General features: G+C 40.9%; 7 protein-coding genes across 17 annotated transcripts; 5 read left to right on the top strand and 2 right to left on the bottom strand.

Moving 5' to 3' along the window:
- Positions 1-4,158: 4,158 nt before the first annotated feature.
- Positions 4,159-25,651, top strand: ppl (periplakin). Its single transcript, XM_071501476.1, has 22 exons — positions 4,159-4,391; positions 9,090-9,189; positions 10,459-10,613; positions 11,302-11,422; positions 12,810-12,935; positions 13,227-13,268; positions 14,385-14,546; positions 14,656-14,763; positions 15,697-15,792; positions 15,897-16,019; positions 16,152-16,298; positions 17,236-17,387; positions 17,500-17,609; positions 18,767-18,924; positions 19,061-19,239; positions 19,439-19,577; positions 20,366-20,559; positions 20,713-20,863; positions 20,980-21,063; positions 21,166-21,282; positions 22,347-22,439; positions 22,524-25,651. The coding sequence occupies exons 1-22, from the start codon at positions 4,342-4,344 to the stop codon at positions 25,194-25,196; spliced, it is 5,280 nt and encodes a 1,759-aa protein (XP_071357577.1). The 5' UTR covers positions 4,159-4,341; the 3' UTR covers positions 25,197-25,651.
- Positions 25,652-28,561: 2,910 nt separating this feature from the next.
- On the top strand, positions 28,562-47,294 carry glyr1 (glyoxylate reductase 1 homolog (Arabidopsis)). Of its 4 annotated transcripts, XM_071501477.1 has the most exons (16): positions 28,564-28,728; positions 30,111-30,147; positions 30,224-30,303; positions 30,398-30,536; positions 31,861-31,971; positions 33,791-33,874; positions 35,530-35,583; positions 36,315-36,365; positions 37,254-37,327; positions 38,005-38,104; positions 39,237-39,347; positions 39,448-39,549; positions 39,675-39,837; positions 41,054-41,233; positions 42,097-42,221; positions 43,668-47,294. In XM_071501477.1, exons 1-16 carry the CDS (start codon positions 28,691-28,693, stop codon positions 43,740-43,742), a joined length of 1,524 nt encoding a protein of 507 aa, XP_071357578.1. In that variant the 5' UTR covers positions 28,564-28,690; the 3' UTR covers positions 43,743-47,294. The 4 variants fall into 4 exon arrangements, with proteins under 4 accessions (XP_071357580.1, XP_071357579.1, XP_071357581.1 ...); XM_071501479.1 differs by lacking the exon at positions 33,791-33,874 and having other exon boundaries at positions 28,562-28,728; XM_071501478.1 differs by lacking the exon at positions 35,530-35,583 and having other exon boundaries at positions 28,562-28,728.
- Positions 47,295-51,383: 4,089 nt separating this feature from the next.
- rogdi (rogdi atypical leucine zipper) lies at positions 51,384-64,632 on the top strand. Its single transcript, XM_071501442.1, has 11 exons — positions 51,384-51,630; positions 53,231-53,302; positions 55,878-55,960; positions 56,240-56,294; positions 56,401-56,481; positions 60,080-60,175; positions 60,281-60,379; positions 60,996-61,109; positions 61,205-61,254; positions 61,494-61,620; positions 63,366-64,632. Exons 1-11 carry the CDS (start codon positions 51,556-51,558, stop codon positions 63,405-63,407), a joined length of 894 nt encoding a protein of 297 aa, XP_071357543.1. The 5' UTR covers positions 51,384-51,555; the 3' UTR covers positions 63,408-64,632.
- A 2,406-nt stretch (positions 64,633-67,038) lies between these two features.
- Positions 67,039-71,254, bottom strand: smim22 (small integral membrane protein 22). Of its 2 annotated transcripts, none has more exons than XM_071501483.1 (4): positions 70,964-71,254; positions 68,786-68,923; positions 68,364-68,431; positions 67,039-67,414 (listed from the first exon to the last, which is right to left on the bottom strand). In XM_071501483.1, the coding sequence occupies exons 2-4, from the start codon at positions 68,913-68,915 to the stop codon at positions 67,367-67,369; spliced, it is 246 nt and encodes an 81-aa protein (XP_071357584.1). In that variant the 5' UTR covers positions 68,916-68,923; positions 70,964-71,254; the 3' UTR covers positions 67,039-67,366. The 2 variants fall into 2 exon arrangements, with proteins under 2 accessions (XP_071357584.1, XP_071357583.1); XM_071501482.1 differs by having other exon boundaries at positions 68,786-68,930; positions 70,964-71,247.
- An 884-nt stretch (positions 71,255-72,138) lies between these two features.
- Positions 72,139-86,782, top strand: cog1 (component of oligomeric golgi complex 1). Of its 7 annotated transcripts, none has more exons than XM_071501395.1 (17): positions 72,139-72,508; positions 73,109-73,356; positions 73,886-74,067; positions 74,243-74,419; positions 74,907-75,063; positions 76,724-76,934; positions 77,123-77,486; positions 78,468-78,922; positions 79,129-79,275; positions 79,361-79,522; positions 79,893-80,017; positions 80,324-80,369; positions 81,146-81,286; positions 81,429-81,538; positions 82,176-82,257; positions 82,410-82,433; positions 86,556-86,782. In XM_071501395.1, exons 1-16 carry the CDS (start codon positions 72,203-72,205, stop codon positions 82,416-82,418), a joined length of 2,922 nt encoding a protein of 973 aa, XP_071357496.1. In that variant the 5' UTR covers positions 72,139-72,202; the 3' UTR covers positions 82,419-82,433; positions 86,556-86,782. The 7 variants fall into 7 exon arrangements, with proteins under 7 accessions (XP_071357496.1, XP_071357498.1, XP_071357499.1 ...); XM_071501397.1 differs by lacking the exon at positions 86,556-86,782 and adding an exon at positions 82,604-82,729; XM_071501398.1 differs by lacking the exon at positions 86,556-86,782 and adding an exon at positions 82,601-82,701.
- A 1,882-nt stretch (positions 86,783-88,664) lies between these two features.
- On the bottom strand, positions 88,665-109,280 carry rgs9a (regulator of G protein signaling 9a). Its single transcript, XM_071501380.1, has 17 exons — positions 109,088-109,280; positions 106,314-106,410; positions 103,889-103,939; positions 103,671-103,777; positions 102,705-102,756; positions 101,495-101,553; positions 100,075-100,151; positions 97,079-97,160; positions 96,806-96,868; positions 95,426-95,455; positions 95,255-95,316; positions 94,881-94,994; positions 93,858-93,973; positions 92,854-92,941; positions 92,260-92,398; positions 91,881-91,963; positions 88,665-89,457 (listed from the first exon to the last, which is right to left on the bottom strand). The coding sequence occupies exons 1-17, from the start codon at positions 109,154-109,156 to the stop codon at positions 89,301-89,303; spliced, it is 1,446 nt and encodes a 481-aa protein (XP_071357481.1). The 5' UTR covers positions 109,157-109,280; the 3' UTR covers positions 88,665-89,300.
- A 1,605-nt stretch (positions 109,281-110,885) lies between these two features.
- gna13b (guanine nucleotide binding protein (G protein), alpha 13b) lies at positions 110,886-133,872 on the top strand. The gene is made up of 5 exons (XM_071501386.1): positions 110,886-111,224; positions 121,797-122,026; positions 127,046-127,096; positions 128,795-128,995; positions 132,883-133,872. The coding sequence occupies exons 1-5, from the start codon at positions 110,942-110,944 to the stop codon at positions 133,252-133,254; spliced, it is 1,137 nt and encodes a 378-aa protein (XP_071357487.1). The 5' UTR covers positions 110,886-110,941; the 3' UTR covers positions 133,255-133,872.
- Positions 133,873-143,309: the final 9,437 nt, after the last annotated feature.

Genomic DNA, 143,309 nt, shown 5'->3' with positions numbered 1-143,309 from the left:
TTTTCTTTCAAAGGTCCAGTGTTTCCAAGGAAATAAGATTGGAAGCATTAGAGCACCTTTCCTTATCAATTTGAGAATTCGCACAGCTCTTATCATGGCTACTTCCAGGTCATTTCATTCAGTTAGAAACCTTTGTAAGAAAGAAAGACTTTTCGGCCGCTGCCAGGTGTGTGGATGGGCAGGGCAGTCAGGTGAATGAGTACAGAGAGGAAAGTCTGAGGACATCTGACGTCAGTTACTAGAAGGCAGGTCTGGGGAGCAGTGAAAGAGGCTGGAGACAGTAGCTGAGGGGAACAGAAGGACACATGACAGTTTGGTTATTTTCAAAGGGTTTCGAGACAAACAGGATGTTGTGAATGTGTTGTGTTACACTGGCAAGCCATAGGTCTGGTGCTGGGTAAGGTCTCGGTCTGAAATTTGGTGGTACCCATTGGGTTCAATCATGCAGAGTCTAGGGGTGACCCGATAGCCGTGTAGTTAGGACGCATACCATACTGAGCAGGTGAGTGCTGGTTCAACTCCCCAGTGGCCCAACTCCTTCCTACATGTCTTTGCCCCTTTCCTGTCACTCTCTACTGTCCTGTCAAATAAAGGCAAAATTCCCTAGAAAATATCTTTTTAAAAAAAATCATGTGGAGTCTTTTTGAAACCAAAAAGTTCATGATTATGCTGGAAGAGGTCGGCAACAATTTTTCATGCTCACCTCAGGGTCCCTCGCTTGCACATTGTAGCAACCCCACAAGAGTATTGCAGCTCACTTCCTCTGACTTGAATTTGTTCACGAATCTGTCAGCTCCATCTGCCTAATATGCATATGGAAAGCTTGCCACAATGCAGAGAGAGATGACATAATGCAGCAGTGTTCAAAACTTGAACTCCCTGGGGTCAAAGGTCAGCATGTAATGAACTCTGGGGTCACTGAATTACTATTATGGAAACAAACCACAGCAAGAGTGGCAAGGGCTGTTGCATCCATGCAATAAACACACTGACCTACAGACACATAAACTCATTCACACTCTGAAAAGGATTTCAAAGTTTCCGGCTGCTTCTTTCAGCTGATAAGAGTTTTTCCTTCCCTGGTTTAAAGACCATGGTCATCAGACCAGATGGTGAATGACACTGCTTCACTTCACCAGAGGGATGGAAACAATTACCCTGCTGAGAAACACTCCACTCTATACATAATACTCACACAGCCCAGGTTCAAGTGGTTTTAATTGTTAAAAAAAAAACAAAAAACACACGGCTCTGTTCGCCTGTAAATAACCCTCCAGCTAAACGAGACAAGTAGCTGCAGAGGTGCAGTTGTGTTGCTACAGGTACTGGTGAGAAGATTAAACACAGACCTAGAAGCTTAAAGGATTATCAGACAGAAGACTCTGCACAGGGGTCTATACTGTTTTTTTGAAAATATTCGTTTGCTTGTGGGGGACATGACTTTGTTATATGTATGTATATATATTATATATATATAAGTGCACTGACAAAGCTCACAGCCCAGTTACAAACCCCATGTGTTTACCCTGCTTCAATGGGATAAAAGAGACTAGAACCCCAAAAAGATGATAAAGTACATGAGATCCACTGGAGATGTTAACTCTTTCATGTACTATGGAGTAAGGCTTTGTGAAAGAGACGCAGTGTAGGATTGGTAGAAGGGGCCAAAGTTTCAAACTTATTCAAATTAAGGCAAATTTAAACCAGAGGTGCTTCATTAGTTGTAAGTAAGAACAAAGAAATAGTGATGCAGTAGTAGATCAGAAGCTTTGCCATCATTTCCTGCTGTGGAGAAGTTGGTCACTATTTGCAGTTTTTGAGAAACTTCTTTAATAAAAAAATAAGTGTTGCCTGGTACAAGTCATGAAAAGGCGTGTTTCCACCGAGCGGTACAGTTCAGTTCGGTACAGTACGGTACTCACTTATTTGTGTTTCCATTTGTGAATGGTACCAAAACAACCGACCCGTCGTGTACCATTTTTTGGCACCCTTCGATTGGGGTACCAAGCATAATGGTATGGTACCTAAAGGGTGGAGCTAGACTAGGCTAGACCCACTGCAGTCCGTGGATTGGGCAACAGAGAATCAGTACTTCCATGCGACAATGCGCCATATCCCATGGAACAACACGCCGACCAAGCAATTTTTAAATACCCAGAAGAAGGAGGAATGATGCCAGCGAACAGCACCCTACCATGGACAACCCAGACGGTGCATTGTCGTTTGTTGTGTTGCATTCATTGTCATCGCATCTTTATGATGTCACACTACTCGTCTTGCTGACGTGGCTATTGCCATCTGGCATACAAAAACTTACAAGTATGCCAGATGACATACTTAGCCTACCAAGTAAGGGTACTGTGCAAGCCAGGTCAGGGCGAACTGTCCTGTGCTGAACCAGTACAGCTGATCAGCTAATCAACTCTACCAGGCTCTGCATTATAAAACCCCATCTTATCCATCATTCAGTCACCTATGTGGTAGAGATGCTATGGCTCAGTTCCTTGCTACTAGCTTGTGCTCTCTGCCTGTGCCTCAGGTTCACCACACCAGCTCCCTGCACACCTGCCACATCCAGCCCTGTCCTTGTCTGATGTTTGCTGGTTTGGATTGTGGACCCTCAGTCTGCTCCACCCAGCCTAAAGCCCCTCTGTCTGCCTTTGTCCTTCGCCCAGCACCGCTGCCTGCTACACTCCCTGTTGTCAATTCTAAGCAAGCCCTCAGCCGAGCTAACAGAGCCGTCTATTTTTCAAGATTACAACAAACAGCCTTTAACCTTTTCAGTGTCTCCTGATCAGTTATATTGAATTGAATAGGTCATTGTTTAAGAAGAGAACAAGCGCCTGTGTTGGTGTGCTCTGGTGAGACGACATTTTATCTGATCTCAACATTCACAGTGGAAACGGTGGAAACATCGCTTTCACAGTACAAAGACATCTACCACGAGTGTGTGTTTATACGTATTTGATTGGCCAATGCCAATGATGACTGTCTGAAAGGGGTCTTCCCTGATGATGTCATCAGGGTTGTCTTGGCCTTGGCTGAGGGTCTGAAGACAAAAACTCTGTGAAGTTGCAGGAAATGTAGATTGTAAATTTCTGGAGCTTGACCCATACAAGGGACTAACAGCAGAAGTATCTCAGCCCCTGCTGCTTCAGTTTTGATTTGATCCCCAACACCAAAGTACTGACAAGCCCCTCTCAGAGAGCCTCAGACCTCCCTACACAGCATCTCTTTCCTCTAGTGGCCACACAATCTAATGACTGACAGGAAAATCAGTTTCAACTTTACCCAGTATCTTAGATGAAATCATAATAAACTGAAGTGAATCAGGATGTCATTTATATACTGAGACTGTGTGAAAATGGTGGTAAGTGTAAAGTGAAGGTCACAGTGCACATGAGCTGAGGTGCCAAGACTCGGTTGGTGTGTACCGGTAATCATTACTTTCTAGTTCAGCTGGAATTCCTGTGAAGAGTCGTAGTATCACTGGCACACACCTTACACTGGCTCACACACACACCCACACAAACACACACACACACACACACACACACACACAAACAAACAAACAAACAACATTCACACAGGAGGACACTATCCAGTCTGACAGGCCCAGCCAGTGTAGTCCTGGGCGCCACACCCTCCTCAGCTACGAATCAGTTCACCTACCCACACTACACACCAATACACACACAACACACAGGGTGTGTCCATGGGGTAATATGGATTTCATAGTTGATCTGTATTAAAGAACATATGTCATACATTTATCCATATGCAGCTCTGCAACACTACAGCACAGCAACTCCACAGAAACACAACATACAAATATTTTGTTGCACTCTGTGTTTTGCATTTGTTTGCCTTTTGTGTGTCTGACATTGTGCGATATACATTAGTGTTTTCAGATACTGTTTATATGTCTTTTTCAGGACATTATACTTTGTAACTAGTTCATATTTTTCAGCTTCAGTGGTTACTTTAATGCTGTCCTTACATTAGCTGATGTACTGTGTGTGTGTGTGTGTTTAGCTAGTACCTGGGGGCCAGCTGGAGGGCGGGACCTCCCTCTGTAGCCCCGCCCTGTCCTCACTGACTAACAGGTTCACAGGTTTAGAGAGAAAACTAAAAGTGAATGTTTCGGGTGATGAGTCCAGTGCAGAGTGAGTGGGAGGGGAAGCTCTGACATTGTGAAGGGTGTGTGGACATATCTGACACAGGACTCACTCAGATCAGTGTGAGCAGTGGAGCGAGCAGAGGACACACACACAGCTGAGGTACACCTGTCTTGCTGGGACTGTTTTCTCGTCGGAAGCCGCTGACAGGTGGACCGTCACCATGTTCAAGAAAAAGAGCAAGTCCACCATTATAACACAAACGAAGTCAACGTGAGTAATAGACTTTCTTTTACGGCGTATTTGTGTTGTAGCTGCAGTGTGTTCCTTCAATGCCAAACTTCATTTCAAAAAGCACCCATTTAAAGTGACATCGCTTCCTAGCGAAGTCACGTAAGTACCTGCGCCACCTGTACGAACTTCACCTGACTCTTCACGCTCTCTTAACTTCGATCGTAACTTTATCCGACACTTTTCTCTTTTATCATTGGTTCTGTACAAAATTCTTCCTCCAAATTCTCCGTATTTTTTTTTAAAACAATAGTGTGAAAAGTATTGAAGTATCTGTTAATAAAGAAGATGTAGGCATAATACATCGAAGATAGGTGGAATAAACACCTGTCGAATTAAACATCATATTATATTTATTCACAAAACACCTCCAAATCATGGTTTGTTAGCGCACACAAGTCATTTTTATTCAGTCGAATTTTGAACGGAGTTTGGTGTCTGAGCTGAACATTCAACAAGAGAACAAGGTGTACCCTATGGTGGACTCACATGCTTTATACTAACTACTGTTAGTATACACTACTGTGTGGATGTAATGTGAATAAAAGGAGACGGTGTGTGCATGATCTGTGTTTAAGACTGAATTCACAGAAAACTGCACGTCAGATTGCACAATGTGCTTTAACTCAGCTGAGGGTGTGGCTGATAGGCTGTGTAGTAAAGTTGTAGTAACTGGTTTGATAAGTATGAGGCTGTCCTCCTCACAAGGCAGTGTATGAGGAACAGCTGTGCCAAGCCCAGTCCCTATCACTTCTAGTCTTTTCAGTGGGTTTGTCCAGCCCACGTGAAATCACTGAGATTTCTGATAAAGTAGATGAATGTACTGAGGCTGACGTTGCTTTTTGAAGTCATTATCTGAAGAGCCTGCTCTTTTTCATTTCAAGTGTCTTGCCTTCACTGATCCCTCAGGATGGAGGTTTTCAGAGGCAGTAGGGAGGTAATGCTCTCTGTCAGTCAGCAGGTATTAGGAGGGTTAGCCTGTTTTTCAGATAATAATCCTCAAGTGTAAAGTGTGTTCCTCCCACTGTCACACCTGCTGTCAGAGTAAAGGAATGCTCTATCTTCCCCCAGAGGACTGTGCAGTGGCCTCACGTAGCTAAAAAAGTTCATATCAATCCACTAATCGATTTGAGTTGGAATTTATGTAACTGTTTCTACGCACAAGGCGGGAGCAAGTATGCCAAAGTGAAGATGAGTCATTATTGTAATCACTGTTAAACAACTCCCTGATGAGCCAGGTAACATGCAGTAATGGATTCCTAATAATGCAGCTGCAGTGTCTCCATTTCTTCATGCTGGTCCTCTTCTTCAGGTTGTAGCTGGTAGGGGTTAGAAGAAAAGCTGTTGAGCTGTTAGAGTGAGCCAGACTGATGACAGCGTCAAGTCAATGCACAAGATCACCAGGGCCTCGGACATGGGGATTAGTGCCCAGCTTCACATCCAAAAAATAAGTTACAGAATTACAGTTACAGAGAGTTAACCTTCAGGTGTCTTCATAGAGATCCACCTCTTATCCATCTCTCTTTACAGGGAGGTGGATTAGAGACAGGCAGCAAGGAGTCACTGTATGTTTTGGAATGTACTTCCTCTCCTTATCTAGACAAGGATGGATCACTGAACAGGCCACAGGGCACAGGGCAGGTGAGATAGATAGAAAGAAAGATTTGTAAAACAAGCACAAAGCACATAAAATGAGCACAAAGAAGCAAAAATGGCCACAAAATGTAACATGACCATGAAGAGATGCATAACAGTTACAAACAATGCAATGCTGTTATAAAGAAATCCATACATATGGATGGAGAGCAGGCTGCTGAGACAAAGGCTGAGGCTCTGGGCTTGCTGTGACGTTCACAGCCATCCACACCCTCTATGACTTAGTGCTGCAACCTTCTGGTTCTAATTTGACCCTCTCCCCCTGGAAACATCTGAGCTGTGTTTCTCAAGTCAATACTCCAGTGCCAGTTCCTTCCCAGAACCAACACAACCTCTGTCAAAACACTGAAATAGAGCCAGTGAGCTTCCCAGGAAACATGTTTGGGCACAGAATACATAGTATAGCAGGTAGAATTATTGTAGCTTAATTTCAGCCACTTGAATTATGAATAAAAAGCTGTATTCTGTATTCTGGGGTCAAGACAGGTTGCTGTGTCTAGTTATACAACATGTTCATTGAGTGTGTTGACTGCTGAAATGACCAGGACAGTGTCTGTGATCATCTTCTCTGAATTTGAAACCATGAATTTTATCTGCACATGATCTGTACAAACCAGGGCTGTTATTTAAAGTAGACATTTAAAGTCATGCAGGGGAACTGTATGGGCAACTGTGTTTATGTCTTTAATTTAACAACCCATTGATGTTCCTTTTGTCCTTATGCATTGAGTCTTGTAATCCAAATACATGCGATGTGGGAGACATGGTCTGTAAAGGAGTGTTGTGCTTACACAAGGACCTGTTAGTTTGAAGGTCTCAGTGAGAAAAGAGAAGTCTGTGTGTTTGTTACCCTGAGCTTGTGCTCTAATGTGACAGAAACCCCCTTCAGGGCGTTTTTCCTCTGGATAAACGAAACCTGCTGCTTCTGCAGAACTCTGTAGGATTCACCAGTTCAAACTTGTTTCATATCAAAACCAGCAGAGGCTGTGACATTAAAGTCAGTGTCCAGAGTGCATTCAGCAGGCATTATGTAACTTGTGTACAAATGGTGAATGGGTGTGGATCGTGTGTGTGTGTGTGTGCGTGCGTGTGCGTGTGCGTGTGCGTGTGCGTGTGTGTGTGTGTGTGCGTGTGTGTGCGCGCGTGCGTGCAAGAGAGGGAGAGAGAGGGAGAGAGAGACAGAGGTGATGTGTGGTGGATTTGAATAGACAGACATGGACAGTCTTTGCTCTGCGTCTGTCACTGGCTCACAGTAGTTGCTTGTGTTTTTGTTCTTTTGTAACATTATTGTCCAAACATGTACTGGTGACATTATCTGAGGGACACCGTAAAAAATATTTAAATGAACCAAAACAGTGTCCATGTGACAATGGTTCTCCTGAATCTGTGTGAAGGTTATAATGAGTCATTACTGATTGACTGTTGGTGCTGTGAGTGGGAAAGCCAATGAGAAACAACCTACTCTCTTTATCAGCTGGAGCCAAATAAAGTCAACTTTTGAGGCTGATGCAAAAATCAATTAAGAGAGTTCAATAAATGAAAAAAACAGTATCTCAGCCAATATTTTTATTTGACATAAATACACACTGACTCATATTATCAGCCCATATTAGCTTATCACAGATTTATAGTCACTTCAAAACAGTGATGCCACATGCGGTTTGTCTGTTCCCTGTCACACACATTTGTTTTTGTGCCATTATCAGTTCACTGTTCCATTATCTACCTCAGAGGTCCAGTGTTGTCTGGATTTACACATGATGACAAATGATCCTTTAAACTGTTAAATGAACAGTAGTGTCCACTGTGCAGGACATTGTTACAGTGTCAAATCTGTCAGTGCTCTCTGCTGGACAAACTGTGTAAAGGAGACGTTGTAAAACATATCATCAGAGTTTATGACTCGCAAGTTTGTTGTTATTTATCGTACACACAGACACCATATATCTTTGATAAGCTGAAATCAGCTATGATAAAATATCAATTAGGCTCTGGGGTGACATGAAGTCATGACAGTGACTGACTGGTTCCAGTGCTCCATGTTAACACTGTACACTTCATATTATGTGAGTGATACCAGTTTTCACAGCAACACCTGAACACACCTGACAGTCAGTGACAGTTGTCACAGTGATTGGACTAGGTGTGTCTGCTGCATGATATCTGGCAAAAACCTGCTGAGCCAGTTTCTTTTACTTTAAGGAGAGATGTCAGTTGTGTCCTGTAAAGCTGCAAAGAGAGCAAACTTAGAGAGCAAAACATTAACAGTGACAGTCGTGCAAATTTGTGACTGCTGGTTGTGGCAGCTGATGTGTATGATGATTCTCAGGGAAAAACTGTGAGTCAACTGCTTGGTATCAAGATGCTGGAATTTGATTAGCAGTCCAATTCTGGCTCATCATGTTATTTTAACCAGTCTTTTTCTGCATCTAAAAAAACAAGTTTGTGTTTTTAGACTTTAGATGTGGCATTGCAGAGACAGCAAAAGGTCTTTCTCACAGTGTTGATGTGTATGTGTGTACAGCTCAGTTTGCCTTGAGTCATTTGGACCAAAACCAGTGCATGAGTGTGGAGTTTCTTTCCTGAAGCAGGACTAAAATACTGTCGATTGAAATTATCATATTGATTAATAAAAGCACCAGAAAATGTCTAAGAGCTGCATCTTGGCCATATTGCCATGGATGTAGCTGTGGATACTTACAGTATGACCACATGACCTCTAGCCTGCTACTAGCAAGGCAAAAATATCAAAATGTACTCAGTGGGTTAACACAGAGTTTATTGAAAATATTCCTACTCTCCAGAGGATTAAGACCCACTGTTCTGGCTCATGTTGTTTTCAATAGTTCAATCATTTTGTCTATGAAATGCTAGAAAATTGTAAGAATGCTAATTACAAATCCTCAGATCCTATAGATGTTTTGTTCAACCTAAAGACTCTCTGATCATTAAACGCAGTGATTGTTGCCGTGATACACAGCAGACCTTCACATTAAAAGTGAGAAAACTGTGTTTTTCTTGCAGAGCTCCATCCACAGAGCTGAGCGCTCTGATTGAGAAGCTACAAAAGAATGCAGATAAAGTGGAGAAGAACATCTACGACGTGGAGCAGAACCTCAACAAGGTGCAGTCTGATGACAGTGTCTCCAAACAGCCTTGGAGATCTGTTCATACTGACAGCTTCATATAAGTCATCATTTCACAAAATAAAACCGAAAAATAAAACTAAAATGAGAAAGATCAAGAGGAGCAGTAGCAGTAGTATTCTGGTTCATAGGAAGGTAAAAGAGTTCACAGCTAAAACTATGTTATATAATATGAATCCATATCTTAAATAATAATGTTCAAAGCACAAATAGTAGCAGACACTTGAATTTAGCAACATTTTCCCTCAACCTAATTGTTTAATTATGGAGATGACAGTGTGACTTCCTCACTGTGAAGTCATAATGATGATTGTAAATCACCTTAACTGCATCTATAAAAACAAGTTGTGTTTGTAGACTTTAGATGTGATAGTGTTCCTGGAAGTGTTTGACCACAACTTGCTGTAGTTTTTTTAGTTATGAGTGACTCTTACATTTTCTTTGTGAGGGTGGATTGTAGTCAGTGCACTTTATTTAGTCACTGTTTGAGTCTGAACATGCAGAGCATATTGAGTGCACTGGGCCGCTGCTGGTGACTGATGGAGTTTTTTTAACCATATGCAGCCTGAGAGCTGATTTGAAGCCATTAGACACAAAGGAAAAGACAAATGAAAAAAGCATTCAATTCAATTCAATTCATTTTTATTTGTATAGCGCCAAATCATAATATACATTATCTCAAGGCACTTTACAGGGTAAGGTCAAGACCTTACTTTGTTACAGAGAAAAACCCAACAGTTCCCACAAAGAGCAAGCGTTTGGCAACGGGGGGAGGGGGGGCTCCCTTTTAACAGGAAGAAACCTCCAACAGAACCGGGCTCAGGCTGGGCGGCCGTCTGCCTCGACCGGTTGGGTTTAGGAGGAGAAAAAAAAGGGGGTGTGGGGGGAGGAGAGAGGAGAAAAGAGAGAGAGGGAGAGACCAGGAACAGCTGTATAGGTAATGGTGTTCATCAATAATAATGACATATAACAGTGGTTAATAGTAAGGATGAGTAGTTTAATCCATAATTTCTTTTACAGGTGAAATATTCTCTGTCACAAATTTAAAAAAATGAAAGCAAGTGTAAAAAACTGCAAAAAGTAAAAACCGAAAAAGCTGTGAAGAAAGGAAGAAAGCAATTTAAGTTCAGCTTGTGTGTATTTTCTGCTGATGTTTGTGTTTACTCTGACATTAAATTGTAGCCAGCAGTGTTTGTCTGACTGAACCTGATTAACTGTGAATCACATCCACTGTGCCTTTGCTGCAGGATGTGAGTAAGATCAATGAGGGGAAGCAGCCGCTGTATCAGGATGACACCAACAAGAGAATCCTCAACTCTCTGGAGCTGCTCACCGGCCTGGACGAGGACGCTGTCAACGCCAAGCGTCTCCAGCATCCACAGGCTGAGATGATAGAGCAGGAGTGAGTAGAACTCAGCTCCCAAGCTCCTTCTAATACTTTAAGTCTGTATGGTGCTATGTAACGTCCAAGCTACAGTATCTATTACCCATGTCTGCTGGTGTCAGCGAGCAGCACACAGCATGTGGTAAATTCTCGAATATTTACCTCCCACCCGCTCACCATAAACTCAGCCATGTTTCGCTTAAGATACAGTACCTTTTAGTTTTTTTCCTTAATTTGGTTGCTAATGTCTTTCGTGCAACTGCTTAACTGACTTTAAGTATAAGACCAAGATAAGGAGAAACCCTTAAATGCTTAGGTGAACATGTTAAGGCCCTGGGACTTTATTTGGAGAAGGATTATACTTTATAAGAGGCAAACCTTTATTCCTCATTTCCCTCTTTCCCAGTTATAGCTTCCTCTATGTTCATCTGTTGTCTTGATAAATTCATTATATTGGACATTCCCACAACACTCAGTCCACCACTGCAACAAAAGGTTCATGTCACAATCTTCACTGCTCTCGGTTTTTTTTTCCAAACAGAAATGTCTTTATATTCTTTACGTTTTGTAAATATTTGTAACCACTTCTATTTAGAGTGATTAAAAATAGATTTATAGATCAGTATAATTTGTATACACACAAGCTGTGTTATCTTGTCAGGCTGAAACGTTACTTATTAACTGTCATCACCATGTGTGTGTTCAGCATGAGACAGCTGCGTGAGAGAGTGATGAAGCTGAGAGAAGACCATGACCGCATCTACCACCTGAGCCGCACTGAGGGGATGCCCAGCATCAACTGGGGCAACATGATAGATGAGAAACTGGTAGGAAGCTCTGTCACTCACATAGGGTCCCACTGTTGACCTGACACAGCCCCTGTGATCCTCCACAGACCTGTTGGACCACCCTACACTCACGCACGCACGCACGCACGCATGCACACACACACGCACACACACACACACACACACACACACACACACACACACATACATACATACATACATACATACATATATATAGCCATAGTAGGAAAATAATTCATTAATTATACAATAGGTTTAATGCACAGTACTGTATATGTAATTGGCTTTTAGGATTCATTGCAGGTTTTAAAAACTATAGAACAAAACCAAGAGGTGCAAGACGATACTGAATAATTTATTGTCTCTGTATTTAAAAGAAACAATGGTTTTGAGTTGTATTTAAGATAATACTTTGCTTGTGTGTTAGTTTTCTTTGATTGTGTAATTATCTTTGTTACCTTTGGAGACCAAATTCAGTACTAAAATGCAAGATTGGAGGAATATATTATATTGGAGGAGTTATACTAGATGATATTGTTTGATTTCATTTTAATGATATTGTTTTATTGCAGTAATCAATCATTTTTATATTAACAATAGTGTCATGACTGCTGTTAATGACAAAATAAAAGAGAATCATCACCACCTCTGCAGTTCCCTTCAGCTTTACAGAGCTTTTTAGATTTTTTGTTCAAATTATTTTTGGGCATTTTATTAGTATTTTATTATATATTTAAATTATTGAAAAATGAGAGAGAAGTGATACAAAAAATGTCTCCAGACAGACACAGTCAGAGCAGGTGGTGAACACAGTGGAGCATTTAGCAGCTGAAGAGACAGATGTTTCCCTTGGGAGCTGGTGGAGACCAAACACAGAGCTAAAAGAGGGAACACCGGACACAGATACAACTTCTTATGTTTTCTTATGGGACTCTGTGTCTGCTGAATGTGTAAACAGTGTTTTCTAACATAAAGGTGAAGAGAGGCCAGAGAAATCATTTGATACAGCTTTAATGAATGCAGAGCTAAGCTACAGAAAGTCAACAACAGGTTCAACTTTAAGAAGCAGAAAACAGAATTAGGAAGTATGGGCTGATTGGAAAACTTGTCAGTCGGTCCAAAGGTGCCAGAGTCAAGAAAATACAAAAATAGTGTTCATGTCTATCAACATGGAAAAACCCTAACACCCCCCCTAACAACTCACTGCACAAGGATCTGACCTTTGTGACTGTTACTTCAGGTGTTCTCTGGAGGTCCTTAGCTCTTTAACCATGAGCAACACTGCTAGGTCATTTCAGCAGTGTTATAGACAAAATCATTTTTAGCAGTCGACCAGGTTAAGTCCAAATAGTCACGCTCGACTGAGTGGAGTGGACTGAAGTGTCTCATTTGTCTCCCTGCCCAGGACAACCTGAACAACAAGGGCTTTGGACAGGACCTGCCGTCTGTGGAGAACGAGGTGGAGGAGCACAACATCCTCCACAGTGAGGTGGAGGCGCTGGCTCCTCATATCTCCACCAGTGGCGACAAGGTACAAACACAAAACCAGAAGAGCTGAATGATGTCAGGACTTATCAGTGTTTTTTTATTCATAGTGACCAGATATGTTTTAAGTTTTTATGATCATAGAAGTTCTGATGTTATTTTATGTTTTGATCATTTATTAGAGTCAGAGTTAGAAATACATGAGTAAAACAACCACTGAACAGTCACTGAAGCATTTAAAGTAGTTGCTGTGAAAGTTTCCACATATGTTTTATATTGCGCAGTTCCTTATGATGATTATTAGTTTGCTTAACATATGTTTTCTTTGTTTCTTCAGGAGTATGTCAGTAGCCTCCAGATGAAGTACAACAAACTGCTGGTAATAAACCCCCCAACCCCCCTTAAACACACACACATGCACACACATACACACACACACACTCTAAGCCCAGAGGTGTGTACTTTGTTTGTTTATATACAGCATCTGTTCTTGTGCATCTGTGTGTGTCAGTGTAATCTGCATAGAGAACAGAGACCTGCTCCATCTCTCACCACCAGCTTGTTTTTAGCCCTTTGGCTAGTTTCTGTGGCTGTTGTCTTGTTTGCAGACAAACATTTCATTTCTTATTTTATTGACAAGAAATATGCAACACATTTGTTCCAAACTTTAAAGTTGAACTCTTTAGTGATTTTTTATATATTTCATATTGTCAACAAACGCCATGTGCAGAGCCAAACCCATAATAAATGTATCCTACTGACCAGATATATCTGAACTATTAAAGACACATCATGATCACACACTGTAGTCTGTTTTGACTCAGTCCCACACACACTGTACTGCTGCAACAAATACTCACTGGAGCACCAAATGTGGATTTATTCGCCACTGAAAATAGTCCCCAACAAAAGAACATTGTGTTTGTATTTTGGGATTATTTTTTAAAACAGAAACTATCATTAGTGTTTTTAAAGATATGCATGTTCAAAAAACAATGGGCTGAGCATTACAGACACATGTGTTGTTGGTTTTGGTCTTTTCATCGTATTTGTTGACAGTAATGAAAATAACGAATAATGCCAGCCTCAATCTGAAAATTACACATGAGATTAAAATGCTGAAATGTGTGCATTTAAAAGAGCAGCAGTTTCAATGGAATCAACCTCTCACCTCAGTGCTGCTGGATTTTGATTGTTGTTCATCTTATTTGTCTTTGTAGCTTCCAGCCAACAGCCCTGCAAGTTAACAGAACAAACTTTTCACTATTATTTGACATTTTAAAACCTTTTGAGCACATAATGTTATTCACATGTGTTTTAAACTGTACTGAACATCACTTCAGCATTCAGATTCAGATTAACACTGCTGCTCACGCTGTCAAATATTTACATAAAAATAAAGTTATACACTGAAATGAATTTTGTCAGCTCAGTGCACCAACTTCCTGTCATCAAGTCATCATGTTTACATCACGTTTCTCGTTCCCTTGTCTAGGCCAGTTCCAGTGCTCGTCAACGCAACCTGCTCAGCCTGCGGGACTACATGCAGCGCTGCACCAATGAGCTCTACTGGATGGATCAACAGGCCCAGGAGAGGGTCAACTACGACTGGAGCGACACCAACCTGGACTACCCCGCTCGCCAGAGGCAGTATGAGGTAGCTGTGGAACGGACACACACCACTTATAAAAGCAAGCTGCATAAAGACAACAAGGAAAAAAAACACAATCCCCTGTTTACTCAGCACTTCTGTCTCACCCCTGCAGAACTTCATCAGTAAATGTCTGGAGTCCAAGGAGGCCACCATCACCAAGCTGAATGAGGACGGAGAGAAGCTGATCACCTCTGGGCATCCAGGAAAGAATGTTATTGAGGTACAGACTCATCCATTAACTCCGTTCAGATGAATGCTTAGGGTTTGACGTTTTTTCTTGCTGCATATATTTCTGGGCTTCCAGAACCATATTGGCTCCCATGGGGTTTCCCAAGGATCCACCATAGTAAGATCCAGTTTCCTCCAGCTGCAGGAAACTTTCAAAATGAAATCCTTTCCCTGGCACCACAGTCTGGAGACAGGTCCTCCACACCTTTCATGTCACATAATCTACAACTCCTTATATGTTGGTATTAATCAGTTTTCCTAGAATTGATTTTAAAACCTTTCTATTTTGAAGGCACTCAGTGGGCGTCTCGGGGTCCCTGAGGTCATCTGACCTAAAGCTCATCGCTTCTCCTTGGTCTTTGTAATCTGTGAAAAGGAAAATTGTGTCTCTATATCCATGGGTGTATCGTTAACTGCTAATAGCTAATCCTTCATCCTTTTCATTGCACCACCACAAATACATGCAAAAAACAAACGTAGCACACAGTTAACTAACTAACTAACTGAATTCATTGCAACATTATACTTATACTTTGTCTTGTTGCAGTATTAATATATTCATTTAATTTATTTATTTAGGGACAATACACATGAAATCAACATTACTGTAAACATGCCAGTGTTAGCCAACTGGCTAATTTTCTACTGCAGTCATTAGACCAGATGTTTGAAGAACCATCAACTAATTCTTTTAATATGACTAAAGCTGAGAAAGTCTCATGCACATGGCTCTTTAACACTGAAGCTCTCCTCTACTTCTACCAGAACCAGTCTGTGTGTGTATCTGTGTTGCTTGTTTGGTTTTTAATCTTGCCTTGAAAAGTCTACAGCACTTTGTCAACACTTTCATTACCTTATATACAAAAACTGCTTCACTTGATCACATACTCACACATCTTGTTGTTGTTGTTTTTGTTGTTGTTAGGCTCACATGGAGGCAGTCCACGCTGACTGGAAGGAGTACCTGAACCTGCTCATCTGTGAGGAAAACCACCTCAAACACATGGATGAGTACCATAAGGTTAGACACAGAGGACAGATGTGCAGACACCCACACACACACACACACACACATTTAACAGATAAAGCTCATCAGTGTCTGTGTGTGTATCGGTGTGTGTCCAGTACCAGAAGGAGGCACGTGACACTCAGGACCTGCTGAAGCGGCTGGATACAGAGGTCAATCAGAAGTACAACCCGGAGTTCAAAGATGTGTATCAGATGGAGGGTCTCATCAGGGAGCTGGATGTGAGTATTTCATCTGAACATGCAAACATGGATGACAGCTGATAGTACCAGTGACTCCTTCTGCAGCAGTGGAAAATATGTTTACACAGTTTGTGTGTGTCTGCGTGTCTGTGTGTGTCTGTGTGTGTTTAGGACCAATCCAAGGCCATGGACCACTTTGATGAACGGGTCAAGGCTCTTCAGAAGCGTAGCCTGCAGGTTTTGCCTCTGAAGTACCGCAGAGAAACCCCCCAGAAGCTGCTGCCCATTGAAGCTCTGTGTGAGTTTGACACAGATGAGGTACGTTCTGGACTGAAGCTGCCATCACGGTATCTGTTGCTGTTTTTTATGCCTCCGCACCGGCAACAGCCAGAGCCAGAGGCATATTGTTTTCAAGTATTCCGTCCGTCCATCACATTCTCATGGACATGATATGTCAGTAACACCTTTGATGGAACTTCTGCAAGTTGGCACAAATGGCACAAACATTCATTAGGACTCAAGGACAAGCTGATTAGATTTTGGTGGCTAAAGGTCAAAGGTCAAGGTCATTGTGACCTCACAAAACACTCACAACACTGTTTAGCCATTACTCAAGACTTCACACTGCAATTATGACAAAATTTCACACAAATGACTCTGGATAAACAAGGATGTGATCTGAAAGTAGTCAGAGTGGCAGAGGCAGACAACTGTGAAATGGTAATTGTAGTTTTTTTTTTTTAAATGTATATATGATGAAAGGAAAAGGAACATTACATCTCTCAGCAGTGAAATGTAAGATAACACATAACATTGATAATAACAGGGAAGTCATTGTATGCAACGTGTTAAACAATGCTGATATCCACATACATTTCTACATGATCCATGTTCTGTACATTGTAGATTCTGTGCAGTATTTAGATTTATATACAGTTCCATTTCAATTTACTCCTGTGTCGTCTGTCTTCATCTCACAAATCATTTGTCACCACAAAAACCAAGTCCTGCACAGAGCAGCACAAGCTCTGATCACATAATGCATGACCAATCAGAGCAGCCGAAAAAAAATTGAAAACATCTTCAAATGAATTGTGTTTTCCATATTAAAGTACTGAACTTTAATATGGAAAACACAATTCATTTGCATTGTGTGTTTGTTTTTTGTGTGTTGTCTTGAATGTGACTGTTACAGATTAAACTGTATTTGTGGTCCAGCAGCTGATGACAGATTGTGGTTGTTGGTCATGTTCAGGGGCAGATCTTGCGTGGTGAGAGGTACACTCTGCTCCGGAACAATGGCACCAAATGGGATGTGAAGGATGCAGCTGGACATAAAGTCACTGCCCCAGCCGTCTGCTTCATGATACCCCCCACAGACCCCGAGGCTGTGGCCATCTCTGACAAGTGAGTCTGTACAAATATATAAAGTACATGTGGTTTCCTAAAATCATTTACTGTATCAACTTCGACATTTTACTCCAGTGCAGTAACAGTATGTTCTGTTGTGTGCTTGCAGCCTGGCCAGCCAGCAAAAGGCTGTCAAACAGAAGATGGCAGGAAGCAAGTCAACTCTGCTGAAACGCTTTGATGAGCTGAAGAAGGAGAGTGGGACAGGCACAGCTACAGGTGCAGAACACATCCAGCTCTGCTTTCTTGCAACATGTTGCTAACTGATAACCAGGCTGTATTTTAGAAAAGAACAGGGGAAGCAGCTAGTGCGATTTCTGATCATGCCTTTGCTGGATTAGCAACCAGACCCCAATCTCCAGGCCCCAGAAGGCCCTGCGAAAGCCCTGGTGTCACCATCTGCTAGTTGATTTATGGCTCTTTCATTAGCTGCAAATTTTCTGAAGAAATGATGAGTGGGTCATACTACACAATCTCAAGGACCTGTCTCTGGGCCTGTTATTGTTTTAGCTGATAATGTTCATATGCCTCAATAAATGTATGCTTAATCACATAATCAATAATTAATAACACAGTGAGGCTTACAAGAGGCTGAGTAGCCCAACTACTTCCAGTGAAGCGAAGCTTGTGGCATTATTAGTTACCATTTCAAATTATCTTGTCTAGCACCGACTGGACCTGAGGAAATGCACAATGTATAACTGCATCACTCAAAGGGTGAATAAATCTACAATGTTTGTTAATGGTAGTTAAATTAGTAGAGCCTAACGAGGGTGATGAGTATCTGCAGCAGTTAGCTAATGTTGTCTTATAACTCAACAGGGTTAAACTAAGTGTCTGTAGTTTTGTGAAGGTAAATATCCAGAATAAATGTCCATTAGACAAACAATCATGGCCACGGTCATGCCATGGAAGTTTCCATGGCAACACTGCTAAAAAGAAGTCCAGTGGAGCAAGAACCACAAACAGTCAGATGGTCAGACAGGATGTAAAGATGTAACAAAAAAAACATCTTGGCCAAAATTACTTGGAAGAGAAAACAAAGATGAACTGTCTGTTGTAAATATCCATCACAGTTCTCCTGGAACAGGTCTCCTGTTCTTACCATGGCTGTGCACAGTGCAGTGCAGCTTTACTCTGTAGTAAGAGATTATTTCAACATTTTAAGTGCTTTCAGTCTGACCTCTAAATAAAGTGGTTTAGAGAATTCAGCTTAACTATCAACCTCCAACCAGCTCTCAGCAGTCACTTTACAATGTCACAAGTGTGTTGACCAATGGTATCACAAATAAAATTACAAAAATAATAGCGACATGTAATAAACTGGGACCAGATGAAAAGTTCATCATGCTGTGTGTGATTGTGTGTGACCTCAGACAAGCAGGAGCAGCAGTGCCGTCAGCTGATGGCCAGTCTGGATAAGGTCGTCAGTGACCTCGACAAACAGGAGAAGGCCATTCATGCACGAGTGCGCCCGCCACTGGAGCAGAACAGGCCACTACAGGACAGTGCAGACCGCCTGCAGGATATGAGGGTATGGTCTCCACTTAATCCTGCTGTTTGATAAAAATGCTGTTTCTCATGCCCCCACATCCCTAAATTTATCTTAAAAAGCTGAGAGAGAATATTTATGTATTTTACAACTCACCAATCTGGACATTTCCCTTCAGGACATTGCCGCAGCTGTCAGCAAGATTGAACCAGAGAAATCCTCTAAAGTGCAGGAAGCAAAGAACTTCTTGGTCTCAAATCCGAACTGCGTCAGTGCTCCTCAGCTTCACAGCAAAGTGGATGAGGCCAACAAGAAGTATACCAAGATTGAGCAGCTTCTTCAGTGCTCTCAGGAGAAGTATGGGACTTGATATAAATCTCAGTATTTCATTGTCTGTGGGAGTAGTGATCTTTGTGGGAGCAGTATTCCCCAGGTTTTTCTGTGTCTGAATTGTTTTCACATCTGGTTTAAATGGGTTCAAATCAAACATGTAATTCAAATTTATTGAATGACATAAATTTCTCTTCATCTAATGCTGCACTTTCCTTTGTCTTAGACTGAAGAATTCCAACCAGCTGGAGACGTCCCTTCAGAATGGAAAGACTTTTCTGTCCGGCTACGAGAACAAGCTGGCCAGGGAGGAGGTTGCTCCAGCTGACATCTCCTCACTGGAGAAAACACAGCGGGAGCTCGCAGTAAGCACAGATAAGATTGATATCCTACACTGACTGAACCCAGGCCATCATGAACTGAACAATGATAAATCACTCTTGAGTTATTGATCACTACAAGTTATATGGAACAGCATTTTGATTAGCGGGTCCATATTTTGTAGGCAGGCCAAGACACATTCCTGATGGTGGTTTTGTGTTGTTACACCGATCAACATTTGGTGGCGGTAGTGCTCCAAGAAACATAACGCGTCAACAAAGGCCTGAAAAAAAGAAAACTGCCAGCTTGTAAAATAGTACAAAACACAAGCTTTATAAGTTTTAATGTGGAAGAAAATGTATTTACTATGTTTATTTTGTGGTAGGAATATACATGATGCGTTGTGATGAGAACACACTGAATATAAACTCTGTTTTTTCTTTCTTTGCAATTTGACTTGATAGGGTACCATTAACTTCTAAAACCTTCTAAAATGTAACACAGCATTTTTCAGTAAACTTTTAAAATACTGATATTAAATTAATGAGGTGGTAAAAGTAATATCCAAGTATAGAGGATGTGGAGGCCCCCAAAACCAGCAAAAGGCTAATTTAAGTTAATTCAACTGTGTCCCTTATGTTCAACAAAAAGATGGTGCCTTCATTAGCAGATATGTAGTGAAATTATTGCACACAGATGCTGGATGTGTGGTATAAACTGCAAAAGGAAGAGAGCCTCCACAAGCTCATTCCATCATTGACTTGTCTTTATTATTCTTGTCTGAAGAACATATTATTATGTTCATTAATTTAATCTAATTTGCTATACTCAGGATATTGCATCAGACCTGAGGTCAAAGAGGTCAGTGATCTCTGAGACAGAGCAGAACCTGCGGTTGGCCAAAGGCAGCTGTGACAACATGGCTATCAAATTCCAAGAGCACTGCCCCGACATTGAAAGGCAGGAAGCTGATGTCCAGAAGCTCAACAAGCGCTTCAACAATCTCAACCGGCAGATTGACACCAGGTAAGAGGGTCATGTCAAGGAGGGAAAGTTATCTGAGAATTGTGAATCAATTATTATTAGAGGAAACAGGCTAACTGATTATTACACCACAAAAACACCACAAAGACTTAAACATAAGATCTGCATACTGACCTGTTTTGCTGTGTGTTGCAGGTCTCAAAGCTTGCAGAGAGCCAAGATGGCATACAACAATTACCGAAATGATTATGACAATCTGAACAGCTGGCTGTCTCGAGTCCCAAACTACGAGCCCCGTGAAACTGATGACACGAGACAAGTGGAGACCAAGCTGAAGAATCAGAGGGTGAGAGTGATAAGCAACAGGGCAATTCATACTCTGCAAATTTTCCTGGTGTAGCGGAATATTCTGCCAGTGTTGCTATAGATAAAGACCCATAACAACCTCTCTGCTTTCTACAGAACTTGCTATCTGATATTGCAAGAAAGGAGTCTGACTTGAACAATGTCTCCAAAAATGCGCAGCTGTACCAACAAGCTGTCAAAGTAAGATTTACTAAATTGATTTACCACCACATCACTTCCTTTAATTTGCAGATTCACAATTAAATAAGGTTTGATTAATGCTTTACTGATTCTACTTTGTAGGACTATGAGACTGAAACTGAGAAGTTCAGATCAATCCTTGACCTTGAGGATGGACTTGTACCTCAGACATACAAGAGGAGCAGACTGGAATCACCTGCTCTTACAGTCAAGGCAGAGGTGAGGCGCAACTATCAAGCTCTCATAATATGTCATTGTCATGTATTTGAAAGTAAAGAAGACACAAGACACATAGTGTGGCCCTGTCTTCTTCATTCGTGTTTTCCACAAGCCAAACCTCCCAATGGTCAAGCGCATGCACGTTTTTCACTTAAATGTAAAACATATCTCTGTTAGCTGTTTCTTAGCGTAGATTAACCATTGCAGCCACCAACACACATTTGAAAGGGTACAACAATTTAATTTCACGCTTCTATATAAAGTTGGGGGAATAACCAGATCAAAGCAGTAGAGGCTGAGAGTTCCTGACTTTCAGTCCCTATTCTGAATTGTTCCCCCAGAACCCCTGGATCCTACATTGTCCATAATGCATCTAAATAGTGACTTTTATTAGATGCTCCCTGGCTAATAAACACCTACATCTTTCAGCCACCATACCCCCAGTTTGTCTGTTAAAGATTTTAAAGTCTTTAGCCAAAACTGAGATAACGGAAATAACATCAGTATGACCTCATCGGGGTTATTTTCTCAGACTAAAAAGTGTTGCCACAGCTATAGAAAACAACTGTATTGACAAGTTGAGTAATACTCAGGTGGCTCTGTTATATAGCTGCCCTTAAAAAATGTTACACATAAATTACCTACCCAAACCTTTAGTAGCTGTCGGGGGTGTTTCTGGTCTGACACAAGTTTTGGCTCCAAAAATTCTCAGTCAAGGGAAAAATAAACGGGTCTTTATAATTTTTAACAAGTTTATTAGCTGGAGTGTTTGATATGTTTGGTGTCACATTTTCTGTGGACATATTTACTTATCTGGAGTTTCCACGTAGTAAGCACTACATTGAGTTGTACAGGCCTGGTACACCCACTTGCAAGTCAAACTGGCTATGGCTGGTGGCAGAAGTAGTACATTTTTTCATGTCCTGAGTGTCTTGAGCCAAGGGATGGCAAGTAGACATAACTTTGCTTTGAACAGTCCTGAGCCAAAAAGTTTATGAAACAATGCAAGATCTGAAGGATTTACTGTATGTACTTTCTGTGACATGTTATTTCAATGTTTATAGGAAGCTGCTATTGAAGCTAAGTTTACCGAGGTGAATGCTGTGAACAAGCAAAGGTTGCAGAATCTTGAGTTTGCAGAAAGTCTTCTCAACCAGGTGAAATATTTTCACATGATAATATTAACAACAATAACATCAACATTAAAAACTACAATAATAATAACTATTTTCCCTCTATAGCAACCTGAGATCCACATGATCCAAGCTACAAATGTCAAGTCAGTCCATACTACTGCCCCAGGAGAAGAGCCTTGGAGAATCAGGAAGCAACTTGAAGATGAGATCCAGAGGAGGGAGCAGCTAGAAAAAGAAATTGAAACCATCCAAACTGACATCTATGTCCTTGAAGGACAGAAGCCCCAGGATACAATTGTTAAGAAGGAGCTGATCAAAAAAGTTCCTGACCCCCAGCTGGACGAAGAGGTTCACAAAGTCCAGCAGAAACTCTCAGAAGAGCGCCGCACTACCCATGTCCTGGAGAATGACCTTGAAGTATTGAAGCTGAAGCTGCGTGGCCTTGAGACAGAGGCCAAAGAAGGGGCACAGCAATACACCGTGAAGGAGGTCCTGCGCATAGAAAGGGACCGGGGTCAAGAGGAGGAGATGCGCAAGCTTCGGGAGGACCTGGATGAGCTAAGAAGGCAGAAGTTGGTGAAAGACAATGAGCTGATTCAGATACAAAAGCAGGTAACTCTCCTGGCCGAGGAGAAGAACAAGGAACAAGAGGTGATCACTGAAGAGGAGGTGATCAAAGTTCAGAATGACCCCCAACTTGAAACAGAGTACCGGGTGCTCCTTGACAGGAAGCAGAAGGAAATGGATGGCAGGAAGCAGCTGGAAGATGAACTGCAATTTCTTCAGGAGAAGCTCCGAAGGTTAGAGAAGGAGAAATCAATGGCAGAGGAGAAGATTTCCATCAAGGAGGTGCTGAAAGTAGAGAAAGATGTTACCTTTGAAAGGGAGGTAGAAAACCTCAGGAGACAGTATGAAGATGAGAAGACCAAACGAAGATCATCACAGCGAGAAAAAGCTGACCTCCAGAGGAAAATTACCAGCCTAGAGGAGGAGAAGTCCAAGGTTGTTATTCAAGAGAAAATGCGGGAGATTGTCCGCCCTGACCCTAAGGCTGAGAATGAGGTGGCCAATCTACGGCTTGAACTTGTGGAGCAACAGAGACGCTATAAAGATGGAGAGCTCCAGCTTAGATCCTTGCAGGATGAGCTGACCATGCTGAGGAACAGAGGACCTCAAATTGAAGTCAAAGAGATCATCAAAGAAGTCATCAAATACAAGACAGATCCACAGACTGAAAGAGAACTAGAGAGACTTCGTAATGAAATTGTTGATAAAACCCACCAGACTGAGAAATCTGAGATGGAAATCCGCCAACTTCGTGGTGAAATTCAAAGATGGAAGGACACCAAACCCCAAGTGCAGACAAAAGAGGTGGTAAATGAAGTACTGCAGTACAGAGAGGATCCCAAGACTAAGGAGGAGATTGAGACTCTCAAAAGGAGACTGGCTGATGAACAGAAGAAACGCCTTGACCTTGAGAGAGAACGGTCAGCCCAAGAGGAGAAGATCAGACTGAGGAAGATGGATCTGTCTCAAGTCCGTGAGAAGATTGTTCAGCAAGAGGTGGTAAAGATGGAAGAGGACCCTGTCCTCAGATCAGAGTGTGACACCTTCTCACAAAACATCAGCAATGAGCAGAAACATAAGGACAGCCTTAAAACAGAGCTCTACCAACTGCAGAGACAGAAGGCTGACCTGGATCTGCAACTGGAGGAACTAGAGCGTGAGCGCAAGGCAAGGCGTGATGCAGAACTGGAGATCCAAAGGCTTCGGGTCAGGCTTAATGAACTGGAGATCCGCGACAAAGAGAACCGTGAGAAGGTGACAGTCAAACAGAAGGTAGTATTGCAGCAGGACCCCCAGCAGGAGAAGGAACACTCCATCCTCAAACTACAGCTCGATGAAGAGAGGCACAAGCGCACACTTCTTGAGAAAGAGTTGAATGCTCTCATCCAGCAGCAACTCACCCTGGAGAAGATGGACGTGAAGGAAAGAGTTGTCCGCACTGAGAAAGTCCAAGTTGAAAGAGACCCAGAGGCTGAGATTGAGATTGAGAACCTAAGGAGGACTTTGGAAGAAGAGAAAAGGAGAAGGCGAGAACTTGACCAGGAGCTATCCACCCTCACTTCCAGGCTCTCTGATATGGAGTTCTCTAACACCAAGTCTTCTAAAGAACTGGACTACATTCGTGATGAAAGTAGCCGTCTGCAGCAAGAAAACCAAAGGCTGCAGAATGAGATCCGCAAGCTGCGGTCTGAGATCGAGATTACCAGCAAAGAGACTCGGCTTATTACTGAGTCAGCACCAAGGGTGGATGGAAAGAACCTTGAGCTGAGGCTTGATTCACTACAGAGGGAACTCACAGAACTCAGAGGCATAACCATCCAAAAGGATGAGGAAATTGATAGGCTCCAAAAGAATCTGGCAGCAGTGAGAATAAAGAGGGAGCAAAGGGAGAGCCATCTCCGAAGGTCTATCGTCGTCATTGATCCAGATACAGGCAAGGAGATGCGACCAGAGGAGGCCTACAAGCTAGGGCTGATTGACTGGAAGATGTTCGTCAACCTGCAGAGCCAGGAGTGTGACTGGGAGGAGATCACAGTTAAGGGTCCCAAGGGAGAATCCTCAGTTCTTCATGACAGAAAATCAGGGAAAAAGTTCTCCATTGATGATGCATTGCGTCTTGGTCACATCACAAATCGCCAGCTTCAGCAGTACATAAATAAAGAAATCTCCATCCAGGAGTTTGGTGTAATGGTGTCGGGCAAGAATAAGTAAATCTAAGGGAATGCATTTTTGATTTGACTGTAAAAGCTTTAATCTGATTCACCTGTGTTGTTTAAAAGTCTCTCGCTTTTTGTTGAACTTCTCTTCTGTCTGTAATAAGGTGGCTTGGCATTATTTTGTACTCTGTCCATGATTCCTAAATGCACTCTGTATTTATTTGCTTATGCATATTTAGTTTTGTGGTACTGGCATGGACATCTCAATTAATATTACTATCATTACAGCCAACAACATAACACTCCAACATAACACTGTGGTAGGAAATGTTTGCTCAGCTGAGCTTTAATTTCTTTACTGGGTAATAGGGTGGAGAATATATCTTTGATTTGTTATTGTCATTTAAATTCACAAGGGTACTAAATGTTTCATTCATTTGTGGGGTCTTCCCAGGTTTATCTGATGTGTGCTCCGCAAGCTTCAATAAAAGTCAAATCAAACTGATAAAACTCTATGTTTTTGTGTAGTTTCATTATAGTGAAACGTGTATGGATTTTCACAGTATTATTGAGAAGAATCCATCTATCCATCCGCTATACCACTTATCCTTTTAGGGGCACTGAGGGACTGGAGGCAATCCCAGATGACATTGGGCGAGGACAGACTGGACCTCAAGAGGTCACCAGTCTATCACAGGGCTGACACAGAGAGACAAATACTCAAATTCACGTATATGGGCAATTTAGAGTCACCAACTAAAGTAAACTATATGTCTTTGGACTGTACCCTCCATTTTATGTAAAATATGAATCTGAAAAGTAACTATGAGCTGTAGGCCTAATTGTCAGGTATGTAGTGGAAATATATGGCAGAAGTGTGAAGTGGCATTAAATGGAAATACTGAGGTTACAGACAAGTAACTCAGAGGTACATTACCTGTACTACATGCACTGGTTGTAATAGTTTTCCCAATAATATTATTCTATATTGTAATGAGGATGATGAAAAACATTCATTGTGGGTTTACAATTCATAAAGAGCATCTGCAGATGTGAACCCTGCCTCGTGAAGAAGAGATCTAAGAAAACTTACAATCAAGAATTGTTGATTTGGATAAAGCTGGAAAGTTTTATAGAGCCATCCAAAAGAATTTAAATATTCATCAGCCCACAGTCAAACAATTTAGTTCTGTGGGCACAGGTACTCCCAGCTCCACAGGCACAATGTAGATGCTCAGTGACAAACACTGCAACCCAGCATGCTGGATCTGCTTCAAATGTCTCTAAAGGCCTCAAGGAAAATGTTAAAGTTTTGATTATTGCCCCCAGTGGTCAAAGAAATGCTTGTGTTTTGGATTGCAGCTATATCAAAGGAGTTTTAAATCGAAAGCAACTGGACTTGGTTATTTGTCTAGGAAGGCGTTTCACCTCTCATCCAAGAGGCTTCATCAGTTCTTTCTCGCACCTGACCAGGCTGGGACTGGTCCAACTATCTGGTGTGGAGACCCAGGTATTTTTAACCTCTGGGAGGGGCTTTCACAAGGCTGATGATGTCACTGGTTCCCTTTGTGCTCATGTGCCAACGACAGTCGTTAGAGTGACTGTCTTGGTGGAGAGTTGGTTTCGACTTCGATAGAGCCCTATTGTGTTATAACCACAGTCGTTGGAGTCACATGCCACTTGTGAACAGTTGTTTCTCTTAGAGGTTAAATTGTTGAATCTCCTGGGAAGGGATGAAAGGGCAGCATTGTAAATTGGAGATAGGTGGTGTCTGAGGCCCCCTCCCCTGTTGAGGGATGGTTTCTCTATTTTCACATAGATGGCTTCTTTCACTCCTCTTTCGAACCACCTGTCCTCTCTGTCCAGGATGTGAACATTGCTGTCCTCAGAGGAGTGGGCTTTCTCCTATGTGAAAGTGACTTAACCGATGAAGATCAGACCACATTTTATCAAGATCATAGTTTTCAGTGACTATCCATTTCCTGGTTTTTGCAGGGTTTTTTATTTGTTTCTTTGCTGTACAACTGTTTTTTTCAGATTGACAAAATAATTTGAATTCAAGATGCTCTTCTCTCGGTCCTAATTAGCCAAGCAGTCATGAAGACTGTGAGATGCAGCTGAAAGTTCCAGAAAAAGTGACAAAGTTGATTTTGAGTTAAGATTGCCAACTACACTTTTTTGAAAGTGAACAAAGAATTTTCACCTTCAATTTTCTTTTTTTTAATTATTATTATTTTTTTTATATCTCAAATAAGTTTTAACAGGTACACAAACTTCAACATCCATCAATAACATTGTCAGTTATTAACTGAACTTTTCAATTATTTACATCCATGTAAATACTAAAATTTATAACATAAGAAATACCCCAAGTAAATTTTGTATATGTACATATATTAAAAATATCTTTATGATGAATATTTTTATATGATATAACATGTTGTGACCATATATGTTAACAATATGTATTTAATGTTGCACATTTATTAAAGCAACATACAATATTAAAATTATATATATCTACATATGTTTTTTTATTCATTTTTCATTCATTTTAAACATGTCTATCTTCCCATTCTGGGAAAGTGGTCTAAGACTTTTGGAACTGCATATAATATCAACATATACTGACAGGCTTTAAGATGAATGTATATTTATGTAACATAAGCATACATACATGAACATACATACTTGTATGGGCTAGACATATATGTCATTATGAAATAGCTCAAATTTACAGGTGTCACATCTAATTTTTACTTATATGTTTCTATTTTATATGTACATATATTTCATATACAGAAACTCACTACACATATATTTGCGTATGGGATTGTAGGATACCTCTCAAAGGAGTTTTAAATCGAAAGCAACTGGACTTGGTTATTTGTCTAGGAAGGCGTTTCACCTCTCATCCAAGAGGCTTCATCAGTTCTTTCTCGCACCTGACCAGGCCGGGACTGGAGATACTATGACCTGGACAAATGAGAATATTCACAGGCTGATTGTAGGATACAGATATTTCATTCTGTATCGCAAGTGTACGTTAATATCTACTTACATGGAGATTTGACAATAGACCGGATGGACCCCCTGGGGCCCAGGACAGGGTCGTCCTCCCACCATTAGGTGGCAGTAAGTTGTTGAGAAGGGCAGAACATAGAAGAGCTCAGGCTATGGCTTCAGATTTAGACAGAAATTGGTCTTATTTGAATCTAAAGCTTGTTCAGTATTCAGAGCAAATACAATATGAATCATTTAATATATAAACGTTTTAGTTTTTGTATGCGAATTTGACACCACAGCCTCTGGTTTTGTTTAGTTAGTTCTTTTTCTTCGTTAAGTTTTGTTTTTTTTAATTATTTTTTTATTATTATTAAATTACTGTATGTCATATAATTTTTAGGCTTGTCATAATCGAGCAGAGCAATACGTAAGAGAGTAGGGTAGCGGATGTTACATAGAGAGGAAGGGTTCGTCCTCATGTGATTAGTAGGTGTGTGTTGTCTTTCCCCCTCATTCAGTGCGACGTTTTATTAAAGTTGTAAGATGGCGACGGTGCATCTAAGGATCGGGGACCTAGTGTGGTGAGATAACCTTTAAACACTGTTAAACGCCTTCGTTCCTGCTAAATACATCTTGCATTGCCTGAAGTAGTGTTGTATCACTTAGTGTAACGCTAATGTTTCTTGTTAGTGTTAACCAGATGTAATTAAATTAAGTGTTCGCGTACTAGGTTAGTTGATGGTCAACCCAAACAAATTGCTAACCAAGCTGACTCAGCCAACAGCTGTCGTTAGCTGCTAGCTAGCAGAGGAGCTACGGAGGAGCTAAAAGAGAGAGTTTTTTTCCGGACACAAACCTGTCTGTTATAAGCTATAAGTTTCAGTTCTCGCGACGACGTGTATATCTTTAAAGCTTCGTCAAATGCTTTAAATTTCCTAACTATGTAGACATGTTGTGGTCTGTGACGCGCTTTGCTAGCACCGTAGCTTAAGAGGAGTTCTACTGAGGGTGGCTTTGCGTCTGCTCGGCTTCCGTGTTAACCGTAGCCGCTCTTTCTCTCGTTTGTTTCTGCTGATTTGCAAGTTTTCTCTAGAGGCTGAATCTGGGTTAACCCATGTGGCTTATTTGTGCAGAGAATAACGTCAAACCGTTAAGATCATGTTGCTGTATAACACTAGTTTCCATGATGTTGTTACATCAACATTGTAAGATATACTACAGAGAAAGTGGGGCAGGTTGGCTTGTTTATTAGCAGTTCACAAAGTAACTATGTCCGGATTAATCGACGTTACACCAGCAATTAAAGCAGAATCTATTTGTTTTCTCTTGTCAGGTCTTCTAGTTCCCCGAGCTGACATTGCTAAATAGTATTCAGTAGTTGTAGTAGCTGGTAGTGCTCAATTTAAAACCTCTGACAGATACTGTGAAATCATGTAATGTGGCAAGAGGAAATTCTTGTACAACTCATGAAGACATAACGGCAAACTAAGAGACATAAAAAAAAAAAAGTAGAATCCTATCCACTGACTAAAAAACACCATGGGATTATAATTATTCATAAACACAATATCAAAAGTAAAGCCTCATCTCTGTATTCCAGTAGTGTATTACAGCTGACCTGTTTTGTAATTCTGTTATTTTTTTTAAATACGCTAATTGCAGTCACAATAAAGAGAAAGTAAAGATGGGTATTCTTGGAAATTAAAGTGCAGATAACTGAGATTTGGCACAGTTTCAATTTAGAAAAAGAAGCTGAAGTTCCCAGAAGTCTGAACACAAGCAGCTGTACTGGAACCTTTAATAACCCTTTGATTACATCAGAAACTCTCCTACTTAAGAACAAGGCTCTGACCAGACATTTGATGTCAGATTTCTGGACTTTTCAATAGTGGATGCATTTCGTATGCATGGTCCAATACCAGCAAGAGATAAACCAGGGCTAAAAGTATCACTCTTCTTTCAGGGGGAAGCTTGGTCGTTACCCGCCATGGCCTGGAAAGGTAAGGGGTGAAGACATACCATTTACATGACAATTCTTTTGCTAATATTGCACTAAAACATTTATTTACATTTCAGATAGTAAGCCCCCCAAAGGACCTGAAAAAGCCCAGGGGAAAAAAATGCCACTTTGTGAAATTCTTTGGAACTGAAGACCAGTAAGTTTGCAGTGTAAGATTTCTGTCCTGTTTTGACCTCACAATACCTTCTCTAGCAACTGTGTCAGAGCTGTGTTTCTGTGTGCCTGTCCAGTGCCTGGATCAAAGTAGAACAGCTGAAGCCCTACCATGCTCACAAAGAGGAGATGATAAAGATAAACAAAGGAAAGCGCTTCCAGCAGGCGGTTGATGCAGTGGAAGACTTCCTAAAGAAAGCAAAGGGAAAAGAACAGGTGAGGAGGTCGCCATCTTCTAACGCTTAATTAGACACTTTCTAATGGATCTTGCTTTTATAGAATGTTTTTATTTCTTCTCTCCCATCCAGGAAAAATCACTCTCCTTTGGTACTTCTATAAGATGTTGATTTTTATTCACATGTACCAAAGGCATGGATTTCAGGCAGGGGGATGTTGAAACACAGAGGCTATGTCCACACTAATATGTTTTCATTTTAAAACAGAAACTGTCTCCTTCCAGATGACCACTTTAGCTCTGTATTAGAACTGAACCTTAAAAGGCATATCACATCACCATTCATTCACACTGAGCATGTGTGTGCAGATGTAAACCAGAGCAGATTGTCTACTCTGCAGTTGATTAGTTACGGAAAACACTCTGAACGAGGAACAGCAAAGACAGTTGTAGAGTTAAAATACAGAATTTAACTCCACAATAGCTGCTAGCAAAGACAACAACGTCAGTAATACTTGTAATATCCAGGTTGCATTCAACACTGTAAGTCTTGACTGAGAAGATCCAATCAGGGAGCGAATGTGGGTGTCTTTGTTATTGTTTCCAAGGTTACAGGTTAATGTACAATGGGTTTACCGTAAAGTATATGTTTAGCATTTCATTCACAAACACCAGGCATCACAGTTTGATGAGATGTAACTTGTCTGTGAATTTCACAGTATAATGAGTTTAATGATGGGACGTGATGAATGTGTCACTGACCTAATTTAAGAAATGTCTATGTTTTTGGTAAATTCATTCCTTCAGACAGGCAGACTGTTTGTTGTATATCCCTTTAATCCACCTGAAAGTACTAGAGCTTCTCTCTAAATACTGATGACTCAAATTATCGGTTGTGGAGCAAACAAAGTGAACCGTGTCGGTCATTGCATCAGAATCTGTTTTCACAGATGATGATAATGTCAATGGTAGTAAAGACACTAAAACACAAGACTTGATGTGTTTGCTGCTGCAGCAGCAGTTGAATCAATTATGAAAATAGATGCCAATTAATGTTTGACTGACTAATCAATTAATTGAATAATCATTGCGTTCTAGTTTCCACCAATGCAGCTGATTAAATCTAATTTTAAAAAATAACGAAGTGAGACTCTTCTTAATGACTCCTGCTCTTCCAGACCTCTACCGTGGAATATTCCTGGGTATCACATTCAGTCTCAGCATATGTTTATTCAGGTGTGCAGATCTTCTGCCCACCAGAATCAGGCTCAGACTGATTTTAAAGCCATGCTAAAAAGTTATCAGACTGCTCTCTTGTTTGTTAAGATAGGAGCACAAATTAATGATAGTCTGTGTTTTTGGCAGAACTCAGATGGCAAAGGAGACCCAAAAGGAAAGAAGACACCTAACAAGCCACTGAAAATACTGGAGGAGGATGATGAAGATCTTAGTGCCCTGAAGGACCCCTCTGAGAAGGTCAGTTGGACACTGACAAGTTAAAAACTTTGTCTCTCAACATTAGTTAAATTGATTTTTACTGTTGTAAGATGTTCAGCATTTAGAAAAGATAACAAATAGATAAGGGAATATATGGATAGATGGAAGGAAAGAAAGAAAGAAAAAACTTTATTAATCTCATGGGAAATTCAGATTTTCCAGTATTAATGTACTCAGTTAAGATTTTAGTCTGTGTCATGATCCACTAATGTACAACATTCCTCTCAAGAATCTCAAAAAATAATAATGAGGCATACAAGAAACAATTATCCATGACATAACCATAGACAGTTTGGGGTCAGGAATAACAATGTTGCCATCAGCCCCATTTTACTACTGCATCTCCACTGGACAGGACAATCAGTACCTCAAGGCCCTCATTAGTCTTTGCAGAGAGGAGTACATTTAGAGGGAGCTGGAGTCAGCAGTTAAAAGCCAAAAGGTGAAACAGATGATTTCTCAGCATCTGGCAGAACAGGGGATACAACACACAACGATACAGTACAGGGAAAGTGAGAAAGATTAAACAAGATTACAAAGTGATTTGAGGTTCTGGGCTACTGACTGGCTTGTGCCAGCCCTAGTAGTGTCCTTGATTCCCCATCAGCATATAATTTTGTATCTCTTGTTCACATAAACCTGAAAGAAAACCACATCCTGTCCCAGGATCACTCCTGTGGTGCTAGTCCCAGTTTGTAAGCATGGTATCTGAAGATCTTGAAGTCTCAAATTAAATTAACTCAGTTTCTACAAAAAGGCCTTAGTAGGTGGTGTGGCATAGAGCCCCTGCAGGGGAAGAATGTTTAAAGGACCCTAAGTATGATTCATGTGGTGACATTAACAAATGAAAGTACTCGTATGCTAGGATGTGGGGGCATTAAAACGTTTGAGAACCAGTGGGTTCATCTATCCATCAATTTTTTTTTTTGCTTTTTACTCCAGGTCATGGTAATTTAATCAGTACATTAAGAACTATTGGTTTAATTGCTGAGATGTACTGTAAAAATTGGGTATGATGATTAAAAATTGTAGACCATATCATCCCCACTGGTTTTCCTTCATACTTTGGTCAGTATGATCATGCAATGGGTATTAAACTGCACTTAATGTAGTAGTTAAGCCTTAATTCAACTTAGTAACTCCTGAATAAACCAAGTTCAAATACAGCAGAAACATAAAGGAACCTTGTACCAAGGCTTTGCACAGTAAAAGTTCACAGTATTGAAATCCCCAGGTAATACACTGTAATGTTCCTGCTGTGAAAAAGGTCATGGTCAAGGTAAATGACATCAGGTTTCATCACTACCTTTTTTGTTTTCCGGTTAGTTTCTGCAGTTCATCAAAGTGATGCATACTCACAGTGTCTGGTTGGCGTAACCCAGCTGTCATTTAGTTCTTTAGGCATGTCCATTTCATAAACTGAGTTTTTACCTCAGTTTTATGACACTGTCAAGTAGGACATGTCAACCTGGGTGATACCTGTAGTGTAACAGCAGCCACCTGACATCAGTGCCTATACATAAAGAGTTGGTTCACCCAAATTACAACAACATAATTTCTCTCCTACTTCTAGTGGTCTCTATCCATGCAGATCAGTCTGGTGTTGTTTGTCCAGGTTTTGAGATGCCTGTCTGTCTAAGATTTCTGCCTACACTCTAACAGTGGAGGTGAATGGAATTCACTCAACATCATGTCCTCCATGTATAACAGAGAAGCATCCCCTACTACAGCAGACATGAACCTCTGCAAATTCACCCTTTGATTTAGAAGGTGAATATGTGTCTCTCTCCTCCTTAAGGACTTAACTGACTCTGACCCCGAGCCATCCACTGTTGAGAGGCTGGGGGCTGGACCTGTCTCAGGATTCAAATGGGAAAGCAGTGTAGGTGAACCCCCCTTCCCACCAAGCCTGCCTTGCCTTGCCTTGCTGTTCTTCTACCTGATCTTAACCTTTGGCTTTAATCACCAACAACTGCAGACCTTTCCCTTCTGACCTGTTTGGTGCTCACTCTTGACTACTGAAACTGCGTGTTTGTTGTGTGCTCTTGAGATGGTCACCAACTCTGTATGTGGAGGCCCAAAAGGAGGCTGAGGTTTGGTTGAGTTCACCCAGAAAAGTGCATTTTCCTGGTTGGCTTGCTGATTTCCATTAGCAGCCAGTTCCTCAGGACCAGGGTTGATGACCACTCCTCAATAAAATGCTCTTAAACCAGTATGACCACCAGGCTTGTGTTTGTGTGTGCAGAAACATTGCACCCCCAAATAAAAGATGAGTCATTAACTGGTCTTCTTTATGTCAGTGGAAACATTTTCACAACCACCAAACATGGTGAGTTTTGCAACAACTGTGGAATTCAAAAAACTGCATCAAATAATGTATAATGAGCCCAAAATACCTGATTTTCCATCATTATACAGTAAGTAGTTATTCTTTCAGAGTTGAAACAGTGCAGTCCTTTATAACTTTTTTTGAATGTAGTGAGTTAATACAACTCAACCAGTAGAGAGCTTGCACTGCCAGCTGCTGCTGCTCTGCTGTCAGCCTTCTTCATCGGCTGTTCAGATGTAAACAGAATTGGTGCATTTCCTTGTTTCAGTTATTGAATGCAAAACACTACCATTTCCTTCGTCTACAATACTGCAACATATTGTGGTCATATTTTGCTGCTGAAGAAATCAAAATTCAGTTTGTTCAATTGTTGCAAACTCATGTAAGTGTGCATTTGGGAGTGGTACAAACTTGTACAGTTTCCACTCACATATAGAGAAGCAGACAGTGACCGGCTTTGTGAGTTGCACTGATCATTTTAATAGAAGTGCACGGTACCTAAAGTATTGGATCAATACTGTCTGGTTTCAGAGGACTCACCCTCAGCCACTCTCACACACCTCTCACCAAAAAGGTGACTTCTTTTCTCTGTGTCACCTGATAACCACACACTAAAATGTTTCATATGATTATCATATACTTTATTATGTTCAAGTCATTTTCAGGTTTTGGCTGGAAGAGTACACAGTGATCAAGGCATTACTGGTATAAATGAATGTAAAAAGAGAATAGTGGACATTGCCTGGATTTGTCATTTCAAAATCAGTCATTCCATTCACTATATAAAGCACCCATCAGTTGTGTCAGTTGTAAAACGTTGCTATTCGACAGAACCAGAGGTACATCAATAGCGAACTGTTCTTGCTTTGTGTTGGTGTGAGTATTTTAACGCTCAACCAATGTGGCTAATGGACTGGGGTTTTTTTCCACTGAAATTAATTGTGCAGCAGTTGAATACACTCAGGGTTCTCATTGGTTTGATTAGCCTTTTTTCATCAACAGTTAAAAGCACAATCCTATTTGTAGGCAATGGATGGGACCCCTCCCAAATTTGTGACCAGAAAAAGAAAAAGACCATGATTGGAGCCCTGATGTGTCAGCACTGTGCAGTGTAGACTCGAGGGTTTCTGCACATTATGTTGTGTCAGGCCGAGACATATCCACATGCACAGAGAGCACTGTCCCATTGAACTCTTCCTGTGTTGCAGCCTGTGAAGGACGACCCACATTTCCATCACTTCCTACTCAGCCAGTCTGAGAAGGTATGAGGAAGCATGTTGCTCAACACTGTCACCTCTGCACCTTTAAAATGTTTTCTTTTCTTTTCAGGTTCAGTTAGAGGAATGGATTGTATGTTGTCTTTCACCTCTTCACTTCAGATCTCATTTGATAGCCAGTCTGAGACTCTGTAGACGTGTTTGTCTCTGAATGCTTCAGCTTAGTTCTGGTTTGATCAATAGAATAAAATGTTAATGTAGCACCTTGCATTATCTTCGTTGCTCCTGTCTCAACACACACAAGCTGAGTTTCCTGAAGGCAGTAGTGTTTCTCATGGCACGAATACCCTCCCTCCCTCCTCTACCCCATCCCCACCGAAACCCACCCCCTAATGTGGGCCTCTAACAGTTAAACTGAAACAGCCTGCAGGTAAAGCCTGCTGGGGTTTTCCTTGATTACATTTTTACAGTCAGCACTAAATGTCCCTGAGCACAGGCCCATGTTTATTATGTAGCACTTGTGAAAAGTAATTTCATATCAAATAGTAATCAAAAAGAACAAAAATAAAACACCACTTATTACTAATACTGACCAGGTGTCATCTAAATGTTACTCAGCTGCATTTAGTGCTGTTTGTTAGTAACTCATTTCATAAAATGTTTACTACATAATTTTGTAATCATGTCGTTAGTTTTACTTAAGTTGGAGACTCTGATGTGAACTTGCAGTTTGACAAGTGTTTGGAGTTAATTGATCATCTCCTCTTTGTTCACAGCCAGCCTCATCAATGGAACCCATTAGCAAGCGCCTGAAGATCATTGAAGAGGTAACTGATACTAACTGGTCAAAATGTTTAAACTTCAATGGATTTACATTAATGCTCCTCTCTAGACATGGTTGAAGCTCTATAAAAATCCTCTGCTAATATTTAGTTCACCATTGTTTTCACACATAAGAAGTGCAAAAAAATAGAAAACTGGTGTGACTACTCTGACTTCCTGAGAAACCTGGACCAGGCCTCGAGCCCTGCCCACCACCTGCTTGCTCCAAGTGAAAGAACAGAGAGTATGAAGATGGTCAGAGGAGGAAACATCAGAGAGACTCAGCCTCATGTTTGAGCCTCAGTCAGACCCAGACTCAGATGAGGAGTCTGTTGAGACCAGAATCAGAGACTAGCAGACGGATCGGAACGGTTAGCATAGTTAGCATCTTTTATTTGTTTATGTTGTTTGTTAGCTTGTAACTGGCAGTGGCTGACACAGTGTTAGTGGTTGTGCTAATGCTAACTCTGGCTCTCTGTACCGACAAGGTTTCAGGTGTATTTAGCCCCATCCCCACAAGTTGACAGGATTGGTTCCTTAAGTTCTATGACGTATGAATCCCTGGCTGTCTGAATCTGTTTTTATGAGACTGTTATTTATTCACTGCAGTTCAAGGGGGAAACACTCAGTCATGGTGTTGACTGATTATTTCACTCATCATATGTCTGGCATTATGTCAAACCTCATATGGGTGTTAACAGTGATTGATTGATTTTCATTGGAGGGCGTCTTTAATATGAATAAATCTTGTTACTTGATTTGCTTTACATCATGTGTTCAATAACAAAATTTCACCAGCATGTTTTCGTTCTATACATAATGTGTAGCAAACCTAGGTATGACTCTGTGTTTCCTTGAGGATGATGCTGACTGTGTTGTTTTTGATTGTGTAGGACACAGGGTCAACATCTATCCAAGCAGCAGACAGCACAGCCATCAATGGCAGCATCACACCCACAGATAAAAGGTATTAGCACATCCTTACTCCAGCAGTTTTGAACACCATTATCACAATAACTGACTAAATTTAGTTGGAAAGGGATCAGAAGGTTAACGCCTATGTATTACTGATGTATCACTTAATTCTGTTGTTATTTTTAAGGGTTCCATGGATTTTTCAAGCGCTTTATTAGGAACGCAACACTTACATTTGGTAGTTCCTACCTTTGCTCTCAGACAGTCTCAGTTCTTCATGTCATGGATCCACCAGATGTTGAAAACTTTCCCCTGAGACTCTGCTCCATGTTGACACGACTGCATCACATAATTTCTGCAGATTTGTCAGCTGCACGTTTGTGCTGCCAATCTCCTGTTCTACCACATCCCAAAGGTCCAGCAGAAAGGAAGGAAATCCAGGAGATCAGCAGTTTCAGAAAACACTCAAATCAGCCGTCTGACACCAACAATCATGTCACAGTCAAAGTCACTGAGATCACATTTTTCCTCATTCTGATCTGATGTTTGAGCATTAACTGAAGCTCCTGGCCTGTATCTGCTGTCTATGGACTGCTGCGAAATGATTGGGTGATTGGATAATTTCTTGAGTGAGCAGGTTTACAGGTGTTCCTAATAAAGTGCTCAGTGAGTGTGCATCAATGCCAATTTTCATTTCATCATTTACTCTTCTTGGACTTTGCCTTCCAGGATAGGCTTCCTGGGTCTGGGGCTGATGGGTAGCGGAATAGTTTCCAACCTGCTGAAAATGGGTCATGTTGTCACAGTGTGGAATCGCACAGCAGAAAAGGTGTGTAATGCAGCACACAGCCACTGTCGCACAAGAAAGTGATGTCACATCCAATTACAGTAAACTATAGGTTCAAAATGCCTTTTAGTTAGTATCGCTGTAATAATTATAGGCTTTTTAAGCAGCTGACTACATAAACACAAGAGCGAGACCAAGAACACCAATTCACACAGAGGGAGGAAAGTCAAGCTGCTGAGAGAGAAGCAGTTAATTGTGAACAATGCACAATCCAAAAAGAAACTTTGGAGGTGGAACACAGAAGATTCATATCCTTGTGGAAACTGATTTCACATTAGAATCAATTTTGTTTAATGCTTTCCTGAAGACAAGGCATTGACCAATTCTACAGTAAATGGTGCTTTCAAACAGCATCACATTTATCATGCAGGAGGTGAACAACACTGATCTGACCCTTAAAGGTTCCCTGTGGAGTTTGTGACCTGTAGTGCTGCTAAGGTTTTGTCCTTGTGAATGCAATATCTCTGTAATGCTTTGAGGAAATTTCTTCAAAATTGCTAAAAACATTCACCTGGACTTAAGGACAAACTGATTAGATTTTGGTGGTCAAAGGTCAAGGTCAGTGTGACTTCACAAAACACTTTTTAGCCATTACTCAAGACTTCACACAGCAATGACACATAATTATGACAAATTTTATATAACTCAGATGTAATTTGAAAAAAGTTTTAGTCACAGAGGCATACAACCACAAGGCAGTAGTTCTAGTTATTTGTTGGACCTCTGTTTGTTCGTCTCATTCATGAGGACACTGATGAAATGTGATGCAATGCACATTGCTGCAAATGTTTTCACATATTTCCAGTGATCTACTGTTGGCAATAATGCACCAAGAAACCTTGCAATGTGGCAGAAAAGGCAGCAAGAATGGATGGATGTAAACACAGCAGGATTAAAATACTTGACAAATAAGCTTTGCAAATGTTTTATTAGGAGGGAATGCACTTGACACTTTTGCTAGACCTCAAGGATACACACGATATAGTGTGTCTTAGTGAGTAACACTGAATGTAAACAATGCAAACTCCATGGGTGCATATGTTGTCAAACTGTAGGGTGATCATGTAGATGTGTGTTTGCATGCTGCTGATGACTCCTGCCTGCTGTGTTCCAGTGTGACCTGTTCATCCAGGAGGGGGCCAGGTTAGGCCGGACTCCTGCAGAAGTGGCTTCCATGTGTGACATCACTTTCTCCTGTGTCTCTGACCCAAAGGCTGCCAGGGATGTGAGTATGTTCTCATCTACAGTAAATGGCTTCCTGTTCACGTTTGAATTACTGGCTTATGGGTAAAACCTTCTCCATTTCTTTGTCTATTGCTCTGTAGTTGGTGTTGGGACCCAGTGGAGTGCTGCAGGGAATCAGGCCAGGCAAATGCTACATAGAGATGTCCACTGTAGACCCAGAGACCATCACAGAACTCTCACAGGTATACAATGTTATACACACACACACACACACACACACACCAAAGAGTCCACAATTCTTGAAAAAATCTAAATTACACAAAGATTGTAAGTATTACTGTTTTAAATTGCATTTTTAAATTGGCAGGTGATCACGTCGCGGGGCGGCCGATTCCTGGAGGCTCCAGTGGCAGGAAGTCAGCAGCTCTCCAATGATGGGATGCTGGTCATCCTGGCAGCTGGAGACAGAACAGTCTATGAGGACTGCAGCAGCTGCTTCCAGGCCATGGGCAAGACTTCCTTCTTCCTGGGTACGTAGGGTGGAATGATGTGGACAGCCCATGATATATTACACTGATGAAATGGGCTTCAGTGTTGAGAGGACTTCATGATTCTGGATAAAATGAATATCACGATTTTCTTGCTTTGAACTCATCAGCACTCATTGAACTCACACAGTCCGATACAAGACTGGCACGTCATCATTGGCTTCACATCATCAGTGCTCCTGTTTGTAGCTTCATAAGCAAAAGTGTTTAAACAGCTTCATGAATCAGACACTGAAGATAAAGACAATCAACTTCAGGTTCTTGTCTTCTCTTCCATACACAACCTTTGTGGATTGGATTTTTATTTGTCCTTACACAACTTTTCTCTCACTGTCATTCGCTGGTATCTTTCACTGAGTTTATTTTCTGCTGCTCTGTACCATGTAACACTGCTTTGTCACTTGTTGAGGGAGAAAGTAGGAGCGCTTGTTTTGATGCAGCTGATGTCCCTAATGAAAGTCATTGTCATTAAAGAATAAGATCACATTGCGGTATGAATCCAGATCGCAATTTTAATATGATTCATTTAGTTTGAGATTGTGTACTGTGGGAGACACCCACAATAGTTTTAACAAAGTTGTAATGAACATGTACAGGTGAGGTTATCAGACCCGTCCTGGTCTGTAGAGTTTTACAGAAGAAAGAGATGGAACCCTTTTTTGGCATAAAGTGACATCACAGTCACTGAGTCCTCATTTTTATGTTGGAGCATTAACTGAAGCCCCTGACCTGTATCTGCAGGAGTTTATGCACTGCTGCCACATAATTGGTTAATTGCATGAAAGAGCAGGTGTACAGGTGTATGTGTATCTCTGACATTTCAGATTACATTTACACTTACATTTACTCATTTGACGCTTTTGTCCATAGCAACTTACAATTGAAGGACATCAGTAAAACTTCGTCCAGATCCAAGTCTCACTTCTGGTTTCCAGTTTCTGTTCATTTGTTCAGAATGCTCAACCAGACTGTACATTTTGTGGACATTAATTGAGCTTTAACTGCACAGTGTATGCTCTGTGGTTGACCACAGTTCCGGGAAATTTCGGCTTGGGCACATTGACAATTTCAATTTGGAGATTGGTGCATATTTCTCTTGTGTGTGTGTGTGTGTGTGTGTGTGTGTGTGTGTGTGTGTGTGTGTGTGTGTGTGTGTGTGTGTGTGTGTGTGTGTGTGTGTGTGTGTGTGTGTGTGTAGGTGAAGCAGGAAATGCAGCAAGGATGATGCTGATCCTCAACATGGTGCAGGGCAGCTTCATGGCCACCATTGCAGAGGGGCTAACTCTGGCCCAGGCCACTGGCCAATCACAGCAGACCTTCCTGGACATCCTCTGCCAGGGCCAGATGGCGAGCACCTTTGTGGACCAGAAATGTCAAAGTAAGTCAACATGTTGGTGGGTTTTTTTTTTTTTGTTTTTTTTTCCATTGTGGTTATTTTTTCATTTTCTCATTTAATCTTAAATGGTAACATTTTGAGCTTCAGGCCGTAGAAAAATTCTTTAAATGAACATTGTCAGACAGATACTATGAAACAAAGTCCGCCCATCCATCCATTTTCAACCCTTTAATCCGGTCGGGTCGCAGTGGCAGGGGCAGTGCACGGCTCTGGAACCAAACTCCTGGAGAGGGGCTGGACTCTATCATTTTTGCACCTAACAGCAGTTAGGAGTATCCAGGCTTCTTGGAATCTGTGGGTTGCATCCTGGAAGGGTACCACCTGGGACTCTACAGGTTTCCTGGGGGATTTCAACACTCATGGGTAATGATGGAAGAAGATGGAGGGGAGTGAGTAGGAGGAATGGCCTGCCTAAAGTCAACCGGTCTACTTCATACCAGAACACCTTAGGCCTGATCTGCAGCCGTATGTTTTGGATGCTTGGGTGAGGAGGGGATCAGAACCCTCAACCGATCACCACCTTGTGCTACATTGGATCAGCTGGAGAGGGAGACCACATGGCAATGTATAGTGAGGATGAGCTGGGAGCTTCTCCCTGTGGCCTCCCATCCAACTGGTAGGAGACCCCGGGGTAGACCCAGAACACACTGGAGAGATTATATATATCATTTGGCCAGAGGACGCCTCAGGACTCCCAGGAGGAGCTGAAAAAATGTCCCTTGGCATAGGCGTGTCTGGACTACCTTGCTTGACCTGCTGCCACCATGACTTAAACCCAAACTGGAAAAATTATACAATAATTTTGGATTTTGCACTTACGATAACCTTCTTCCCATATCTTCCAGATATTTTACAGGGCAACTTTAAGCCAGACTACTATTTGAAACATATTCAGAAGGATCTGAGGCTAGCCATCTCCATGGGCGACATGGCCAATCATCCAACCCCAATGGCCGCAGCTGCCAATGAGGTACCACTGTGTGCTTTTTTTTTCTGTTGTAGACTTTTTATGTCTCCACATCAGCAACAGTCCAGACCAGAGGTTTTCAGGTGGTCTCTCCAACACGTTCTGATGAATGCATTACCTCAGTAACGCCTTGAGGGAATTTCCTTAAATTTGGTCCAAACATTGACTTTGACTCTCAGAGATTTTGGTCAAAGGACAAGGTGATCTCAAAAAACATGTTTTTGGCCATAGCTTGAGAATTGTTATGCTAATTATGATGCAATTTTACTCAAATGTCTAATGGGTTAAAATGGTGAAGTGATGAGATTTTACATCCAAATGGTCAAAGGTCAACACAATGATGTTATGAATATGCACATTAACGTATTATCAAGATACAGTGTTTCTAAAATAGTTTTCAATTACGTTGTCAATTTCGCAAACTGAAATAGACATACACACAGGTTTTGATCATTTCAATAAGTGCACAGCAGTAGTGTTTGATTTTGAACACTACTCTGTTGGAATTCACGCACTATACCAGTGAGTGTACTGTGTACCCATGGTGTTCGGTGACTTTTACAGATAGGCAAGCAAAACCAAACCGTCAACTTGAGAAAATTACTGTTAGGTTAATCAGTGATGAAAATAATCAGTGGTAGCCTTAATGCCATACTGACTATTCTAAACTGTTTTTCATTCACTTATTCATTCATTCATTGTTTCCTGTCACTTCTACGTTGCCATTTTTATGTTGCTGTTCAGCTGCCATGATACGTGTTAAAGGTCGTCCTTCCCTGGTGAGCTTTAATGTGAAACATCAACAGGAAATGACGAGTTCTACTGACTGTAGTGATTGTAAATACTTAATGAATGAATAGCAGTGTTTGATTTTGATTTGATTTTGAACAACACTACCTACTTTTAGAGGAGGGAAAGTGAGAGCAGCAGAGTGGTTGGTTTGACGTGATGTGTTGTGCTGAGGTGCATTCATGGTCATCACGCCAGATTTTTCTGTTACACTAAAGGTTTGTATTTGTTTGTTCTGCCTGTTGTCGTTTTTCCTGTAGCTCCACCATCTGTGACAAAATTAAATTTGTCACAGAAAATATCTTGGTATCTCTGGCTGACTGTACACATACATGTTCATGCTCTCAAGGTTATAAAAACCTCAAGATTTTATTTCTATTTCTCCTTTCTATTTTAATAATCCCATGTATGTTCCACTGGCTCATCTTTGAAAGAAAGTAGTATAAAGCACAGCATTATCTCCCAGTCTTGAGGAAATCAGCTGCATCCAGACTAGACTATGGACACCTGGGTACAGATGTCTAAAACACTGGATCATCAGATCTAACAATATCTCTCTCCTTTCTACCAAGATGTGAATAAATGCTAAAATAATCATAGGAGTGAAGCAAGAATCTGCAATACAACTGAAACTCTTGTTTTTTTTCTGTTCCTGTGCAGGTTTACAAGAGGGCTAAGGCACTGGACCAGTCAGACAATGATATTTCTGCAGTCTACAGAGCCTACATTCACTAGAGAGGGGTGTGACCGATCCTCTGGACCACACAGTCTTTAATCCATTCTTATTTCTCCCTCATCATTTACTGGCTGTTTATTTTAAATTCTAGTTGTTTTATTTCATTTGTCCCCAGCACCAGCTGTTACTTGCCCACGTCACAGGATGTAATTCCTTTTTTCAGAGGCAACCTTGAGTATTGTAATGACTGTACAGGGGAAATAAACGCTAAAGGCCTGGGACATACTGCTTGCGTCATGTGTGCATGGTGGTTGCAGAATATCTGGGTTTTCATTTGTTACTGCATAAGAGCGTCCACACAGCCTGCATGAGACGCACAAGTTTCAGTATCTCACCTATTTCCATGCATGGTGTGCATAGTTCCCTGCAAAAACAGACAGGGAAAAGATCTGTTGATGGTCATATTGACATCATTACCAGCAACGTTACATCAAACAGACATGTTTCATTATAGTGTCAATGTGTAGGCTGAATGGCACAGACATAAAAAAAAATATACAGTGTTATTTTTTTAAACCATTTTAGCATCAGCATGTGGAGACAGTCGAGGCCTCATACTGTACAGTCATAGCAGAAACCCAACGTACATTATAATTATGTTGTGTCAGTAATTTAACAGGTTAAGGGCAGTATTTTACCTGTGTACTCTCTCTGGACACAGTTCAGCAAGATAGCTGTCGTGCACATGTAACGCAGGCCTTGTGTCCTGGGCATAAGAGTTCTCCAAACGAGGTTGTTCGATTGCACCACTGCAGTGTTTGACAACATAAAGAACGGTAGAAGTAAAGCAGGGTGTCTGGTGAGGATGTAGGGTCCAGTGCTACTGTGGAGAGCAGGGTGTGTGACTCCAGATGAATTGCTGTCAGGTTTTGTGGATGCTGAAACCCTTAAGATTTTTTTTTGTTTATGTTCAAATGAAGAGTTTATTTAATTAAGTGTGATATTTGCTTTTCTTTTTAAATGTCCAGAATTCCATGAGAGAAAACACCAAGAACATGCAACTGCATTGCCTTAATATTGTAACCCCTCACGTCCTTTAATGATAGATGTATTTATTTATGTTTCTTTCCAGATCTTCTTGGTGCAGTTTGTTCATGGCTTGTTTCTGTATTTGATGAGATGATGTTTGCTTTTATGTTGGTGTTAATAATCTTTCTTGAACAGGTTAAGTAAGGACAGAGCAACAGATGTGTTGAGGCCTTAAAATGCAGTAATAATTGATGTTTCTCATCAAGACTTGAGATTTCCACATTTAAAAACCCTTCATTCTTTTGTTTGGAAGAGTTCTCATTTCTGCTGTGTTTTTTTTTTTTCTTTTTAATATATTAACCTGCAACTAGATGAATCCACTATTTGAGTTGCATTTTAACTGAAGTTCATAATTAAGTCCAAGCATAATGTTTTTTTTTTGTTGTTTTTTTTTCTGGTAAGTTATAAAAAATTGTGGCTGGGTTTTGAAGCCATGTTTAGATCCTGATGGGACAAAGACACATGATTAAAAACCAAATAATGAAGCTGTTTTTTGTTTGTTAGCGGTGAGAAGGTTTTCTTATTTTTAAAGTTTGACACTGACAAACTGTAGAAACAATACAGCATCCTCAGCCCCACAATTTCAGTTGTTAGTCATTATTGGCCACACACACACTAAACTGTGTTGCATTTCCATATTTACTGATTAAGGGCCTCAAACCAGACATGAACATGGACGTATTTTATTCTTTATTTCTAACGCCACGCAAGATTTCAGGAAGGATCTATAAAGGGAGGGGCAGGAGGTAACCACAAAGTAGAGGTCCTCACAAGTCCACGGAGTTCTTGGTATATAAGACCTGATCCAGGTCTGAAACCTGGCTGATAAATTAGCCAGCCAGTATTATCAGCTGATATAAGCTCATGATGGATGGGTCATACATGTTGGCATCAGTACAGAGATACCGGAGATATGTTAAAGGTCATTTCCACTGAAATGTCCTGATCACTGCGTATCTTAGTCAGTGCTTCAATAAACAGATTCAAGGGATTGTTTAATAACAATTTGTTGTGTGTTGTTCGAAAGTGAAAAGTATTTATTTAATATATTTTTATCACATTTTCAAAGTCAAATGTTGATGGTGTTCTGAGTTTTTGAGGCAGATTCCGTTGTGCTCCACCTGAGTCCAGATGATTTTGAGTCGAATCTGGTCAGATGGGATTGTGTTCTGTTACTGAAGATCTCTGGTCTGCGGATCCAAGCAGACTCTACTGACAGAATCATGATTGCAGGAAAACTGTGATATATTCATGTTTTTTAATGCTCATTTACTCGTTTACAACATTCTGGATCAGGTGATTATTCTGCAGTCTCTTCTAATGGGGTCATTTTTCGGAGTTAATTTACATCAGGCTTTCTCTGAGGCTCATGTTGGACCTGTGAAGACCTCTACTAGGTACCCTAAAACTTACCCTTCAGAAGTATGCATATGCAAAAAAAAGATGGCACAGTTGTGCTCAACCTGAGGTGTTCAGTCCCTGAGAACATGAAACCCAGATCCTCAGAATGTGCCTGTCAAACACCAGACAGAAGCACAATTCAGACAGAGCTTTAATGTGTAGGTGACTGTTAGAGCATTCTTCATTCCACCACTAGAATGTGAAATTGTAGCTCAATGTGTCTTTATTAACATACTGCAGACCGAGTGTTGGTTTTTATGCCTTTATTCCTTTTCTTTCAGATTTGGTCAAGTTCACATCAGCTCTGTTCTGTTCATGTGGTGTCAGGGAGAAAGTGCAGAAGTGGCTTGCGATGACAAATATATTTTAATATATTTTCTTGTGATTCTTACAAAATAAATCGAGAAAAATGTGTCTCAAGGAGGAGTATGTCCATACTCGATCCCACTGTCAACATTTGGGTTGTGACTTTGTGTGATTTAGACACAAGCAGTGTGTAGCCCTGATGTTATTCCACTGTAACTCATCCTCATAACTCAAGAAGAAACAGGAAGCAGAACTTGGAGGAGCATGTGCACCATCAGACCCACGCCTGTAATTGTGCTGTTGCAGGACCTTGTGGTATTTTGTTCTTTGACATTTTTTATCAGGTGAAACTGTAAATGAGTGAGTTTCTCATAAAACAGACTAATTTAGTTGCATGTTAAGACTCCAGCATCACGTTCTCTGCCAAACAAATGATGTTTAAATTTTTTAATTTGGTCCCACACCAAGTTTAAAGAACTGTTTTTAGAAGACAGATGTAAATAACATATTAGATTGAGTAGAGTTTCTTTTATATCTACAATAACCGGGATTAATGAAAATATCTTTTGGTTTTGACTCTACAGAGCAACTGTTTAACATCTTTGTGTCTTAATACTGTAGACTGGTCAGTTCAAGTGTAAATGGTTTATTGATATGTGGCTTATATAATCTGTCTTATTATCACATTAAAATGACTTGGATCCCGTTACAGAAAGGAGGATGTAACTTTGGTTTTGGGGATATATGATTTTGTGTACATGTGGAAATATCAAGACTTTTGTGCTGTTTAATAAATCCTCTCCTGATTAATGACATTTATGACTGATCAGGTTTTATGTTGTTCTGGAAATGTTATATGGATGGTGAATTTGATTAGATCTCTAATATCTGCTGCTCACTTAATTGCAAAAACAATGTGTTTGTTGATCTCTCGAGTCCATTGGTTCTTCCTGAAAAAAACATTTAAAAAAACACCACAGAAATATATAGTTAAATCAAAATAGGCTCAGTTATTTCCTGAAATAGTTGGGCACTGTCATTTAAAAAAAAAACTTCACTCAAACAGGAGGAAGCAGTGCATTCACTGGGAACTATTTTTAGTAGTGGATTAATCCACATATTTCCAGCAGCAGGACAGTGTCTGTGGGATTGACTCAAACTACAGTGTGGTGATCAAGAAGATGTTACCCACTGCAACAGAGTCTCACTGATATATTTGAATCGTTTTTGGAAACAATGGAGATCTATGGCCCAGAGGAATAAGATATATCCTCTATTATTAGTCACACAATACCTGTAAGTATTTTGGTCTTTTCATGGGATTTGTTCATAACAGGAAAACAATTACAGGATAACAATTTCAGCTTCATCCTTTGAGAGGCAAGAAGTGTGAGCTGACTGCTGTCAGGCCCTGTGATGTACTTGGTCAAGAAATGTAGATTTTGAAGGATAAAAACCCAGCAGTGGAAAACCCTAAATTTTCCATCATATTTAAGTTGAGGTCTTTTCATCTAAAGGTATGTGGAGTTAAGATAGAGTGTAAATACATGGAACCATTTTCACTCCTGTTTTCAATCAATTTCCCCATATTAAGGGTCAGCCAAAAAAGTGCAGGAATTATTATGTCTTTAGTTTAAAATCAGTTATCTTTGCTTTTTTCTGATAATGAAGAAACTTAAAAGTTTGAAGTAATGTCAGACTGTTAAAAAAGGAACCGCACTAAGCTGGTTTAAGTCATATTTGTCAGATAGATTCCAGTTTGTTCATGTTAATAATGACTCTTCTATGCACAACAAAGTCAGTCTTGACTAGGACCAATACTTTTCACTCTATATATGCTTCCTCTAGGAAACATTATTAGGAGGCACCAGATAAATGTCCATTGTTATGCAGATGACACCCAGCTGTACTTATCCATGAAGCCAGGTGAGACTAACCAGGTAGCCAAGCTTCAGGTGTGTCTTAAGGACATAAAAACCTGGATGACCAGTAATTTCTTACTCTTAAATTCAGACAAACTGAAGTTATTGTAATTGGCCCAAACCACCTCAGAGATACACTATGTGATAATATACTGACTCTGGATGACATCACCTTGGCCTCCAGTGCTACAGTCAGAAACCTTGGTGTCATTTTTGACCAGGACTTGTCCTTTACTTCACATATAAAGCAAGTCTCTAGGACAGCCTTCTTCCACCTGACAATTATTCTGAAAATCTGACCCCTCCTGTCTCTAAAGGATGCTGAAAAGATAGCTCATGCATTTGTTACCTCAAGACTGGACTACTGTAACTCTTTATTGTTCAGGAGGCAGACCCCCTCTCTAGCTTTAAGCTCAGGCTTAAAACTGTCCGCTTTGATAAAGCTTATAGTTAGGTCTGGCTCGGGTATGTCCTGGCCCATCCCTTACTTATGCTACTGTACAGCAAGACTGCTGGGAGATTCCCATGATGCACTGGGCGCTCTCTCTCTCTCTCTCTCTCTCTCACTCTCAACTACTTTATGCCATTAACTTTGTTTTTTTTTTCTCTCCCGTAATTTGTGCCTCTCTCTCTCTCTCTCTCTCTCTCCCTCTCTCTCTCTCTTTTCTCCTCTCTCCTCCCACTTACCCCTCTATCTCTTCTTAAACCCAATCGGTCGAGGCAGACCCCCCCACCCTGAGCCTGGTTCTGTTGGAGGTTTCTTCCTGTTAAAGGGAGTTTTTCCTCCCCCCTGTCACCAAGCGCTTGCTCTTTGTGGGAACTGTTGGGTTTTTCTCTGTAACAAAGTAAGGTCTTGACCTTACCCTGTAAAGTGCCTTGAGATAATGTATATTATGATTTTGCACTATACAAATAAAATTGAATTGAATTGAATTGAATTGAATTGAATTGAATTGAATTGAATTGAATTGAATTACTGTCAAAGCAGAGAGGAGGGGAGGAGGAATGTAGTTCATGTCTAATGGGGTCTATCTGACTGATATGTTCGTTTATAATGATGGGAAATATTTATCAGTGAGTGGATTATTTTCTAATAAAAAACATCAGAAGTTTTTTATGCCAGTTACCACAGTCTCCTCATGTTATGCCTGAGCTGCAGTGACACAAGACAAGAGCGTAAAAGCATCAGTACTGCCAAGAATCCTGTCAGATTGAAAGGAAAATGCTGCTATAACTGTCATTGTGTTTTTGGTTATTGTTGCAAACTATCTTTGTTAGAAGGTGTTTTGAAACTAGAATGATCACATGAAGGGAACGGTAAAATGATTCCACTGATTTATAAAAACATCTCTCTGCTGATGTGATCACTTAGTAGTCAGGCTAATGACAGGTTTTAATCTGATCCTCAGAGGGTAACCTGGTTTGCAGCAGGTGAGTCACACAGTGTGGGCCAGCTCTGTGGTTCAGGCCCCTGGACCCCAATGCGATATGAGGCTTGATCTTTTGGTTCTTCAAAGTGCTCAATCAACAGATCATAATGCTTCTCATCTAAAATCAGAATTATAGCAACATCCTTTCATTATACTTAAAGACAGGGAGTCATTTGAATCTGAAAATGAGTCCATATCTGGCATTCACCCTAAAATATCAGGCACTTTTACAGGTCCGAAACCAACTTAAAAATCCAGACTCAGGTGAAATCATCAACAATCTAATCTGGATAACTCATTTATTAGTTATTATGAAGAACGGGGCCCAGTTTATCTGTCACGTTTTAGGCTACTTCAGGAGGTAAAAACAGTTAATGTTATCATGTTATCTGAGGCTCTGGAGGATTTTTCCTCAATTGTGAGAAAATAACCTTGATGGTGTCAACAGAGATATATCTATAAAAAGATATCAAATCTTTTTCTGTTCAAAATGTGACTAAGAATTGGAAGGTGGGGAAGAAGACTGCAAATCTGCTGGGCAGAAAAGCAAAGCAAATCCCCCCAAATCCCCAAATGACTGCAAAGGATCTTAGGGAAAGTTTCTGTGCAGCATCAGAGTCATCAGAAGGAAACGTCACTTGTGACCTCAACACAAAGGCCAACATCAAGTCAGTATCAATTAAACATCAAGTCAAGATCAAGTCAACATCAAGTCAGCAAAGCAACATCTGGATAAGTCAGTGGGTTTGAAAACAAGAGCTGTGGACAGATAGAGTTAAATTAATCTCTTTGGCCACAATCACAGATGTGTTTGTATAAAAAGCACTTGATGAAAAAAACATTATGCCAGCTTTTCTGCATGGGGGTGACACATAATGGTTTCCCACCTTTGTTTTCCTTTCATGCTCAGGGTGTGATGAAGACATAATATTCTGTACTGTTATAAAACCTGACAGCGAGGCTTCACACAGTAGGTACCCACAGTATGTTGAGAAAAGAGAACTTAAATTTGAAGATATCAGATGGAGCTGATGCTCAGATTACCTACTGCCCATGGCCAAACTCTCAAATGCTAGCTTCTTCAAGAAAATTGACATTTTCCATGTCGCCTGAATGCAGCACAGCACCGTTTGTGTGACGTTGGACGGAAGTTTAAATCCCAAATAAAACGCCTCTTAAGAATGAGTGGGCGGGTCCACTTTAATAGTGAATGTGTGACCGGCCTAATGGTACATTCAGGTGCTTCTCGTAAAGATCAAAATACACCCTCCCTCGTAGTGGTTTGGTCGGAATTAATAACTAAATGCATCAATCCGCAAACACATGTTTTATTTACTGATGTTTTTTTTCATAAGACAGACAGCACGCGGCTGTTTGATGTCCATATGGCAGCGTGAAGACATCAGCCTGCGCAGACAGCACAATCAAAGCTTGAAATTAAAGACGAACCACATACAGCTTAAAAATTCATCATTTTTAGCTTTAACTTGTTATTATTGTTGTTGTTATTATTATCATCATCATCATCATTATTATTATTACAACATTATCGCAACTCGTCGCGTGATCTGAAAGGTCTTCATTTGCCTCTCGTTATTTCCGACAACCGTGAAGGCAACAGATCTTCCGCTTAGCTAAGTAAGTAGTGAAGCACCTTCATCACAAGGAGAGAACGGTGTCTTACGAGGTGGTACTTGAGGCTTTGCCTTCGCTGTCTGCACAGAATGCTGAACCCGCAGAGGTCTCTGTCCGAGCTGCCCAAGATGTCCGCTGCCAGTCAGGTGGAGAGAGCCGTGCTGGTGAGCTGTTCTGCCTCCATCTGCAGTACCGAGAACGGGCAGGGAACGGCGGCGTCTGGCTCGCTGTCTTACTCAGTGACCCGTCGATTAATGTAACATGTTTCACCAGTTATAATTGATGTTTTATTGTTTACTGAGAGAACAGCGTGTGTAGCTGCTGTTAGCAGAGAGGGACATTCGCGTCCGCGCTGCAGTGCAGGTGCTGCAGCGCAGTCTGCTGTGATGTTGACGGCGGGCCTGTGTGTGTGGTCACACCTGATAACTGCACACACATGTAGTGACCCTGAAAACGGCCAGATAGCTGATGTGTAAGCGACAGCTCTCTCAGCCCAGACTCCCGGTGTGCTCTTCCTTTGTTTACCCTGGGCTCCCGGTGTTCGACTATTTTAGCGCATTAACTGCAAATCACGCGCAATTCACTGTGATGAAACTTCAACAAATCTAAGCCTGAAAACTTCATGGGCACATGTACGGTGGATAAACGTTTATTATAGACATGACCTACAGAAAACCGGCTGGAAAGATTTTATTCCAGTTGGGGCTGTAACTAATCATTCGTTTTATTATGTATTGATGATCTGTTGATAATTTTCTTGATATATATTATTCGTTTGCTCAGTAATATGTCAGGAAAAGCCCAAGACGTCTTTAGACATGTTGTTTTGTTGTTTTGTGTAACAGCCCAGGACCTAAACATTTTGAGTGTACTATCATAGACAGCTACGGAAAGTAAGCTGGGGCTGATATTCAGTCATATCGAATAGTAATATTTCCCGCTATTTGCAGTTATTTTTCATAACATCGACTTTTTATTTTTATTTATTTATTTTTTGCAGTTTTGCACAGTCTGCTCTGAAGTGAATATTTAAGACAGTAGAAAACAAATAATCATATGGACAAATGCAGAAGGAATATCTAGTCATGACAGTGTGAAATACTCATATACAATTTTTATTGTATAAGAGTATTTTATTTAAATTTCTACAACAACTGATTTACTTAAGAAGTTTTAATTAGAATATCAGTCACCAGACTTCAGGTCAGGGTGACTGCAGAAGGAAAGGTTTGTGAGTCAGCACTCCTTGCTCCTCTGTGGACTTGAAGCAGGCCCAGAGTAGCTCTAATGCAGGTTGAGACACTGACTTGGTGGGAAATGAGTTCTCTTCCATTGATGTTTGACTCTGCAGACTTCATTTGACAACAAATGTATTGCTGTTAAATGGTGTTTCTAATATTTAGTCTAGTCCTGATAGAGCTGTCACTTTTTCAAACAGTTTGTTCTAACTAATTTGAAAACAACCCATGAAGACCACTGAAAACTGAGCCTCCCAGGACTGTTGAATTCGTCTCCATTAGTTTTAACTAGATGTACCTATTAAACTGGTACATGGGAGTATATACCTGTAGATTAAAGTGAGGTGCAAAGTACAAATGATGGTGCAGCACATGACTGAAAGTGCCGGGTTCAAATTACAAGCTCTGAAAAAACTGTGCAGACTGGTGTACATATGTTGCAATGTTGCAACTTCCAACTATCACACTTTAGCATTAGAGAGCGTATCATGCTGCCATTAAGTCTTTATTTTGATCTTTTTGTAAGGAGGAGGAATTCAACTGGCTGCTGAAAGAAGAAGTGCACGCTGTCCTAAAGCAGCTCCAGGATGTCCTTAAGGTAAAAGCTCAGAGCTCATGCATACAGCCATATTTACGGCTTGGTGACGTTTTGGACCATATTCACACTGTGGCCATTTTCTTCTGACATCACGCTCAGGGTGGGAACCTCAATTTCTGTCACGGAAAGAATAAAGTCGTACTGCTGTGTTCCAGGTAGCAAGTCACATAAACATAGGGAATCTGACAAATCCAATTGCTGACCTAACTAAGTACCTGTACCCTGTAGGGAGGCCTGTTTATACTAGGGTATGTCTTTGCTCCTGACCGTGTTGGTACTGTCATCCTCAACTTTGACTGAAATCAAAACAAAGCTGTTTGTAATATGTCACTTGCTTTCTAACTCCAGACTGTCATTTAATATCACCTCGCAACATGAAACCTGTTAGAAATGAGTAGAATAATTCTCATTCATTTCACAACAAATAAAACCATGAAAGGTTAAGTCAGCAGCGATTTACTTGCTCTGCTGTCATAATATTACGATATCACTGACGCATGTTGATCATGAAACTACATAACATTAGTTCATGTTTAACGTTTGGATTGATTTGTCATCTGACAACTTTAGCAGCGCTAACATTGCTTACTACTTAATTGCAAACTTCACGTCTGCTTGCCTAACTTTAACTCACAGTGTTTCTAGTGTCTTACCTTCAACATCATGGATATGAGCTTCGTTCCAGTAGCTGGATCTTTTTTTTTTATCCTTTTGGGGATCCTGGCAAATTCATCTGCCCATTATCAGTTTGGTCAAAGAAAATTGATGGTAAACAAGTTCAGTTTTTAGACCATCTAAACATTCTTGCACGTAATTTAATTAGAGACATTCAAGCATTTAAGGCTTTCCTCCCTCAGCCTGACGTCAGAGGAAAATAGCCGCTGTGTGAAAATGATCTATTGAAATCATTATCACAATTTTAAAGGGCCCTTCCACCTACATGAAGACCTGTTGTCACAGTTGTGCACATGTCCTCTGGGGCGCTGGAGGAACTTGAAGGTGGCTCTTAGAGCACAGCACAGTCAAAGAAATCACTTTAATAGAACATATGCAGCATTTAGAAAATGAGAAAACTCAACCAATGCAGAAATGTTCTGCAGATGGAGAAAGCCTGTGGGGAGTCCGGTAGCAGGGAGTTTTAAAGATGTGGTTACTACCAGGCAAGGAGGGTCTGACAAAGAGATGCTATTAAGTTGAATTATGGGAAGTGTAGTATTAAGTGTTTTTGAAGCTTTAACCCACACAAGGTGCTACAAGTCAGGATATCACTACATCTGTTACATCCAGTCTTATGGGAGATCATCACCAACTAACTGGATGGCCCCTTTTAATAGGAATATTATTCCAGTTCCTATATTTGTATGATATAGAAGATGCATACTCAAGTTGTAATAAAATAGATAAACTAAGTGATGTTTCATTAGGGCTGCCCCCACTTAGTCAACCAAACCTTAAGAGAAATCCAAAGTGTGGGATCTTTTCGTGAGGCTAAAGCATGACCCTAGTTACAGTTAAGGGAACATACAAACTCTGCAGGTAAACATTAGCCTATGATTCGTTGACATCAAACAGTGCTTGTCATTTGAAACATGTAAGTAGCCTGATGTTAGCCACTTAGCATGGCTGCTCGCTCTACCGTTGTCCTTGCTGGTTGTTGCAACTCAAACCATTTTCTGATGCCCCCCAAAAATAGACATTTAACAAAGTCAATCAATATCATAAACAAGCGACAACTAGTCAGCCAATGACTTGAACTAACAACTACTGGTCGACCAGGATAATCTTTGTCTGGAGGCAGTCCTGTGTTTAATGCAATGAACTTTGTGTGGCAGGTTTTATTTTGATGAGACGAAGCTCCTCACACATTAAGAAGTTTATATTAATTTCTGTTTGCTCAGAATCATTAATTTTGAACAGAAATGTGTAAAATGATGAAGGAATTTGATCATATCATCTCCAGTGAAAGTCAAGTCAGTTTTATTTCTATAGCAGAAGTTATCTCGGAACACTCTTACTGTAGAGCAGGTCTAGACTGTACTCATTACAATATTATTTACCCAACATTCACCCATAATGTCTTTTGAATATGTGTCTAATACCTGTAACTGGATTATAAAGCAGAACAGGTTGGCAGCTGTGGCTCAGGAGACTTATTAGAAAGTTGATGGTTTGACCCCCGGCTCCTCCAGTCCGCATGTAGAAGTGTCCTTGGGTGAGGCACTGAACACCATATTGCCTCTGATGGCTGTTCCATCAGTGTATGAGTGTGTGTGAATGGTTGAAGCTCCATGTGTAGATGTAAGTGCTGTATGACTATGTGTGAATGGGTGAATGTGCCTCACATTGCAAAGCGCTTTGAGTGGTCGATAAGACTAGAAAAGAGCTATATAAGCAGTCCATTTACCATTTTAACAGAATCAGAAATATTCGGTAGCAGTCTGTAGGGTTACCTGAAACGAATGGATCTACATTGTCAACTCAAAGGCCATGAGGCCATGAGTACAGAAGAACATAACACTGTCATCAAGTTTTCTGTCTAATGTTAGGAGACATTCTGCTTTGCTGTTGTCAACAGGAGGCATCTAGACGTTTCTCAATGCCGACCCCAGGCCTGGAGAGTCAGCTCAAACAGGAAAACTTCATCCTTGGCAGCTCAACGTAATACTTCATACCTCTAACCATTTCATTTTAAAGTGTGCAATTACTACACAGTTACAATGGTCAGATCATGTTTGATGAATGAAGTGGGCCCTGTCTGTTATATAGCAATGTCTGCGGGAAAAGTGCAGATGCAGATGCTAAGTAACAGCTGTTTTTAATGGGCTCGTCATTTCTTCATGTTGTAACCCTCCCTGTAAAGGCTTCCTCTGCTGTAATCTGCCTTCCCCGTTGTGTCTCTGGTGATATTGAAATGAAATGTGATTTGTTGTTTTGCAGCATGGACCAAGTGAAGGGGGTTCTGACTCTGCAGGGAGAGGCTCTGATTCAGGCTGTGAGTTCCACCGGGTCTCATCAAGGCTTTACTCCCTTTTATATGTACATGAAACCATGATTTAAGCTAAACGTGTCTGTTGTTGATGTTTTGCTTTTCTCAACAGGACATAAACCTGAAGGGTTCAAAAAGTAGCCAAGTGCTGCACTTTCAGTTCAGAGAGGACAAGCAGTGGAAGCTGCAGCAGGTACAGTGTGTCACAGAAATCATCAAGGCTTTCTTTCCAATCTCTGTGTGTGCACTAATGACAGACAGCGGATATACACTCACTGAGCACTTTATTAGGAACACCTGTGCACCTGCTAATGCATGCAATTATCCAACCAACCAATCACATGGAAGCAGTCCAGAGCTTCAGTTAATGCTTAAACATCAGAATGAGTTAAAATGTGACTTGGTGACTCTGACTGTGACTTGATTGTTGCTGTCAGACAAAAACCATCCAGTGAGCAGCAGCTCTGTGTTAATGAGAGAGGTCAGAGGTCAGAGGAGAATGGACAGACTGGTTGGAGCTGACCGAAAGGCTACGGTCACTAAGATAACCACTCTGTGAACTGTGCTGAGCAGAAAAACTTCAGACGGAACAACACGTCAACCTGAAGGTGGATGGACTACAACAGCAGAGGCCACGTCAGGGTCCACTTCCTGTCACCAAGACCAGAAGCTGCATTGGACACAGACTCACCAAAACTGGACAGGTGAAGACCTGGTCTGATGGATCTGGATCTGCTCAGCAGATGGTAGGGTCAGAGTCTGGATCCATGGACCAACCTGTCCAGGTGGTGGTGGAGGTGTGATGGTGTGGAGGATGTTTTCATGGCCCCTTAATACCAACCAATCACGGTCTGAATGTCACAGTCTGAGTGTTGTTGCTGACCACGTTCATCCTTCATGGCCACAGCTCACCATCTTCTAATGGCTACTTCCTGCAGCATAATGCTCCATGACACAAAGATAAAGTCGTCTCAAACTGGTTTCATCAACGTGTGAGTTCAGTCAACTTCAGTGGCCTCCCCAGTTTCCAGACCTGGATCTAGTGGACCCCCTTTGGGATGTGGTAGAACAGGAGATTGGCAGCATGAATGTGACACAGTCATGTCAACATGGAGCAGAGTCTCAAAGGAAAGTTTCCAACATCTGGAGGATCCATGACATGAAGGACTGAGGAAGCCCCACTCTTGGACCACTCTTGAGTCTTCAAAGTCTTCAAAAATCCACGGGAGGCAGAGTTCAGTGCAGCAGAGATTTATTGTCGACAAAAGCCAGAGAACAACAAAAGTTGATCTAAAAATCTGATACGTGTCATCTTCTTTTATATTCCAAAAAGTGCCTGGTCATCCGCCCCGCCCGTATTAGATTGCATTGTTATTCAATAGAACACCTGGGCTGGGGGCACAACTCCTTATCACTCGAAACTGGTGCTGAAAATTGTTTGAATCCTTTTGTGTTCTACTGAAACGGGTACATCCACCTGTGCGTTGTTCACACAGGTGGCAGCAGGTCACAGTGACCTGAGGGCACCGTGACCCAGAGCACATTGACATGCCTCGCCATGCCCGGGCATGTCTATATTCTTTGTCAAAGCCTCCTCCAGTGCACATCATTATATTCTAATTCTCTTCTATTACATTTTTTAAAAAAATGTAATCATCCAGGAATACCATTATGTTCTAACTTTTTCAAACTGCATTTTTTAAAAATAATATATTTGCTTGAGTTCAACACGTGCACATAATCTGTGATACACACAGTTTACATATACATTATTTTTCACACTTCAATCATGTTTGTGATGAGTATAGTAATCATAGTAATCATTATTGTAGACACAGTACATTTTAATAGATAGACATGGTACATTAGCCCTTAATATTACACCACATTGGTGTTCCTAATAAAGTGCTGTGTGAGTGTATGTCTTGTGATCTGAGATAATCGTAGATGAGGGCAATGAAATGTGCTCTGCAGAAACATGATGGGAGTTTGCCAAGAGATGCATACTGACTGACAGCCATGCCAGCAGCTCTGTGAGTTTACTTACCGTTTCACTTACCATGGAGCATGATAGCATTTGCTAATTAGCGTTAAATACAAGCACAGAAGAAGTCCTTTGCAGTGGCATGCAGTCAGGAAAAGCAAGGCAAGCAAGGACTAGACCAGTTAAGCCAAAAATAGACATCAGCTAGAATGACACTCACTAGACAGCATACCTCTGTCAAGGCCCAACACCGTCTTCCACCACATGGATCTGCACCAAATTGTGCAAACCCATTGATCTCAGCAACAAAATTATACCTGATTGTTTGCATCAAGATGAGCATACATTATTTACAGAAACTGAAAAAAATCCATCTATTTGCTTTCATCTTGTCATTTACTGCCCTCTTGTGGCAGCAGCAGACCGTTTAGCTCTGGAAGCTAGGTTGACTTTCAGCTGTTGCAGCTATAATTTCTTTTTTTTGGCATGACCATGTCACATTTACAAAGGCTGGGACTTGGCAAGAAGTCATTTTTATCATTTTTTTGGGATGTTTGCACATTGAGGTTAATCCTGGGCTCTTTGATGGGTGACTAGCTGTAGCTAGCTACAGACAGGTCTGCTTGTCAATCTGCTCTTGCACGTGTTATTATATGGGGTATACTTCTGCATTAAAAAATGTGTTAAACAGCCTGTTCTTCTGAAGCGTTAATAGGCAGCAATAGCAAGTAAACAAAGTCATAACGTAGTGTAAGTCATAAGTTTAAAAAAAAAAAAAAAACTCATGTAAAGTACAGAACTCAAGTTACTGTACTTAGTTACTGTCCACCTCTGGTGTGTGTTGTAGAAGTGAAAAAAAGTGGTAGTTTTCACATTAATCTCTTCTTTTGTGTTAACCAAGGGGCAGGGTTCTCTGTGTCGGATCTGCAGTAAGTTTGAAACAGCTTATTGAGGATTCTGCATTGTCACTGGAGTGTCTTATTGTCGGCTGATATTTTGAAGATTACCGTATTTGATGTGAATTTTTATTTGATATGTTCACTGTCAGTTCAAAATAATAAGCCTTAATCCACAAGAGTAAACTCAACAAGTATTGGCAATATTAGGTAATTAACTTAAACCACTTGAATATTAACTTCTTTCTTTTATATAAATTATTTGTTGTTAAAAAATGAAATGACTGTGCTGTCAATACACCATCCGTCATTTCCTTATACTATGTTCCTGCAGATGTATGGTATGGACGTTCAGTGGTGAAAAAATACGCGTTGAAGAAATTTCAGAATTAAATTCTAATATGATAAATTCAGTATGTTAGTATTACACCCAGTTCAAAAAAACGGAAGTTTGTTTCCATGAGTATAAATTCATTTTCAAAAAGTTGGTCAGTTGCATAGTTGCTAGGCTAAAGTTAAATTTTAAAATGTTTTCAGTGGCTGAGACAAATAAATATTTAATGACTGACATTATTCCTTGGCTTTAAAGGAGCTATAGTTTGTTATTGCTACATAGCCAATTTTACTGTAGCATTAACATCTGTTTACTTACAGAAGAAATGTTGCAAGTTCAGCATCAAACTTTATTCTTTTGCTTTTATTTCTATCACTTCTTTTGTTCTACTGAAGTTAGCACGCTAACCAGCTAGCCCTGGTCTGGCCAGCCTGTCTCATAGCACTGCTCAAGAAGACCTATTATAACCTCTTGTATTGTAAACACTGCAGTGGCTGAATCTCAAGCCTCCATCACCACCACCCGGACACATCTCACTCACCATTTGACCTCCCTCTTGTCTCCATTCCTCCATCAGATCCAGGATGCCAGGAACCATGTGAACCAGGCTCTCCAGCTGCTGAACAGCCATGATGAGAGCTACCACTTCAAGACGGGGGCTGAGGTTAATAAGGTCTGTCCCTCCTCAGGACGATGATCAGCACAGAACTGAACATGGATGAGATCTCAGTCTTTACGGTGTCTTTACACTGACTTGATGTTTCTGTTGGTGATGTAGCTCATGGATGCAGTGATGCTGCAGCTGACACGAGCAAGAAACCGCCTCACCACCCCAGCCTCCATGACGCTGCCTGAGCTGGCCACCAGTGGCCTGATGGTACAGGCCAGCAGGCAATACACATCACACACACACACACACACACACACACACACACTCTGCTTTAACATACTGAGGACCAGAGTATGATATATGACAATAGGTTTTGAGGCAGATAAAATCTGATACACAGTATTTTTTTTTAAATCTTACAAGATAGTACAAAAACAATCTCTTGTTTTTGAAGAATTCTGATGAAGATGCACTCTATGGCCAAAAGTATGTGGACCCCTCTGAGAAAGAGACGTTGTTCCCAAGCTTTTTGTGTTGTTACTGACACTTTGTCTGCTCGTGACCCCTGAACATGTCTGTGCACAGCATCCCCTTCAATCAACCATTCAGATTATTTGGATACTTTTTGGACCCCCTAACCCTAACTCTCACTGTGTGTCTGAGTCGGAGCGGATCCAGCAGTGACACGTCCAACTATCACATAAGTTTAATGCTCAGGTGTTCACATACTTCTGGCCATGTGCTGTAGAATGTGTATAGAGCGGGACGGTCTCTGGTGAAGAAACCACATCACACACAAAGTGTCAGTTGATTTGGCATGAAGCCTGGTGCTGTTCCACGGTGTTCCATGTTCCTCTCTTTCTGTTTACTCTTTCATCACTAGAAAATGTTCACCCCTCCCATGCCTGGGGATGTGATGGTGAACTTTTACATCAACTTAAGCAAACTGTGTCTGACTGTCTACCAGCTTCACGTGCTGCCTCCAAACACCACAAAGGTTTGAACGTGTGACTCTCTGCAACACCACATGGAGCTGCACAAAGTGTACACATAGAGCGACTGATGTTGGTGTTTTCTCTCTCATCTCAACAGAATTTCAAACCAGCTGGAAGCTCAGTGTTGCACAACCCTGGTGCGATGTTGTAAGTCCTGCTTCCTTCCTTTTGTTCTTTCTGTAGTGCACAGTATGCACAAACAGATGAAATAACACAAATAATAAATACATAAAAAGTAGTGATATGAAGTAAATGGAAAGAAACAGATAGTGGTAGTTACTGATAATCTGATGTTAGGGAATATCCCACATTCAGGAAGTGGAAGTATACCTTTAAGGTCCATGTAATCTGTTGTTACTGTTTGCTATGAACACTTCCCTCCACAGTGAGCTCAACAACAACCGTTTCGAGGTGAGCCATGTTCACAAGGTGGAGTGTGTGGTGCCTTGGCTCAATGACACGCTGGTGTTCTTCACCATCTCCCTGCAGCTCTGTCAGCAGCTCAAGGACAAGGTGGGTGTCTCTCCTGGAGGATGATTCCACCACAGTTAAAGGACAGGGTCACAGTCCATCTTAAAACACTCATCAATCAATCAATCAAACTTTATTATATATAGCACTTTTCATACAGATTAGTGTAGTTCAAAGTGCTTCACAGATAACTCATAAATAAAATAATAATATAAAATAAAGTGACTATGGACTAAAAACAAAAATATAATTAAAAGCCAGGCAGAAGAGGTACGTTTTGAGTTTACACTTAAAGATTTCAACACCTCCAGCTGCTCTCATGTCCTCAGACTGTTCCAGTGACTCCAGAGAATAAAAGCTAAAAGCTGCCTCACCAAAGGTTTAGTCTTGCACTTCAGAACAACTAACAGACTCATGCCAGAGGACCTGAGGAGCTGTACTGGTTCATAGAGTGTAAGCATGTGAGACATATCTGCTGGTGCAAAACCATGAAGGGCTTTAGAAAACAAGTAAAAGCTGAAGCTGAACCACGGTCAGGACTTTAAAACGTATGTAATGTGTTCTCCCCCTCTGGTCCAGGTCAGCACCAGGCAGCAGATTCTCAATCAGTAAACCAGTTGGGTAAACCAGAAAGAAGAGTATTACAGTAGTTAGGTCTGCATGTGTCAGTTTCTGTGTCACTCAAAGAGAGAAATGGTTGCACTTTTGAAATATTTATGAGGTGATATGACATGAGAAAGAATTTTGTCTTTTTAAGATCCCAACTTGATCTGACTAACACAGACTGCTGAAGCCTTGTAGTGGCTTCAGATGAACTTCAACACATTTTTGTAGTTTTGCATGTGCATCATTATGAACAGATGACTACAATATCAGTGTTTGGATGTGCATATAGCATGTACTAAGACTTTACAAAACCCAAACCTATCCTTAAAAGCAGCATATGTTTTTTGGCTAATGACAACACAAGCATCCAAGAAATAAAAGAAACATTGGCTTTCAGAAAGAAGAGTTCTGGAGCAGCCAGTCATACTGTGAGCTCCTGAATAAGATGCAGTATGAAGAATGTCCTCATCAGAGTGAGAGGAAGCAGTGGCAGTGTAGAAGCCTGCCTTAGAAATGCTGGACACTCTTTATGTCTAACCATTAGCAGCATTTTAGCATTAGCATTCATTCATGTGAGTGGTGTTTGTGTCCAGTACTCTCTCTCCTTATAGTTCTGGTTTGGTTTCAACCAACTCCTGAGAAATATCTGTATGTGTAGCTGCTAAATGTTGCATTGTGTTAACCAGCTAATAGCTAACAGTGTCTGTCTGCTGTTGCTGTTATTTGAAACTGCTGACAACATCCACAGAGTATCTCATATGCAACTGAAGACTGTTAAAAAGGCCTGAAACAGCACACTTATCTCATAATCATGTTTCAGTCTGCACATAATAGCAGGTCATTCCTGGGGCGCCTCGGTGACTCACCTGGTAGAGCTCGTACCGTTAAGGCTTAGTCCTAACTGCAGCGGCCCGGGGTTCAAATCCGACCTGCAGCCCTGAGGTTATCTCAGCCTGTCCAAGCAAACAGACATATCACCAGTTTCAGGCCTGATCAGTAACGGCCTCATTCTCCTGATCTCCCTGCAACTTCATCTCTGAGTTGTGTCAGGTGCTGGGACCTCAGTATAGTTCAATTCTATCTTTTCAGCTTTCAGCAGCAACACTTTGCTAGTTTATCAATGAATAACTGAAGCTTGACTGAAGCCACACTAAGATCATTTGTCCTCCTCTCATTGGCAGATATCAGTCTTCTCGAGTTTCTGGAACTACAGACCTTTCTAATCCACCTCCAGTCCGTCCTCCAGACCAACCACACAAGTGTAAGGGACATCCTGGGAAGGTTTTTATTTTATATATATATATATATATATATATATATATAATTTGTCATCCAGTCATTCAGGCTGAGGTGTTGCATGATGAGGCAAAGGAGCCAATCAAACCCCAGCAGATATCAATATTTGCCATTCCTAGTTGTGTCAGCTGATTGACAGTCCTGATGCATGAATTGCATCTCACTAACTTAAACCTCTGAGAGAATGAATGTGATTGTTGTTGATTTATCATTACAGTTATTTTCTGTTACATTCAAGCAACTTAGAAATAACTGAGTATTTATCTGGTTTTTATCCCAAAGGTTTCATGTGAACTGTCTTGTTGTGTGAAACACTAATTTGTGTACTCAGGGTTGGAAGACGAAGCGTCATACAAGCTCATGGTGTTTTTGTTTTTTAAAATTTTTTTTTAATTTTTTTCCCCCCAGAAATAGAAGCATGTTTAAATTCTTACAGGAGATGCATAGTCCTGCGTTGCTCCCCATGTTTTAAGGCTAAATCAGTTTCTCACACTGAGTGATGGAGAACTACATGAACAAAACACATTCTGCCAAAGTTACAACAGTTTTGATCATTGTCAATTCACAACTTAACTTGATTTAGTCATGAGTATTTTTAAAACTTGAACCTGGGTGCTGATGGTTCAATAAACAATCACTGTAGGAACATTTAGGGAAGTCCACATTTGTGTTTCTTGCAGGTAGATGTTCAGATTGATGCACCTCTCATATCTGCAGGTTAACTGAAGCTTCAGCAACCGCCTGTTCATTAAACTTAGCATTAAGACTGAAAACACGGGGTGACAGTCCCCTTACTCTGAGGATTTGCTTCGGCTTCACTAATTGAATAATCCTGCTTATTTACCAGTGACAGGTAATCAGTGTACTTGAGGCTGAGCTCAAAGTAGAATTCAGTTTCCTATTTGTTAAAACCTGGATGTGTGGAACTGTTGAGCCACCAGTCATGTCTGTTGATGTAATGTGTGATTGTCTGCTCTATGATCATATTTATTCTCCATATTTTGCACCTTGTTGATTCTCTGTGAACCAAACACTAATCCAATCATGAACAAATGACTTCATTCCAGTAAGTGTTATTCTATTTTGAAAAGCTGCCTGTTATATAAAATGTGGAAATTATTTATCTGTGCAATAAAATATTCTAAACAATAACCTGCACATGTTGAACTCTTCCTGTTGACTTTTGCTGCCAGCTGCAGTGGAGCTCCATATAAACATGTCTCCATTAAAGTACAGTCTTTTCATGTTTTGGTGCTCAGTTCATGTTTAATGATAAGTGTTCTCCGCATATCCTAAGCACTAGCCAAGAGCAGTTTTCTGTGCTGCTGCTACCGTGACATCAAAGCAAACCAGTGCCACCGTCCAAACCAACGTTACGACTACACCGACGGCAGATCCCCGGTGACTCCGGGTGCCGCACCAACACTATGCGCAGAGGTTCTGTGGTGTCTACAGTCGTGGCCAAAAGTTTTGAGAATGACACAAATATTACATTTTCACAGGGTCTGCTGCTTCAGGGTTTTTAGGCGTTTGTGTTAGATGTTTCTATGGTACACTGAAATTACAAGCATTTCATAAGTATCAAAAGTTTTCATTGACAATTACACTGAGTTCATACAACAAGTCAATATTTGCAGTGTTGACCCTTCTTTTTCAAGACCTCTGCAATTCTCCCTGGCATGCTGTCAATCAACTTCTGGACCAAATCCTGACTGATGGCAGCCCGTTCTTGCATAATCACTGCTTGGAGTTTGTCAGAATTTGTGGGTTTTTGTTTGTCCACCCGTCTCTTTAGGATTGACCACAAGTTCTCAATGGGATTAAGATTTGGGGAGTTTCCTGGTCTTGGACCCAAAATCTTTGTTTTGTTCCGAGCCATTTAGTTATTACTTTTGCTTTATGGCAAGGTGCTCCATGCTGGAAAAGGCATTGTTCATCACCAAACTGCTCTTGGACGGTTGGGAGAAGTTGCTCTCGGAGGACGTTCTGGTACCATTCTTTATTCATGGCTGTGTTTTTAGGCAAGATTGTGAGAGAGCCCACTCCCTTGACTGAGAGGCAACCCCACACATGAATGGTCTCAGGATGCTTTACTGTTGGCATGAGACAGGACTGATGGTAGCGCTCACCTTGTCTTCTCCAAACAAGCTTTTTTCCAGATGCCCCAAACAATCGGAAAGGGGATCCATCAGAGAAAATGACTTTACCCCAGTCCTCAGCAGTCCAATCTCTGTGCCTTTTGCAGAATATCAGTCTGTCCCTGATGTTTTTTCTGGAGAAAAGTGGCTTCTTTGCTGCCCTTCTTGACACCAGGCCTTCCTCCAAAAGTCTTTGCCTCACTGTGCGTGCAGATGCACTCACTCCTGCCTGCTGCCATTCCTTAGCAAGCTCTGCACTGGTGGTGGCTGATCCCGCAGCTGAAACAACTTTAAGAGACGGTCCTGGCGCTTGCTGGACTTTCTTGGGCGCCCTGGAGCCTGTTTGGTAACAATTGAACCTCTCTCCTTGAAGTTCTTGATAATCCGATAGATGGTTGACTGAGGTGCAATTTTACTAGCTGCTATAAAGGCCCTTTTTGTGCAGTGCAATGCAATGCAATGCAATGCAATGCAATGATGACTGCACGTGTTTCCTTGCAGGTAACCATGGTTAACAGAAGAGGAACAATAATGTCAAGCACCATCCTCCTTTTAAAGTGTCCAGTCTGTTATTCTAACTCAATCATGACAGATTGATCTCCAGCCTTGTCCTCATCAACACCCACACCTGTGTTAATGGAGGAATCATTGAAATGATGTTACCTGGTCCTTTTGTGGCCGTGCTGAAATGCAGTGGAAATGTTTTTTTGGGGATAAAGTTCATTTTCAGGGCAAAGAGGGACTTTGCAATTAATTGCAGTTGAGCTGATCACTCCTCATAACATTCTGGAGTATATGCAAATTGCCCTTATAAAAACTGAAGCAGCAGACTTTGTGAAAATTAATATTTGTGTCATTCTCAAAACTTTTGGCCACGACTGTCGACAATGGTATTAAACAGGTTCAAGTCCATTCACTGGTTGTAATGGCATAACCAGTTCATGTAGTGAATACCAGTTTGTTGGAACTTTTATCCCTTTATTGAACATTTTATATAATCTATTATTTTTTTATTCAAGAAGTAAAAAAAATGTAAGATGTGTTCAAAATCACTGAGTCTCCAAATCTATTCTGTTGACCCATGTTCCCTATTTAAATTCTGTTGTATTGGCCCAGAGTGTGTAGTTTTATAAATCTCAAAATCAGTGTAAAAGTTAGAAAAGTTGCAGATGAAAACAGTTGCAACTCAGTGTCGTGTTGGTTTAAAAAAATATTGAGCAGGTATTAAAAAAGGTATTAAAAGGTATTAAATTTAATTCAGGATTTCTGTATATACCCTGGAAACAGTGATGAGATGTGTTTCAGCAGCACTGTACAGACCTGTGTGACCTTCACAACAACACAAACACATCTGAGTCCTGCTGAATGATTTATACCTTCATGTGGTTTTGTGTTAAGAAAACAATACATGAACACCAAGTTCACATCTTTATGACTATTATATTTTTTTTATTACTGATTAAAATTTTTAAGTCAAAACATTAACATCCAACAAACAGAGCAGGAAGCAAAAACTGACAGCTGAGAGTTTCCTCCTCCTCTGTGGCTTCCTAGCAACAAACAAAGTACAGAAGTGACAGTCAGCAACATGTGTTTGTGTTAGATTTGTGCAGCAAATGGCTTCGGAACAACATTTAATTCTATGTGCACATTCGTTTACAGACAGTAAAACAGTCAAATCAAAGCTTCTGCTTTGGCACGGGTCAGTCTGTGAGGCTCTGCTTCATCAGTCAACACTTGATCAGCTGTCAGGGCTCCAGAGCCATGTTCTCTATGCCGACCTTCTGTCTGCGCGGCTGTTGAGGAGACATAAAGGCATCATTTACAGTTAGTACTCCATCTATAGACAGTCTGTGACCCTTTCACCTTCATCCTCAGTCTCTGATCAGCTGATGTCTCTCTAATGTTTAGATCAAAGTGTCTCTGACCCACAACCTCCAGTCTGGTTTCACTGACTGGACTCTTGAGCCTGTACTACAAAGCAAGTTCAACATACCCAGGTTAAGTTTTCATTCTCTGGCTTCACTGAGCCCAACACTGGCCATCCTGGACAATCTGTAGTATGACGCTGGTTATCAACCAGCTCATTTACAGATTTTCTATCCAGCTACAAGCATGTTCATGTAAGGGAGCTGTTAATTTCAAGCTATATCCTCAGAACCATGAATGAGGTGTTTAACATGATATGAGAAGAAACTCTGACACCTGCAGGTACATTTAGGTATAGCAACATCATAAAGTGATAGTCAACAAGGTGACATGTATTCCACTGATCTATAAAAATATCTACTGCTCATTATTATTTCTCACTTAATTGTAAACTATTTTTTCCCTGTCAGAAATGATAACTCGGGTTTTTCAGGTGTCTGATTGGTCAGTAATTTGGCTGTTGACAGGTTTTGATCTGATCCTCTGAAGTTAACCTGCTCTGGAGCAGGTTAGGAGTTAAGAGTTTCAAATGAGAGAGACAGACACACTCAAATACAACGACAGAGGGTAAATACAGTGAACTACATCCTGTAGTGAACAGGGAGATTTTGGACGTCATCTTTTTTTATGTCCTTCAAGCTGATCACTCTGAGCTCTGGTCTGAACATGACATGACAGAGCATCTGAGAGTTCAGCTTTCCCGTTCTTTATTTGACATCTGCCTGATAGCAAGCACCTCACAAGAAGTGTGTGTTTCCCTCTAGGTCTGTCGTGTGTGTGTGTGTGTGTGTGTGTGTATGTGTGTGTTACCGTTACCTTCTCATTGCAGCAGCAGCAGCAGCAGCATCGGATAAGAACCAGGATGACCAGCAACATGATCATACCTGACAATACACAACACACACAGTGAGTGGACAGAGTACAGGCTATACCTAAGTTTCAGCTATAATAAAGCAACAACAGCAACAGTCATTTTAGTGGCACAGCTGCACTGACACCGTGAACAGAGGTTATGTGTTCTGAGTGAGGGACGTCCCTCTACAGGACAAATGAAGTGCTGCTCAGTATAGAGCAGTTTGGTGCCGTGACTAACTATAACTATGAATGAGAGGAAACAGTTGTCTGAACAGGAAGTGGGGAATGTTTAAGCCTAAAGGTTTGTTTTCTGCAGCACGTGTCTTATAGACATCATCAGAGTGTCTTTGGTGTATAATCTTGTTTCCTTCAGCTTGACTCACCGATGAAGATGAAGAAGACTGCAAAAGAAGCAATGTCCCAGTCAGACCTGAAGAACTGCTTGGACTGCAGCCTGGAAACCACATCGTTGAACTGATCCTCAAACTCCTGCTGGATGTCCCTCTGCTCCATCTCTCAGTCTGCTCTCTGAGACACACACAGAGGAGGACATGCTACAGCTTAACAACCCTCTGGATCTACGAGCCTGCATGTCACAGTCACACATGACAGCAGCAGCAGGCAGGGCAGGGCTGGAGTGAGACACTGCAGACTACATGGTACATGACAGGCGCCTTAATAATGACAAGTCAATGAAAAGGAATGGAAAGCTGGAATTCAGTTACATTTTAATGAAGATCTGTAAATGGGTACAAAATATATCATAGGAGTGATTCAGTTCAGAAGTAGAACAGTGGTACATCAGGGAGCTGTCTTTATAAAATGGTAGATTTATTATTTCATGCTTTATGTGATTGCTGTGATATTTGGTTTGACACAGACCCCTGATTATCATAGAGGTTGATTATAATTAAAAGAAATGTATTATCATTTGAATGTGGAAGAGACAACGACTACATAACCCAAAAAAATGAATGCAATCTGAAATCATATGGAGAGAGAGGTACTGCAGGCTGTGAGTCCATAACGACTTTAAAGTGGTGACTGGAGGCTTTAAAACAGGAGAAGAGGTTGTACAACAGTTGTGGCTCAGTGGCGATCCTCCCAACATCAGACATGAATGTAAAACCAGAGCAGCAGCTAACCAGAAAAAATACTTTAATCAAGACATTCTGCAGGGACATCCCTCTGTTTTTGTATGATGAAGGTTCACAGTTTTTCATATTTGTCTTAAAACAACAGTCAGGTGTGATCATTGCTCCTGTTCACACTAGCCAGCTGGGAATTTTGACTGTAACTGAGTTTTTCTGTAACTTTGATTTGATTCAGTCAGGCTGCTGAATATATCTGCACATCATGAGGATTGTGAATTTTGTCACCACAAATATATCTTCTGATGGAGATCAACACTTCAGATACGACACTGGAGAAGTTAAAATATGGGACCTTTAAATCAAACCATGAAGTTACATTCAGGTCCTATCATCACCTTAAAACAAACATGTTTAATGTTCTTCCTCCAGACAAAAGGCTTTGTCTTATCATATGATTTAGATGAGATTAAAGATAAAGTCCAGTCCATATTTTATTGCTCTTGATATCATCATGCAAGGACTTGACTTTTAGTTAAACATCCTTCATTTCTAATGACTTCCCCTGGTTGAATGATCATAGAAGAAGAAAAGCTTTTGTGGAATTAGAGCGAGAGAGATGGTGATGACATGCAGTCCATGTTTGGAACATAGGATGCTGCGGTTCATGATTGACCTCTATGTTTGGTTGATTTTGTGTGGTTGGTAAATCTGTATCTTTTTAGGATTGTGTGTTTCTGTGCTGTTTAGGATGAATTAACTTGTGTTTGTTGTATAAAGTGAACAGAGTGATGACGTGGATCGATATAAATTTAGCATCTGTTACAGCTTTCATCCATCCACAGTTACAACAACAGGCCTTCTTCACAGCAGACATTGTGAGTTCACTGTGGTGTAAACAGTCAAAATGGCTGATTTCCTTTTAACTGCTTCAGTTTCATTTCATTTCATTTAATGCAGCCATCAATAGTGTTATCACCAACCTGTGTTCTTCCTGCTTGACAAGTTAAAGTGTCTGTTGTGAAAAAGCTCCAGTTACTGATATTAAAACACACACTGGTGTGTGGTGTTCATCACAGGCTTCACATATTTCAACAGCTCTGGAAGCCTAGTAACAAACAAAGGCGAGTGGGACTCAGTCACTCTCTGTGTTTTGTGTGGTGGACACTGTAAGCTACAGCACACATCATAACACAGGAGTCTACAGTGAAAATACGCATTTCAACACTTACTTACAACAAACACACCTGTGTATTTGGTTATTTCCTGAATACATCCACACACTTAGTTCTGTGTTGACTGGTAACTAAGGTGAAATCATCACACATTATGCAGCTGGTGTCAGAATCAGTATTCGTTCACTCTGAACCTTTTAAAGATAAAACTTCACATTTTCATAAATTCAGCAGTTACTCGTTAAAAACTGTACAGTGTGTTATTGTGACGTTATTCAGAACAGCAGGTGCCTACCTGTCAGTGGCGTCGCTCGTTTTAAGTCTTCTTCGTTCCGGGTATAAAGGTCTACCTGGCGCACCTGTTTACCTGACACCGCTCCACCCGCTTCCTCCTTCCGCTGTGAAATAAATGGTGTCTCGGACACTGCAGAGGAGTCGCTGATGCGGCACAGCACCGGTTATTTGCGGTATCTGCCTCAGACACTGGAGTTATTAGCCGTTTATAAGTTGCACATCTGTATATTATACATATATCAGCGAGAACTGCTGTCAGCTGATGAGAAGTGGTAGTTGACAATGGAATATGTTCAGGGTACAGGCTGGAAAAACAGCAGCAGCCTATCAAAAACCATCAGTGACACACCTCTGTCAATCATTTCATTTCTCTAAAGACTCTCTGGACAAAATGTCAACGTTTTACATAAATCAGAGTCGGTCATTTTGAAAGCTGTAGTTTCTAATAATTGGTCTAAATTATTGACATAAATCTGGAGGACAAAGGGCTTGGTGCTGCATTCCGCACCAACTGTAGATGGGCAACTGCAGCATCATCCAACCAAGTAGATACTGAAATACTGTAGTGACGGTGAAAGGAAATGAGGACTGTATGTATGTATAAGGCTGAATAGCACTGGTTTAACCTTGTTAATAAATAATCTAACATTCTCAGTTAGCTGAGGTTTGAATCAACAACATTAGCTTCAGTGTTAGAAATGTGAACAGGACCAATGATCAGATCTTCACTTTCTTCAGTATTCAATTGAAGGAAGTTAGAGGCCACCCTTTGAAGGCAGCTGTGCAGGAACTCAAATTATGATTTTCAGGAATAAATAAGACACATTGAAGTGGCAAATAATATATTCAAGGGGTACAGATACTGGGGGTAAAAGCTGAAAGAGAAGGGCAAAGTATCAAGCCTTGTGGAAACCACATGACTGTGGTTCAGTTTGGACGCAAACTATATATATATATATATATATATATATATATATATATATATATATATAACTGTATAAACTGTATAAACATGTTATGTTACACCGTTCTACTTTGGAATTAATTGATTGGTTCAGCAGTGCGGGTGGGCGGGACCCAGACTGTACGGAAATGTTCCCTGACGGACAGTATTGGCAACCAATAAATACATCACACTCCGTCGTCGTCACGTTTTTTTCCCTACGTGGAAGCAGGAAGTATTTTCCCCTGGTCTTCCGGGTTGGAGTTCCTGCAGGATCAGGAGTTGTTGTGTTGTGTGATGGCCGAAGATCCTGCGCTGTCTCTCCGGGTTTCGGAGATTAAACACCCGGCGGGTCTCTTCGAGCGCTACAACACCGAGGAGATCCGCCGGATCGAACGCAAAGTCCGCGGGGAGATCGAGCAGAAGAAGGAGGAGCTGAGGCAGATGGTGGGGGAGCGCTACCGGGACCTGATCGACGCCGCCGACACCATCAGAGAGATGAGGCAGTGTTCGGAGAGCGTCGTCCAGTCCATCCAGGACATGCACCAGTACTGCCACAGGCTGAAACAAGGCAAAGCCGGTGTGAGCGGCTGCAGACAGGAGGTGAACGTTTTACCTGACCACACCTGTGTCAGTGTTACACCTCTATCACCAAATTTCAGTTTAAAATGTGACAGTTCATTGTCATATAAATTACATGCAAATATTCACTGCAGTTGTATCATGACATTAATTAATGCGACTCGAAGCGAAATGCTGATCAGACTGTAGCACAGAGCTCATCTTTAAATATTCTCCAACTGTTAGAAAAAGTCCAGCGTTAACTTCCACGTCAGTGGAGGCGGTGGCGAGCTGCCACAGCTGAAATATCAAACTCTGTTCAGCTGAAGTGGTGAAGTGTTTGCTGACAATATCTAGGAAATATTAAATTGTAATATTTGAATGGTAATCGGGGAGATGTTCATATAAGAATGGAATGAGCTTAGTTTAATGCACAGTCAACTTTAAAAACGATTCTTTACTATTTGATATATGACCTGAAAATCACACACATCTGATGCATCATAATATCACTGTACATCACTGCATTGTCTTTTGTTTGTGCTAAATCATCGCTCATCTCTCTCAAATTCAATACACACACGTTATCTATAACTCTTTTCATCCGACTACATATGAATGTGTCTGTGTCTCCTCTTGTAGAGCCAGAGGCACTGGCAAGAGAAGTTTTACACCATGGCCTCCCAGATCAAGCTCCTCCTGGAGATCCCAGAGCGGATCTGGAGCGCCATGGAGGCATCCCAGTACCTGCAAGCCACCCAGCTCTACCTTCTGTGCTGCCACTTGCACAGTCTGCTGCAGCTGGAGACTGCTACAGGTGGCCACTATAGCCCCATCCTGACCCGCTTCCCCATCCTGGTCCGGCAGGTAGCCACCACTGGACATTTCAGGTATTTGATTTTTTTTTTATGTGTGACCCCTTTTACACGGGTGTCCTGCTATATTGGTGTGAATAATACCCCTTGTTATGCTACCTTTGCTCGTTTACATGGAACCAAACAATGTTGGCATGTTGGCACCCCCGTGTGTGATTTTAGATAGCATGTTCCATAATCAGAGGTGAGACATGTTAAAACAGCGTCTGCATTCTATCCCGCCATGCTGGCTCTGTCCCACAGACGCTGGCTGAGATTTGGCTCTGTGACTCCTCTGGTGATATGCAGGCAGAACAACAATGCCCCACCACATCCTGTGTTTATGCCTTTTCTACAGAGCAGTAAGGCAGACTAAAGGTCAACACTCCGAATTTGAACAGGCTCTAAAAGGGGCTGGTGCCTCTGGAAAGATATGTTGTCACAAAGTGAAATTCCTGCTTGGGAGCAGTTATTCTAAAGAGGAAGTCCCAGGCCTCAGCAAAAAGAATTAGTGAAAGTTAGTGAAAGCTGTGTCACAGGTCAGTAAGCTGCCTGTCTTCTGCAGATCCACCATTCTGCTGGACAGCAGGTCTCTGCTGCGGGGCCGTGCCGTGTCAGACCAGGCTATCGCGGAAGCCCTGGTGTCCACCATGCTGCTGGAGGACAGCTCACCACGCCAGGCCCTGGCTGACTTCCTGTTGGCCCGGAAAGCCTCTATCCATCAACTGCTCAACCAACCACAGCATGGTATTCTACCATTTGTAACACCTGTCAATATGTGTGTGTTTTAATGTCAGAGTGTGCTATCACATTTTTTTACACAAAAGGTATGAATCAGGAAGGCTTTTACTGTTCAGCAGTGTGTTGTATACAGTATCTGTCAGGAATATGCACTCATTAGTAAAGATGTTTATTTATCCAGGTGCAGGGATCAAGGCCCAGGTGTGCAGCCTGGTTGAGCTGCTGGTCACCACTCTGTTCCAGGCCTATGCTGTCTTCTACCTGCCTCCAGAGGGAGGCCCTAGGCCAGGGGAGGGGGTCCTGAGCAGTGGCATGCTCTTCTCTATCCTAGAGAATGTCACCTCAACCACCCCTGCAGGTAAACAGCTGAGACGTCCTGGATGTTGGGATACTATTTAGTGATTTCCTTAGTCGAGTCATTTAAAAATAATGGACTCTTATTTTTCTCTTTGAAATCCAGGCATTTAGTTCAGTCTCCACTCCGTTTATTAACAGGCTTTTGGCACTGACACTACACATCTTACTTTTCATATATTGTTATGTTGGGGATAAGTTAGATCAGGTATTTGTGATACCATGGATGTTTGTAGGATTGTTCTGCAACAGTTTTAAAAATAAAAAGTTCTACACACTTTAAAACTGCTTAGGTCTTTTGCCTGTACATTCACTCTTTTTCAATTCAGAAGATATCTGTTTATGAATGCAGAGTGGAGAACATCAATGTTCCATTTTGAGCCTCAAAACTACAAATATTGTAAACAAAATGTTCATTTTCATGCATTTTGTCACTTCTGTTTATATTCTTTCCATTTTGTCTCCTCCATCGATCCCGTCTTTCTCCTCAGCTAAAGTCAGGAAGGTGTTGCAGGAAGAGACGAGTACAGGCAGCTGGTTCAGGTACCTGCCTCCCTCCATCACCGAGTTCCAGCCCGCCCTTCGCACCCTGGCTCAGCCAATCCAGAGAGAGCAGCTCCGGGACACATTGCAGCAGTGGATTGACATGTGAGGACACTGCTTACCTTTTTCATATCACCACTTTCCTCTGCCTTAGACTTTTAAGGTTTGACATGAAAGTCTGATAGAATACAGCACAACATGGATCAGAGTAGGACTCCTGCTCCTGCCTGCTCTTACATACGTGGATTAACAATGAAGTAGTGAATACGATACCACTTTTAAACTCATGTACTGATTGCTGGCTTTCTAATGCAGCTATTTGATTAATAAGATTCAGATATAATGGCCTTTATTTACCACAGCAGCACAGAGAACCAGACTTTTACTCCTATTCTTCCCTGTTCTCAGGTTAAAGCAGAAATTCAACTGTTGTCTTGATGAATTCAGTATGTCGTTGATTTCCACAGCACTAATTCCATCAGTACAACAACAGAGTCACGTTGTAAATCTCTCTGTACTGTACTGTAAAAACTCTGCACTTTCTGCACAGATGTTTCCATTAGATGATGGTCAGTATATAGATTTAGAAAACACCATGGTGAAACATACTGGTGATAACAACACTGCTGACTGCTGTTTTCAGAAGGCACTGTGAACACATCACAGCACGCCTACAACAGTAGCACAGAACCGGGCCCCTCGTCTGTCTGGCTCTACGCCTGCTTTCCTGGCAGTGTTCACTTTAGTTGTTCACTTGCTGAGGGGCAAACACTGCAAACCATCATCACATTAAGCAAGAGAGATAAATAGAAAAACCTGCTGCTGTTGGTTGTAATCATGCTCTCTGTCACCTCTGCCCATGGTAATGGGGACATTGCACTGATTGCAATAACTAAGATTGTAGAGATACAAGGGCACCGAACAAATGTGCATAACTTTGAAATATGAAATAAAGCTAATGGTATGGTGTGTGGTGTGAAGGTTTCACTGAGCTCCAGGTACCAACCTCAGGCACGAGGGTAACTTCCCTTTGGGTTGACTGATGTGTTGGCAGCTTATTTGCACATCTTGCAACGCAACAAGTTGCAAAATACTTATTATTTGTATTTTTAAGTGAAAATTTAAAAAAAAAGTTTTTCCATTTTCCAATTTCTGATTACAAAATGCAAATGAACTTAAGAGAGTGTAAACACACACACAGAGAGCATGCAGCATGTAAAGTCATTCCCAGTCAGATATCATAAACTTTTTAACAACCAGCCTTCTTCTATTTATGGTGTTTGAGGTGTACTTCATATTGCTTATGTAATGATTATGGAGATTCCAACAAAGCTGTAGTTCAGGTCTGATCAAATCCAGAGGTGGTAATTTTCCAGTGTTTCAGGTCTAATGGCATACTGATATCATTGAACCTAATGTTTCAATAATCATAGCGTGAACCTATGATCATCCAGTGCATATAATCCTCCTCTCAGGCAGTAGGCTTTTTTCTCATTGACAGAACAGTCTGGTGGAATTAGTGCTATGGAAATCTACATTATACTGAACTGATCAAGTAAGAAATGATGTGCAGGTGATTCAACCCCCTCAGTGTTTATTACTTGCTAAATTTGGCAAATACTCAGCTTTTATTTGAAAATTTATGTTTATTTATGTTATGTTGTTATGTTAACTTCAGCCCCTAATTAATCATCCAAACTCATTGATTAGTTCTCTATAGATAGGTAATTGATCAATGCCTCTCCGATGTCTCCTCTGTTCTCAGGTGTAAGGAGGACATCTGCCATGGTGTTGGCAGCCTTCTGGTCTATGTGAAGAGCCTGAAGGGGCTGGCAGCCATCAGAGACGCTGTGTGGGATCTGCTGTCCACCGACTCCATCAGTCAGCACTGGAGCACTGTGTGCCAGCAGCTGCTGGAGCGCCCCCTGGCTGTCTGGGATGACTTCCTCCAGCAGCTCTTCCTTCAGCGCCTGCAGGTTGGTGGTCCTCTTTTGGTATTCGAACAGTCAGGATCTCTATCGGTCTGTCAGTCATTGTCTGTATGTATCTGTGCCTTCTGGGAGCTCTGCCTTGTATTAAGTGTCTGCACACTGACAGGCCTCTCTGCTGATGTGATAAAAGTTGTACATAGTATAAGTATAATGATTCCTTGCCATTCCCCAAGGCCATCACCAAAGAGGAAACTGAAGCCATCTCATTGAGCTCTGTCCAGCTCCTCAGCTCAGCTGTGAAGGACCTGGAGGGCCAGAACATCCATACTTCTTCAGGGCCCAACCCTGTCTCCAGCCGCGGGGCCCAGTACGAGGTAGATGTGTCTTCTTTCCTGTGGTCAGAGTCCCCAGGGGACCTGTTGAGTGATGCTGGGTGGGTCAGCGTGACCCAGCGGGGACAGCAGCAGCAGAGGAACGGCCTGGCCATGAAGACCCAGGCCCTGACACCCTGTGTTCAGAACTTCTGTTCTACCTTGGACGCAAAGCTGAAGACCAGGCTGGATGACCTCCAGCACTACCTTCCCTCCCAGGATACAGGTGGGTGCAGTTCACACTGAGCCAGTGTCTGTATACAGACAAATCTGCTGATGGAACGTGTCCTTCCTAACTCAGTCCAGTTGGCCAAATCATTACTGATCTGCAAAAACAAGATGTAAAGTCTAATGCCCCTGCAACAGAGACTTCTGCTTTTCTTTGACCTTTGCTATGAGGGTACTTTTAGAAGTTCAGAAGGGTTTTACCTCAAGAAAGTAATGTCTTCAGCAGATATACAGATATAGTCTGTATACAGATAGATAAAGAGGCCTGGGATGGTGTGAGGAAAGAGAATGTTAAGGACCAAAATGGACACGGGTCATATGGGGTTCTGTTCAGTAAATTTAGTTTTTTAAATCTTTGTCAGCTTTTCAGAAGTAAATTCAGGTGGAGACAGAGGTGAGTGTGGTTTCTCCACACACCAGCAGCCTCTATCTGTTCATCTCAGCAAAGCAAAGTGACATTTTGGCCTGAAGGTGGATCTAGAGCACTTTCTAATGGCTTTTCAAAAATGAAATGGGTTTATCTTCTGAGGAGCATGAATAAATAGTAAAATTTGATGTCAATTTGCCTTTGAGATTCAGATTTGTCTTGTGTGGAGGTGGAGCGATGGCCTTGTGTTGGTGCTTCAGGAAAGTGTTTACCAAAAACATTCCAGTTCACCATCTGGAAGCTATGAATATTCTGACATCCAGCAGCTGGTTTTCAACACATCCTCACATGGATCAAAATATTGGTGATGACAGGGTGAGGTCACTGAACTGACCCAGAATCCCCCTCTTCATCTGGCTCGTTACTACCTGTCCTGTGAACTGTTGGGACATTTACTGTATCTGAGGGAGTGACTTGTATACTTTGGTGGATTACGGATTATGTAACCTCTGACGGTGCCTCCTACAGGCTGATTGTCATTGAAATATGTGTTGATATTTATGTTTGTGTTTTTGATGTGAATAGTGATAAATTTTCTTCCATGCTGGGCAGGGTCTGACTCTGCCTCAGTCACAGTCTACTCCTCAGGACCTCCTGAGGGCTCATCACCATCCTCATTTAACCGCTTCATGGATTCGCCGATGGTGGAGGAGGCTTTGCGCGAAGGCTCACTGGCCTGCGTTTGCCACATCCTGTCCTCCATCCGCTCCAAACTGGCTGCAGCCTCTCCTGACCCCAGTCCCAGCCAGCTCAGCTCGGTCCTTTTCATGGCCAGGCTGTGCCAGTCAATGGGTGAGCTCTGCCTCAACCTGAAGCAGTGCATCCTGGGAAAACAGAGCGGGTCCGAGGCCAGAGCGAAGGGGACCCCGAGGCGGGGCAAGAAGCTGGGCAAAGCCAGGGCCGCTACAGAGGTCAGCCCCACCCAGTTCAAGTGGGCAGGTCTGAAGGAGGAGCTTCTCAGCTGCAGCATGGAGGCCTATGGCATCTGGAGCTCTGCCCTCTCCAAAGTCAGACACATTCAACAATGTAGATAGTTATCTGTGAAGTTTTATTTGCTGCGTGTAGTATGAAGTATGTTTTGTGTTGAGTATACAGATCTTATTGGCAGAGCAGTAGAATTTGAGCACCCGAGTGCCATAAATGTGTTATTGCAGCTTTAAATCCCATTGGAAATGTAAGACCTGCAGAGTTACACTGTGCTGTGTGGTGACAGGTGCTGCTGGATAAGTTTGGCTCAGTGCTGCATGCAGAGTCAGCCGGTGCCATCCTAACAACAGCAACGAACTGGGAGGATCTGGAGATCCAAGAGGAGGCTGAGTCGGGGAACAGTGTCACATCCAAAATCCGTCTTCCAGTCCAGGTCAGTCACTCAGCGCCACCTCTAACACACAGGACACACAATTGATTGATCAGAGATCTGACGGGAAAGTCTGTGTCTGTTGCAGCCGTCCTGGTTTGTCCAGTTGCTGCTGTTCCAGCTGTGTGTGGAGGTGAACAGGGTGGGGGCACATGCTCTGCCTCGCCCCACTCTGCAGGAGCTGCTGCAGGTGTGTCTGGATAAGGCCCTGCACCACTACCACAGCCTCTCACAGCAGGCCCGCAACAAGGTGACTGACACACACACATACACACACACACACAGACACACAGTATTGGGAATAAAGGATTTTTTGTATCGTCTGATGAAAATCTTATAGCTCCAACCTTGAATTGCTGGGGACATGGAAACAAACATCTGTCTTGTCAATTCAAAAGTTCTTCATGGTTTAGTTTTCAATAGTAACAGGGAGTAAAAAGGAAAGACGAGATAATGGTAGGAAGAAGAAAAATTTGAACAAAGAAGAAAAGAAAGGGTGGCAAAGAGAAGGAAGGATGGCAGAGATCAGACAAAGGATATCAGGTGGGAATCATTAGGATCACCATTATGTCCATTGGTGAATTTTTCTGCTGTGTTTTCCTCTGCTCTCCATCCTCCAGGACGGCATGTTCCCCATGACTCAGAACAGAGCCCTGCAGCTGTTATTTGACCTTCGTTACCTCAACACTACACTGGGCAGCAGACAGGAGGACGGCAAGATTTCCCGATCCCATCAAGACCCCAGGTATCAATCCCTTTTACAAATATATCACATGCAGCCATGTTGGTGTTTGGTCGGCGAGGCTGGGGCCTGCTCCAAGGGTCAGGAAAGTTCTATGCCAACGTGCCCCACATACTGTCTTTTATGTCCCGCCACTGCAGTACATGGTATACAGGATACTGTCATGCTGCGCCTGTGACTCTGACTCTGTAGACACATTAATGAGAAGACGATAACCTTAATGCACCTTCATGCATAAGTTTACATTGTGTTGAGGAAACACTGATTTCACAGAAATTGTTCTAATTCCTGACAACTTTACCCAAACAGTGATGAACTGATACCAGAAGTGTTGTATGGAAAGACAAATACGTTGGTAAGAAAAATTCTTACTGATAATAACAAGTCAAATGGCTTAATTAGAAGGAAGGTGATATTTTTCTCAAGAACAACACATAGTATAAACTTCATACATACGCCACAGGTAACCAATACGAGAACCTGCATAGATTGGTATATTAATGAGGTAAAACAGATTTTTAAAATTTTACATTTCTGTTAGCATTCCTGGTGACAAATCACCTGTACTCTAAGCATATGTGTTCTGTTGTCATGGAGATCACAGTGGGACATAAGACATCCAAGTGCCTCCTGTTTCACTCACACAGTTCCACATGTTCATATGTTCACACTCTGCAGCTGTACAACCTCAGTCTGACCTTCTGGATACTTAAAGCTGCAGTGGAGCAGTTGGGGTTAAGGCCCTTGTTTACCACCTCAGTGGTAACATTACGGTGCATGTTAGACAAAATATGAATCATAGTACAGTATTTTTGCAACTCTCATCCAGGCTGCTGGACACCCTGAAAGTTGTTTTGTTTGCAGATTTTCCACTTTGCTTTGTTTATACTTGATCTAAAAGTTCTGCTGCTCAGTTGAACTGTAGCCTCTGACAGTGAGACACAAAAAGTAACTGGGAGAAGTGCCTGCAGCAGAGAAGTTGATCCATGGCATTTCAAGGTCAGACTTCAGTATTTAGTTCCAGTTAGAAAAGCCACTTTTGTTTCATTCTTCATTGTGTCAACACAGTATTTTTCTCCAGCTATGTTCGTATTTAGTTGTCAAATAAGTTTTACATGGCGTTCATTGCAGTATTCACAAACTCATTGTGCTGTGTCTTCGAGATTCCACGAGGTCTGTGATTGGCTGGAGAGCTTCATCGACCCCTTTGACCTGGACGTGTTCACGCCTCCACTGAACGCCAACCTCAACCGCCTGTCACAGAGGACCTCGGTACTGTCAGTCGCTTAGCATTATTGAAACACAAACACTGTCGACTTGTAGCTTGATGAATGTGGAAACATCACTAGATGTTTACGACTTCTGTTCAGATGTTGCTCCTCTGTTTCACGTTGTTGTTGACGTTGTGTCTCAGGTGCTGCTGGGCCTGCTGACGGGCTCAGAGAAGCAGTTTGCCTCACGGAGCAGCAGCGTGAACTCCCAGGAGCCGTACAACATCCTGCCACTGGCCAGCAGCCAGATCAGGTCATTAGCTCACAGAGAATCAAAGGAGCTCTGTGCGACATTAATAACTCATTAATAACCACATTATATTAGAGACATTAGTATAATGAGCAGAAACAAACCACACCATCACTGAGTTGATGTGTAGCCTCACTTGAGGGGATCTGGACAGAAAGCTGCCGAGATTTTACCCAGAGGGCGGGGGTAGGGTTGGGGTTTTATAGCATCTTATGCAATTTGGTTAAGTTTGAAATTAGGCATTCAGCCCGTTCATTTCTCTAGAGTGTGGGGGGAAGCAAGCAAAGAGTGATAAAGTGGGCAGGGATGAGGGATACGCTCAGGACACACTGCCTACCTGGTGTGTGCATGCCTTCATTAAGTTTCTGCTGTGACCATAAAGAACATGTGGCTTCCACTATCTCCACATGCATCATGTCTGTGTCATATTCAGATTCAGCCCAGACATTGAAACGTGTCAGTTTTATGTAATGTTGCTGGTATGATGTCAACACAGGTCCCCTCCCACACATCACACCGATCTCTAGATCATATGATTGATATTTTTCATCAGATATTATTACTGATGTTTTTGTACACTGTGTTGACTTGATACACTGTGTTGACTTGATCCCCACTGGGACTGTTGTGTCCTCCGCAGGTTTGGATTGCTGCCTCTCAGCATGTCGAATGTACGGAAATCCAAGTCTGAATCCAGGAGTTCTGAGGCTCCTCACCAGCTGGTGAGTAACACTGCCAGGATCTGGTCTCTAAAGTTGGTCTGAGTATGACTGACTTCTTGTGTTGATTCATTTACTAACAAGCACAGCGTGTCTTCATTTTTCTGTTTCATTGTTTTGTTCCACCTGATCTGTTACACCCTCTGCCCTCCCAGCATTTCTGAGTGCGAGAAACCCAGGCAAGTTCATCAGTGTGGGTTTATATCTGTGTGTGTGTGTGTGTTGTTAGTTGTTCCTTGGTTTAGCTTTGCTTTATTTGCAGTGTGAGAGTTCATTATTAAATAATGAAATGATTCTTGAGGTTGGATGATGGAAACTAATCTCCCTCACTTTGCTTGGGCTCCAGTAGCTTTGGATCAGACTCAAGATTTCTTTGGGCAGCAGTGACCTGGGACATTCTCACCTGCTTGAGTGGACCAATCCTATCTTGACATGCACAAATGATAACTGAAGTCTGTGTTACAAATAACAGATGTCTCTGTGCAGCTCAAGTTCGGATTTGTCCAAAGTTTTATTTGTTTTCCCATTAAAGACACATCTTGACACTTTGGGAAAAAGTCTTGTTTGCTTTTCCAAGAGTCACATCTGTATCACTTTGCTGTTAGAAGCTGAATTATATCACATCGACTAGCTAGCTAGGCTAACAGTTCCCCCCTGCTTCCAGTCTTTGTGCTAAGCTAGGCCAAACATGTCATCTGTACTGTTGGGTTTCCGGTTAGTCTGTGGCCCAGGTTTCCATGGTAACACTTGCAGTGATGTGTGAAACTGTGTAAATGTTGCTGCCACTCACTCTCAGTGTTAACCCCTCAGTGAGACACCAGACCCATGTTTACCTGCATCAATGGAGGAGGAGCTTAATGACCCAGTCTGCCAGACTCATCTGAAAGTTCAAAAATAATTTGATGAACGAGACAAGTGTGCAGGACAAAGTTTAGTCTGAGTCAGTTCCTCTTTGATGTTGGCACCATATATGATCAGAGTGGTGGCCTGTTATGTAGCCTAACATTCATTTTATGTAACCTTAGCCTTAGCTCTATATAGAGATAATGCTGAGGATCTGCTGCAGTGTGTTAGCATGGATCACCAGGCCCAGTATCTAGCCAGCCCTGATCCAGACCCATTATGTTACATATCACAGCCCTGGTTTGAGTTCAGAGTTGTGCTGGTCTGATAGTGTTACTGTATACTGTGATAAAGTGGTTTCTGTAATCGCCATTTTCATGGGAAATGACACAGCACAGTGCGTCTGCCTTCATAAGCAGTTTTCTTTTGATTAACTACAAGGTCAAGCAGAGGCAGAGATGCCACAGCAGAAGCAGCAAACCAGGCGTCTGTGGCAGTGGCCTGCTATGCTAACAGCAGCTAGTCAAAGAGGAAACTTGTTGCCTCAGGATCACACACATTAGGTCCTTCCTCATGTGCCAACTTCAGTTCTGCCTGTGGTGTCTGTTATTGGCAGTGCAGGTGGGCAGGTTGCAGATGGTGGTGCTAGTGCTGAATAATAACTTAATTCTTTTCTCTGCATCTCTATGTTTTTAGCCATTAACACTACAAAGAAATAACATGAGCTGGGCAATAGAAGAAAGAGACACAGACACTGTTACATTTAAATGAATCACCAGTCATCAACTTTTAACAACCAACCTGCTTTACTTCATAATTTAATGTATGTCAGGGTTCAGTGTTTACATTGTTAGGTTTAACAGCAGAAGGCAAACATGTGAATTCATTTTACTATATTTAATCTCTAAATAATGATATAGTGATAATATTGTTGGGGCACAGGTAGGGGCAATTTGGTTATTGGCTTGTAATATTAATGATTATCAGTGATAATCACCAATACATATATAGATGTTTACTACAAGTAGTAACCTCGGGGCACCACCCTGTCACCAGGGACCAATGACCAAATTGATGGCTCAAAATACAGTCTCAGAAGGTTGGTTGAAGGGTAAATTTGAACACTGACTGTTGTGAATCCAGCTGTTATCATAAATATAATCACAATAATCACAGACAACGACGAGTTAAATTATAACAGGATTTATTAATAAGAGTAATAATTATTCAAAATAACATCACTTAATATTAAACCGATTATAATTCAACTAGAACTAAAACAAACATTGGTTACTAACTAGATAATTACAGGCAAAACACATATGTAACAACCGTGTGTGTGTGTGTGAGTGAGAGAGAGAGAGAGAGAGAGAGAGAGAGAGAGAGAGAGAGAGAGAGAGAGGATGAGGATGGTGACGAAGTCACGTGAGTGACGTGTCAGTAGGAGCCAAGATGGCGGCAGCGTGAGGTACTTGTTAGAGCCAAGATGGCGGCTGGCCGCAGAGTGTGAATGGCGTGAACAACGAGAACAAAGGGAGGGGCCTTGAGCTTTACGTGTATGACGCGACCACACTCTAGGGCCTGAATGTGAGAGAGGTGTATATGAGGTGCGTGATTGGGAGAAAAGAGGGAGAATAAAGGTGAAGAGAGGAAAGAGAAAGATGCAGAACCAGAGCAGCAGGGTTCTGTGAGTCGCCGAGAGATCCAGTAAACTCTTTCTTCACCACACAGTAACAGGGCAGCGAGCTAACACTCGTCGGGCCTGACACTGGTCCTTTAACCGGTTATAGAAGGAGTTCACCGGCTCGCTCACGGTAGCGAGGCTGCGCAGCGACACCGAAGTGTCCAGATGCTGCGGTTTCACTCCGGACACCAAAGATAACAGAAGAACAATAGCAAGTCCTAGTTTAGCAGGACAACACGGAGTGTGCTGATACTAGCGGCTAATGTTCATAGGGTGACCATTTCCATAACACCAAAAAGGAGGACATTATGCGGCATATCAATAAATTACTATGGTGTACATAGGACTCGGGTATACTCTCATTTATAGTACAATTGTGAGTGGTTTAAAGATGATGTTAGTGTAGCTGAATAGGCTACACAAACAGACAGCGGCCGGACAGGGCTTTGAAAATCCGGACTGTCCGGTCACCCTAAATGTTCATCAAACAATAAAACACAGTAAACCATAAGCACAGCGAATAATATTAATCACAAAACAAACAACAGCATAGGACACACTTATAAGTCAATAAATCAAACACGCTACACTAATTGTGTCTCTGCCCAGACATCAGCCTCTTACTGTGAGTTGCTCCGATCCTTCAGAGTTAGACAAAGAAAGTCCGCTCTGGGTCTCCACAGCTCGGTCCTCGGCTGGGAGCTCGGCGGGTCGTGTCTCGCTCTTCTGGCGATGACAGTGATGAGTCGGCGGCAGCGGGAAGATCACAGATGAGGGAAGACTGATGAAGACTGTGACCTGGGCTTTAAAAAGTGGTGGCAAAAGGTCAAATGTTTGCAGATTGCTCCCTTTCAGCAGCCGAGTCACGGAGAGAGCTGGAGTAGCTCTCTACTGTAACCGGTGCACGGGAATTAAGCGCAGGAGGAGGGTCACAGCGCCGCTTTTATTACCTGAGTGACGTCACCGGGGATCCCTGCTGAGAATGCCTGGCCTCGGCCAATGCCGGTGCTGAGTTTCCCTTCAAACTCTTAATTCGCACATAGGTGTGAATTGTGGGGGTGGTTTTGGCTCTATTGCTTGGAGGGAAATGTAGTCCTCTCCTTTGTTCCTTTCAGGATGCATAGTTTGAGGCTCAGGCTTTTGGAGGGCAAGCAGGCCTCTCTTTTGTTCCCTTTAGGATGCATGGCTTGAGACTCAGGCTTTTGAGGGACATGTAGGCCTCTCCATTGTTCTTCTCAGAACTCATGGCTTGAGATCCCAACAATATTGTTTACAGTGATGTCTTTGATACCACCACATCTCCAGTTTCCATCACCTGGTACCTGGAGCATCATAAACGTCACACTCACTTGTTGGTTTTCAGCAGAGGTAGAAAATGACGTCAAATGTAAAAATGACAAAAATCTTTTAAAAATTACACCCACGGCTCATGAATCAAGAGATAGTGCAGGGTTTCTTCTTTGCTGCCACTGGTGCTGGAGGAATATGACTGGATATAAGTCTTCTTATACTGGGTACCTTCTGGTTGGAAGCATTATGTTTAAAGCGTATGCTGATTTTTTTTACTCTGCACCCGTCCGATGTTGAAGACTCTATTTTCCTGACATGACATCCAGAATTCAGGAGAGGGACCTCCAGAACTGTGATACTTAGCATGACCAGGGTCAATGGACAGTGTTGTTATATGTTCTCATCACTTACCTTAATTAACATGACCATCAGGACAATCTACCGAAACCTCAGCAAACCTGATGTTTCCTCCTGTCTCCATCAGGCTCCTCTGTCCTCCACAGCAGACGGTGAGGACAGCTTCCGGCCGGGCAGTCTGTTCAGACAGCTCGCTGATCAGGACGAAGACACAGCAGCTCCATCTTTATTCAAACTCAGCTGGCTGTCTGGCATGGCCAAATAACCCTTTACTGCTAAGACTTTTTATTTGCCTTTGCATAAACTTTGTAAAGATAATATGTATAATAAATATAATTTTGTCTTTTGAAAAAAGCCTCTACTTGATTTGTTCATGCAGCTGAGAATATAAATGAGCATAATCGTGAAGTGTGATTCAGGAGTGGTAGTTAGCAAGCACTGACAAATATACTGATGTCAAAGCTTGCAGTCTTCAGCTCATGGTATATTTGTTTATTATGTACACATAGACAAACAGTATACTTGCCTGTGTATTTTGTGTGTTCCTGGAGAAGGACATGGGAAAGTATATTAACAAGGAGGATAATCAGGGCAAACTTATCCCTGTCCAACACCAAAATGTCTTCTTACTTTGTGCAACTTAAACATATGGAAACATGGCAACACTCTGGTTTGGTGCCGTCATGTTGAAATCACAGCAGCAGAGGTGCTTTTGTAGAGCAGTTTCACTCCAGAACCATGTGTAGCATGGTTCCACAGATGACAAGAGCGATGTCAACCTGTCGGTTGCTCAGACACTTTGGGCTAACATCTGTTAGGTGGAGTGCCATGAACTTTTGAACAGGCAGTCATGTCCCCAGAGGATGAATCCTGCTGACGTTTCAGTTAGAGCTGTCGTCAGGTCAAAATTTTAATATGTCTGTTACTTTGATTTATGAGTAAACATCTGCAAAATTAATGATAATGCCATCAATCCCAGCTGTACAAACGTTAGCATGCTAAGACCCCATGCCAACATGGCACCTGCTACTTCATAACATGCTGATGTTAGGATTTAGCTCAAAGTACGGCTGTGCAAAATAAAGCCACATAGAGCTAAAAGCATAGCTAGCAATGTTGGATTAGAATTAGGCAATCGACAGAAGAGTCGGGAGTTGGTCAGACTGGGACTAAACTCTGCAGAACCCCCGGCACTGCCTGATGAAGACCTGGTACTGCTAATCACCAGGTTAATGCCATCCCAACAGTGAAGCATTGTGGTGGCAGTGTCAGGCTCTGCTGGGGCTCCTCTGCAGCAAGGACAGGGAGAGAGAGAGGTCCTTGAAGAAAACCTGCTCCTGTGTCTACAAGACCTGAGACTGTGGCAATGATTTACCTTTCAGCAAGACCATAACAACACTGGAGTCGCCAGCCAAGAGAGACCTGACGTTGGCGGTTCATAGACACTTCCCATTCAATCTGACAGCACTTGAGAGGATCTTCCAGGAAGAATCAGATTAACAGACCAAATCCAGAAATCAAGAAGACTTGAAGCTGTATCTGCTGCCAAAGGGGCTTCTACAAAGTCCTGAATTAAGGGTCTGAACTAGAATGTGCATACCTCGTGAAGTCTGTAAAATCTGGATTATTCCGTGGATCTGTACCAAACTGTTCAGTCATCACTTTTCTAACATATCACAGTATTTGAAATTGTTGATAACATGGCCAGCAGTGATTCATAAAATACACTGCAGTAGATGGTGTAAAGTCACTGGTGTGGATCCCTCAGCTTTAACAGTTTTGGTGTCCATATTTAAACCTGCAGTGCAGACCTTCTCTCCCATCTGCGTATCTCTTCTCCTCTTTCAGTGCTCTGCAATGAGGAAAAGTCTCAACAATGGTAATTCAAGTTTGTCTGATAGTCACTTTCTTTTTTAGACTAATCCTGGCCTCATTTCTATCTGGAGCACTAGAAAACTTATATTAGATGCTTCCTAGGGTTTTCCATCACAGGCTCCACCCTATTAGTTACTGTGGCCTGATCCTGGTCACTGCGGATGCTCCCCTCTTGAGCTTTGGCAAACCGATCATTGCTGGGCCAGCATGTGGGGCACCAGATTTAAAATTTCAGTGTACTGTGAAATACAGAGAGGTTTACCTGCTGCTAAGAGGCTTAGTCAGTTTTATGTTAACTCATTTGGCAAAGGCTTGAATGTAACAGACATACACACACACATACACAAACAGTAACCTGAAGTCTGCTATAACTTGATCTCATTTATTAAACTCTGGCACACTGTACAAATATCCATATGGAAATTAGATCTCTTTAATTTCAGTTGACTGACGTTGTTGTGCATGTGAATTATAACTGCTTTGATCATTTGCAGCAGTGTACAGATAGTTGAGTAAAAATCAATCTCAGCAGTACATACAACCACAGTTATAATATTTAATACAGAGTGCAGCAACAGAAGCTACAATATTTCCACCTTACACAATAGTGAGATTTGACTGTTACTTCAACTCTTACTTGTATGGAGTAATATGAATGGACAATATAACAAAAAAAAAAAGAAGCAGTTTAATTGGGTCTAGTAAAAATCAGACAAATCACAGACTTGGCTTTGGACAAAGCATCTAATTCATTATGAGTAATAATAATAATAATAATATAATAATAATGTATATTATTTTTAAAAAGCACTGTTTATTGAAATAAAAATGTGATAAAAATGTATCCATAATTTTTATAATGTGACATGGAAAATATGGTATCACTTTCTAAATAACAGGGAAGCTTTTTAGTCTCTGTGTTTTCTCACATTGTATTATTTTCTAAAACACTGAAGAGTAGCTGTTGACACACACACACACACACCACTGTATAGCTCTACTTCTTCCTGTCTATTTTGCTCATCATGGCCTTGACATCGACGGGAGCGGAGGCAGCAGCAGCCTTCACCTTCTCTTCCTCCTCCTGCTGCCAGAGGATGATGGGATGAATGCCTGGGCTTCGGTTGTTAGCGTTTTGTTCCAGCTGGGCTGGACTGGGGTGAAAAGAGAAACATGATAAACTCAAGATGATGGGAAAGCCACATCTACTGTAGCTGTACAGATAGAGTTGTACTGCATAGATAGTTTAGGATTTATTAGTCCACGTTTTAAGATTTATGTATGTCTCTGAGATTTGTGTCTCCTCACCAGTGCAGTAGAGGTGAATGGAATTTCATTTATGATGCTCACATTGTTGAAAGATGACAAATTCAACAGCAACTTTTCTTTCAAGAAACAATTTCCACATTACTCTGGTCATGTGGACCCCATTATACAACCTGCTGTTTTCATGTAACTTGAGTTACTGAGTGGAGGTATTATTTATCTCAAAGCATGAATGAATTAAAACAGAACTATCTTACTTAGGCATCACAGTCACAAGAAAAACGCTAAAGAAAGAAAATTTTCTCACCTTGTTAAACTAGGTGAAACAGAGCCTAATGCAGTGGTCACCCTTACACATGTCCCTGGTGGGCCGGATTAATTCAGTCAAAATGAATATTCTCCCTTAATTCTTATATATCTTTCAATCCATACCAACTTTCATCTCTAAAGCCTTTTTTTGACTTTCTAGATTCAGCCATTTCCTCCTTCATATGGAAAGGGAAATGCCCTCGAATAAGTAAAGTCTATCTTTAAAAACCAAAAGATGCTGGAGGCCTGGCGCTGCCTAATTTTTGTTTGTTCCACTGGGCAGCCAATATACGTTGTATTGTATTTTGGCTTCACTTTTATAATAAAATAGACTGCCCGGCATGGGTGTCTATGGAGTTAAACTCAGCCAAGGGTCTCTCCATCCCTGCCCTACTTGGATCCTCATTCCCTTTACCCTCAAACAAATCAATTGATAATCCTGTCATAGGGCAAACAGTAAGAGTGTGGGCTCAATTCAGAAAACCTCCTGTTCTTTCATCATCTTTTCCAACCTTCTCTTATTGATCCAGTGTTTCAGGAATGGCACAAACAGGGCATCAAGCATCTTAAGGATTTATATATTGATAATATTTTTGCATCTTTTGAACACCTCTCTGAGAAGTTCAGTTCAGTTCAAATTACAGAAGACTCACTTTTTTAGATTTTTACAAATTAGACATTTTCTCCAGTCCCAGACACCAAATTTCTGAAATGCCTGAATCCAGCATTGTTGACACGTTTCTTAGTTCACACCCATCACACAAACACTTGATATCCTTTATCTATGACAAGTTGACCACTATAAGATATGCACCCCTTGATAGAGTTAAAACTGCCTGGGAAAAAGATTTAAATCTGGTTTCGACATATGACATATGGGATTTGATTATGAAACATGTCAATTCAACATCCTTCTGTGCCCAGCACTGTTTGCTACAATTGAAGGTGGTGCACAGGGCCCACATATCCAAATACATATTCTCATATGTATCCAGATGTTAATCCCTGCTGCAGTAAATGTAAAAGAAATTAAGCCTTGCTCATTCATATTTACTGGACATGTCCCAGCCTAGGGAAATAGTGGAGGGAAGTTTTCCAAACTCTTTCCACAGTTCTTAACCTTGAGCTAGTACCTGATTCCCGGATCGCTCTCTTTGGCATTAGTGGAGGAGATTATTTCCATCTGACTCCAAATGAACACTGCTCATTATCGTTTACTTCTCTTTTGGCCAGACGTGCAGTATTGCTTAGATGGAAGAATGACTTCCTGCCCACCCATGCTCAATGGCTTGGGTACGTTATGTCCTGTCTAAGCCTGGAGAAAATCCGCTATTCAATTCATAACTCAATTCATAAAAAGATTCAGAATGTGTGGGGACCTTTCCTTGAACATTTCCAAAATCTCTCTTCCCAATAGTGTCTCATTTTGTCCCTTTTACTTAATCTCATACATGGCCCATTTTCCTCTTTCTCTCCTTTTCTTCTAAGTTAGATAATTTTTAATCACCTTGATATCTGATTACAGATACATTCAGATTACAGATATACATATATAGAGGACTCAGAGTGTACAAGGGGTAGGGGCTTGGGAGGGCTGAAGGGGTTCAAACATACATTGTGCTCCTAATATGTTTACTGTATACAAATGAACAGTTTTGTTACCTTGTTTAAAAACCAATAAAAGATGAGAAAGAAAAAAAAAACAGAACTATCTACATGTTAAGATACGACCAGGGTGTGTAAGATGTGTTATTTTCAACATGTATGAACCAGCCATTTAAACTTAAAAACTTAAAAACATTTCACAGACATGTAAAATAAATGTTTAACATATCAACATTTTTCTAATAAGGACCCCTGTCTCAGCTACTATCTGCTGTACTGTTCCTTTAGTTATAATATGCCTGAATCCGTCATAAAAGTTAGTTTGTACATGAAGGGACGCCAGTGCCTATACAACAGGAAGAAACCAGAATGAAATGAAGTGATTTTAGCCACCAACCTGAAGTTATGAGGCTCCGGATTCAGTGCCTTCTTCTGGATGTCTTTGTACACGGGTGACTTGAGATAACGGAAGAAAGTGTCCTATAGCAATGAAAGCACAGGAGACTGCTTGTGACCTCGGCTTCACTAAACCAGACCCATGGTTTGTGACAGAAATGTACATCTCATTTCTGTCACAAATTCTAATAACACACCTAAAGGAACAATAATCTGGTGACTGCCCTGTAGGATTAGTCCCCTGCCACCCCCAGAATTTTCAATTATTAAATGAATGATTAATTACTTGTTGATCAACTACCCTAACAGATGAGTTACAGTCATTATTAACAACAGGGCTGGAAAAATGAAATTTCCTCTTTAACAGTACACAGACACACCTTCTTCATCAGCAGGAAGACGTGTGTCTGAGCTGCTTCCAGCACGTAGCGGTGAGGATGCTCCAGGCCTTTCACTGTCAGACCCATTGTCCTGCCATCAATGTTGATCCAGCGGGGGGCCCCTGGGGCCAGGAAGGTCCTGAACACACACACACTCCAGATCAATATGATGCTAATGATGCTGAAAGTCAAAAAGTGGTGAGCTGTAGATTTCTAACTCTGGTTAGAAATGCAACAACCATAGATCCTGTATGAAGCTGTTGGTCACACTTCATTGTAAAAACCTGTCTCGGTTGTGTCCACATGTGACCTTTGCTTTCATCCAAAGTTTGAACGAGAACTGAATGTAGTCTGAGCAACAGTAACACACACTCATCATGTGGTGGTGCCTGACATGGTTTGAATGATGGATGAAAACACAAATGTACCAGGACCCCGTCCTGCACTTTGTGGGGATAACACACACAAAAAGAAATCAAACCATAACTCATCAAAATGTGAAAGAGCACTATCAACATACTGTGTGTACACAACACACACACACACACACACACACACACAGACCTGCAGAGAGAGAAATGGTATTTGTCTTACTTGAAGATGGTCTCAGCTTTTGTTGACATGGAAGATGAAGTGCCCCATTTCAGTTCTTCAGCTGCTTCCCAAAAAGCCAAGTTCTCCCCTGGGACATACACACACATACACACACACAGAGCGATTTGTTTGGGCAGGTGTGAAAACAGTAATCACTTTGGTGTCGACCAAAACAATTGAACGAGACCCTTTTGAGGAGGTGGTCTGGGTCTGGTACCAAACGAACTCTGGAGTGGTTCATTTTTACTGTGAAAGAGTTCTGAACTGGATCTGATCGCAGTAGCAAGTGAACCTACACGTCTGAGCTGGACAGTTAGACGTGATGTTAGCATGTCACTGTACATCCACAACATCAGCTCCATCCTCCTCAAACGTCTCACAGCAGTCAAAGAGTCAGAATCTGTACAGCATCATGACGACGTGGTGAAGTGAGTCTGTGTTTAGGTGTTGGACACTATGTAGGTAAACTACCCAGATACACATTAGAGCTGTGAAGAAATGTCATTTCTGACAGAGATCTGATTCACAGGACGTCACAGTCCAGAGTGCAGGACGCTCTTCCTGTGTTTACATTCCTGCTCCAGGTAATCTGACTAAGAAGCGTAGTGAACATTCTCAAGTAGTTTGTAGTGATGCATTTTGGTTCAGTTGAATTTTCTTCTGTGTGAAAACAAACCGAACCATGGGGGAAGTTGTCTTACTGTAATTTTGTTATGCTTCTGTGTAGTATGACATGTTTTTGAAGGAATAATAGTCGCCCTCCAAACAACAGCATTTCTGCATTAACTATCAAAAATAAAGAACTCTGCAGTGTGCACCTCAAACAAGGAAGATGGTTGAGAAATAAAATAAAGACTTGTTCAAATGTGTCTCACAACCCAAAGGAAGAGCATTTTTAGAGAAAGTCACAGAGTGTTTGTGTTTTGAGCTTTTAACACGGCAGGAATCCTCAGTCAGATTTATTACCAGAGATACATGATCCAGACTGAAGTTTGGTAACTTACCGCTGAATTCCTTCTTGAGGAAGATCTTGAAGTCGTCTCGGCCTCGCAGGTCAGTCAGCAGCTCAAACAAGCTGAAGGACCAGCGCTCAACTCGCATCTTAGTGGGGAGATCAACTCTGAACACAAACAGGCATAAACAGGCTTCTGATTTATGTGGCTGTGGCTTTTAAAATGATCCATGTTACAAAGTGCAAACAGTATTGAATACAGCTAAATGATACATTTATTATGCTGAATCAACAGTTTGTCAGAAAAATTCAAATAACTCATGAAATGAAGAAATTAAATACTAATAAGTTATATATGTTGATATTTTGTATCATCTATTCAAATCACTTTCAAATGCTACACATCAAAAAGGTGAAGTAGCTTGTCTTGTCTCCTTGTGTTCTTGTCTTACACCCTGCTGCCCCAGCAGACTGCAGCATAAAAGAGGACAATGGCCACCACTGACTGATAAAACATAAGGTAAAAGAGCTGGCTCAGCCCCTTCCAGTAGATGGCTTCCATGTCCAGCTTACTGTCCAGGTGCACACCTAGGTATTTATAAGTGTGCACTTCCTCACTGTCCTTCCCTCTAACTTTGATGGGCTGAAGGGGCCTAGACCTGCAAAATCTGCTTAGTCTTTGGAGTTGTTCAGAAAGAGGCAGTTCCTGTTGCTTTAGGCCATCGTACTCCCCTTCCTGCCCATTCCTCATACATGCCACAATAGGTCAAGGTGGAGCCAGTGTGAAATGTGAAATCAAGGGGGAGATGGGAAACTGCAACAGTGGTAGTATGTTAATGTTGTATGCAGAAACATTCTTTTCCTCTTTTAATTCACTAACATTTACGATCTTTTAATCTTTCATTTGTTTATGTGTTTAGTTTTTATTTAACTGTAAATAGAGATCTTATGTGTTAATAAACCATTTGGTTGACAGCATTAAAAAGTCCTCTTTGTTTTGGAATGGTTGTTGTTTCTCTACCATTGTTGAGACCAAACCTAAGCCCTTGTACTTTGATCATGAAGCCACCCTCACCTTCTCATGTTGAGAGTCCAGTATTCATCATTGTCTGTTTGCCAGGGGTTGCTGGGTAGACATGGAGCCAGAAACGGGTCGTGGTTTTTGTAGTTTGTGATGTACTTGACCAGTCTGCAGAGACATAACTATCATGAGACCAATGGAATCCACAGAGCCTCAAAGTCAGGCCTAGACTAGACTAGACACTGATAATTACAAGATCTTGTTCTTATAATAATTTTATAATTTTAATAATGAGATCATTTTATTGTGATTGCAAAAATTGCATACTGGAGACAGTTTGCATGGAAGAACAAAATACTGAGCTACAATTATGAGAAAAACATTAAATACATTTTTATTCCAATAAATAAGATACCAGAGGAACTTACGCGCCAAGGGACACGCTAGATTTGACCTTTGACCTCATAATGGCTTGTTGATAAAAGATGTTCTAGAAGAAAAGAGGAACACAAAATGTTGTTTGCAATTGTAAAATTATAATTGTAAGGATCAGTGTGTATATTTTTAAATATTATTACTGATTAAATATTCTGATTTACCTTGCGTCTGTACTCGTCAAAGCTGATTTTCTTAAAGACAAAGAAAAAAGTCATTAAGATCAAGAGCAGGGGATCATTCTGATGCTTTATTCTTATCTATAGAAAGCTGCTTTAAAACAAACAAAAACACACAACTCAACACGACTAAACACGACTCAACACAACTCAACACAACTAAACACGACTAAACATAACTCAACACGACTAAACATGACTCAACACGTCTCAACAGTCCCTCCAGGATAGAGATTATTTGAGCTTGCAAAATTTTTTTGTGATAATTCCAGCAAAATATCAACATTCACTTTATGTTTCTGAAAGACTGAAAATGGACTGACAATGGCCCTGTGCTGCAGTGAGAATGAAAATGGACTTGGCTTTTGTGACACTCAGGTTTTCTATAGGCTGAAATTAGTGTCGAAAAGATTTTGAGTTTCTAAAGTGATGTTTACAAATAATTCTAAAGGAAATTAACCATTGTAAATTAACCATTAAAATAAATATACAGGAGAAATTCAAGGTTGTGCATGAGTAGAAAAGATTTGTGTTGGAAAAAAAAAGTTTCAAATAGTTAATTAATTTACAATCTAAACATCCCCATTTCCTGGCAGGACAGACTGAAGACTATATGGAACATTAATCTGCATGAGGAATGACAATCTGGGCAAGAGACTATATATTGTTTCTTCTCTTTGCTTGTTTTATTACATTACTGTGTGTTCATCAGTGTAAGGAGATCTGTTTGAAAAGAGACAAAGAGGACAAGGAAAAATGCTGTGAATGAAACAGATGCTCTTCTATTCCCACTTTCTTATCATCTTCATCTTGTACATGTGAAGAAAACTGAAAGAAAATGTGTCCTTTGTTGTGACAAAGATGGAGAGGTCAGGTGTTGTTAGGCCTTTTAAGACACAGTAAGCATTTGCCAAACCTCTTGCAAGCACAGTAGATACAGTAGAGGACTCTCAAACTTAATAGAATCAATCCTACAGAGTTCCACTGTTTCTTATTTCACTTTGAACAATCATTGTCTTGTTACCTCACACAGGAATCTGTTTGAAACTTTTGCAGTACTGTGAATTTATGGCCATGACAGTAAAATACTTCAGAGGAGAGTGGTGGTGACAATTATTAGAACTGCATGTGATTCAATGAAAACCTTCTACACTGCTCAACATATATTATCATCCATCACTACTGCAATGTCAACATTTGTCTACCTAATTTTTAAATCAAAAGGAAAAGAGAAGGGAAGAGGAAGGGAGGAGAGGAGTGATAGATAGTGAGCCAGAGAGATTCCTGAGTTTCTGGTCTCTAAGTGGATCTGTCAACCCAAATCTCTTCACAGTGTGTGTGTGTGTGTGTGTACTGACCTTTTACCTCATCTGCGTTAGGATCAATAAGTCGCTCTGGACCACAGTCCATAGCACTGTGAGTGCGGCGCTGGACACATACAGAACAGGTTCATGATGAAGGTACAGTAACATAATCACATTATGATGAAAAAAAATTATAAAAAATTATATATATACACACACACACACACACACACACACACACACACACACACACACACACACATATATATATATATATATATATATATATATATATATATATATGGGTATGTGTGTGATGTGTCCAGACACTGACCGGAGGCCTGTTCACTATCCAGTAAGCTCTCTCCTGGCAGTCGAACACCACACGATCCGGCTTCTTCCTCTCCTTACCAGCCCTGAGACACACACACACACACACACACACACACACACACACACACACACACACACACACACACACACACACACAAACACACACACACACACACACACACGTAAGAAAATGGGAAGGGGGTGTTAAGTGGAAGTAATCTACCAAAACTGTGACTTCACAAATTAGGTAGTTGAACTGAATATGTTAGTCTGGGGGTAGGTTATCTATAGTGTCTAACTTCTCTAGTATATTATATATGTATATATATGTTCAAATAGACATGTTTATGTATGTACTGTATATAAAAAAACGGAGACCCACACAAGACTAAGAGTCATCTGCCCAAGCATTTGGTCCCAGCCTTTAGTATATTAAAGTTTTAAATACTGTTCTGGGTATTGAGCATCAGTTTGGTATTGAATATCAAAAACTGTCAAGTCCCCATCAAACAACTGGTCAGAGTCATAATCTTGATAATCTCGTTTATCACATTAAGATATTAGATATCTCTCTCTCTCTCTCTCTCTCTCTCTCTCCATCTATCTATCTATCTGTCTATCTATCTATCTATCTATCTATCTATCTATCTATCTATCTATCTATCTATCTTTATCTATGTTTTCTCTCACTGCTCTGATCTTCACTTGTCTGAAATAATCGGCTCTCCAGATAACAGTAAGATCCCAAAGGAAACTGAAAATGAGCCTGCACAACACCTGAAATTGTGATTGTTAGCAGATGAAGGCCTGTAAGCACAGGATAAGATCTTTCACTTTTCTTGTGTTTCTCATGTTATTCTCAAACTGGACAGGATTGATTTCTCACATCTTGTTCTGAGATCAATAAAATTTTCCTTTGGGTGAGCACACACATACAGACAGAGATAACACGATCCTCCACACATATTAGCAAATAGTATTGCTTCAGTAACTCCCCCATAACATAACATAACATATGTCTGTACACAACACTGTGGAGATGCCACATGGAGACAAACTGTGAGCGTCAGCTCTCCTGCAGGTTTCTGATGAGAGGGATGATGACATGAACCAGAACCTCGGTGATGTGATCCAGTAAATCACAAATGAAGTAAATCACAAATGAAGTTAAAGAGTTGAACCACAGTTAATATGGGAAATAATTATTCAAGCAAGACACAGTCTAACCACACACACATTGTCCCCTGATATAAACGAATTCCAAATTCAGCTACAAATCAAACGCTATGCTGCAAGTACTGTATCTGTGGCAGGTCAAGTCTTAGGGCTTAACAGAGATGGACAGAGTACTCAACCCCAGTACTTGAGTAAGAGTACAAATACTACCGGTCAAAATTTACTCCGTTACAAGTAAAAGTAGCTCAGTCTAAATGTTACTTGAGTAAGAGTAAAAAAGGTACTGTAAAAGGTACTTAAGTATCCAAAAGTACATGCTTTTAAATTTACTTTAAGTAAAAGTAAGAGTAAGAGTAAGAGTAAACTTCTTATTTTTCACATCAATGAATTACTATATTTTTTTCTAAATGAATTTAAGGACCTTTTAACTCTTGTTTCTGAGAATTAACTCTTTGAAACCACCTGCACTGATGTGCTTGCTTTTAGAACCACAATGTTATATAAAGCCTGCAGAAACACCTATGAGAACAAATACAATGAATGGGATCATAAGAGGACAGCAGATGTTGCAGATGCAGTGTTTATTAACAATCATTAAAACTGTAACCAAATGAACCTGCACCGTCCAACTAACTCTCTATCATTTAGCTAAGTTGGGAACTGGAACCCCCTCAAAGACCAATGTTGTCCCCAGACCACTGGTTGAGAACCACTGCTTTACAAAAAACTATATCTCTGCTTTCAATAACTCAATGTTGAAGTCACTTGACTTTCCAGGAAGGACATGTGCCAGTACAATATAGGAACACAACAAACTCTGTCTCCCCATGTCTGTCTTGTCTGTCTCTGTGCCTGTCTCCCAATGTCTGTCTCCCCATGTCTGTCTTGTCTTGTCTCTTGTCTCTATTATCCGCTTTTACGTAGATCCCAGTGGAGAGCGTGCACTGTGATAGGTTTCATTCTTTGACAAACACAGCTTGTGTCCAATAGTATTTTAGAATTAAAAAAAAAAAAAAAAAAAAGAGCAGACCTGAAAGTAACGAGTACTTTTCAGCCTTCCTAGAAATTTACTCGAGTAAAAGTAAAAATATTTGTCTTGGAAATGTATTCAAGTAAGAGTAATAAGTACCAAAGAAATCTAATACTCAAGTAAAGTATAAATCCTCTGGATATGTACTTAAGTACAGTACTCAAGTAAATTTACTCCGTTACTGTCCACCACTGGGGCTTAAACATACCCTACAGACAAAAAACACTGCTTTGAATAATAATTTGTTTCTAAAACAAGTTCAATGAATCAAAAATCCTTAAAATGACATCTCCTCCCTCTCCCTCATTAAGAAATGCAGAAACTATGAATATGTAAATATGGTATAAGGTTTAATGTTTGCTGCTGAACTGAACAGTCTGCTCTCATTCTCTATGACCTGCAGGTTTGAAGTCTCCACATCACACTCATGTCAGCTGATGCTGTATGTAGGTGTTTAACTGGGATTTAAGGTGAGCACAGAAAAACTTTGCTCCCCCGGCAGGTGAAGGTGAAAACTGAACACCTTTCTGCACAGCAATGCTCAAACATCACTAACATCACAGTCACACAGCCACAACATTATGATGATGAGTTGTCACAAAGTCCTTGATCCTCTGTTACAGCCAGTTATCAATATATATGTGTTATGTTATTATATATATATATATATATATATATATATATATATATATATATATATATATATATGTGTTCACCGTGAACTGTCAAATACTGATCTTCATAGGGAGACAACACCGAGCTTAGTGCCAAGCTGTAATGGTGTCACTTACTTGTACTGTTCAGTGGCCTGCATCACAATGAAGTCCCACTTGTGGTTCAGCCATTCATGTAGGTGGTTGTAATGTGCCTGTTTAAAACACAGTGACAGTCACAATGACAGTCAAAGTTACAGTTAGAGTGACACTGACAGTGACAGTGAAAGTGACAGTCACAATGACTGTAACATTAACAGTAACAGTGACAGAGTCAGTGACAGTGACAGTTACAATGACAGTCACAGTGACAGTCACAGTGACAGTCATAGTCACAATGAGAGTCACAGTGACAGTCACAGTCACAGTCACAATGACAGTCACAGCCAAAATGACAGTCACAATGACAATGAGTCCCAGTCCCAGTCCCAGTCCCAGTCCCAGTCCCAGTCCCAGTCACAGTCACAATGACAATGACAAAGACAATGACAATGACAGTCACAGTCATAATGACAGTCACAGTCACAGTCACAATGACAATGACAATGACAGTCACAGTCATAATGACAGTCATAGTCACAGTCACAATGACAATGACAGTCACAGTCATAATGACAACCACACTCACAGTCACAGTCTTGTGGGATATGAAATAGGCAATAAAAACACTACAGGAGAGACACTAATGACTGACTTCCAGTCAAAACAATTAACATTTACTCCAATTAGGGTTTATGTTCAGTTATAATGACACATTGTGGTAAATGCTATAATGTGAAACATTTAAAGCTGAAGAGGCTGTTCTTATTGCAACACACATTAAAGAATCAGTCCACCACTTTTATACATGAAGATAGTTTCCTCATCATGAAGCACACTGCTCGGTGTGTGTAAACAGTTGTTCAGTGTATTCTGTGGTTCTGGAGGAGCTTTGTTAAATCAGAGGAAACTTGCATGTTTTGAGTTTCAGTGGTTTAAGAAGTTTATATAGCTCCATACAGCCATGTCTCCAGAAATATGCTTTCATATATATAATGTGTATATATACACATTAATGTATTATGTATTAATGTATATTAATGTAAACATGCTATATATATATATATATATATATATATATATATATATATATATATATATATATATATCGATAGATAGATAGATATATAAAGAATATATATATAGATATATAAAAAGAATATAAACACTTCTATCCCAGGTAACACAAAAGAAGACTTACAGGTTTTTAAAAAGTTCACAATCAAGTTTTTCAAGCATAAACAGAGCTGTGAGGAAATCAGTGCTCAGTAAGTCAGCAACAGGTAAAATATCCATTTCTACAAACAGCAACTTTGATCTACAGCCTATTTGGGTCCAGACTCGGTGTGTGTCAGGTCTCCATCACTGTCAGGACCTTTAGCATTATATAAAATGAAAGCAGCAGATTTTCCACACACTTGGAAACATACACACACATTTTCTCTACTTGTACACATACCTGTTCATAGGGCTCTAACATGCCTTTCTTGCGGATGTTCCTCTTTGCCAGGTAAATGGCTGCAATCACAACAAAACAAATTTACTGGGTGGAAAATAGAAAGTACATTTACTCATGTATTGTACTTAAGTCCAATACATTTTAGACGGAAATATTGTGCTTTATATGCCACCAATTGCTTATTTAACAGTTTTAGTTAGTAGTTAGTTTTAAGATGAAGATTTTACACAGTGAATAATATAACAAGCTTTTAAAATACCTCTAACTTCTCACTAACAGCAGTGTTTGGGTCACAGGATCACATTCAGATGGTTGTGAGTTGTTAACAGCTCCACCAAATAGTGATTTTCCCTCTAAACTTCTTAAATATTTTAATTTCAGTAAATGTTCAGATGATCCAACTCTCACCAAAACTCAGAGAAAAACTCTAAAAAGAGCTTTGTTTTTTCTGCTTTCATCTCCCATAATCATGTGACGACCCCTCAGGTTTATCTGGTGGCCCCTGTAGGTAAACCTGTATACAAACTAGCTCCATCTGCAGCAGCTACAACTTTAACTACATTTTGCTGCTAATACTTATGTACTTTTACTTCAATAGGATTTCTCATGCAACACTTTTACTTGTAATGTAGCATTTTTACTTTGTTGTATTTATACTTTTACTCAAGTAAAGGATAAGAATACTTCTTCCTACACTGTTGGTTTGCAAACATCACCTTCACCAAGGAGATTTTCACCTTCTGTTTGTCAGCAGGATCACATAAAAAGTACAGAACTTATTTGCCAGGGCCCATGACCCCAGGGTCAATGATTTTGATTTTGATTTTTTTTTTCTCTGAAGTCTGGTGTATATTGTTTGGTGGAGGTCTCCAAAAATCTGCATTATTTATTTAGTTATTATTTGTTTAGTTACCACTCCTTAGGAAATCTGACATGCTGTGTGTAGTGCCCTCTGAAACTATCAAACATTGCATGAGGCGCCCCATTCGTACTTGAGCTAAAGAAAGTGAGTGCTTTGCATTTATGCTTCCCATGGGATTTGAACAAAAACAGTAAGTCCCTACTTCTAAAATAATGCAAGTTGTTCTTAACCATGTGCCTGTGAATTCACCACTCAGAACCGGGATTTAAGTGGCATCTCTGATTCAAGAGTTTTCAGGTTACATTGTAAGAGCCACTGAAGCTCCTAATGTTTCTGTTTTGTACCCACCATAGTCCAAGTCTTCTGCAAACCATGTCTGTGTCGGCCAAAAGTAAGGGGTCTGAAAAGGTTGCAATTTGAAACAGTGTTGTTGATGTTCTTTCAGTGCATAAACATAAACAAACATCAACAATAAACAACACAATAAACAAAAAACATGAACAGCAGTAGCTATAACCAACCCCTGTCTATAATAACTACTAATAAACTGCAACAGTAAATATGTTTTTAAAACCACCACATTATATTTTCTGTTAACATAATTAGGGAACATGGCAAGTGATTCTGTTTATTCACTCACTGCATGTGGATAAAGTTAGAGCATGATAGTAATTTTGGTTTAAAACTGAATAAATCATTAGTGACTTGAAGCAACTGAACCAACGTACGTCTGTTACCTAAATTTTACACTATTTATGTCTGTGATTGTTGTAATTACTTGTTAATCTATTTAATATTCAACACTATGACACTCCGTACAGACAGCTGTTGAGACAGTTCCTAATTTGTCCCATAGATAGATAGAAAGATAGATATGCAATATACAGCAAATATCTCCACTCCATGGTTTGACAATAATTCCTTAGTCTAAAACTGGGTGACCATTTATTAATGCCAAAAGTTAAAATATAACTTATAGTAAAGTCACAAAAGAATCCCATGAAATAGTTTTTAATGTCAAAATCCACTATCCAGCTACACTTGCATCCTGAGTGGTTACCTCATCAAATTTCATCAAACATATTACAAGTATTATTCTAAGAAAAGTAAGATAATTTCAAATAAGGTGTAACCATCCCACAGTGTGGAAATCGATGCAGGAATCAATGATCTGATCATTCTGTTGGGCACTTTAATACAGTCAGAGAGTCTTTAATCTTTAATGAAGTGAAATTCTGAAGTCCAGATTCTCACAGGGAGTGAGGACAAAGTGTGAAGTTGATGACCAAAGAGGGAGCGAGGATTGAGTTTTACCTGGAAGCGGTAGAGACTGGTGTCATTGCACATGACCAGCTTCTTGTGGTTCTGCAGGGGATAGATGTAGCCATAGGCCACTAGCATGGTGCCGAAGACATGAGCCTCTGGAACAACACACACAGGAGGCAGCAGAGGACAAGGAAATGACTGAGATGAAGCAGTTGTCATGATGTTATGATGTCAAGTCTTTGATTTTCATAGTTTACAGACCATACCTTCCGCTGGAGTTTTCATCTTGTTGGCAATCCATTCAATTATGTCCTGACCTGTGTGGAAACACAGAGAAGAGCTGAACTACTGCACAGACTGGATTGATGAAAATCAGTTTTCAATCAATAAAAATAAAAAAAATGCTGAGTGCATCTGTTGGGTCTTAACACACTTGAGACCATATCATACTTTTCATTCATTTTATTCAAAACAGTCTCAACTTCCTGCTATTCCTGAAACTATTTTTACTTGACACATTTCTGAAATCAAACTGATTAAAAATCATTGTTGTTCTTCCTTTAAAAGTGTAGTGTCACTGTATATGGATTCATAAATTAAAGAGCCTTACTGTGTTTAACTATAGGTTATAATAAGTTGATCAATTAATAAAAGCTTTTACTCTGTTTAATAATGTGCCTCATGATTATATTCCTTCCATTTCACAATACATTGTTCTCAGTTCACATTTCTTTATCACTGTAACTTAAAGATGTGCTTTGTGCTAAATGCTAATGTCAGCACTCTCACAATGAAAACATGCACATGTTTAGCAGCTATAACCATCGTTACTATATGAGTTTAGCATGCTAGGTAAACAACTAACAAGTGCTAATTCTCACTAGAGACGAAGCTGAAAGGAATGTTGTTAGTTTTTGGTCATGAACCACATCATATCAAATTTCGTGACATCTAAGAGATTTTGATATATTTCAGTCTGACTGAAAAATGAAAGAGCTGGATGCCAACCAAAAAACAGTTAGTGAACTGTCACAACATGATGTTTTGTGATGATGGGGGAATTTAGAATGAGTGTTATAATTTTATGCCAAGTCATTATTCAAATAATCCAGAAGCAGAGTTTGAATAGCAGAACAGCCATATTGCAACAACTACACATTGGTGATGTAGTTTGTGATTACTGTGCTAACTACTTTGTGTTTGGCAAAGCTGAAAGACAGCAAGTTGGAAAAAAACATTTTTTGGACAAAAGGGAAGTTTACATGTGATATTATTTTTATTTGTCGTTTAATCTGATCGTTTAAAAGCAAAGTGATGATGGAGGAAAGGATAACAGGCAACAGCAGCAGGAGGAGCCACAACAATACAACTAAAGGATAACTAAAGGTGACAGTCATTTCAGCTGAATCACACTGCTGTTACTCACAGCAGGAGGTGCTTACACAGAATTTAGACCACCTCACTTGGTGACGTGGTGGGTTTGGCCCATGTATCTGTACTGACCTTTCCCTCCCTGGTCTTAGACCAGATTAAAAAGCCACTTTGGCTCTTAAAGCACAGTCCAGATCTCATCCAATTGTGTGTTACCTTATTTAGCCTATGTTAGCTGCTTAGACAGTCAAGGCAACCTCTCACAGTCTGTTCTAAATATGCTGTGACAGACCGTTGTCTTTGCTGTCAAGAGAATTTATGGTGATTATGTTTTTACAGGGACTTAGAAGTCCAGAAATATTAATTAACGAATTAACGAATCAAGGCTTTATTAGTAAACAGTGCAATTCAATCAGAGCCATGGAGAGAAGAGCAGAATTGGAAGTTTTTTTTTCTTTTCCTGTTTAGCCTGTTATAGTATTGATCTTTGCAGCATTTTTAATCATCTGGAGATACAAGCAACCTTTGTAGCAAATAAAGCTCAATAAACAAATTACAATGATCAATATGTGTGGAAATAAAAATAAGATAAGATTAAATCTTACTTGATATCTTAGATATTTTGATAAAAACAGCAACACAAATTTTAAGCCATACATACAAACATAACACACCTTACAAAGTTGCAGTCAACTACACATTGATACATTCAGCAGTCACAGGGCAACACCTAATAAACCTAATGTGAAAACAAATTCTCTGTGGGTGTGTCACTACATAGTGAAACTGATATAAAGATATCTGCCATATTATACCATCATACTGAAATTGACCACAGTTTAGCTTGGGGGAAATTATGGCATTTAATTTTAAATTCATACATTTGCAGCATCAAATTATTAGAAGTATTTATGCTGGTCCTGTTATGTATCAAACTGACACAGTGACGTTAACAGGATGGCTGCTGCTCCCTAGTTTATTAACTAATGTCAAAGATAAACTGTCCACTCAAACACTGGGGTAAAGTTTGGTGTGTGTCAGTGTGTATATCTATGTCTGTGTGTGTGGCCTTGCTTGTCTATGTTTGTGGGCTCCAAAAAAATCAATACTTGTGGGGTCTGACAGCTTTGTGGGGACCACTATGAAGGACCCCACAAGTTTGAATTGTTGATTTAAGACTTGATGTTAAGGGTTAGGTGTTCATTTATGATGGTTAAGGTTAGGTTTATGCATTATGTCAACGACAGGTCCCCTCAAATGTAGGAAGACAAAGATGTGTGTGTGTGTGTGTGTGTGCGTGTGTGTGTGTTCCAGTCTCACCAGAAATAACATGTGGGATGGTAGTGACATTGAGTTTCTGCTCTGAGCCTTTCACTCCACTTTTTGGGTCCTGCATCTCCACCACGATGGCCTCCAGCTATGAACCAAACAATATTGAGAATATTCAGAAACACTGTTATAATCACTGTCGCATATATCCAGTTCAGAAATCCATGTTCCAGTCACAGGCACCAGCTACAACATGAGCAGTGGTACATGTACCATGTATACCAGCTTCTTTTGTTATCACAAACATTATTCCACTGAGCAACACCAGTAAATTGGGAGGACATTTAGAAATTTAAATCAGAGATTGTGTCATTTAAAATGTGTTTGAGACTGAAGATTTTTATATTTTCCAAGTAATTTTTACAGTTCTATGTTATACCAGGGCCATTTGAACTGGAACCCACTGTTCATATAAAAAGTGGAAACCTTGTTAATCTTGTCCAGAGATGTATGAGACAGATTGTCAAGTGGAGTATTTGATTACGTTCAAATATCTTTAAATGCATGATTAAAATTACATGATGTCATTGCTAAGTCTATCCATCTAGCATGCCTGAGCAATCAGGAATCAGTATATAACCCTTCAAAGGGCCAATGGGCAGTGTAGTGCACTTAGCAGCTCCATTACTAGCCCATGGAGAACCCAGAGAAACCACTCAGTACTATACATGTCCCCAGGTTATCTGTGTGTCAGTGAGGGTAATTAGATTAGACAAATGTTTGTTTTGGAATACACACAATTTAAAGATGACATTTTAGCACAGAAATCTACTACAATACAGGGCCTTAGTATTTTTTTTAAAAACAGGAACTTCTTTAAGGTCATTATGATGTAAGTAGCTTTTGAGATTTAGCCCTGAAATTACCACAACATTGCCACAGGGTAAACATGGGGTATTTGGGCCCCCTGGAGTTCTGTGGCTGCTGGGCAGCTCAAGAAATATTAGACAACAAGGTTTGGCCATCATTATACAGTAACTGTTTCTCTTATGAATAATGTTCATAATTAAATCATTTTTGCAGTAATAAGATACTGTACAACATGATACTGTCTTTCTTCTTGTCTGTTTTCTTCAACTTATTAGGCAGTGACTGCAGGTGTGAGAGAGGAGTTGAGGGCAAACATTTATTCTTTACACAGCTGTAATGTCACACTACTTTGCTGTTTGGCTCTGAATGATGCCAATGAATATAAGTTGCTAATACTGAAAACTTGCACATGAATGACTGGGTTGTACCTCATCAGGAAGCAGGGACACTGTGATGATTACAGTCACATGTACTCTGGGTACTTGGACTTTACTTGAGTATGTTAAGTGTGTGCAACTTTAAATTTCACTACATTTCAGACAGAAATATTTAACTTGTTACTCTGCTCAGTGATAAAAATCCATAATAATATGCTGCAAATGCATGCATTACAAATTGTTTTACACTGATACTTAACTCACTCATTGCTGACAATATTTCTGTATTTTTATTTGAGAAACATTTTGAATGCAAGGCCTTTTCTTGTAATGAAGACATTTTATATTGTGATTTTGCTACTTTTACTTCAGTAAAACCTTTGTTTTTTCCATCACTGCAAGGCAGTCATGGCACATGATTTTTAATTTATACCTTCTGTCTCTGTGCAGTTTTTAATACGTGAGTGGCACACTGAGCACTGTGACAAGTGTCTCTGAAATTAATAAATATAAGTATACTGTAAGTTTTCATAAATGCATTCTTTGCAATATTATAAATCTAAGCCTTTTCTAAACTTCTGGACTATGATGCCTTATTCTTTGTTAAATAAATAAATAACTGACATGTTACCCTGAGCACCTATCTCATTAATGTTATACTTTACAAAAACAAGAAAAATGTCCAACTACATATAAACTTACATACAGCACAGACATACAGAAGCATTAATGTCTGCTGCAAAACAGTCATACTGTATGTTTATGTTTATACATACAATAGTATACATTCAAGAATATATAGAGATTGCACAAAATAAGAGCAACACATGACAATGTAATGCAATGACATGTATTTCAGTACGGAGGCCATAATAAGTTCAGCACACTGTGATTTTTACACTTTTGTAAGTAACAGATTTTAGTTGTTTATTGTACACAAAATTTGCAATGTTTTGTATTTGTCTGCTTTTCCTGTGGAATGTAATCACATAGCCTTTATGTTTTTTCTGTTAGTGATTCTGCCTTTTGACTTAATGTGTCAGTGAGCTCAAAGTTAATATCTTCTTCTGAGGAGCACACCAGGTGAAGTCAGGTTTTTCTGCTGAACTGTACAGTATATTTCGGCAGCAGAGCAGCAAGGCTAATTGGCTTTAAGGTGGAATTAGAGATGATCTTTAACAATCCTCTGTTCTTTTGCTGGCAAACAAATAATGTGTAAATCTCATACAAGTACACGTTTATCTGATGAGATCCTACATGTATCAGGAAAAAGTAAAAAATAAGTCTATTTCGGAAAATAATAATTAGAAAAAACTTAAAAGTTAAAAACACAGAAGGAAATGGGTTTTTTTTCCAAACCTAAATGTCAGAGTACTCCAGAAATGTAACATCTAATTTAAGTCTACAATAACTTTAATAATAGAAATGTCTGTAATGTAAGTAATAACCAGTTGTTCATACTCTAAAATACACTAGATTAAGGATTATCAATATATATTACGAATAAAGTACCAACATCTTATACAGAGCTAGAGTTCTAATTAAAACCTGAATGATAATAATAATGATGCCACCCACCTTTTTGAGGCAGTGCATATGAGGCCGGAAATGTTGCCCCCGGTCAGGACGGACTGTTCTTATTGTCATATTTGCAGACAGATGAAAACCAAATCAGATGCAAAAAAAAAAAAAATCCTGGTGTGAGATATTCCAGTTAATATGTGTATAGTTGTTGACAGAGAATTATGTGTAGATGTCGACACACTTCTCCTGTGTGGGGATTGTAAGACGGGATGGGAAGGATGGATTTATCCACCAATCAGCTGTAGGAAACTTCTGCTCTTATCCCCCAGCAATTACAGAGAAAAGCCTGTCTGGGTGGTTCTTAAATTAACTTCTGTGAAGAGAGAGTCATGATAGACCCAGTGTCAGAGCTGGAACATCTAGTTTAGTTGGCTTTGTACAGAAGCTGGAGTGTGTCACAATCACCAAAGACTTAATTAAATGATATATTAGAATACAATAAACTAATTTACTGTTATGGTGCATTTAAGTGATGCAACATAAAAAGGCAAGTGGGTAATACAATAACCTGGCTGGCTATTTCTTGGCTGGATGCAGTGGAGGTTACACGACCTTAAAACCTCAATGTGCCATTTTTATATTTCAGTTTTTGTGTGGATTAAACAAAATAAATATACAGTAATCAGTAATGTGATACTTAGTGAGCTTCAGAGATGCTGGTAAGTGGATATTCTTACCTTTGGTCAGGCTACCTGTTTACGTGTTTATGTTAAGCTAAACCAACTGGCTGCTGCACAAGCATCATATTTACTGTCTCAACATGAGAGTGATATCAATGACCTCATCTAACTCTCAGCAGGAAAAAGAATAGCCTCACCTATTTCCTGAAATGTGAAGCTATTCCTTTATTAATTTCTTAATTTTCCTATTATGTCTTATTATGAGAAAAATGTAATGACTTGTAAATACACATTTGCTAAATTTAAGAGAGGAAGTTAAATTTGAATTATAAGATAGGCTACAATGTAACAAAGCCTGGTTTACAAAATAATTATAACTGCAAATCCCACCGTGTTAGCTGATAATTATGTCATAGTAAGTCACAGTAGGTTACTGATAGTTATCAGTCACGGTTCTGAGATAACAGGTAAGAATACTAACTTACCGAAAGCAAGGCTAGATAATTAGCTATTGGCAACGCAGACAACTGCCCGGGGGCTCCACAACTCCAGCCACACCTAAATGTATTTTTTCAAATAGCTGCCCTGTTGAATCTGAAAAGTGGTGAATGCTGATGATACAGTAATCTGTGCGACCCGCCCAAATATTGAAGCGTGAGCGCGCTCACGTACTTTATCGTGAGCGTGCCTCGCCCGCCACTGTAACTCTAATTTATGCTGGGTTCCTGTATATTGGAAAAAGTAACTTTGGAGCACAGAAACAACACCTTGTAACCATGCATGTAACAGACAAAGATGTTCATTTGAACCTTATTCGATTACAGCTTTGTGTAGACCCTTGATATGTTAAACACACATTTTGTCATTATAGATGGTTTAATGTTGTAATAAATAAATCACACATCCAATTTCCAGGAAGTGGTGATTGCTTTGGCTATAGGTGCTGACCGTTATTGTCAATTGTCAATTAATGTTATTTTAATGTTATTTGTGAAGCCAGAATTTGGTTTATTGAAAATAATCGATTTTCCCGTGTAGCATTTGCCAGAATCTCAGCGTTCAGCTTCAGTTCAGCTGGGACTGGATCTTGATGTTCGAACTACACTAGTGAAAGTTGAGGCAAACGTTACGATGTAGTGGATTCCCACAGCACATGAATGCAGCAGCGGGCAGGGGTGAGCTCAGCCCTCAAGTCCTCACTGTCTGTATCGATGAAGTTGTTTCAAAGATGGCGGATTTCCTGCCGTCCCGCTCCGTTTTATCTGTATGTTTCCCTAACTGTCTCCTCACAAGCGGCGAGGCAGAACAATTGCGGAAATCTAAAGAGATAGATAAGTGTATTAATCGAGATAAGACTTATGTTAAAAGGCTAGTAAAGATACTATTACTTGGAGCAGGCGAGAGCGGCAAGTCCACTTTCCTCAAGCAGATGCGCATTATCCATGGGCAGGACTTCGATCAGAAGGCCAAAGAAGAATTCAGAGCCACGATTTTTAGTAATGTTATTAAAGGTAAGGCTGCACCGAGCACCCAGTGTGTTTCATATGTTGAAGCAGGCTTGTTTTGACCTCTGTTTCGGTTGCCTACTTTAGGGTGTAAAGAGTATTGAGTGGGAAGTTGGTAGCCATGCTAGCAGCAGCTGAACCGATTGGAGCACTTTTCTGTGTTCGACAAAGCTAGTCTGGTTAGCTGGTTAAGCGATCAAGAAACGCCCATGTTATTTGTGTTTGTCTGACTGAGGAGAATGGTAGCGCTCACTGTGTGGTCATTGTTTGTGTTTGTTCAGAGCTTGCCAGATATTTTTCCTTTCTCAATGTTGAGCCATAAAAAAGAACGTAATGGTTTGACATTGTCCTGGTGCTCCTCATGACCGCTGTTATCACGAAAACACGCTCCCTGGTTTCATATAGAGAGAGCATGACACCAAAATGTGCCTGTTTACTGTAAACTTACTTATATACAAGGCCAGGGGCCGTTCTCTCCAACTGCTTTACAGCATGATAGACCACAGTAAACATGTCTGAAAGTTGACACATTGATACATTTAACAACATCCTCAGTCAACCTGGTATGAAGTTTAATATGTTAGTCCTAAGCTATGTAACTCTGTCTGCAGGTTGCTAGCTGTAGAGTGCTGAAATATATAATGTTACCGCTTTTTGAATGAGGTGCGGTTTCTCCAAACAGTAAAAACCCAACCATCCAGGCTGAGATTGAGAAAACAGTTAAGCTTACAGTACAGGTGAACATGTTGGTAATCTCAAAGTTACACAGTCACTTCACTAAAGTCACAGCTTTGATATAGCTCTCTAGTCTACATCAACATGTAGCTGTGTCATCTGCAAACAGACTAAAGTAGTGAGCCAGTGAAGTTGTGCGTTTCTTTATGATTTACCCAAAACGATGGACATGTTACATTATGGGACAGTTAATTTTTGGTATTAAGCTCAGACATTGAGCTGTTGGAAGTCAATCAGAGTAACCAGAGAATATCCATGTAAACCAACTCAGTGAATCAGATCTCGTATAGTAGGATGTCCCTGATCAGTTGTGTTGTTTGACACTTGATGTTGCTCTGCTGGGGACACCCAGCAATTTTTAATCTGATCGTGCAGCCTGTTCAAAATTGTTTTGCCTCATTAGTTTCCCCCAACACTGAATTATATCCAAAGGACTGTTCACTAAATGCTTGTTGTGTTTTTTTTTTCCTTTTGACATTGACTTTGAGAATATGGGTACTTGTCTGCTTGCCTTTCATTGTCTCCCCCTGCTAGTATGACAACATTGACCTATCCTTCTTTTATAATGCCAACAACACAACAAACGTATCTTTTTTTATATGTGAGTGCCTGCTGCTATTCACCCATCCACATCATGGTGTGGAACTGATTTTAAGAGGTTAAAAATGGCATCACTCACAGCTTCCTGTGGCCACTTGGTAGTAAACGACAGTTCTATTTACCGGAAAGCTTTACTGTGAAAATAAAATGCAGGAAGTGTTGAGTTTGCATTAACAATGTGCAAACATCTGTTCTATTTCTCTCATTTCTGTGTTTGCCCATGATGCTCAGGTAAATTTTTTTAATCTCCCCATTCTGGACAATAATGACCTGTCTGTCATAGTCGGACTTGCCATCAGAAGAACCGAGAGAAATCTTGCAGAGAACCCCCTGCAAGCTGAGTCTTTACTGTAATTGTAGTGTAAGACAGGTGCTTTGTACAAAGTCAACACACAGCCTTACCTTTGTTAGTTACTTTACCATCTATGTTGTTAAACCCAAAATACTTCCACAGTCTGCTTCTCTGCTTTGATGTGATGACTGTCTTGCTCAGGACGTCTTTGCTCACTAGTGAGCCCGTGGGTAGCTGATCCCGATGGCATTATTGTCTCAGACAAATAAAAACCCAAAAATAAATATAAGTGGGTCACCAAATAGACTTCAGAGTAAGGTGTATGTGTGGGACACTTTGTATTACATAAAATAGAACATGTGACACAATAGGTTATATACTAAACAAATTATGATAGTGGAGGGGACTGTCACTGCAGTATATTAGTACCTGAACATTGCCAACAAAGTTGTCATTCATACATGAGCATTTTCTGACTTGACTGAAGCCCTTGTGTGTGAGTGGCACATGGGTTGGCATCATTCATATTGGTAGTTTTGACTGAGGGGAACATGGTGGGTACTTTATTATATATATTATATTTATTACGGATATGCTGATGTTAATAAATGAGTATTTGTTGCTATGTTGCAAAGCCATATTTAGCATTCTGATTTATTTCTGTACATGGAGTCAGCTAGAAGTCTGTTGGTGGCAACTTATTGAATCATCATTAAGTGTTTGATGTTGTGGAAACAGTGTCATCAATCACATGAATAACTCCATCATAGTGTAACAACCACATACTGTGCCACCCAACATAGTAATAAAGACAAACATGGTAGTCACTGATCCACAGGTGACCCCTCAGGCGGTCGTGCTTCTTCCAGTTGATGTCATGTGACTCAACCTGGAAACGGCTGCTGTTTGACTTGACTGGTTATTGTGATTGTATGATGGTTGCTAACAGGCAAAAATAAGGACACTACCAGGCAGTAAGGTGAGCCTTCCTGTTTATTCCACCTAAGACATTTAAATGAGATTGGCTTTTAGGTGGATGCTGAGTAACAACAATGTAGCAATGTACTCTGCTCCTACTTTTGGTATTGACTCCATTCATAGTGTCCGTCTTCCCTTCTAAAGCTGTGTACAGATCAACATCAGCACTGCATAAAAAAAAATCAAAGCCCTCTCATTCATTTAGATGCGTGTTTGCATGCAGTCAAGTAACATGGTTACTGGCAGCTTTCTGAATTTATATGATCTCTCTAATCTCTTGCATTTGTTCATTTTCATTTTAATCTTTTGAAGCAAACACATTTTTTGATGAGTTGCATGTGCCGCATTAACTAAGTGGGTAGTAGAGGCACAGCTGTGCACAGCTGCCAGTCAGCCAATAGTCACATCAGGCATTCAAGCTACTGTTGTACTGTCCTCAAATATGCGAGGGTCTGCCTGTCTATGTATACTGACTTGTTCGCACCTGTGCTTGTGGCCACTAATACAAGGAATCAACGGTGCATGTACACCTTCAAGTGGACTCCAAGCAGACTAAAACTAAGTATAATAAGAACAACTTAGTGTCTGTGGTGTCCACAGCTGTCCATGTATGTGTCTGCTAGGGAGTACAATTGAGGCCTTGGGGAACATCAGTGCTGTGTAAGCAGGAGTTTGATTGAACTTAATATTTTTACATTGCAGATAATCAAAGGTGCTACAACTCAAGTCTCATTGGTGAGAGAGCTGCTCTGAACGTTCGCTGTACTGCTGTGTAACCTGGCACTGGGCGAATTGTTTTTCTAGGGTAATTGTATGTAAGGTGTAATGAAGAAAAACAAACATTAGTAGCACTGTAGAGTGTGTAAATGAAAACATGATTTGGATTTGGAAACTTGAGATTCAAGTCCAGCCTAGACTAACCATTGAAAGTTATAAAATCCTTTTTATGGTTTCTGATAAATTCAGGTCTGTTCCTCTCTTAAATGGCCAGGAACTGTTTGGTGGCAGCATTAATATTCAGCAGGTGCTCAGGGGACCCCACCTGCTGAAGTATTCTCCAACAAGACTAAGTCAAAACCGAGTATGTGGCTGGACTGCTCGTGGTCAGATCCTTATTTCATATTTGCTACATCATCTGACAAAATCACCAGCCACCTAAATAAAGACAAAGACTGAGCTGTGTTTCAGCTAGACTTACTGTAAAATGATCATTCAGAGAGAAAGTTAAAAGAAACAGAATATCTCTCTGATACTGTCTATTACACAGATTCAAGCCCTGCATTTCTTCTCTTTTCTACTCCTTTTTCTTTTTTTTAAAGATATTTTTTTCAGGCTTTTGAGTTTATTACACTCACAGTGAGAGATGGGGAAATTAGACGGAGAAAGAGAATGATACGCAGCATAGGGCCACAAGCTGGACTCAAACCCGGGCCACTGGGGCTGAGACTAACCCCAAATGGCACGCATTTTACCAGGTGAGCTACCTGGGTGCCCGCTCCGAGAAAAAAACATATTTCTTCATTTGTCTCTCACACAGAGCACAGCCTCCATCTGGATCCACAATAGTTTAGCTTTTATTTACTTCTAACTCCAGAACATAGCAGACTTTTATTAGAGGCAGGTCTTTACGCTGTTGGGGTCCAGCCAAAAAATTAGCTACTGAGTCTTAATTCGATGAGATGTACCTGGGTTTGCAGTTAGATGTAGTGTTAAAATGTTGATGGAGACAGTGCAGAGTTTGTCCGGAGTCCTTGTCTGCTCTTGCCTAAGCTCAGAGGTGATTGGTTCTGTGTACAGTGTGAGATGAATAACAACGAGCCAATGACTTACCCGAGACAAAAGCCTCTACTTCCAATTATGTCACTGTGTGTGTGTGTGTGTGTGGGTGGGTGGGTGGGGGTAGGGGGTAGGGTTTCGTGTAAACTCCCTGTATATAACAAACAGGGAAGTGTGAAGTGAGGCTGGAAAGGCTTGCTCAGCTTCAGTCAGGGGGAAGTAACTGACTCTTGACGTGGTTAAACTGAAAAGGAAACTGTTAGTGTCAGTATCATTTCAGTATAAAAGTTAAATCAGTCGTGTGTGTGTGTGTGTGTGTGTGTGTGTGTGTGTGTGTGTGTGTGTGTGTGTGTGTGTGTGTGAGAAATGAGTGCACTGTGTGAAGCCCCACCACATCCAGAGAGCAGAGACAGAAAAAGTGTGACCATAAATGATAAAATAGAAAATAAATGTATGGTGGTTGGCTGCCACAAATAAATCAGTATATGGGAAACAATGTGTTGGTTTAAAATATTGACGTTGATGCCTTTTCAGAGATGACCTCGTCGATTATGGTGACTAATCGCGGTAGACCTTCAAGATTTAGAGACTTTTTCAAACAAGACTGGGTATAAACCTGGCACATGACTGGACCACGTATGGATGTCCCCAGGTGCTTGGGTTCTGCAGGGAAGCAGAAGAGCGCTTCCAGTTCTCTGAGCCTCACCTCCATTACAGCAAATAAACTTTCATTACATGTGTCATATTTACTAAAGGAGGCAGAGGATATTACAAACATATCACCTACCTCGGTGGTCAGACTGAAACTGACACTTCACTGCAACACAAACTGGAATATATTTACTAACCTCTATTTTCACACATTGTTCAGAATGAACCCACCAAGGTAAGGTTATTGGTGGAGAAACCGGCCTCAGAACAAAGTAAACTTTTTGACATTAAACTACATCAACAATATGGAGTAATATGTGGAGTAAAACTGGAAAGGTCCTACTAACTTCTGATTAGTGTTGCTGTTTATTGTTAAACTGTGATGTGAGCGCAGGCCAGTGGGGGAGGACACTTTGACAGGATACAAGGCAGCCGGTCCTATAATGTGCGCCTGCCCTAATCCAGAAGCAGCAGCGGCAATAATTTTGCGGTGGGATAGACAATATCAGAAAGATATTCTGTTTCTTCTAACTTTCTCTCTGAGTGATCATTTTACAGTAAATCCTTCTGAAAATACAGCTCAGTCTTTGTCTTTAATTTATGTGTTTGGTGATTTTGTCAGATGGTGTCGCAATTATGAAATCAGGATCTGACCATGAGCAGTCCAGCCACATACTACGTTTTGACTTAGTCTTGTTGGAGAAATGCAACTATTTCTGGATTTTAGGACTCTGTGGCACTCTATAGTGATCACATCTGTCCGGGTCAAATTGATCACTGTTAGCTGATGACTATTATCTCCATTTATTAACTTTGTATTTATTTTCTTATGCAGATTACTAATGCCCTTTTTTTGAACAGAGGCAAATCCGCCTTTTTTTTTTTTGCAGCTAAAAAACATGTGCGTTAGATGCTTTGTGTGTTTTTATGCCTCCACTACTGTGACAGCCAGGGCAGGAGGCATCGTGTTTGGGATGTCTGTCCCGTTCTCGTGAACACGATATCTCAGTAACACCTTGAGGGAACTTCTTAAAAATTGGTACAAACATTGAGTTGGACTCAAGGATGAACTGATAAGAATTTAGTAGTCAAAGGTCAAGGTCACTGTGACCTCACAAAATATGTTTTCTGCCATAACTCACAAATTCATACACTAATTACAATTTAACTCAAATGTCTATAAGGATAAAATAAAGAAGTGACATTTTGTATCTAAAAGATCAAAGGTCAACTTCACTGTGACATCATAATGTTCTGCAAAAACACCTCTGGCCATTATTCATCGCTGTAACTTAGGAAGAGGAGATTGTGGCCATATTCCCCTTCAACTTGCCTGGTTGGCAGAGACATATGACTGTGAGGTGGTGTTTGTAGTTAAAACCTATTTCAGGACTGTAGTTCACTCTTAGCAGAAAGTGTAGTTGTGTGTTGTGTTTCCAGTTTAGCAGCTGAAGTGGCTGAGAACATAATAAACTTGATGTTACTAAGAATAAAATCACAGCTTCTTGACTTGGTTTAGTTTAGGCTTGCAGTGATTAGTTGATTAATCAATTAGACAATTGACAAAGAACTTAATCAACATGATTTTTCCCCACAGACTCTTACGGCCAAAATGAGTATTGTAAAAATAAAACCAAACACACAATTAGTAAAATTCTGCCAAATAAAATTCAAGTCGCAGGTTGCTTGAGAGCATTTGTCGGACTGTCTTGTCTTCAGTCCCATCAGTTAAAATGTTTGACCTCCTGCGCTGATTTTCAGTGTAATCCATCTTGGTAAACACTCCGCCCATTTCCTGCTTTGAGTCCATTATGTTGTTTTCAAATGACTTAATCTGCACTTCAATCTCAGTGTATCCCCCTCTTCAAACGTATCATGGTTAAATTCCAAGCTGTTCTCTCATCTCTAATAACACCATCCAGTCTTTAGTGAGTGCCAGTCCCAACCAGCTCATGTCCCTGGTGCTGAGCTCACATCTCTTTGTAAAACTCTCTCTGCTGTTCCTGGGAGAATACACTCACTGTAATGACAGAATCACCCTCACATTGTTTTAGCGTGTTTAGGTGGCATCATCTGTCTAACCAGGACTTGATAAATGTACGACATGTTGATGTCCAGTTAGGCCTGTATGTTAGAGGCCCAGCAGGCCCAGAAGTCTGTCTACCAGGAAAACCCCTAACTCAAACATTGATGCAATATCCTCCACAATGTTGAGAGAAAATACAGATCAAAATCAGCTTGGTTCAGTGAATAGCTCCAGACAGGGAGGAGGGGCTGGTTTGGGAGGTGATCTTCCATCTCTTGCTCAGATTTAAGATATGTGGCAAATTAGGCTAAACAGTAAGGCTACATATAGTCAGCTATATTTGTAGCTATACATGAGCTTAACACATAACCAGCAGTAGATGGGCAACTGCAGGCAATGCTGGAAATATCACTTCCCTGCAAGTTCATGCTTGTTTAATGGTGTTTTGATAAATTAGTCTAGCTGGCTCTTTATTGGCAAAGGTTTTCAAACATAGATGCAGAGACCAGCACAGAGACAGCCAGGCCAGAGAGGAGAAGCTGTGTGCACCATAAACACCAGAATCATTTTCTGATCCACTTATCTCACTCAGTGGAGTCGTCTGTTCCAGATCCTTTTAAATTGAGAACTGGCATCCCTAATTTTTCACATTTGCATGCTATAATTTTCACTTGCATCTGCAGATGTTGCACTGTAGAGTCCTGTATGCTGTTATTGTTTAAAATAGCTTGGAGTTATAAAAGTTGATATCGGTAAGCTTGGAGAGCAGATTGCCTCTGCCCCACCTGGCTGCCCCGCAGCAGCATGTTGGCAGCTGTCCTCCCTCTCCTCCTTCTCCTCTCTCTCTTCATTAGCTGCAGCTATCCCTGCTGTTTCAGCTGCCAGAGCTGCTAGTTGTAGCCGGGAAATATTGGAAACAAGTTCATTGGATAGCTAATGCCACTAAAAGGACAGTTCAGATTTCCCATGTACCTTTTCTTAAGTTTCTAGATACAGTGTTTTCCTAATACGCAATCCTAATGTGGCTGTGTTCACTCTGAGAAAGAGCGAAAAAGAGTGTCAAGATTCATCATGTCAGTCAACAGTAAGAGTCAGCAGTAAGAGGGGCCTGGTTGTCACTCTGGCTGAGCTCCAGAGATCCTGTGTGGAGATGGAGAGTCCTTCTGGAAGTTTCTCTCCACACAGGATCTCTGGAGCTCAGCCAGAGTGACCACCAGGTTCTCTCTCCTCTGTTACCAAGGCCCTTCTTCCCTGGTTGCTCTGTCTGGCTGGGTGGTCAGCTCTAGAAGAATCCTGGTTACTCCAAATTTCTTACTTTAAGAATGATTGAGGCCACTGCGTCTTGGGAACCTTCAATGCAGCACAAACGTTTTTGTGCCTTGCACAAACCTGTCTCTGAGTCTGAGCTCTGCGGGCAGTTCCATCCTCCTCTTGGTTTCTGCTCTGATCAGCTGTGAGGTCTTATATAGACCTTATATAGGTGTGTGTAAAGTCAGCTGAGTTGACCACATGTGGACTCGTATCAAGGTGTAGAAACCTCTCAAAGATGACCAAGAGAAATGGAGGAACCTGAGCTGAACTTGGTGTAACATTAAAGTTTCTGAATACTTATATCAATGTGATATTTCAGTTTTTCTTAATATTCATTTATTGAATTCAGATGAATGAGGGAAAAGGTTTTTTTTAGCATAAGACTGCAACATAACAAACTGTTAAAAAATTGAAGAGGTCTGAGTAATTTTGTGCTCAACTCAATCTGCTTTTCAGTGAGTAAAAATGTATTTTATCATTTGTTATCTTGTGCTGCTGTTTCTATATTTATTTTACTGTGTATACTGAGCATGTTTGATGCAGAAATTTCCTTCATTTTTATCTTTTCTCATTGTCAGGTTATTGAAAAAAAAGTTCACACTGCATGTAGACTATGAAATTAAATTCAGCTCCAGAAATGGTAATGATATAATGATGATGATGATAATAATAATAATAATAATAATAATGATAATAATAATAATAATAATAATGTTATAATAATATGAATCTACAGTCATTGTCACCTGCTGCTGAATCAAATACATGTTGATGTTGATGCATCTTGTCAACAGTCCAGTGACCTCACTCATTTAAAGCACATCTTTGCTGTATGTCACTGTTTATTATAAAACACTGTGAGAAGTCCCGCAGTATCTGACAGTGACACTGTGGCTACTCTGCAGCTGGGGGTGCAAGAGTGAGCACATCCCTAAAATAAGTTTTAAAAACACACAATTACTGATCAAAGCACAACCCCTGACCCTTATAGGAGCACCAACACAAAGATGAGACACAACGTAAGACACAATAGCTCTTTTTTATTAGTCTACACAGCAGCTAGCAGCTCACTCTGTGTCTGCATCTGTGTGTGTGTCCTCTGCAACTGCATGTGATGATATTACTCCCTGCAGAAAACTACAGTAACTATTGTGATCATTCATTTCAATCATTTTAGTTATTTTTTAAGTTACTGGTTCCAGCATCTCTAATCAGAGGATTTGATAACATCACAGTAAACTGACTATCTTTGGGTTTTGGACTAATGGACTAAACACATCTCCTTTGGTTGAACATGTTTCACTATCTCTTGACATTTTGTTGACAAAATTAATAATAATAAATAATGAATCCTGTGATAAATTCTGCCTTCATAAAGTTTCTAATTTTCACTTTTTGTTCAAACTGTCTTTAAAGAGGTATTGATTCAACTTTATGGTCATTTTATGGTAATTGAGTTTGTGCTGCTTTTAAACTGTGATGAGTTATACTGAGAATGGTTTCCAGTATATAGTCTAGCAACAGTGATATAAGTAGGCTGGATGGATGTGGACAACACCTAATACATTGAGAGATGTTGGCAGTGATGCAAAATGTTATTACTGTTTCAGTGTGGATAGAGATCTTAATGAAAACAACTGGAAAACATTAGTGTGGACACATTCATTCTCATCATCATTCTCACTGACATGTAGCTAGGTTAGTGTTACCCTGTAGTGTTTTTGCAGTCGTGTGTCTTTTCACTCTTCACCATGAAACCTAACTATGGCCTCAGAAAAGATTGAGAAACACTGGAGTAATCCTGTAATAAGCAGCTTTAGCCTTTGGTTGGTATGTATGGTGTTTGGCCTCTGTGCATGGTTCAACATCATTGATATAGGGGTGGGTGATGTGATGATCTTATGTTGGCATTTACCTTTCAGATGAATCAGATCACAGCATTAAAAGATGCTATATTTATAATGTAATTTCTAAAAGTTCAGTCACTTCTCTCATCTAAATCCACCACCTTTAGGACACCACTCAATCAACAGAGTTGTGTTAGCGAGTTCCTGTGATGCCAGATCAGTGCAAATATATGCAGTTAGTGCAGCTTTCTTCTTTCTTTCAAAAAATCACATATCTACACGTCCCCTGTCATGGGCAATGTCAGTTGCAATGGACAATATCAAATGAGCAAAATCCTGATGTGTGTTTCTCTTCCCTTCAGGTATCCGAGTGTTGGTGGATGCTCGAGAGAAACTACACATCCCATGGGGCAACCCTTCTAATCAGCGGCACGGAGATACCATGATGGCATTTGACACTCGGTCAGCGATGGCGCACGGACACGGCATGGTGGAGGCCAAAGTTTTTCAGCACTACCTGCCATCCATCTGCGCACTGTGGGCCGACCAGGGCATCCAGAATGCCTATGACCGCCGCAGAGAGTTCCAGCTGGTCAGTACAAATGTTATCCAGTGTCCAAACAGCAGACTAAATATCCTTATTTAGTGATACTTGTGACTACTTGACTACAATGTTTCTGGTACAATTTTTGATGCTGTACCCAAGTTTACAGAGCTGAGTTCAGAGGTGAATCTGCGGTGTCCAGGGAAGAAGACAAATGTAGCACAGAATGCTTTTGATGTTGTGGATCATTTTAACCAGATCTTAGACTCATGTATCAAGTTTGCCTCAACCCTGGTGTTCTTCAATGTTTGCTTTGCATTGTATAGTCTGACATCCATGAGTTGTAAGTATTTGCCTATGGTTGTGGGAAGTCCAGTGATTACTTTTGAGTAGTTTGAGGGGCCAGATGAGCATTGACAGTAAAAGATAAAGGCTCTTCCTCACAGTGGACTGAGCAGAGCTGCAGCTGCTGAGTGCACAGCTAACGAAGGGTTGCTTCTCTCTGTGCTGTCTCCCCACACCCTTCCTTCCTCCATGTCTCCCTCACTGCTCTCCACAAGCTGAAGTTGTGGTCTAACAGTGTCTCACTTACAGGAAAATGATCTGTAACTGTCCTGCAGGGAGACTGGCTCACCCAGCATCTGTTTGGAGCAGCTTATTATGAGATGAACAGTTAGTGCAGTTAGGTCTTTTCTAATGTTACTCTGCTATTACAGGTATTATCATGATGTGAGTTTCTTTAGAAGGAATACACTTGACTTTACCAAAGTCAGCATGGTTTCTTCCCCAACAAAACTGTCAGCATCTGCCAGCAGGCATTCACATTAGGGTTGTTAGTGGTGTTCATATCTAACAGTTTCACTGTTAACCCACAATAAGAATTTTTACCAATCAGTACTATCAATTAAAGGGTTAAAATATCCTGGGACATCAGAACCATCTGAGTGCGTCTCACAGTTAACAGACTACACACCATATTAACCCCACAGCATGTCTACATGTCGCTATGTCTCAATAAAAACCAGTTCGCTGTTCGCTGCTGAGGACGAAGGTCGGCCTGGCCAGTTTATTTTATTTTGCGCGACTGCAAGTTTTGTTAACATTTTCTTTATACATTACAAAGCCTGGTCACTATTTATTTTAATAAATTATTAAATGTTTTCCTCATGACGCCATTTGCCGGTTACTTGCAGTGCAGTCAGCACCAGAGAATTCAGCATGTGTTTTGTTTACAGACACTTGTCAGTTCTAAATAGTTCATTTTTAATCTTGTCAGTTAATGTTAAAGGACAGTTAACAAGCATGAGCTATCAGTCAGACATAATACTGTTGTTGGTACCTGTGGAGGAGTGTCTTTGTTCTGCACTAAGTAGGTTATTTTGGGGGGGAGTCTGAGTCTTGGGTGAAAACCGCACACTCTAGAACCTTGGAGACCAAAGGTAGTAGTAAGACGAGCCTGTAGCAACTTGAGATGGATTTATGGTTAACTTTACCAAACACTGCAGGGAATGCAGCTGAAGCCAGAGAAGCACTTATCATGTATGTGATCACAGGTGGTGCAGTTTGGAGGCATCTTCCTCAGTGAGAGAGAAATGCAGTCAGTGAAACACTTAATTAGAGGAGATGTGTTGTGGTCAGGTGGTCCTGTGAACTGTCTGCTAATGACTGTTGTCTGTTGGTAAAGAAGGATGAAAAACCATGAAGTCATCAGCTGGGAGAAGTGGCCGGAGGATGATGCTCAGGCTTTTGAAATTGGAAAATAATTTCTAAATGTCTGTAGCAGAGCTGATCTTGTGATAGTAAAATGCAGTTTTGCAGTAGTTAAGCTGGAGGCAAAGAGTCTAGAGTCCAGTACCCACCAACATCTGGAGGATCTCTAGGTGTACGCCACCAGTGGCTCTGAGACTGCTTCACAGTTTACATAGAACATGGGATGGAATAGCTCCAGCAGGTCTAATGGACAGAGACAGGGATTGTCCAGACAAAAGCATAGTGTGGAGCAGATTGTATCTCTAGCATCATTTATTGCTAGTGATGAGACTGAAACTGAGAAGTGAGCAGGTCCAAGGTTGCAGAGGTTGCATCAGACACAGACCATGGGTATGTGAACTTTAGGAGGTTCAGGGAGGGGTACAGTAAACTGAGTGAAGGAATAGTCAACATAGAAGCACTAATGAGGTCACTAAGAAGTTTTCTCCTGAGCATTACATCCATCTGTTTACCATAGCTTTGTGAGTAGGACAGCTACAGACATGTTTGAGGTCGAATTGGCTCAGGCATGAGAGAAAGTTGTCTGATGGTTTGTCAAGGCAGACGTTAATAACACCCAGTACTATGAGTAGACTGCCATGTTCAGGAATGGAAGACAGTATGCCCAGCTCATCAACAGCATTCAGATGACGGTAAGAAGAAGATAGGAACAGTGACCTGGTAAAATGGCTTATATCATGGACTTACTTAGGTGTATGATCTACTTTTCAAATGAATCATGCAGATCGCATCATTAAAATGTACTATATTTACTTTTCATTTTTAAGTTCAGTTGCTGCTAACCAGCTCATTGTCAAAACAGCTAGCCCACTAACTTCAGTCGGCAGGAGCAGTCCTGGTTATGCTCTGCAGCCTTGGCGAGCTTAGCATAGTGCCACATGGACCAGTTCTCCACCAAGATGGTGGAGTTACAGTCCATCAGTGAGACAAGAGACCTCCCTGCAGGCAGGGGAGTGACTGAACTTTCAAATTAAAGTACTTACATGTAGCACCTCATAGATAAATATCCACACTGTCTAAATGAATACTCCAGATGGAAAAAAGTGTGATTGGTTGTGTCACAATTTGTAAACAGAAGACAGCATTGTGGGTGAAGAATAGCGGCAAGCAGACAAAGAAGTGTCAAAGTGGTAGAAAGATACGAATCACAACTTCTGGTCAGGACTTACAGAATAAAATCAGAGTAGAAACAGAAAGTAGAGCTTTGTTAGTGGGGCCTTTTGAGTTGAAGTGACCATATGTACAACTATTTAGTCAACTAAATCTGTGGTTAGACAAGTGATTCAGATTGTGGGTTGTGATTCTGCCTAAAGAGATTGTCATATGATCTTTTGGTCAGATTGCCACCACTACTAAGTGTTAGATGTCAAACAGAAAATCAGTGTAGTAACTAAAGTCATGAGAAGAGTGGAGGAATTAGGATCTGTGAGATACAGCTCAGTGACAGTGATTGATCAATCATAAATTATGTTTACAGCGCTACTATGCTTACTTTACATTATAATTCAATTTAGATCAGTTTCAATCAGGTGGCGATTCATATTAAGTCTATCTAATGGCTTCACCACCATCCCAAAACTGGCTGAAGTGAGTGTAAACTGTCACAAAAAACAAAATGCCAAACACACACACAGACAGAGATTCTTGGATTATAGATAAGATAGTTAGATGTACGCTGCCTGCTGTGCTCCTGTTTCTGCTCCTGATAAAACACATTAGTGTCTGTATTTCTAATTTCCTAATATTCAGGGATGGAGTGGAGATAAAAATCAGCCTTGGACTTTTGACTTTGACTGGCCAACCAGAACCCATCTGGAGACACCATCACCTGTAGCCCGTGTCACACTTTACAAGAATCATATAGTAAACAGAGGATGAATTAGGATGATTTCTAGAACAATACTTGAAATAGAACAACTGGCACATTAAACTTCAGTTTGTCATTTTCTAATTAAGTAAATGTCAAATTATAGGCTATATATGTTTTTTTTCCTGGAGGGGCCCTGGCTCAGATCTCTGTTCGTCCCGAACACATCTTTTATTGTCCCCGCCATTAGTCTCAAGCCCTGGCTTGACGTGACATATCCATTACCGTCAGTATCAAGTTTGAAGATAATTATTGATCACCATATTGATATCAGCCTGTTAGTGTTCTTTGCATTAATGATTGATGAGGGATTTTTTCAAAGAGGAGCACAAAGTGGAATAGAGGCATATAAAAGGTGGAGACTTGCTGTGCATCGACTGAGATTCTGTTAACAAACCAAAAACATGTTTTTCAGAATGAAACATCACAACATTGCAACATTACAAAATCAAAGTGTTTTAACCCTGTAATGCCCGACCCCAGAAATAATGGACAGAAAATTCTGTTTTCTTGAATCTGATTTGGCCCTTTCACAAAATTTGAAAAAAAAAATTACAAAAGATTATTTGCATATAGGTTTTTCCAAATTTTATACACGATTTTACTACATACTAAAATGCAAAAAATTATGTAATTATAACTTGCTTCAACAGATTAAGTGTTCATGTTAGAATATTACTAAAAATTTCAAAGAAAATGTCACTGGAAAATCGTAAAAATCGCAATTTTCTTTACCTTGATCCAGTGAGTTAGGAACTATCTGAAGGTGGCCAACCTGGATTGTCCCATGTACTGTGTTTGAATTGTTGTAGTGATAAAGGTATCCACCAGGGGTTGGAAGACAAGTATCAGATTGGATACAAGAGGGTTTTGAGTGAAGTTTTTACCATAAGGTGATGCAATAGGTCTCAGAAATGCTTGTATCAAATTTGATGCATTTGGCATTATAGGGTTAAAAACATTGCTGCCAAACAATACAGCTGAAACTATGAAATGATCCGCTGGTTGACAGAAAATGAATGGATGAAACTGTTTTGATAGTCCCTGAAAGACACCACCCATAATGAAAATAATGGTTTAGTTAATAATCTGTTAATCTGCCTATTCACTATAGACCAGCCGAGTATCCTTTGAGATCTGAGTGGGTCTGCATGCAGCTTTAAACCAGGACCAGGTCTACCTGCCTCCAGGCTGTGTTTAGTGTACTGTTACTGCCCTGGTGTCCAGCTGCATCAACAGTGTGTATCACAGCTCTACAGATCTAGAACATCCATAGTCAGTGGTGGTGAGGTGGTACAATCAAATGAAAACGTGATGTCAGTATGACCCACTTCCACATTGATATAGAAGGAGCGTTCAATCATGTGATATGTGCCAATGGAGATTAAACTTGTATGATGAAGTGACTATCTCTCTTCTTTTTCTCTCAGGGGGAGTCAGTCAAGTATTTCCTGGACAATTTGGAAAAGCTGGGACAGTCGGTAAGTCCTTCCCACACTGCGAGGCTCCGCAAATCATAGACCCCCGGCAGGCAGGATGCATAATGGGGCAGATGGGTGTGATAGCACTTTTGTTAGTTTGTTGAAAAGAGAAGTGAAACTGTTGCTTTCCTGTCCCCAGTCATGTCTCCAGACTGGTTTGTTCCAGCGTGCACTCACTATTTCTCCACATATCTTCCAGCACAGCTCACTGACAGTCCACCAACAGGCTGTCAGATAACAGTCAGAACAGAATAACACTCATACATCATACATACATACAACCTAACACGTTTGACCTTGTGGTTTTACAACTTAAGGGCCAAAAGTCCCAGATGTAAAAAAACAACTCATCCTAAGGCCTGAATAAGAGACAGGAAATGACACGTTAAGGACTGTGAATAGCTTCACTGAGCCATTCAGAAACAGATGAAGCTGTGGTCATGGGACGGTCTAAAAGCCCATGACAAGTAACTAAAAGTCAATGGCAAGATATTGAAGCTAAGCAAAAGTTTCCCTGTTCACTCTGTACTGTCCCCCACCCAGGTTCCTCTTGGTCACTCTGTGGCTCTTCTAAGAAATGAGGGAAATTATTCTGAACAGAGGAAGTTGTTAATAAATCTTCTAGTAGTCATCTCTGTGGGAATCGACAGCTAGAGGTATCTAGTTAATAATACTGTGTCTGGGTTGGGGTGAGGGTTAACAAAAAGTTAAAAGGTCCAAAGGCCCAAAAATGTTTAAAGAACCGGAAACGTATCAATGACATCAACTGACAATAAATAAAGAACAAAATTTTGTTCAGTGATCTGAACAATGACGGAAGTGGATATTGATCAAGATTATTTGGAGACCATGGTAACACAAGTCTGCATCAGCACGTGCAGGGATTTTCCCTCGTACATCAGGAAGTGTGAAGTTCTGCATTATAAAGTGAGTAAAACAGTAACTATGCTCCCATAATATTAAGAGAGAAGATAAGACACACACCTGTTCCTGTTGATTTATCAGGTCCGACTGTAGTCTTGACTAATTCCTCTCATAATTCATTTTTGCCACAATTCACCAAAACCATCTAATGATTGAGTCACCTGGCGGTGTGTATGACTTCCTATTTTCAACTTTTGTTTGTGTGTGTGTGTGTGTGTGTGTGTGTGTGTGTGTGTGTGTGTGTGTGTGTGTGTCTGAGAGATGAGTCATCACCTCAGGAATGTGGATCTATGGCTCAGAGTCAAAACATGACTGGGAATAATATTACATCACATTTGGTCCCATAGAGTTAAACATTCACTTGTTATTCATTGCCAGAACTACCCAGCCCTGCTCCCCTCACAACCCCCCCCCCCCTTCCTCTCCTTCTCTCTCTCTCTGGTTGCCCTCTATTTGTTTATGTGCTCTGGTATTTTAGGATTGCAGTGTGTTAAACAGGGATGCACTGCAATGCTTCTATCTAACTCTAATTTGCAGTGATGGAGAAGTGTGTGGTTAGAGATTTCTTTATATGTAATATCCTTGAGTTTCTCTTGTATCAGGAAAAATATATATTTTTAACCACTTATCAAAATGAAATATCTTAAAATGTGTCAACAGTGCTTCAGCACTATTATTGAATGTGTAAGTTCTGATGTAAACCTGGGATGAGAATTCTAAAATCTGTAGAAACCTGTGTGTAGTGTAATAATGTATGTAATGATGTGATTGCAGGACTACCTCCCCAGCCAGCAAGACATCCTCCTGGCCAGAAAGCCAACTAAGGGCATCCATGAGTACGACTTTGAGATTAAGAATGTGCCCTTCAAGATGGTGGATGTGGGCGGTCAGCGCTCTGAGAGGCGGCGCTGGTTCGAATGCTTTGACTCAGTCACTTCCATCCTCTTCCTTGTCTCCTCTTCTGAATATGACCAGGTGAGTCAGCTGGAAGCAACACAGAGAAAGTGGCTGAATTGACAGTGTATTCCACTCAAATAAACCAAATGATTCAATTCAAGAGCACAGCATCACAGATCTGGATGAAATCAGCATCATCTGGATTCATTGGGATGAGAGGTGGCGAAGTAGACTAAGACCAGCTGCAGGTTCCAGAACCCCTTCTTCCTGCTGTTAATTTGCATTTGAAAGTTTTATTCCAATGCAAACATTAGTGTTCTCAACAGATCAGTATTGACGATCATTTAGAAATGGGAAGTTATGGCAGTGGTGGTGGTGGTGTGAGCATTTGGAGCACTTTTTTTGCCCAGTAAGGTTTTACTCTGTATTGACTACAGGGTGTCCGTGGGGTTTTAAAAAGTATTAAAAGGTAGTAAATAAAATGTGCAAAAATTAAGGCCATTAAAAGGTGTTAAAATGTATTAAACCCCATTTTATGAGGTATTAAATTTTAGATATTTTTTTCAAACTATGAGTTATCCATTTGAGTTTGTCTCCTAAAGTTCGCATAAGTTTATTTAAATGTCGGATAAGGCTCATTCATTCTAGTTAGGCGATATCTATGATACTGACGTTACATTCTGTGGTCGTTTGGCTGGATGGGGGTTAACACTCTCAGCATATGCTAAGCACTAGCCATAAATCTGGAATACACGGAGAGCAGTTATCATTCTCTACTTTCTGTGCTGCTGCTACCGTTACATCAAAGCAAACCAGTGCCACCGTCCAAACCAACGTTATGGCTACACCGACGGCAGATCCCCGGGTGACTCCGCACGCCACACCAACACTATGCGCAGAGGTTCTGTGGTGTCTAGACACTGGTATTAAACAGGTTCAAGTCTATTCACTGGTTGTAATGGCATAACCGGTTCATGTAGTGAATACCAGTTTGTTGGAACTTTTATCCCTTTATTGAACATTTTATATAATCTATTATTTTTTTATTCAAGAAGTTAAAAAAATGCAAGATTCAATTCAATTCAATTTTATTTGTATAGCGCCAAATCATAATATACATTATCTCAAGGCACTTTACAGGGCAAGGTCAAGACCTTACTTTGTTACAGAGAAAAACCCAACAGTTCCCACAAAGAGCAAGCGCTTGGCGACAGGGGGGAGGAGAAGATCAAAATCATTGAGTCTCCAAATCTATTCTGTTTACCCATGTTCCCTATTTAAATTCTGTTGTATTGGCCCAGAGTACTGTATTTTCCGCACTATAGGGCGCACTGGATTATAAGGCGCACTGTCAATGAATGGTCTATTTTCAAACTTTTTTCATATATAAAGCGCGCCGGACTATAAGGCGCATTAAGCGAAACAAAACAGTCAGATAAGTCAGTCAAACTTTATTAAACGCGTTCACAATAACTCTCAACATTGTTCAAACGTTAATGAGCGTATTCACAATAACTCCCAACCTTGTTCAGTTGTAACACGTAAAAAAAAACACAGTGATACCGCTAAATCAAACGTTAGCGTATTCACAATAACTCCTTATAGGTCCTTATACACACACACTGTAATATTATGGTGAAGCACAGTATGTATTACTCCGTGACGCTCCTGACTACGATAGCCGTAATGCTGCAAGAGGTGTGGCTTTGTAGTTTACCAAAGTCGTACTAAAACAATTTGACAGAGCACCGTGAGCGCCGTGTACCACACAAAATCGCTTCAAGGTCAGTAAGCACAACCAGAATTAATCCGGATTATAAGGCACACTGTCGTTTTTTGAGAAAATTAAAGGCTTATAAGTGCGCCTTACAGTCCGGGAAATACGGTATGTAGTTTTATAAATCTCAAAATCAGTGTAAAAGTTAGAAAAGTTGCTGATTAAAACAGATGCAACTCAATGTCTTGTTGGTTTTAAAAAATACTGAGCAGGTATTAAAAAAGGTATTAAAAGGTATTAAATTTAACTTGAGGATTTCCGTATATACCCTGAACTACAACACAGGTCAATCTTAAAAAATACACATAACAAGTTCCCTTTTGACCAGATTGTCTCAGGAACTAAGGAAGCACCAGATTTGGTCGGATCAGGAACTCATACAGAATGTTAACAACCCAAAACCTGAACCTTTAAATTCAGCGATGCTTTGGTACGAGGAGTACTTTCTCCTGTTCCCACTGTATTTTACAAATTGGGATATTTTAGTCATTTGTCATCAAAAAGGCAGCAGCGACACCAACAATTTCATTTCATGGAGGTGAGTGAAGGAAGCAGTTGGGGGACAGGAAACAATAGAAGAAGTTGTGCTGATGTTATTGTTCTTTCACATTTATGCAAGTATGAAATTCAAGTTATTTCATCAACTGAAAATCCAGGTCCGTGTGGGGCTGGTGCGGTGTCTGGGCAACAAACTGTAATCTAGGTTTGCTGTACTGTGCATATTGTAATTGCCTCATTTGTCAGTAATCTGATTCAGATTTTTTAAATTGCTTTTTATATTGGTTATCCTGAGGCTTGTACCACGAAGCAAGTTCAACATGTCCAGGATATCTTTTCTATATCTGGCTTCACTGAACCTAAAACTTAGTGACTAAACGTACACACGACACTTTGTAGTTTAAGTAACATTAGTGATGATGAAGATGTGATAGCTGTCTCGAATACATGTATGTTGTAGGTCCATGGTTATCAACTTAGTAAGTCAACATCTCATAAAAGGGTCGGGACTTTCAGTAGTCTGCTGATTGGTCGAAGATCAAACTGTAATATTAGACAAATATGAAGAAGTTAAATACATGATCCAGGCTATGGCGCTAATAGGCTTCTAATATCACTGCCCCATCATTCGGGCACAAGTAGATCTGACTATAATTACATTTGTGTATTCCAATATATGAATGTGTTGCTTAGATGTATTCTTATGATATTTTTTTTTTATTAGCCTTATTCTTCCAGCTGCAGCCCAGCGGTGTCGACTTAAATAGAAGTACAACATATAGAAGAAGAAAGAAGTACAACATATACGAGGCTTCAGTCAGTCAGTCTCTGTTGCAGGATGGTATTGACACTGCTTCAGTCAACTGGGTAAAAAAATCTAATGAGGAAAACAGGAGGGGCCTCCTACATAGGAGCATACTCTGGTCAGGTGGGGCCCTCAGGAATAATGAGGGCCACTTATAGAAAAAAAAATCAGAATGGCTGGCAAAGGGGTTTTTCTCATCTCTGCTCCAGAGCAGGTCATGTGTGCCACACAAGTTGCCATGGTGATGTAGCCCGGTAAGAAGTGAACCACCATTGTAACCCTGAAAACCCAGAGATAAACCTGAAGTTATCTCAATAACCTTAAATATGCTTCGAAGTACAGACCTCTGGTCAATAGAGATGCAATAGTAAGAAGTTGCATTTGTATTAGTTCCTGATCAGTGCTGAACTTTGGCTCCATGGGGTCAGGTGGAGAACACTGGAAACAAAAGCAGAACCTGTGACAAAGGCTACATGCTACATTTCTGTATGTCACTGCAGTGCAGATGGGCTGTAACATCCCTTTTGTTTCCACTGCATCGGAAAACCATACAAATTAGGCCAATAACTCCGATAATGGATAAAAACAAAAAAAACCAACAACTTTGTTTGAGACACTTTTGTGGGACCAGGAACTAGAGCCAAAGAATTGAAGCTGGACCTTTTTCCTCTGCTGGAAATGCAGGTAAAGTTTCTGAGTTCTTACAAATGTTCCTGGAAAGGTTGCTGCAGTGGTGAGGGGTGAAAAGGCAACTCTGTCATTGTAGCATGGCAGATCTTTGCGTCTATTGTTTGTGCAAAGCATAGTCAAACAAACCTGTTGCTCATACCAGACACATATAATCCCCTCTGACCCCAGCACATGTCTGCATTCTGACCCCTCCAGGTGCTGATGGAGGACCGGCAGACCAACCGGCTGAGCGAGTCCCTCAACATCTTTGAGACCATCGTCAACAACCGGGTTTTCAGCAATGTCTCCATCATCCTGTTCCTGAATAAGACGGACCTGCTGGAGGAGAAGGTGAAGCAGGTGTCCATCAAAGACTATTTTCCCGAGTTCTCGGGTGACCCTACAAGCCTGGCAGACGTCCAACGCTTCCTGGTCGAGTGCTTTCGCAAGAAGCGCCGCGAGCAGCAGCAGAAACCGCTGTACCACCACTTCACCACGGCCATCAACACTGAGAACATCCGGCTGGTGTTCCGTGACGTCAAGGACACCATCCTCCACGACAACCTCAAGCAGCTGATGCTGCAGTGAGGGGACTGACCAGGAGGAGGAGGGATGGGTAGAGGCAGATGGAACGTGGGTGTCAAGGTGCCTTTTTCCTTACCCTCCCCACCGCCACCAGTAAGGGGAGCAGGCAGTGACACTTTTGAACTTTGACTGTGTATTAAAGCCACCACTACTACTACCCCCCCCCCCCCCCCCTTTTGCTTGCTCTCTACCTTACTGAGCTTGTTCACTGTGACTTATAATAGCTGCCTTTGGCTCAGAGCCCCCAAGATCCTCTGACCCTTCAGACCACTGTAAATAACCTTTAACCCCCACTCTCTGCCCCCCGTCCACAATCTGCAGTGGACCTGCCCAACATCGTTTATTGTGTATCCTCCCTATGTGTTGCTCTGATTCACATTCACACACTCTCCTTGTGTCTATGCTGCTCTGACCACTGTTGATAGGGAGGGGAGGGGCTTGTTTTAAATTGGTGTTACTGAGTGGCATTTAAAGCCACCTGCAGGCACCAGCAAGATCAGGAGCTCAGCAACTGTTGCCAGATGTTTGGGGGGGGTGGGGTTTGCAAGAGAGCACACAAACAAACAGACCACTTGTAAAATAAAATGCTGTGCTACCAGGCTAGTGCAGGGCTGAGAGTGACATGTTGTATTTTGCTTTTCTCAGGGCACATTGTGAACCACTTCTCTGATTTGATGCCACTGCCCTTCAAGAAGTCACATGACATATGTTATGGCGTCTTTTCTCTGTGTGTCAGAAGAACGGACCCCTTCTGCTTCTAAAGCAAAACTCTGGCCGTCTTCAACCTGGAGCAGATTTTACCATCAGGGTCTTCCACCTGGTATTAACATGTGATTTTTATCTAGCTGTGTTCCCTGAATAATGACATGTGACCCACACACCTTTGCATTTACATCTGCTAATAATAAGTTATGTTGTTATCTCAATTCTTCTTGAGAATTCTTTTGATTTCTTTTGGAGAATCAATTAATCATCTGTTGTTTTCTTGAATATCTTTGTTGGTCAGAGAGAACAAGACATTTGATAACATCAACTTGGATTAATCAATAATGATGATCATAATCATAATTGCAGCCCTTATTGAATCTCAGTATGGCAACTAGAACTTGAAACATGACATAACTTGGACCCGCTGGATCAGAGCATCTAGCCCAGGACCAACCCCTGGGGCCAGTACTGTTAGTGCTTGGACCCAGAAGAAAGCAGGCAGAGCCCCAGAGTCCCATCTCCATCCTGGATTATATCCAGATATGGTCAACACATCTGGTTGGCATGTTCTCTATGTGCATTTACAACTGTATTCATTCGTTTTCCCACATTCAGGGACAGATCACATGGTAATACCAGGCTCACACTGGGTCTGAGGTTTGCTTCCAGTTGTATCTTGCCTGCCTCGCTACATCTGCTCTGTCTCACAGTGTGACTGAGCTGGTGGACACAATGAGAACGTAAATATGACTTACAGCTGCTTTTCTCTCAATAAGGTGGACAAATAGTAAAGGAGTGTGGTCATAGTGAACTGAAACTAAGCAGGTGTGCAGCGTGTCAGCTGTACTGCAGAGCAGCTCTGAGGCAAGCAACACATGAACCAGTTGAATCCATCACTGTTTAAAGTTAGAGGAGATCCAGGAGTTTACAGTGATATCAAATGTGTCGGACTGAAAAACATCAGAAGAATCATTTAGTTTAAATGTTGGACCTGCAGTGATGCTGTGACCATCATGGCTTCCAAGAATTGTTAATGTAAGGCTGATGATGGATGATGTGGTCGAGGTTGAAAATGGCCAAATTTCTAATGAAGTTCCATCAAATCCAAGCCTGAACATTTTCTCTCTTCACTTCATCACCACCTTAATGCTGTGTATTTTAGTACAGGTGATACGGTGGCTCAGTCTGTCCTCTGCTCTCTCAGATCATTTTCCAGAAGGTACCTGTGAATGTCCATCTGTCCCTTCCACAGACCCTAACTTAAAAGAAAAGGGATGAGGCCAGCCTGTATGTTACTGATGATCCTCAGCAGTTGGTGTCTGCTGGCCACTCTCACTGTTGTGTACAGGTTATGTATAGTTCACCTTGTCTTTAACTCCTTTTCTAATGTCTAATTCATCATCATGTATCTCTCACACCAGCCTCACTCTCGTCTCTAACAGCTGATGTAACTCTCCACACAGATGTTTATGTATGACCAAAAGTGTTATTTTCATTAGATTTTACTTTCATTTCCAGATGGTGTTTATTTAAAAGAGAAACAGGCTTGTGGTTTGTCTTAAGGTGGTTTAGGAGACGGTTCCATTAATCAGCTTCTTCCTGTTGTGTTGAGAGCATGAACACCAAAGTCCTCCAGTGAACCTGCTCCATGCTAACACTTATAAAAACTGTGTACAGCACCAGTTACACATGTAATGAAGCCTTTGGTTGCTTGAATGTGCCCCAGTTATCCCAAAGACACCCTCACCCCCCCCACAGTGTGGTGAGCAGCAGAACAGCCCAGCTACTGTCGGCTGCTCTTGATTGTTCAAATTTCCCCCTTTTAAACAAGAGTAAGAAATGTAACTGGTTCTGTGAGTTCAAGATGGGCGTAAGACCCTGATCTCCAGTTAACTAACACTAAAAATGCTTTAAAGAAGTGAACGTAGCTGCAAACTTTAGCTGGGTTAGCATTTTATTAATGCATGCTACATGTTTTCTAGGTATTCAGACGTCCACTGGTGACCATCTTTTCTCTGTCAATGTGATGGATCACACACTTCAAGCTATTTTCAAATGTCTTAGTCGGCTATCATTTTGCGTGAAATTAAATGGAAGCCAACAGGATTAGTGGTATTTGGGCTAAAATCTCCTTATCTTTTTTCTTGCTATCTCTTAAATATCTGTACAAGATATAACATCATCATCATCAGCTGCTGTAAGTGAAGGCAGAAACGGCTCAGTTCACTGGCTTCAGTCAGACACGTGATCAGTTGTCTCTTCTTTGGGACATGCATTTCAGCATGATTTCTGTTTACATCACATTCGTCACGTTCCTCTTCTCACGTTTGTAGGATCTATCAGTTGGATTCAGCTTTGAGTAAATAATTCATCATTCACATTCAGGTGAAATCAACATCTGGACAGATAAATCAGGTCTTCTGTGTCCCTCTACATTTATGCTAGCATGGAGCAGTAAAGTCGCAGGGCTTGTGTGTGTGTGTGTGTGTGTGTGTGTGTGTGTGTGTGTGTGTGTGTGTGTGTGTGTGTGTGTGTGTGTGTGTGTGTGTGTGTGTGTGTGTGTGTGTGTGTGTGTGTGTGTGTGTGTGTGTGTGTGTGTGTGTGTGTGTGTGTGTGTGTGTGTGTGTGTGTGTGTGTGTGTGTGTGTGTGTGTGTGTGTGTGTGTGTGTGTGTGTGTGTGTGAGAGACTTCACCAACAGGACTGAAGACCAGAATCTCTGAATTCCTCAAGCTGTGCAGCGCCACTCACAATAATTCTCCCTCTGTCAATCTGTGTGTGTCAGGATAAAGCAGCCTCTGTGTGTGTTTCTGTGTGTGTGTCATACAAACACATTGTTCTGCCTGCTGCTCCTCGGACAGCCCAACTACAACCCAGCAACCCAGCAGAGGCCTCTTTGTCTGGACAGTTGTGTCGTGTCATCACTTTAGGCCAGAAGAAAGCCTGTAGTTACAGAAACACACACAGACACCCCAACCATGAAGTCATAGCAGCACAGGCCTGTACCCTGATAAAAGCCTCTGTCAGTGCTGAACAAACTTGGTTTTGATTCTTGGAGCACAGACAGTATATTGACACCCAGGAGCAGATGTCTGTTACTCTGTCTTGCTCTTTAATGGAGCCTCTGTGATGTCATGTTTTCCACCACTTGAGTTGTAGCAGCAAAAAGAAGCCACATCCTTTCAAAGCACTTGGTTTTCATCCATCTTCCCACATCTGATGATTCACAAGAGGATCTGAAAAAAACAGTTCTGAGACTTATCTGAAATCTGAAAAGAAAACATTTTTGCAAATTTGTTGTTAAAGTCTTAATTTTTTAGATCCTTATTTCCAGAAACTTTCTGGAACATGGGTTTAGTAAAATCTAAACATAAAAGTTAGTGTGACAGCATTCCAGAGCTTTCAGCTTCTGTGGTGGGCTTCAGTGAATGGAGCTAGGTCAGGGTGTCCTTCAGGCCTGACACCAAAGACCATGCTTGGACAGAGACCACCTGCTTGCATTTGTCCAGAGCGCCACATGAAGACCATGAGATGTGTTTGAAAGCTGTTACAAGCTGTACAAGTGTTCATTTCAGTGAAGGGTATTTTTTCACACATTCTGAGATGAAACTGATCAAAGTGGACCAGTGTCTCTGCTGGAACTGACTGTCCACTGTGGTTCTTTGAACCCATTAAAGGGCTGTGTATGCTTTAAAAAAATTCAGCCACCACTAAAAGTAAGAGATGTGAGGCAGCCTGAAAAGCCATCAAGGCTTCTCTGCACCACACTCCCTTCTCCATCTGTCTCCAACAACTCTGTGCCTTTTGTGCAGTGCACGCTTTTGGAAAGTCTCTCATTTATGGCGTTGCACTCAGTTGTTCACTTGAAGTGACAAGTAGTTGTGTGGAGACTGGAGCAAAGAGCTTGAGAAAAAGTTCAAATCCTTCCTCCTTCTTCTCCTCTGCACAATGAACTAACCACTGTGTAAAGATGCAGATTGTGTTGATGCAGCTCCTTGACTGTGCTGTTTCAAACACCGTGACATGAGCTGACAGGCACATTGTTTGAAGCACATTATCATACTGAGGCAAACAAAAAGTCTGCCTTAAATCCTCAGCTCACAGGCCTAATGTTTTTGTTTCAGTCACCTCTGTGCTCCGGAGCTGTGTGAGTTCTCTGTTGGTCCAGTCAGTGCAGCACATGTTCACCATCTACCTTCTTGCATCCCACATGGATTAGTCAGCAGATCTTGAGATGCTGATGTTAGGTGCACACCCTGGGATCTGGTGGGGATCAGGTTTTCTGATCTGGGAATAGGGATGACCTGGTTGTAGTCAGGAGGCCTTGTTTGGTTTCTTCCCCCAGAGCTTTGCCTTCTTTTGTTTCTGTGGTGCTGCTTGTGTCCACGGCGTCCTGTGTGTAGTGAATCTGACATCAGTGTTGTGACTGTAACATATGAATCAAAAACTTGGATTGAGAGAAAAGCTGCTTTTTAAGAAGTGTTAGGTTGTAAATACCTGTGAGAGGAAACCAGTGTCACAGTACATAGTCAAAACTATGCAACAGCACTGCTCCACAGCCACCACTTGATTTAATGTTGTGTTCACAAATGATCATGATCTCACTGACTAATTATTCTGTTAATGCCAGTGTTTTATAGAAATACGTCTGTAATCACATCAGGAAAGAATCTGCCAAATATACCCATTGTTAGTGCCTCTTCTTAGAGCTCTGCCTCTACTGTCAATTCATGCTAAAAAAGCTTTTATACTGTCTTTGTTTTTTTTTAATGATGCCATACAAATGGCCTGATGTCCCATAAGCAATTTACATAAAACATTTCTCTTCCCAGTTTTGGTATTTTCAGATAGACAAGCTTTCCATGTACAGTCTAACTTATACTGTCTGACCTTCTACTCCTCAATAAATCAGCTGTTTTTTAAAAAGGTGTCTGTGCTCTTCTAAACATGGCTGTTTATAACTTAAGCTGTGAACCACAGTTTTGGTCTATGCCATCACCATATCATTTGTTTTAGAGCTGCAACAATTAGTTAATTAATCAGTAGCTGGAAATTGCATTCTTTTGATATTTTGTGGAACAAAAAATCAGCAGATTGATCAATAATGAAAGTAACTTATTTTCAACCCTGATTAACTTAATGTACAGCACTGTGCAAATGTCTGAGGCACTTCAGGTTTCTTTCTTCAGGATTCACCATCATACAGTCCCATTAGGAGGCGTCTAAGTGGTCCCATATTCATTCTGCATTCACTGCAGCAGCAAAGTGTAGCATGTCACTAAACATGTACTGTCGCCCAACCTGCCGTCTATGAAGACATTTGTCTGCTTTTAAGATCACAGTATTATTACTGTTGAACTGTCTAAGAGCTAAATGGACATGTGCTGCTGCTGCTGCTGCTGCTGTTGTTGCAGCACAGCTATGTTTACCCCAATCAGCCATAACATTATGACCACTGACATGTGAAGTGAATAACATTTATTACCTGGCAGTGGATGGGATATGTTAGGCAGCAAGTGAACATTTTCTCCTTGAAGTTAATGTGTTAGAAGCCGAAAAAATGGGCAAGCGTAAGGATTTGAGCAGCTTTGACAAGGGCCAAACTGTGATGGCTAGATGACTGGGTCAGAGCATCTCCAAAACTGCAGCTCTTGTGGGATGTTCCTGGTCTGCAGTGGTCAGGACCTGCCAAAAGTGGTCCAAAGAAGGAAAACCGGTGTTGTGGGCAGCCAAGGCTCATTGATCCACGTTGGGAGTGAAGGCTTGTCCTTGTTGTCCGATCCAATAGAAGAGCTTCTGTAGCTCAAATTGCTGAAAAAGCTCATGCTGGTTCCGATAGAAGAGTGTAAGAGCACACAGTGCATCACAGTTCGTTGAGTATGGGGCTGTGTAGCTGCAGATAGGTCAGGGTGCCCCTGCTGACCCGTGTTCACTGCCAAAAGTGCCTACAGTGGGCACCTGAGCATCAGAACCACAGAGCAATGGAAAAAGGTTAATCATAATTCATTTGAAAGTCTTATTCTTAGTCTGTCTCACCCAAACTGGAAAACACAAAAAACAGTCCTACTAGTTACTGTATATCGTCCACCTGCCCCTGACTCTGAGTTCTTATCTGAGTTCTCAGACTTTTTATCTGAGTTAGTTCAGATAAAGGTACAGTGTGGGATTCGGGAAAAAAAAAAACCTCGGCAACACAAGTATATATAAACACATCTTACAATACAATGACTCAAGACAATTTGCTCCAGGGGAGGAGGTGATTCCAGTGCAGACAGGCAGCCAGCCGCAGCCGCTGCCATTAAGGCGCAGCCATCGGACCCCGCCCGCCGCACTGGATGGGAGGAAGCGGCGACGGCGTGGGATGGGGTTGGGGGTTCACATCCACACAGGTTGATGATCTTGTTGACAGTACTGTAGCCTCACTGCGTGCAACTCTAGATACTGTGGCCCCTCTGAGGAAGAAGGTGGTGAGTCAGAGAAGGCTAGCTCCATGGTACAACTCAGAAACACGAGCTTTAAAGCAAAATTCAAGGAAGCTAGAAAGAAGGTGAAGTTCTACTAACCTGGAAGAATCTCTAAAGGCTTGGAAAGACAGCCTATTGGCGTATAAAAAAAGCCTCCGTAAAGCCAGAACATCCTATTATTCATCATTGATAGAAGAAAACAAGAACAATCCCACGTTTCTGTTCAGCACTGTAGCCAGGCTGACAGACAGCTACAGCTCTGTTGATCCATCTATTCCTTTAGCCCTCAGCTGTAATGACTTTACGAGCTTCTTTACAGATACAATTGTCTCTGTTAGAGAAAAAATTCACCATCTCCTTCCCACAGCTGGCTCAGATGTACTGTCCAGTTCAGCAGCCTCAGAGTCCACTGTAACTGGTTTATATTTTGACTGTTTCTCTCCTGTACATCTCTCTGAGCTCACTTCAACAGTTTCATCATCTAAACCATCGACTTGTCTTCTAGACCCTGTTCCAACAAGGCTGTTCAAAGAAGTTTTTCCTTTAATCGACACCTCTATATCAAGTCTGATTAACTTATCTTTATCAACTGGTTATGTACCGCAGGCTTTTAAAGTTGCAGTAATTAAACCTCTACTTAAAAAGCCTACTCTTGATCCAGATGTTTTAGCCAATTATAGACCTATATCCAACCTCCCCTTTATTTCCAAAATCCTTGAGAGGGTCGTTGCAAACCAGTTATGTGATTATTTGCACAGAAATGGTTTGTTTGAAGATTTTCAGTCAGGTTTTAGAGTCCATCATAGCACAGAAACAGCTCTGGTTAAGGTTACCATTAGGGTTGTGAACGATAAACCGATGCGACCGGATATTCGGTTCAACAAGTGAGAGATACGGCTGCATCGGTAGCAGCCTCCTCAATCGATACGAATTATCAATGAATTCCTAGATGAATCGATTATAGAGTCATGGATCGGGTATCGCGAGACTTTGAATCGGTTGGCGGCATTACACACGCGCCAGGTCTCTAAAACAACGCGAGAGCTGAGGCTGCCCGCGAAACGCCGTAGCTGCCTAGCTGGTATTAGCATGAGTGATAAACAAGGGACGACCATGGATGTATTATAAGACCTGGATACGGTGCCGCCGCTCAGCCTCGCAGCCAATATTTCCCAGTGGCCACCCGTGGTATTGCAGCGAAAAATCCCCTGCGGCCCAAAAAGCATTTTTCCATAGAGCGCAATAGTAAAAGAGAGGCCTGTAAAACTGTTAACAGGACTCCTCCAGCTGTGCACACAGCCGAATATCAATCTTTCTATTCTACATTTTTAAGCCATGGAGTTTTCATCTGTGCAAAAGTTTTTCAAAGCCCAGAAAAGGCTTTTTTCTCTGAGTGACGTCACCACTGTGTACGTGCACTCTATCCGCGGTCCCGCTGTGTCTCAGGAACGAGGATGGTTGCTAGGTTACTGCTAGCGTCGTCAGGACGAGAACAAGTTAGTGTGAAAAGTGAATAAACGACAAAGGAGAGTTTTCTTCTACACACATCAAGGTTCATTCATTTTGTGATTTTTTTGTCGCATTTATTCGTCACTTCTTACACTTTTTTTCAGGAATGTTGTTTTTAATCGATATATTCGCCGCATAACAGGATTCACTAAGACACTGATATGATTTTTCATAACTTCCTCCGTCACAGTTTCTTCAGGTAATTTAATTTAAGTCATTGAGCTTCTGTGTGATAGTTTCTGTGATGTGTGAGCAGTAGTGTCTCCTCCTGACTGCAGGTCACCACCTGTCATCAGTCACAACAACCGCCTTATTATTTTATAGATGAGTGACCTTCACTGTGTCAGCGGGTTAAACTATAACTGACTCCGGCCTGTAACCCGGTTATCGTTCTTACACTGTAATGGAATCGATTCGTATCGAATCGGTCTGTAATAAAAGGATATCGTGAATCGAATCGTAACCTGTGTATCTAGATGCATATCGAATCGTTTATCACAGAGAGATGTGCAACCCTAGTTACCAATGATCTCCTCATAGCCTCAGACAATGGACTTGTCTCTATACTTGTCCTGCTAGATCTTAGTGCTGCATTTGACACCATCGATCATAAGATTCTATTACAGAGACTAGAGCATATGGTCGGCATTAAAGGAACCGCACTAAGCTGGTTTAAGTCATATTTGTCAGACAGACTCCAGTTTGTTCATGTTAATAATGACTCTTCTATCAACACTACAGTCAGTCATGGAGTTCCACAAGGTTCGGTGCCAGGACCAATGCTCTTCAGTCTATATATGCTTCCTCTAGGAAACATTATTAGGAGGCACCAGATAAATTTCCATTGTTATGCAGATGACACCCAGCTGTACTTATCCATGAAGCCAGGTGAGACTAACCAGGTAGCCAAGCTTCAGGTGTGTCTTAAGGACATAAAAACCTGGATGACCAGTAATTTCTTACTCTTAAATTCAGACAAAACTGAAGTTATTGTAATTGGCCCAAAACACCTCAGAGATACACTATGTGATAACATACTGACTCTGGATGACATCACCTTGGCCTCCAGTGCTACAGTCAGAAACCTTGGTGTCATTTTTGACCAGGACTTGTCCTTTACTTCACATATAAAGCAAGTCTCTAGGACAGCCTTCTTCCACCTGCGCAATATTGCAAAAATCAGACCCATTCTGTGTCTAAAGGAAGCTGAAAAGCTAGTTCATGCATTTGTTACCTCAAGACTGGACTACTGTAACTCTTTATTGTCAGGATGTCCCAAAAATTCAGTAAAAAGCCTCCAATTGATCCAAAATGCTGCAGCACGAGTACTGACAGGAACTAGGAAACGAGATCACATCTCTCCTGTGTTAGCTTCTCTG

Source organism: Trachinotus anak, unplaced genomic scaffold (genome assembly GCF_046630095.1).
Source record: "Trachinotus anak isolate AG129_WGS33_773 ecotype Australia unplaced genomic scaffold, CSIRO_AGI_Tana_v1 ptg000017l, whole genome shotgun sequence".
In the NCBI taxonomy this organism is placed as follows: Eukaryota; Metazoa; Chordata; class Actinopteri; order Carangiformes; family Carangidae; genus Trachinotus; species Trachinotus anak.
The sequence above is the reverse complement of the archived record's forward strand: the minus strand, read 5'-3'. Positions and strand labels throughout refer to the sequence as shown.

What these genes read in the sequence shown, in the direction of transcription:
- rgs9a (XM_071501380.1), bottom strand. Translation starts at nt 109,156, where the DNA reads ATGACAATAAGAACAGTCCGTCCTGACCGGGGGCAACATTTCCGGCCT. An exon ending in CCTCAAGAAGGAATTCAGCG is followed by an intron (nt 92,942 to 93,857) that starts GTAAGTTACCAA and finishes TGTATGTCCCAG; the next exon opens with GGGAGAACTTGGCTTTTTGG. An exon ending in AAAGCTGAGACCATCTTCAA is followed by an intron (nt 92,399 to 92,853) that starts GTAAGACAAATA and finishes GTGTGTGTTCAG; the next exon opens with GACCTTCCTGGCCCCAGGGG.
- smim22 (XM_071501483.1), bottom strand. Translation starts at nt 68,915, where the DNA reads ATGGAGCAGAGGGACATCCAGCAGGAGTTTGAGGATCAGTTCAACGAT. An exon ending in AGTCTTCTTCATCTTCATCG is followed by an intron (nt 68,432 to 68,785) that starts GTGAGTCAAGCT and finishes GTGTATTGTCAG; the next exon opens with GTATGATCATGTTGCTGGTC. An exon ending in GCTGCTGCTGCAATGAGAAG is followed by an intron (nt 67,415 to 68,363) that starts GTAACGGTAACA and finishes TCTCCTCAACAG; the next exon opens with CCGCGCAGACAGAAGGTCGG.
- rogdi (XM_071501442.1), top strand. Translation starts at nt 51,556, where the DNA reads ATGCTGAACCCGCAGAGGTCTCTGTCCGAGCTGCCCAAGATGTCCGCT. An exon ending in AGGTGGAGAGAGCCGTGCTG is followed by an intron (nt 51,631 to 53,230) that starts GTGAGCTGTTCT and finishes TCTTTTTGTAAG; the next exon opens with GAGGAGGAATTCAACTGGCT. An exon ending in AGCTCCAGGATGTCCTTAAG is followed by an intron (nt 53,303 to 55,877) that starts GTAAAAGCTCAG and finishes TGTTGTCAACAG; the next exon opens with GAGGCATCTAGACGTTTCTC.
- gna13b (XM_071501386.1), top strand. Translation starts at nt 110,942, where the DNA reads ATGGCGGATTTCCTGCCGTCCCGCTCCGTTTTATCTGTATGTTTCCCT. An exon ending in TTTTAGTAATGTTATTAAAG is followed by an intron (nt 111,225 to 121,796) that starts GTAAGGCTGCAC and finishes TCTTCCCTTCAG; the next exon opens with GTATCCGAGTGTTGGTGGAT. An exon ending in TGGAAAAGCTGGGACAGTCG is followed by an intron (nt 127,097 to 128,794) that starts GTAAGTCCTTCC and finishes ATGTGATTGCAG; the next exon opens with GACTACCTCCCCAGCCAGCA.
- cog1 (XM_071501393.1), top strand. Translation starts at nt 72,203, where the DNA reads ATGGCCGAAGATCCTGCGCTGTCTCTCCGGGTTTCGGAGATTAAACAC. An exon ending in TCTTCCTTCAGCGCCTGCAG is followed by an intron (nt 76,935 to 77,122) that starts GTTGGTGGTCCT and finishes CCATTCCCCAAG; the next exon opens with GCCATCACCAAAGAGGAAAC. An exon ending in AAATCCGTCTTCCAGTCCAG is followed by an intron (nt 79,276 to 79,360) that starts GTCAGTCACTCA and finishes TGTCTGTTGCAG; the next exon opens with CCGTCCTGGTTTGTCCAGTT.
- ppl (XM_071501476.1), top strand. Translation starts at nt 4,342, where the DNA reads ATGTTCAAGAAAAAGAGCAAGTCCACCATTATAACACAAACGAAGTCA. An exon ending in CTTCAGTGCTCTCAGGAGAA is followed by an intron (nt 19,240 to 19,438) that starts GTATGGGACTTG and finishes CCTTTGTCTTAG; the next exon opens with ACTGAAGAATTCCAACCAGC. An exon ending in AACCGGCAGATTGACACCAG is followed by an intron (nt 20,560 to 20,712) that starts GTAAGAGGGTCA and finishes TGTGTGTTGCAG; the next exon opens with GTCTCAAAGCTTGCAGAGAG.
- glyr1 (XM_071501477.1), top strand. Translation starts at nt 28,691, where the DNA reads ATGGCGACGGTGCATCTAAGGATCGGGGACCTAGTGTG. An exon ending in AGGATCGGGGACCTAGTGTG is followed by an intron (nt 28,729 to 30,110) that starts GTGAGATAACCT and finishes CTCTTCTTTCAG; the next exon opens with GGGGAAGCTTGGTCGTTACC. An exon ending in CCATCACAGAACTCTCACAG is followed by an intron (nt 39,550 to 39,674) that starts GTATACAATGTT and finishes TTAAATTGGCAG; the next exon opens with GTGATCACGTCGCGGGGCGG.